General features: G+C 39.5%; 4 protein-coding genes across 12 annotated transcripts; 2 read left to right on the top strand and 2 right to left on the bottom strand.

Moving 5' to 3' along the window:
• Nucleotides 1–1,405: 1,405 nt before the first annotated feature.
• Nucleotides 1,406–17,820, top strand: hnf1ba (HNF1 homeobox Ba). 2 transcript variants are annotated; one of them, XM_026330426.1, is made up of 10 exons: nt 1,406–2,100; nt 4,117–4,316; nt 4,625–4,892; nt 4,979–5,202; nt 10,853–11,007; nt 12,208–12,334; nt 12,447–12,629; nt 13,089–13,207; nt 13,599–13,643; nt 15,503–17,820. In XM_026330426.1, exons 1-10 carry the CDS (start codon nt 1,721–1,723, stop codon nt 15,521–15,523), a joined length of 1,722 nt encoding a protein of 573 aa, XP_026186211.1. In that variant the 5' UTR covers nt 1,406–1,720; the 3' UTR covers nt 15,524–17,820. The 2 variants fall into 2 exon arrangements, with proteins under 2 accessions (XP_026186211.1, XP_026186219.1); XM_026330434.1 differs by lacking the exon at nt 13,599–13,643.
• A 7,533-nt stretch (nt 17,821–25,353) lies between these two features.
• On the top strand, nt 25,354–66,958 carry synrg (synergin, gamma). 6 transcript variants are annotated; one of them, XM_026319587.1, is made up of 24 exons: nt 25,354–25,413; nt 30,827–30,867; nt 32,213–32,349; nt 32,816–32,943; nt 33,857–33,962; nt 34,059–34,170; nt 35,028–35,441; nt 36,766–37,029; nt 38,139–38,216; nt 38,363–38,559; nt 39,963–40,208; nt 40,322–40,461; nt 41,775–41,899; nt 42,210–42,272; nt 49,119–50,078; nt 54,858–55,415; nt 57,299–57,462; nt 57,614–57,667; nt 58,132–58,228; nt 58,562–58,710; nt 59,303–59,413; nt 59,553–59,591; nt 63,069–63,101; nt 65,756–66,958. In XM_026319587.1, exons 1-24 carry the CDS (start codon nt 25,379–25,381, stop codon nt 65,885–65,887), a joined length of 4,383 nt encoding a protein of 1,460 aa, XP_026175372.1. In that variant the 5' UTR covers nt 25,354–25,378; the 3' UTR covers nt 65,888–66,958. The 6 variants fall into 6 exon arrangements, with proteins under 6 accessions (XP_026175372.1, XP_026175385.1, XP_026175409.1 ...); XM_026319600.1 differs by lacking the exon at nt 59,553–59,591; XM_026319624.1 differs by lacking the exon at nt 36,766–37,029.
• A 7,153-nt stretch (nt 66,959–74,111) lies between these two features.
• On the bottom strand, nt 74,112–83,172 carry dusp14 (dual specificity phosphatase 14). 2 transcript variants are annotated; one of them, XM_026299426.1, is made up of 3 exons: nt 82,759–83,172; nt 80,786–80,880; nt 74,112–75,950 (listed from the first exon to the last, which is right to left on the bottom strand). In XM_026299426.1, the coding sequence occupies exon 3, from the start codon at nt 75,846–75,848 to the stop codon at nt 75,207–75,209; it is 642 nt and encodes a 213-aa protein (XP_026155211.1). In that variant the 5' UTR covers nt 75,849–75,950; nt 80,786–80,880; nt 82,759–83,172; the 3' UTR covers nt 74,112–75,206. The 2 variants fall into 2 exon arrangements, with proteins under 2 accessions (XP_026155211.1, XP_026155210.1); XM_026299425.1 differs by lacking the exon at nt 80,786–80,880.
• A 7,280-nt stretch (nt 83,173–90,452) lies between these two features.
• On the bottom strand, nt 90,453–104,879 carry tada2a (transcriptional adaptor 2A). Of its 2 annotated transcripts, none has more exons than XM_026299209.1 (15): nt 104,732–104,879; nt 103,733–103,839; nt 103,577–103,636; nt 103,398–103,489; nt 101,286–101,446; nt 100,660–100,748; nt 100,379–100,451; nt 100,207–100,270; nt 98,420–98,463; nt 95,596–95,706; nt 95,192–95,263; nt 94,589–94,721; nt 94,161–94,204; nt 93,705–93,784; nt 90,453–92,259 (listed from the first exon to the last, which is right to left on the bottom strand). In XM_026299209.1, exons 1-15 carry the CDS (start codon nt 104,754–104,756, stop codon nt 92,074–92,076), a joined length of 1,341 nt encoding a protein of 446 aa, XP_026154994.1. In that variant the 5' UTR covers nt 104,757–104,879; the 3' UTR covers nt 90,453–92,073. The 2 variants fall into 2 exon arrangements, with proteins under 2 accessions (XP_026154994.1, XP_026154995.1); XM_026299210.1 differs by lacking the exon at nt 104,732–104,879 and adding an exon at nt 104,452–104,691.
• Nucleotides 104,880–134,739: the final 29,860 nt, after the last annotated feature.

The raw sequence follows: 134,739 nt of genomic DNA on the forward strand, positions 1-134,739 counted from the left end.
GGGGTGGACAAAATAATAGAAACGCCTATAGGCCTAATGCAGTACAGTTCACCAGCAGCAAGAACCACAGCCTCCATAATATAGTCGCACCCCTCTCGACAAAACCATGAATAGGCTAAACTACCTGCAATCATCACCTTGATGAAGGAGGATTATTTGCTGGACTGTTGGGTTAGCCCGGGTTAGTTTAGGCTTTAACTTTTCTAAATGAACTGACTGTATATTCACCTTTTTTCTATTCACAGCAATGTTTTTTACGCGTCGATCCTTCACTATATCTGCTGTGCAGCTGTCTATCTAACATGCTGCATGATGACATTTAGCCTACCTGGAACCTATTAAAAATTTTATATAACAGCAGTCGTTCCTGTTTGATGTGGGCCTAGACATTTTATTTTTGAAACGTCTTGATTCAGCTCAGCCTGAAAAAAAAATCCTGGAGTTTTGCAGATTTGGGGTAAATGTTTATTTACAAGGAAAAAAAATCAGCAGCGTTGAGTTGAAACAAAGCCAGCTGTCCATTTCTGGGGATAGATTTCCCGTCATGTCGGTCCTTCAGACTGTATTTAAACTAAATCTTTGGAGTTTTCACATCGCGCTGCACCTGCTGTCAGTGAGTCCCTCTGGCCTTTTTCTATTGTTGTGTTTACAGAACACATGCAAAGGTGGAAAGTAACATAGGAGTGTGCTCCCTCGGGCCTGACCTTATTTTATGAGTCTCTTTCTTACTTTGCCAAGAAAGATAAAACTTTTTTTTTTTTTTTTTATTCCGCAATTTCAGGCTACCTAAGTAATTTATACTGCATCATGCCAGTGCGCGCAGATAAGAGACAATTAAGGCAATCTGAAATGTTGCAGGGATCTTTGATCCACTTTTCCAAGCTTTATATTTAGTTAAAGCGACAAGAGGTGCTGGACCTTTCCTTTCTTCTGACCTTATTTTTCTCTATGGCACTTAACGTGAGAGATATTTGACTACACATTTCATTAAAAAAAAAAAAAAAACCAAAAAAAAAAAAAAAAACTGAAATAATGAGCAGACCAACAAACACCTCAGTAACACTTGTACATTTATTCCATCAGTAGGTAATCATGAGGACACATAAATATCTGAACAATAGTGTAAATTAAGGCCTTTAAAGATAGAGACGCGCCATAAATACCTATATCAACAAATAACTTACAGTAGCCCATTGCTGCCTCCCTACTTGGCCTAATATTGGGTTAAACGGACGATTATGGAACAAAGTGGGGAGAGGCTTTGGTACAGCGGTGTGAATGTTGGAGCTCGCCTTTCTTAAAAGTCTTTATGGCATATACAACAGGGTCCAAAGTCCATGAAAGTTTTGCTGATAAGGGGAGCCAATAAATGCAGCAGTGCAGCAGTGTAAACACATGTCTGCCTCGGCGCAGAGCAGGCCTGTTTCTGTGGATTTACATAATGGTCCCATCAGCCGGCCCACTCATTACCATGTTTTATATTCCCCCGCACTCAGAAAGCATCATGGCAAAGTAGCTCCATCCTCCCCTTCAACAGGGAAGTGAACAGCTTCTTGGAGCAGGTGTCAGCAGCCAACAGACTGCCCTCAACACTGGACCAGAGAGGAACAGAGGAACTTTATTTATTTATTTTTTTTTTAACTTTTTTGTCATTCCCCTTTTTTTCCACCCGTTTCCCTCGGCTGCAGCGCGCACACAGCAGGCCTATGTTGACTTTTTAATGTTCTCTAAAATGGTTTCCAAGCTGACATCCCTGCAGCAGGAGCTCCTCAGCGCTCTGCTGGACTCAGGAGTTACCAAAGACGTTTTGATCCAGGCCCTGGATGATATGGACCCCAGCCCGCCGGGCTTTGGAGTAAAACTGGAGAGCCTGCCCATGTCTCCCGCTCCTCCTCAGAGCGGTAAGATGAACGGGGCGGACAGCGACTCGAAGCCCGTCTTCCACACGCTCACCAACGGCCACAGTAAGGGCAAACTGTCCGGTGACGAGGGCTCCGAGGACGGCGATGACTACGACACCCCGCCGATACTGAAGGAGCTCCAGTCGCTCAACACGGAGGAGGCCGCGGAGCAGAGGGCGGAGGTGGAACGCATGTTGGCGTAAGTTTGCCTGCTACGTTTGTCGAATTAATAAAGTGCGTAAAACCTTGTCAGACTGTTTAAAGGTGAGGTTGGAAAATGAAAATACTCGGTCACGCAGGTTGAGTTTATGTTTATTCTAACCTGCCTTACTCCACAGGCTCTTATTCTTTAAAGTTTGGCGTTTTAAAACTGAGGAAAAACAAAACGAGAATCTAAAAGTTAAAAAAAGGCTTAATATTCTGAAAACTACTTTCCTCCTTTGTTTACATTTTTAAAATAACCCGCCGCGGCTTGGTTTTCACATTCTAGTTACTAATTATCCACATGGATTATTATTTCTTTACCTTTGCAAAATATCAGCTGAACTTAGAGATCTATTTATTATTAACTATACTCCACCTCGTAACGCAAGGGTTGCATGAGGGAGAGCGAATAAATACTGGGGAAAATATTAACACGTTTAAGGTACTATAATAATAATATTAATAATAATTATTATTTTTTATTGTTGTTGATATTATTATTAACAATAACAACAACACTAATAATAATAATAATCACCATTATCATCATTGTCATCATTATATACCGTTTGATGTATAGATTTAGATTTCATTAAAGTGAGTTTATACCTGTTTGATTTTTTCCATACCATCATGGAAACCTCCTAACTGCTGGGCTAATCCCAGGTCTAACCCATTTAATTGTAATTAGCGCCACTCAAAGCTCTTGATTGACTGTAAACTAATATTTGAGGCCGTGTCGTCGGCGAACAGATCCGCAAGAAAATCCAAAACGAACCCACGTGTAGTTAAGTTATTATTAATTTTATTCTATAAATCATCAACTGAAAGATACACAGTGGAGTGTGATTAGAGTGAATGGAGATCTGGTTATTCATTGTCAAAAGTTATAAACTAACATCTCCCACTTAACCCACAGACTTAGATGTAGGCCTCCACATTCTCCAAAACAAACAGACGAGTGTAGATTTGCTATAATTACCGATGTCATTCCGTCTGGGTCCGCTATTTACATCCGACTAGGTTTTGTTTCACTGTGCTGCAAAAAGCCGAGGTGTGATGAATAATATGAAGGGCTAATTCTACAGGTAAGAACACGCACTTTTCAAAATCTATATTGAAATATGGAGGCAAAGTCCATATGGGTAAAAGGAGCCTACATCAATTCTTAAAAGCGAAAAGGAAAACTTTCAACCTTGCTTGTCTTTCAGATGGATAGCTTTAATTCTGGGGACAAACATATAACCGCAGTTACATAATTCTGACCTTAAATTATCCTTCATTATGAATTAAAGCACATCTGATCTGAGTATTACAAAGAATTTTTTTGTTAACCTAAATGAGTCAAACCTGAAAAAAACGTTCTGTGTGGACTGATACTAAATTTTCAAGTTTTTCCAAATACTGTGAAAATACCTCTCATATCTAGATTTTTGCCAAATTCTCTGACAATATGTTCTTTGCTTCTATATTGTCACTGTAGTGCAGGCTTATTTTAAATTCACAAAAAACAACAACAACAACAACAAAAAAACTAATCTAATTCTTTGGGTGACACATACTAAGTTCAAGTTTCTCAACCCCCTGAATCCATTTGAACTAACCTTTGAAAATATTTACAGCCTATTGAACAGGCTGCAATGATAAACAGGTAGTCTGTGAGGAGAGCTATTATTGTTACAGCCCCTTTAAACTTGAGGCCTTGAAAAACAGGGAAGCTAAAAAAGAAAAGAAAAAAGTTCCTGAGTGGCTTTTTGTTCAGTCATTATAGTTTTAGAATTCAAAAACATGTAGAAAAGGTTGAACTAAATGTGACAAAATGACCCTGGCCAGCTAATAATATTTCCACTTACATGAAGCATTTCTTTATACACTGATTTATGGCACAGACTTTATTTCAGCCATAAAATCGGAGTAAAGGTGGTTTTGTTCTTTACTACTTCCCTCTGAAAGCCGCACATAGTTCAGTGTTGAAATCAGTGGTTGTTTTCTGTGCTTTAACTGAACCCAGAGAGGATCCATGGCGTGCTGCCCGCATGATCAAAGGTTACATGCAGCAGCACAACATCCCCCAACGGGAGGTGGTGGACATCACGGGGCTGAACCAGTCTCACCTCTCACAGCACCTCAACAAAGGCACGCCCATGAAAACACAGAAGCGAGCGGCCCTCTACACCTGGTATGTCAGGAAACAGCGGGAAATTCTCCGACGTAAGTTAATATTTGAGTTTCTCACAGCTTGGCTCCAGCCTGTAACATGTTGTTGGCAGCAGCACTGCACTTTACTTGGGTTTCCAACCTGTAGGGATATTGAGGTGGATTAGACATTTCCTCCTCTTGCAGGGGGGACATTTCCAATAATCAGAAAGCATCAAAACGAAAATAAATAGTGTAGATATGAAGCATCATTATTATTTGTCTAAGTAACTTCTCCTTTTCAGATCTAGGTTCTCCTTTTGTGGTAAAAGAAAAACATTTTGAATCAGGTTTTACTGAATGTAACTCTTCATATTTTGCAGAGTTCAACCAGGCAGCACATGGTTCTGGCAGCAATATGACAGACAAAGGCAATCAGGATCCGGTGTTTTTTTATCCAGAGTACAACACGTCCGGTCAGGTCATGGGTCAGCCCGGTGAGGAGGTCGGCAGTGAACCCTCTTGCAAGAAAATGAGACGTAACCGTTTCAAATGGGGGCCTGCATCCCAGCAAATCCTGTACCAGGCCTATGAACGGCAGAAGAACCCCAGCAAGGAGGAAAGGGAGTCTTTGGTGGAAGAGTGCAACAGGTTACATAAACACGATGCCTTCCTACACAGATTTTACCCAAACTATATCAGCCTTCGTTTTTACCTCATACATTTGTTTGCTGCAGAGCTGAGTGTCTTCAGAGAGGTGTCTCCCCCTCCAAAGCGCAAGGCCTTGGCTCTAATCTGGTAACGGAAGTGCGGGTCTACAACTGGTTTGCCAACCGGCGTAAAGAGGAGGCCTTCAGGCAGAAGTTGGCCATGGATGCCATCACTGCGCCGACTCACAGCATCAACCCTCTGCTGTCACACAGCTCGCCACATCATCCACAGACCAGCGCTTCGCCTCCCAGTAAGATGCCAGGTGGCGCTGCTTTATAAACACTTCAACGCATTTTCTTTCTAGCTCAAATGCAGGGTTATGCTTTTTTTAAAAAAAAGAAATTCAGCATTGCTACTGAGAGAAACTACTATAACTATATACTATATATATATATATAACTAACTAACTATATAACTATAGTGCTTATTCCTAAATTTTAGTTAATAGCGAAAAAAGTGGTTGATTTGGTCATCTTCAGAGTGAAACTAGGTTAGCGGCACTGTTGATGTGATCAGAGAGGCAGAGAAAGAGGGGGCAAGTGATCAATGAGAAAGAGTGAGTGACTGAGTAAATGCCATTGTTATTCTGATCTTTGAAAACACACTGAGAACAATCCACATTGTACCTGCAATCTCCACTCCAAAGTCAGCATGGAGAAGCATGACACAAAGGGCGGCGATCCTGTGACAGGCCAGGGTCAGGCCAGGGTCAGGGAGCAGGGGACAGACACATTACCTCAACACAACGCTGTCATTTCCATATTTCCTCCTCCTCGTAAAGGGTGCTAATGACTCTGCTTAGAGAGTTGTCAAAACAAGGAAATGCTGATGCATTATTGCGTTGATCATTCCAAACCCAACCTAATGTTTAGGTTTGGTGTAATTAGTATTGACTGAGTTTACCTGGTGTATGACATGAAAGCTAATAGGTCTCATAGAACATTATTCCCTGTGCCATCAGTCACCTGTCATAAAACTGTGATTTTAAAGAGTCACTCAGAGCCTATTGTTGTTCTCTCGTGTTCGAACATGAGCTGAGCTTTGAAGAGAAAACAAACTGTTTGCCTTCACTTGCTCTTTAACCTTTGGATAAACTGGTCCCGCTTGTGGATTGTCTGTTTGCTTGAATTTTCTTTTTTTTTTTTTTTTGCTCCGAACACCTGACCAGGCATTGACCTCAGGTTGCAAAGCCAGGGGGTCAGGGGATAAGGTGTAGCGGCCGAAAGGAAGGATCGGTGCATGGCGGAGATCACTTTGCTCCCCCCAAAAAACCCTCAGCTGGCTGCTTACAAGGTGTCCTGCTGGCATCCTGCCGACAGCATCAGCTGTTTTTCAGTGTCAGCCCTTGGCCTGACAATAATATCCCACCAGGGTGCCTCATTGCGTTGCTAGGGCACAGCCTGTATTATGCATGCTTAATGGACAATTAAAATCCTTTGCTACTACATCTCCCAGGCCTTTGATAAGGGGCTCCTGTGACTTCTACTCTCTATACTCTACCTCAGGAGGGGGGCCCATTGTCTCTGGTGTATTAGAAGACTACAGTGACTGTAACCTAGGTTCATTTATCTCTGCTGGGCCTGAAGGAGGACTGATTTTAAAGCCTCCCCCCTCACCTTTATGGGCAGTAGTATAGTTGCTGAGGCTGGGCACAGACTTGGAGCAGCAGGAGCTGTCCACTGAGATATAGGCTCTTTTCTGGCCAGACAGGACTGATGACCTCTTCTTTGCCTATAGAGAAAGCTAGTAATCCCCCTCCTCAAACTGTCGCCACACCTTCAGTCATACGAGAGAGGTCAGTGCTGGGTCAGATCAAAGAAACTCCTCTTACTTGGGGAGTTTTTATTGATTCTGTTTCAGTTCAATGGTCAGTTAGTCACAACTGGATAGACAACCAAACAGTGTGACGTGCCGTTTTGGTGGTGACCTTTTTTTACTTTCAGAAATGATGAAACTGATCTCTGGCAGATTACATATTTTGTTAGCAGGCACATGTGAGCACACACTTGCGTTGCCACCTTTGTGTGCAGCACATACCCACTCTTGATCTACTAACAGGCCTAATGTTTACTGAGCTCAAGTACTTCATCTTATTTATGACATGTTACTTTGAAGCATTAAATCTCCACTAATATTTTGCCGAATTTCATAATATGCTGGCTAAATCGTAATTTACAGCTGCGTGTTTAATAATGTCAGATTATCTTAAGATCTTTAAAATCTTTAAAATAGTGGTGCAAAATCACTAAGCACAAGTACTGTATACAGCTACAATACTGAAGTACCTCACTTGAATTAATGTAATGTTTTCATTTTTTTAATATACATTTCAGGTACAAATATTTTTAGTTTTTACTCCTTACATTTATCTAACAGCTTTAGTTACTAGTACTTCCTAGCCCCCCCCCAAAAAACAAAAAAGGTTTAAGTCCAGAAAAATTAATACAACATTAAGATTTTACAGACAATACTAGATTCTGAAGATACAATACTGTCAATGGTAAAAATATTGATTCCCTAAACAGTACAAAAAGTACAACAAGTAAAAATTATATCCAAGAAAGTCCAAAAATTAACACAAACATAGCTTTACTTTCTTCTTTCCTAAACATTTAATAATCTCAGAGACCCTAAAATTTATGTTGTGACCCTTTTCAGTTGGTAACTAAACTAGTAAAATATACTTTTACTAGTAAAATATACTTTGGCTGATTTGTAGTAATTAAAACTAGCTCCGCCATGACCAGATACTACAATAATGACAGTAATGCTTACACTGCTTACCTGTCATATTTTCATGAGATACTTTTGATACTTTAAGTACATTTTGCTAATGGTACTTTAGTCTTACCTTGGATTTTAGATGCAGAACATCAGTTAGGTTTATTTAATTAAGATAATTAAGTAAATAAAAAAAACAATCTGACTTACCACTAATAATTTGGCAGCTGAAATAAGCATAAAATTGTATTGGTGCTCTGTAAGCTGAGCTGTATTGTTCTGTATGTCACAAACCCCGCAGACTCAGAAGTTCCAGATTAGATACAGTAGTAGTGGTGGTGGTTGGTGGGGGGGCGGTGGAGCAGGATCCGTGGGTTGCATTGCTTTCCATCACCTCAGGCTAGCTTGAAACAGGGACACATGCAGAAAAGGTGGCCTAGCTCTGCACTTTCCACCGACTAGTGTCACTGTGAGAGCCACAGAGAAAAGACTCAATACGTCCTGCAGAGACGCAGGAGGTCTGTCATATGCAGCGGCACTACAATGAGCGCTGCCTGGGGTTGGGGAGCCGGGCTTTGATATTACATGGGTCACACAGGGAGCTAGAGCCTTTTAAACCTGTTGAAGATCCTTGCTACCACTCCCCTTCTGAGGTTCTCGCCCTCCCCCTCCTCTTAAACAGCACTCCTTAGTTTCCTGGATTGTGCCATCGCACTAACATAAATTTTAAGTTTGAAGGCAAATTTGGAAAAATTACCTGGAATTTGGAAAATGTATAAGGTTTAACATAATTTTCTAAAAAACACTTCCTGTCCTCTGTGGTATTTCTAGAAACCTAGAGTCCCCAAGTTTAGATTGGGGAAATCCTCATCACTTACTCTCCCTGCAGCTTGAATTACTGCTGAAGCCTAAGACACAAAACTGGTCTGAATAGCATCCTTCTCTCCCTGTGACACTTTAAGAGGTCACTCAGCTCCAAGATAACTGCCTTTTTATGAGTCCTCTTCTATTGTACGGCAATGGGGGTCATGAGTCCAATGGAGTGTTTTATTGTTCTGTAGCAGTGTTTACAAGGCATGGTGGAGTGTTGTGGGGTTGTTAGTATGTTGCAGGAAACAATATGTCTGTGGGCTGAACAACATGGTGGACAGGTAGTTAATATAATGAAATATGGGATTGTGGCTTTGGTTCGGATGTTTCTGTATTACAGTAAATATCTGGATATCTACTGTGAAAATGATAGTTCAACATTATGGGTAATATCCTTGCAATGCTTTATTGCTCAGACTAAAATGAGAAGATTGATACCACTTTTTTTTGTATGTATGTTAAATCAATTTGTTTTCTCTGACACCTGAAGGAAATGTTCAGACACACAAACACATCCTGTTCCTATTTACAGCAGCGAAAAGAAATCAGCATCCCCTCATTGGTGTCAGCGCCGTCTCCCTATGGTTTTTATCTGAAAAATGGTTATATATATATCTATATATATATATATATATATATATATATATATATATATATATATATATATATATATATATATATATATATATATATATAGATATATATATATATAGATATATATATATATGTGGTTCCTGTCATATCTGACCGACTTCGGCAGGACGTTCAAGCTGTCACACCTGGGTCAGGGACGGAGTGCTTGGGGAAGATGTGAAATCTGAATGCAAACAGAGTCTGTCTCTACACTGTCATTGAGGGAGGGACGATCTTTGTGTCTGTGTGAGGCTGAGACCACAGGATAAGAATGTGTTTGACATTGCTTGTAATTGTGTAATGTTTACTCTGTTGGTATCAGAGGGGCCTACATCAGCAAACAGGCATTTGATTGTCGGTTGTGAGGAAGGAGGGCGGGGTGGTGGTGGTGGTGGTGGTGAAACATTCCGTCGGACCTCCAATGAGATACGACAAGTAGTCTAGGCATGAGATTAAGTGATGGCACTCGAAAGCTTCATTCCCCCTACAGCTTTACTGTGAAAATGGGAAAGTCACTGAGACCTAGTAGAATAAAGTAATTTAATACATTTAGTATCAGTTCTTGAACTTAAGTAGAATTTGACATTAATTTCCTATCACTCTATAGATGGGAGAAGATGCCCTCTTTAACATTTCCTGTTCAATTAGAAAACTGCTCAGTGTTTTGATGTGAATTCATGCATAAACAAACCCAATTTGGGGTATTGTAAAGCATTACATTTTTATTTCATTATTTATTTTTTAAAGGTTTTAAATATATAGGCTAATATTTTTAATATTAATACTTTTTCTGAAGCATCGTTCTGCTGCCCTATCAATTTATTAATTTTATTAGGAGTGTGTCAGCTGTTGTTTAAAGATTCAGATTCTTAAATATGAATAAACAAAATTAGTTTAAGTTACACAAAAACATTTGCTTTACTGATATAGCTTATCCTACCGTCACTCTTTTCTATATTTTTAAAATCTTTGGATTATTTAAGTTTTCATGTAGGCTAAAAGTACACTCCTTACATAGTGTTATTGAGGGCAAAAGATAGAACTATTCAATATTTAACAAAACTCAATTGAAAGATTAAAGTAAAAAAATGGATATAAGTTTGAGTAGAAAAGGATTTCTTTTCTCCATCATACTGTTTTAATCATCCCGCAGTCCCTTTTCACCCTTCAGAGGAAAAAATCGAATCATGTTATACATCATAATACATTGGCTGCAATGCTGTTTCTCTGTTGAACAGGTACTTGGATTTTCGCTTACTTCATATTTCATTTGCTTCATTTCGTTGATAATACTTTTAGTGTGGGATATTTTAACAGAGTATATGTGGTACTAGTACCTAAGTTTCAACTGGTGAAACTTGACACTGACGTAATTATCATCAGTAGCATTTGTGTGCTGATGGGAGTTTTGCTGTTGTGAGTGTGTGTACACAGTGAATGGCCTTGGCTGAGCTATGAGATAGCAGCAGTGGACGGGTCAGTGTGTTTGTTTACTTTGTCCTTTGCTGTCTGAGTCAAAGAGCAGGTGAGTCTGGTTGGGTAGAGTGGCAGCGGCATTGCTCAGCAGGGAATGAGGCCTGTGCTGCTAGCTTTCTGGCCTATATAACTACTAAAGATGTAGAACATGGTGGCTGTGTCTTAAGACAACTGAAACTAACACTTCTTTCCTTTTTCAGTGCGTTTCAGCCAAGGACCAGGTGAGGTCACTTCCTCTACGACCATCAGTCACCACAATAGCAACGCAATGGCGACCAGCCAGTCAGTGCTCCAGCAGGTGTCTCCAGGAGGATTGGACCACAGCCACAGTCTGCTGTCACCTGACGCTAAAATGGTGAGTGAACACACCCAGGCTCTCATGGCCTCTGATTAGATAAGACCAGGTCTACATTTAGCATAAATATACAAAGCAGGTTCTTGAAACTCCTCTCCCATGGGTCCACTGGCAAGAGCCAACAATTAACACATTGTGCTGCTCTGTTTGGAAGGTGGAGCTGGGGTGGCAGGCCATGGCTGGACTAGCACACAGCCTTCACCAGACTGCACCAGGCATGTTCATCACTTAGCCAATAAACCTGACAAAGAAACATTCTGTTCTTATTGATTACATGCCTTGCAAAGAGGAGCCGCAGGTGTAGTGCTGCTTGTTCAGCCAGAGAAATGTCGCTCAATGCCTGATGTGCTTCTTTTTTTTTCTGCTTTAGAGTTTCTCCCCTCTGCCTTAGTCCAATATTTGATCAGTGACAGGGAAACCTGTGCAGGGACCCATAGCATTTGAATACACATCATATACTTTTGGTATTATATGTGTATTCTGTAAAAATACAGTATTCCTTGACTTGACTTCCTGTATTTAAATCATTAATCTTGCTCCCTGAAACAAAAAATATAAATAATGAAAATCGGCTGTTGAATACCGTCCACTTTTTTCCACTTCCATGGTAAAATACTGCTGCCTTTTGAAGCAGCTTTATGTGAAATGACACTGTAGTGTGCAGTAAGTCATAGGTGACAGTCTCTTATCTGCAGATGTGCGTCTAACTGGAGTCTCCTCTCTGGGCAGCTGGCCATAGTCAGATAGATGCTGCCTTACTGTGTGGGAGGATCCATATCCAGACAGATCTTATTGTAAATGCATACATGTTGTTTGGGTCCAGTTGCTTTGCGCAAATAAGCATATAGGATTTGTCTAAACCGACACACACCATCAATGTGCTAAACAGTCATGTTTTCTCTGCTGACATTTTTAATATACTTTCTTCTTTACCTTTTGTTCCTTATCAGTGTTTGCTTGTGCACTGCGTATGAGTTCAGTTACACAAGCGTAGTGTTATACAAAAGAATCAGAACTAAGTCAACATTTATTTCTTTGGTTTGTTTAGCAGACATCTGTTTCACTTTGACGATGAATTTATGTGAATTTATTTAACAGATACTCGAACTCTCAGAACTTGTGGTTGAGTTTATTGCAACATATAGGCCTATCACAACAAAAAGAACGGTGCTATAATTTGTTTCCTTCATCTTTCTTCAGATTTCAGGTTCAGGTGGAGGACTTCCTCCTGTCAGCACACTGACAAACATCCACAGTTCCCACCACAGCCATCAGCAGACACAGAACCTTATCATGCCTCTGTCTGGAGTCATGGCCATAGCACAGAGTAAGACCTCCATCCTTCCATGTCACTAAACACAGAAAAGAAGTGGAAGTTATTAGTGTTTTTTTTTTTTAACCTGACATGATTTGACTGAGGTCTCACCGTGCCCCAACAGGTTTAAACACATCGCAGTCTCAGACGGTGCCAGTGATCAACAGCGTGGCGGGCAGCCTTGCCGCGCTGCAGCCGGTGCAGTTCTCCCAGCAGCTCCACAGCCCTCACCAGCAGAGCCTGATGCAGCAGTCTCCCAACCACATGAGCCAGCAGCCGTTCATGGCGACTGTCACGCACTCTCACAGTCAGTAGCACGGTTCTATTGTCTTCTGTATTGTCTTGATTTGCCTTGTGTTGCCATAAAACAACACAATAATGATTAAGCTGAAACAAATTATTATTTTCACTGTATTTTTCAGTTAATCATTCCCAAAATTCAGTTTTTGTGTCATGCATAAAGACATTTCTGTACCATTGATCTTAGAGCCTGAGCCATTTTCTAATATTAAAACCAGCGTCAAATTGAAAAACTGCAATCAGCATTAAGATTATTTCTTTGGTATCGTTAAAAGGTAATTTGGACATAAAGATAAACGTCTGTTGACATCGCATTACGTGTATTGCATGACTGTAGAAGTGTCTGCTGTTTTCTCTCACTTTCCTCTGTGGAACTGAGAAGCTATAAACCATGATGCAACCCTTCATACTTATCCCGTTCAACTGTGAAAATAAATCCATTTTGTTATTTTTGTTTCCTTTGCAGTGTATCCTCACAAGCAAGAGCCCCCTCAATATTCCCACCCATCACGTTTCCCTTCGGCCATGGTGGTCACAGACGCCAACAGCATCAGCACCCTCAGCTCCATGTCCTCAAGCAAGACGGTAATTCTTCAACTCACATCACATCACATCTTACAAGTCACCGTTAATTGCACCGTCTCACCTCCATCTGCCTGTCACCTTAGGTTTTCATCCCAGTAATTCTTTTAAGGGTATTTGCATGAGTCTGCATTAAATATGTGATATCAGTGCAGTTTTTGCTTCAGTACTGCTGCTGAGTAAAATGGATGTTAGTCATTTTGTTTGGAAAGTAACACTTTTATCAATTCACTCATTTCCTATTGATACACAGAAATCACCCTCACTTCTGCACCTTGTTTTGACACAAACAACACAATCAAAGCACACGCTAACAACAGGGACTACGTTGTGGCAGGGGAGAAGTGTGTGTTTTATGATCATGTGTTGACTTCTTTAATTCCTGTCACATTAGGATGCTCCTGTAAACAAGATGGTGCAACTTGGGGGTCTCTCCTGGGTAAATACAATTTTATTAGTTCAGTCCTGCAGTTTGAGTAAAAACACCCAAATCACACCCAAATCATCAAAGTAGTCGTGCACACTGATCAGATCTTTCGTTTGGGGCTGCTGATGACTCTTTCTTTTGACTCCAAGCCAAAAGACGAGACAGATATAGGGATAGCATACTGCTTAGAATTCCTATTTCCTCTCTAATCAATCACCTGCTCTCTCACCCTGAACGCCTCTTGATTAATGCTCCCTCCTTTCACTTTCCTCTGCTGAGACTTACCTCTGCAATCAGGAAATGAGTCCTGCCGTTGATCAAAGTTCTCAAGCCTTGTGCCCTGCTACTTTCCTCCATGCTACAGTGAGGCTGGAGATGAGATGTGCTGGGTGGGGATGGAAATTGTTTTTTTTTTTTGGTTTTTTTTTTTTTGGTAATTACCCTCTTCCTCTTTCCTACTTCTCCCTGCTCTCAATGTTCACTGTAGCCTGAAATGTTGTCCACGGTACATTCACATGCTCAATTTCCCACGCTGAGGTAGAGTGCTCGTACCCGCCGAGCTGCTACTGACGCGCTGATGAGTTGATGGGATGATCGCTCAACGCAAGTTGCATCCTCTGTGTAGTAAAGGAAGAAACGCAAATCACTCAAGGCTTTGAAATAGATACATTTTGGCCTCTGTTTCCAGGGATTATCAGCAGTTTATTCTTACATTTTAGTAAAGTTATAAAGGTGTTTGCAATCTGTCCTGCACCTCACTAAAAGTACCTAAATTATTATATAAAAAATTCTTCACTGAAAGTGAAAGTCCTGCCTTCAAATTAGAGGATTGCACCTTCACATGGGTTGGCTCAAACTATTATTTTTAAAACTAATCATTTAAATTCACATTGACAAATCAAACCTTTAAGTAATTGTCTCACCTCATTGGCCACATCAGCACATTATGGCATTTCACAAAGCTTTTTATTGAGCTAGCAGGCATGTCCAGAGATTTTCTTATCAGGACTTTATTTGGATGGGGCAATCTTCTGCTCATGACACGACCAGCATGCTCAGGCTTTATAACACTCACTGTTTACCAGAAACCCACCCTCATACCTGAGTCTCTCTCTAAAACTCACCTCTGCTCAGGGCCCAGCATCTAATGACTTAGGTCTCAGCTGCAGATCAGCTTTATCAGGTGAAGCTGTTTGCTGGCCACAGGGGCACACCAGGGTCACCTGACTCCACCCATGAAGATGCATACCCTGCAATCTAAAAAGAGAACTTTTCAGTTGTAACAAGGCCTTTTAGAGTCAGAACAAGAGGGCTGAGATGTGTATTTGGTCAGGTTTGGTGCATGAAGGTGTAGGGGTGGTGTATGTATCAGTGGAGGGGAAAGTATTCAAATTGTCGACTAAAAAAATACCAATAATTCGCTAAAAATACTGTATCATGTAATAAAAGTCCTCATTTAATAACTTTACTAGGACTGGTGTTTTTCTATATTTTTGTTTTACTTATCTGTCACTATATCCTTTGTTACTCCTCTCTACCTAATTCAATGATGATTTTTGTCTGTTAATGGGATTTGTTGATGAGAAATATATGTGTTGAAAACAAAGATTATCAAATATATGCCATGGAGTAAAAAACATATTCTGTAGGAAATTGCAACAGGCATGTTTCACTCTTTTTGGACATTATGACGACAAAACAAGTAGAAGTATAGAGTAGTATAAAGTAGTATGAAGTAAGGACTAACTTTTTTTTATTTGCAGGGCCACTCATGAATTTCTACACATCATATACATGTATGCCTGTGTTACTCGACAGATTGTATTTATTGTTTTACGTAACGCAGGCCTACTTTGTCTTCTCCTTTTCAGTGTCCTCTTCAAGCTTGGTGAGAGCGCCCACCTGACTTCCTCGGTGCCCAGCAACAGGAGCACATTTTTCCACCCTCTCACCGTGGTAACCGTGACAACTCCTAATAACTGGCAACAGCACGCTGGATGATGAGTCAGTCAACAAACGAGTGAGGACGGTGGACCAGGCGGGGACAATTAGAAATGGGAACAGAGCAGGAAAAAAACAAAAAAACAAAAAAAACAAAAAAAACTCACTGCACCTGAAAGTGAGGAGACTGGCTTCCCCTCTGTTGCGCACACAAGATCAATAAGGATGTATGATTTTGATGCAATCTTGGTAAACAGTATTCAAATTTCCATACCCCTTTATGTCATCCTTGTTGTGACATTACAAAGGAACAAAAACAGCACCAAAAACCACTCATGAACTGTGTGGGACTGAATGACGGCTCTGGGACAGCTCGTTGTGATTTACAGTGGAAATATGAAGATACACTGAGAGCGCTGATTGACTCCATGAGGGCAATTCGCTCTCTCAAAGTTCCTGGATGCCTTTGCACGTGAGAAAAACGTGTGACAATCACAATAACCTGTAATGATCTTGTACATGAATTTTCACTTTCTTAGTGGGCTTTAAAGCAGTCTTCCATGTTATTCTTTCGCACAGTTTACTGTGCTACTTCTAGTGCAGGTGATGAATGCCTGCTGTTGCTTGAGGGATTTGTCATTTTAAGTTGTTTAATGTGTATACTGTGATTGAAAAGACTTCTGACAATCTCGAAAGGACTATGCAATATGTCTATAGGTGTATGCAATGCTTTGTATAACTGGATTCTGTACAGAACTCCACACACTTGAGACTGGAAATGAATATGCACTATGAGTGAAGTCACCAGCGATTATGATATACTGGTGCTGCTGTTGTTCGTAAAGCTGCCTGTAAAATAACACACACAGATAGATGGTCATGTGGCAAATATGTAGGTACAACTTGTATTTGTCAGCGTGTCACAAAAGCTGGTCTGCCATATCTATAAACCTAGCGTTAACCTACTTCAAAAGTGGCCCCACCCCTCCATGGAAACCTTGTTTGCACACAGATTCAGGTGAATTTCAGGAATGGGACTCCCCCTCCCCCTCCACCTCCCTCACCCACTTCCTGCCACAATGTGAAGAGATACCAAATAGGACAAATATTGTTAATAACTCCTCATCATAAATCATGGCACTGGAACACCCCCCACCCCCCAAAACCTGTGTAGAATGAAAATATTGACAAGTATTCAGAAACAAAACAGTCACAGTAGTCTGGTATTTTGTGAAGGAGAGAGACATGAAAGAGGACTATGTTGTGACAGCAGCTGCTCTAATCATACAGGAATCCACACTGACTGAGAATTTTGGGGAGAGGAGCAGCTGCTGTGGGTACAGGCGCCCACGCTAACAGTATTAATGTGTGTTCCGACAGAAAGGAGAGTGAACTTTTGTCTTGCCTCATTCAGGCAAATTTGACCCTTGCACCCTGTGTGTTTATTTGCCTCATACTCTATTGTCAGCTTGGGCAAGGGGACTACTTTTTCATTAATCCGACAGGTGAGAATAGGCTGATGTAATTTGTCCTGCTTTTTTTTAAAAGTGGTACACATATTTCAATCTGGCAACCCTGACCTCAAACAGTAAATATACTGTAAGGTACCAACAGCACATATGTTAGTTGGCTGCAGCTAAGGCAGCTAGCAACCGATGGCCTGATTATGTGTGTGGGAGTGTGTGTGTGTTTGTGTTCTGACCGACTGTACTAGAAACCTTTCCTCTAGCTTCCCTCTTCCTCTCCTCTGTACATTTTTTAGGGATTCACAAAGTGCCACCTGGATTTGGCAAATTCATGTCCATTTGCATCAGTTTGTATATGACCTCTAATAGTTCGCTTTGAGTTCTGTCAGAACACACAGTCACAGCTTTGGTTTAGCTACCTGGACAATGATGGGCAAGTTTGAAAGAGGGACCAGCTTTGGCATCAGCAATGATGATTCCTTTCACCGTAAGAGACATAACGGCAACTCTGACTATCAAACCCTGCATATTATAAGTGGCAGATCCAGTCTCCTGTTCAATATTAGGTCATTACATTGTTATTATGTTGGTTGGTCTGTGACTGTTATAGGCACATCTACTGCCATCTGATCAGAGGGCACTCATATGTGTGGCTGGACGTGATTTTGTTTTCATCCTAATGTATTATTTTTGTATAAAATTGAAATCAATCATAAATCATTATTTATACTTTCTGAGAAAATATTGATATTTCAAGTAAAGTTTTTTTTTTCCAAAATGAATACATGGTTGTTGCTATTTTTGTAGGCAGTCAGACAGTTCTTCACATGCATAGAGAGAGATATAGCTATATAACTTTTATGTTGTAGTTTATTGAAGCTAAGTTGAACTGTCTGGTATAAAGCTGGGGTAATTATATGAGTTTGTCATTTTCTAACCATATTCTCAATTACCTTTTATATTTTAACTATACAGCATGTTTCGAACGTATGTAAAACCTTATTCTGCAAAGTTACATGCCACATTTTCCCTTCAAATGTAGTGTATCAGTATACCATATGATAAAATAGAAGTACCTGTAATGTGTACTTCAGTTATCTTCCACCTCTGCAAATAAACAAACAAGTAAGTAAATAACAGGGGCTCTTTTCAGTAGAAAGAAAAACCTGTGGGGTGTATACACTCCGCTATAGTCTCTACACAAATGTTATGGTGTTGCAATGTGACAAGGAAACAGCCTCTTTGAAGTTCATTGGGTTGAACATTTTAAGCAACCAGTTCATTGAACCCAACGTGTTAAAGCCATAATTCAGTCCAGTCTTTATCTGCTACTGACACAGTGCACACAGTAAAATGTATGTATATTAAGCAGTATTATACGCATACAAAAAACAAACATTAACAAATCCCTTGAGCCTAAAGGCCTAAGTGATACAGAGAAGCATTATTATTTACATGAAGTCTTGTTTCTGGCTGCCTGATGGATGTAAACTCAGTACTGTAAACTCAGCTTTCACTTTGCTTTTACTTTATCTGCTAAATGCTCCACGTGGGCTTTAAGAATTGCTGCTGCTGAAGCTGAAAATGTTGAGCCCAAAGCAGTGAGAGTGAGCTTGTGAAGAAAAGAAGTTGGGGCTGTAAAAACCAAAACAATGAGATAAAAAAGAATACAAAGCACTTTAGAGCTGAGAGGAACTGCAAAGACAGGCGGTATCTCACTCTGGGTTCATTATTACGAGTGGCAGCTTTCTCTTATGAGTAGTTGTGATCATTTCTTTATATGAAATATTGATTATAGCTACTTTGAATTTCTTGACAACAAAAACATCCATCCAACCATTATCTATACTTGATTATTCCTATTTAAGGGCACAGGGATCTGCTGGATCATGTGATGACAACACAAAGGAATCAAAAACCCTCAGTATAGGAAGAAAATGTGGTGTGAAAATGACTAAACAGTATGTGATTATTGAGATATTAGGGTGGTACTTTTATATAATGAGGCCACATTTTATTAGCTGTCTCCTTTTCTCGATAGTTAAAAAGGCTTATTAAAAGGCAGTTTAATACATAATATGTAAAATAAATGTTTGTACCTTGTGAAAGAGCCACCACAACTGTATTGTGAGACACCTCGAAAACTAACAGGATGGGGATTTATATTATTTGGCAATGTCCTAACTTTGTTTTCCCTTCTTGTGTTGCCCTATAGCCTCCATCACGAAGCCCTGCTGGGGAAAGCCTTGTAATCCACTGATGTTGCTCTATTTGGTTTTCAATGAGGCCTTTGATTTTCAGACCCAGGAAGCCTCTAAAGATCTGACCATGTCTTTTTTGCTCTTTTCTCTCAAAGAAACTGAACTACTGGGAGGCTGATTTACATCTCTTAGAGTTTGAAATACAACACTAGAGCTCTGTAAACATCACATTTCATTCAGCTGTTTAGTTAGTTATTAGTGTTTGAATACAAACTCAATCCATTTGCAGGTTCTTCAGTAATAAATGTGCTGAAGAATTTTCTGGTTGCAAACACGCTTTGTATTTACTGACCAATTAGTCTTAATAATATAAGGCTTATTGTACTGGTTAACTTTCAACCCCAAGAGTGATTGAACAAGCTTGTGCTTAAACAGGAAACAGTGGAGTCAAATAGGTCACATTATTGCTCTGTGACATACATTCAGCATTTCATTTAATCAACTCAGCTCATCAAGTCTTTGGAGCTCTTTTTTTTCCCAAAAACATTTACTCCAGACTGATATGCTATTAATTATAACATAGAGTTAAAATTATACACCAGTCAGACAGTTCATTTGTGGGGGGAAATAATAATGTTTTCAGCATGATAAATTACTCAAGAACTAACGTGTTTCAGCAGGGGGCACCATAACTCATTGAAGAAAAAAGAGTTAAAAAGTAATTATATAAATTAATCTAGTAATTAATTAATTAATTAACAATAATTAATCATTTGTTTTGCAATATATCTGACAAGTAGAAGGAAGGTTATTTCAAGGTTCTTATGGTTCTTATGGTTATATGTTAAAGTGAAATATCAGCTACAGCTTTTCTATGCCCAGTGTACAGCAGTCACTTAAAGTATATTATATAAATTACCCATAAATTAATATATTTGACCAACATTCCCACTTGCGAGGGGTCAGTTTATTGTTGATGAAGTGAAAACCTGAAACATCTTTTAACCACCAATACTTCCTGCCATAATGGCAGCTGGTGTCTTCCAGGAAGCTGAAATGACTTCAGTCTAGGACAGTACTGATTCACTTTTACGAGATAATCATTGCCTCCTCCACAGCTGTACAGTATGGCATCTGATAAAACAACAAAACACAGAGGGGACAGAGAATCACACATTCTCCCTTTACCTCCTGCGAGAGGACTGGCATGGCTCCCAGGCAAGAGACCGTAACATTGAAGGCCATGACTGATGCTGCCCGAGTTTGGTCAGTCGTGATTTACAAATTTTCTCTGTCAGTCTTCAAAACAAGTTTCTCTGTCCAGATCTGTAGGACTGAAATGTATTTGTTCATAATTCAATTCAGTTCATTATTATTTGTACAGCACCAAATCACAATAAAATCATCTCAAGGCACTTTACAAAAAACAAAAACAAAACCCAACAAATCTCTTAATAACAAGCACAAGGTGACTGTGAAGAGGAAAAACTCCCTTTAATGGAAGAAACCTCCAGCAGAACCGGGCTCAGTTTGGGCGGCCATCTGCCTCGACCGGTTTGGGGTGAGTGGATAGAGGAGAGAGAAAAGAACAGCAACAATAAACAACAAATAGACACTGCAGGTTGGTGGGGCCAGTAACTGCACATCAGCAATATACAGCTCCAGGACCAGGGACAAATGTAGAAGGTACAGAGAGAGAGAGAGAGAGAGAGAGAGAGAGAGAGAGAGAGAGAGAGCACAAACTACAGGAGAGAAAAGGCACGAAGTCAGTGACATTTAGTGGTGGCATGTATGTGAGAGGATATAGGAGAGGAGAGGAGAGGAGAGGAGAGGAGAGGAGAGGAGAGGAGAATGCAAGTACAGAAAAAGTGCAGAAGCTGCTCGGTTTGAGACTTCATATTTATCTGCTGCTGTGATGGAGTTGAGAGGTCAACTCGAGAAGCAAGTTAACACACAAGATTAGAGGATTGAGTCAAAGAGACAGAAATTGGAAGCTGCTGGCAGAATGTGGCAGTGTGTTGAGCAACATCAGAAGAATGGCTACTACATCAACTCCAGCTGAGGCCCAAGGGGTTAATGGATAAGGCTACCCAGCAGGGGTCAAGGGTCAGGAGGCCACTCTCTGCCAGGGCTAATTGAGCACTTTGAACAGTGTATACTGTAACCTTTCTACGGAGAAATACATGCACATGTATGCAGCTGCTCTGACAGGAGTGTTCCATCAAAAGACCTGATCAAGGAGGCCTCTGCCAGAGGAGATCAGTCCGACCTCTGCAGTAACAATCAGTACCCTTCACCCTACATCGCCGCCAGCACCACCAATAGTGACAGCTAGACTCAGCTCAGAAAAAGATTGGGAGCTTTTCATCTATTTAGATCAATTTGGGTCATTAGCATTGATTTATTTTGTGTAAAGGATGAGTATTAGTTTTCATTAATTTGTTATATAATGTAATAGTTTTGAGTTATTTCATTACACAAAATTATTCCCTCTCTATAAAATGTAGTTCCTATTAGTGACTATTTCTTGAGTATGTTACTGTAAATAGAACATTTTGTTTATAGTATTAGGCAAGAAAAGCCATATTTATTTAGTGTAAATAGCATAATTCACACACAAGGAAGTTCTAGGGTGTGTCGCGGACGTTAACATTTTGGAAACAACTAGAACTAAAGAAAATGTAAACATAAATGTAAATGTATGTATATACAATTTTGCCTTTTAATTAATCAGATTCATGTATTTGAAAATTAAAAAGACATGATTCAGTAAGAGATCTATGAAAATGAATTTAGGTGACATTTTTTAAAAACAATGACTGAGCCAGCTCTAGAAACTGGAATGCAATCTTAGCAATGATTTTTTTCTTATTTGACCTAACACTTGAGACAGTCATCAAAAATTTGCTGCAGGTCCTTAGACTGTAGTTAATCTTTCATAGACCTTAACAGGCTGTCTTTTTCTAAAAGTCAGACCCATCAATTCAATATTTCTCATTAATATTCAAACGTGCAACTGGAAATGAACAATAATAAGACAGGATAAAGCATCTTATCTATGGTTCTCTATGTGAGATGTGACCTTAAAGAAGTCATGTGCTGTAAATATCAACTAAATATCGGGAGCATGTGAAACATTTCTGATGATCCTCTATGGGACAAAAAGTTTGTTTTCAGTTTCAGAATGACTCTAAATTCACCATATTTGCATATGAGACTGAAAAAGTGCAAGAGACTCAGCTTTACAGGAATCCTGACAGATTGATGTTGTCATGCTGATGCTGTCACTGGCTTGATGCTGGACGGGTTAATGATTTATGGGGAATAGTGGGATGCCCAGAATGGAACTCGGGTTAATGTTCACCTTTCTCGCCAGACCTCCCCTGGGGGTCTGCCCACCACTACTGAGATCCTACCGTCAACGGGACGTGACTGACTGACTGAGTTGGCCTCTAGCTAAACCCAGGACACACAGCAGGGAGGGAGCCCCGCTTTGCTCTCAGACTCCAAGGAATGGCGTTAGAGAAGAGGCAGGGACTGATGAGGCCTAATCACCTTTTTCATAATCATTTAATGACATCTTAATAGAGGCAACAATGGGGGGCAGAAAATATTCCAGTGAAGTTCTATAAACAAATCAAGCATACAGGTAATAATTAAAATCTATCTCCTTTAAAAAAAAAATGTTACCAAGAGTCTCAAATTCCCCAGCACGACTCCGCCACACAGTTTCCAGTACATATTTTTTAAACATATTCTTACATATTCAGTTTATCAGTTAAATTTAGTGATTTAATTATGCCAAAATATAGAAAAAATGTTTGCCTCTTTTGCCTTCTTAGAGAAAAATACTGACATGACTTTGGCGTTCCTAATAGCTATGAGCCTGCACAGAGCAGTCTTCATATCCAAGCCTAGGTCCTTATTAATTTAGTTTTTCTTGGCCTGAAAGTAAGTATATTGACTCATGACTGACTAATAATACAGTGCCAGCCTGTAAAATAGTCAGCAAATGTTGTGTTTTTCACTGCGTAATGTAAACTTCAACACCAATTTGCTAAAACCCAACATTTAAAACACTGAAAGACATCAGCTGCAGTCTGTACACCTTGCATGATGCTAATCAAGTGAAGTGGGAATAATTTACTGTACAATTATGAAAGAATAAATTCAGTCCTGATGAAAAACCTCCCACACATTAGTTGCAGTGCCTCCAGGAAATACAAAAAGAACAAGGTTTCGCTCTCTCTTAAAATTAAAATAGCAGACTTTCTTTCAATTGTCTGTCACTGTGAAGCCTAAATGGTCACATTTGTCCCTCTGTCATGTATATGGACTCTAAATCATTGCTGCTGAGTAGAGCTGATGTATAGGGAAAGGCTGAGGGCAGACCTGCTGATGGATGGCACCGCGGTCCGACATCCACTGCCTTACACTGTTCTCATTAAGCTGTAAATCTTTCACAACAACGCCTGCTAACACAATGCCAGAGAGGCTTCTCCTTGTTGCTCCACCTTGTCTTGGTGCAACAATGAAATTGCCAACTGAATGACTTTGTCAGTAACCGCAATGGCCTCTGTGCAAGCAGCCAGTAAAAATGTTGAAAGGGAATAGATGCAAGTGTTGTGACATGCAGCAGGAAATATAATATTGAATGTACTTCTAATGACCCAAAACAAATACAGTGATATGAAGTAAATTATCTGTGAGAAAGAATAAATTAGACAAACTGTGTCATAATTTTAACAATACCACTGTGTTGTTTTTATGTATTTGCCTTTGATAATAATGCAGAAATAAAACACAACTGCATACGGCCTTTAAATGCCTCACTTAACATTAGCGTCATATTGCTTATGTTAAGTGAATCACTGAGAATCTGAGCTCTTAAACATATACTTAGTTACAGAATATGTGTTTCAGAATATTGTGACTCGGTGGAAAACACTTCCATGAAGCTACTTTGTATGTTTTTTAAGGTACTTTTTAAGCGTTTGTGGTTTGAAAGATTTTGTGTACTACAGAAGATCAAAGACCCTTGAAATCTGTGCTGGGACATGCAGAGAATAACCATCTGTCATGCTCATTGTTGAAACTGACATTTATTTCTAACATCATTTATTTATTTATTTTTTATTATAACATATATAACAACACAGTAAACTAACACAGTATCAAGACAGGACAAAGATATAGCATAAACATCATGCAGTCAAACTGAACTGCACACACATCTTATCACAAAAGGGGCCCAATTCTTACATACCTGGGCAGTCTTTATATAAACAATTGCGCAAACAAGCTAAATACTGCCCCCTGCTGGCAAACAACATTTATTACAAATGACAAGTTGTGTTTGGGAATTTGCTGCCTGTGGTTTGCCTTTCAGGTGGGTAGTTCTCCCAAGTTTATAGACCCTATAGCAGCTCTCTCAGTGTTTCAGTTTTGTTGTTGTTGGAAATGTATTACTATTGTGTATTATCATTTATTAGTTAGATAAGGCAAGTTTATTTGTATAGCACAATTCATACACAGAGCGTTGAGGCTTGTCTAACATCATCAGGAAGCCTATTCCAGATTATAGCTGCATGAAACTAAACTACTGCTTCCCTGATTAGTCTTGACTGGGTACGAGCAGAAGGCCTGTTCCTGATGTCAGAGTCCAAGATGGCTCATATGGCACCATCATATCAGAGATGTACTGTTGTGCTGAGCCCTGAAGAGACTTATACACAAGCAGTCCTGATTAACCGTTTGTTAATCTCTTCACCATCCAAAAAGATATTTAATATATTTTTTAAATGTGTCAAATTACAGATATCTTTAAATGGAATTGTCACTAGTCAAAGGTCCATTAAAAATATGTGTGATTCGACTTTTGACTATAGTCAAAATTCATTTGTAGATATTTGAAAGTAGTTCCCCATTCAAGTCAATGAGCAATTCTTACTAGCCAAGATATCTTCGATGTCAGCTGTGGCTATAGTCATAAATACATTACATAACAGATATCTTAAACGTGAGTCCTGTCCACGGCCTGCCATATGAGTCCAAACAGGGCACTCGGCGCCTCCAACTCCCACACTCCTCTTCCGTCACTGCTGGCGTCATCGTTCTACTAGTGACTGCTGTGATCAAGATGGCGCTGCGGCCAGGCTCAGGAGGAGGCAGCAGGTATTGTAGCCTTTTAAAATCAGCTTTGTCTTGAAAATATGAGTTGTTGGTGAAGTATTCAGCGCTGACAGTCAGGTAGCCTCACATTTAACGCCCACAAGGACCGCTGGGACGGCACCAAACGCTGGTTTTGCTGTCGATGCGGGATAATGGGAGGAGATGGCTGGTTGTCAGGTGTCACAGCTAATGCTAGGTGCTTCTGCTGCTGCCGCCTGCCAGAGTGGACCAAAAGTAGGGCCACGATATTTAAATAATAACAAATTTCACATGTCACGCTTTCTGTAGCACTTATTATCTCTGGTGTTTAGGTAAACTGTGACATAACATAATGTTTATTGAAGAAATGCACATGAGCTTGTTGTAGCATTGTAAGTTAGCATCTGTGCAAACAGGCCTGTGAACGGCTGGTAGTGTCAACATCTGACCGCATCTACCCTGACAGTTTCTCTAATTGCATTGGAGTTAAGTGGGTATTTAGTATCGTGATGGCACATTGTTGATTGTTTGAAAAGGCTTGGACGTGAAGATCTGGTATAAAGGCTGCTCATTTTCTCTTATAACAACGGCTTGATATGTTTAGCCCCTTTTCTGGAGCCAGGCTGCTCTGCCTTGAGTTTGAGGAGTATTTATTGTATTAAGTCACATTATAGACCCTGTCACACGTTCATTCTTTAAATCTCCAGCCAGGAAGCAGCTGTAAATGAGCTGTGTTCTTATTAAAGCAGCATGATGATGGTCTACAGAGATAAGATGAAGGCCAATCTCATTATTCTTTCATAAGCTGAGTCTGAGCATCGTGAATAATAAATATGCTCTGGATAGAAGCATCTCGACTTGCCAGGTCATACTGATCCCACAGGTGAAACCAAAACCCTCAAAGACTATAGATGAGTGTAGGCAGTGTGGAAAAAGTATATAAAAGGCAAGTGTAATGTGAAGACTTGGAGACAGCTGTAATGCTCCTTTATATGTTTATCCTACTGCTAATGTCTGATAGGCTGTTGTTTACTTGTCCTATAATGTCTCTTAAAGTCAGTTGTGTTTACTTGTGTTGTGGGCACTTTATGATTATTCATGGTGTATCCATTCCCTACTCTTTTAAAATTTTGACAGAATATTTTGACTGGGAAAACTCTTTTTCTTTGATTAATATGATGGCAAATTGCATAAGATATTGAATAGATGAATAATAGATAAATCACATGGCCAGCAAAACAATAGAGCACCATCATCCTGGAGTATAAGATGATGTTTTCAAATACCTACTTTGTGATGAAGAAATGTAAAACAGATTTTCACATTTTGAGGCTTAATAGAATAGTTTGGTCTATAAAATGCCAGAAAATAATTAAAAAGGGCCTGTTATCCCTGTTTATCGCAGTCCACTAATGAAGGAATTAAGTTTTGGATAGTTTCAGTGCGGTGTTTTCAGCTACCATGCAGGATAAATCAGCACCAATAAAGTAAAATGTGTCTGTATAGCAGAGTGAAAAGCCAGAAGGTGGAGCAGTGGTGCAGCTTACAAAAATCTGGCCAGTAGCTGGAGCCATCTTTGTGAGTGTTTTAGACACTGAGTAAATGTATTGGTATAAGTCATACATAAAAAGAAGTCTGTTAACTCATAGCTGGCAATGACTGTGGTTTCTCCCATTGAGAGTGTGACAGAGATGTATGATACAGTTTGATTAGATGGTGATGGCTCCATCTGTCCATCTTCAACAGACCATGTGATTACACCATTCATCAGACAGCTAACCTCATGAATGTCAGGTCACGTCTTATTGTAATATCCCACCTGATTTAATTATCAGTTATCTTTAGCTTTTTGGAATAAGCCAAAAATAATTATAGCTTTAGTGCCTTTGGTGATGATGACATTGAAACTCCTGACCTTGCCTTCTGTCTCCCAGCTTTCAAAACCATTTGATGCCACAGTAACTGTTGGATGATTACAGGCCTTTTCCAAGGCAGTGGCCTGCCTGGTGTCTACCACTGCTATCACTGCTTATGTGCTCTGTTAATCTGCTATGACGTCTGACTTGCTGCAGGATGCTGTGTAGTAGGGTTGTAATGCTCCTGTAAAAGCTTTTTAAGCTGCAGATCTTACAGGGAGCAGATGTGAGAATCAAAAACCCTCCAGGTCAAGCAACATAACTGAAGATAAAACCCAGCTGTGCTATGTGTGTGATAGGTACTCTTCATTCTGTGAAATAATATTTCCTTCATAGGCAGTTTGCCACTGAAATCATTGTAATTTAAAGAGATGCCACTAAAACATTTTCATATCATCTTTATATCATATATCTATATCAGTTAAAGCCGAGTAGGTTGATTAGTTGATTGACAGAAAATAACTCATGGCTATTTTGATAATTAATTAATTATTGATTATTTTTTGGAGAAGGAAAGTTAAAAATTCAGCACATTCTCAGGTTGCAGATTTGGCACTTGCCTTTGACATCTCTGATCCATCCATTCATCCATCCATTATCTATACCCACTTATTCCTAACTAGGGTCACATGGATCTGCTGGAGCCTAATATCTCTGATAGTAAACTAAATATCTTAGTAGTTTTGGACTTTTGTTGACAAACAACATGTAATGAAGTTACCTTGGGTTCTACATAGTTGTAATTAATTGTATTTTTGACAGTTTGTATTTCAAGCTAAAAATCCAAAAAGTAATTGGCAGATTAACTGATATTTAAGAAGTTTTCTCTGGTCAACATACATAAAAGCCACTCCTGAGACCGGTACATTTGTAACACTGCCATCTTATATTACAGATATTTATTTATTTATTTACTTCTCTCTCTCCAAATGTGTACCGGAATTGACCTCAATAAATAACTGTGCAAAGGCAGTGTTCATCAAAGCCTTATTTTCTCATAGCATCGCTGTCTTTTGAAATGTTTGCTCTCTTCTTCTGTTTATTATTTTCTCTCCACCCACTCCTGGCTCTTTAGCTGCTACATGCTACACTGTGTTCACCAGCTAGTCACTGTGTCTGTCTGCTGTTTGCTGCTGAACAGCAAGTGTACAGTGGGTTTTTAGAGCTGAAAACATTTGCCTGCTGCTGCTGAAAACTGTTCTGATGAGAGCACTGAGACTGAGCCAAAACAGAACAGACAACGTTTTTGGGGGCCAAAAAACCAAAAACAATAAGTTGGAAGATGCTATTAAGCTCTGTAGAGCTGAGAGAAACTGCACAATCTGGTAATAATGTTCTCTGAGCCGATCACTACATTGGACAGATTTTACTTTTGTCTCTCACACAAAATAAATAATAGGAAAGACATCACATTTGGCTATGACCAATTTCTGTCACAAATGTTCCACTAAAAACAGGTATTACCATTTACTTTGGCAGTGCCATCCTCTAGAGCACAAAAAATGCAAGATTTCACAGTCCCAGACCCAAGCAAGTTTTGGTGGTCTCTTAAAACAAGAGTGACACTTGCTACGCAACAACAGACCTAGTTAATTTGAAAGTGACCAAAGAATTTAGTTTCTGTTCTTGTATAAAACGTGACAGCTATAATATTTTACTTGCAGATTCAAGAAATAAGATTTTGTTTTATTTATTTGGAGTTGACCAAATATGTTGGGTGTTCTCCTGTAACACCTGAGGCTTTTGCCTGTTCAGAATAAAGGATTTAGTTAATAACATATAACTAACTTCGATATCAACTGGGGGAAAAAAAATTATGGTGATAAGATATATTTTTTTTCCGTATCGCCCAGCCCTACTAGAAATTAATAGATTAATCAAAAACAGTAAGAAGGTTCATTGATAATTAATAATTACTTGCAGCTCTAGTATACAGTTTCAACACAGTGATACTCACAGGTAAAAATACCCATTTTCTTTGTAATGACGAATAATCAAAGTTTCCAAAGATTATTTTTGCATGTAAAAGATTAACAAGTCAAAACAACCCCTTATTTGCCATAGGGAATTGATAATTAAATTAGGAAGTGCTTGAACTGTCTGACAACGTGTTCACTGCCTCCGCTTTGTTAGCACAGTTGTGTTGAAATTAAACTTCAGTATTATAATGTCACTCACCTACAGGCTTACTGATGCTTAAATTTAGTTTGGAGTCACTGGTAGCAGAGGCCGGTCTGGCTGTTCTTCCGTTTGTGTTTGTATCATCCATGACAGCCTGAAGATGTGAGCTGTGGGAAGTTATTTGACAAATAGCTGAAGGCCTGTGTGGGCTGGTTCTGCTGAGGGACAGACTTGTAGAGGCTTCATCTGACTATTTCTTGATGATTTTTTTCCCAGTATAGACCCAGTGACAGAGTCGAAGTTGGCTGCATCAATTTTGCTGGTTCTCAGAATCTGTTGATTTATTTATTTATTTTTTATAAATACTGCTTCCTATCAACAAATCCCAGCTGACACTGGGCAAGAGGCAGGGTACACCCTGGACAGATGACAAGTCTATGCTGACATATAGAGACAGACAAACATTCACACTCACATGCACACCAACAGCCAGTTTAGTGTCACCTGTTAACTCCACACAGAAAGGCCTTGGGCTCAAACCAGGAACCTTCTTCCTATAAGCCAACAGTGCTTAATACTCACCCCGGTTCTCAGCATTAGTATTGACATTTCAAATGACTAGTATCTGACAGTTCAGCTTAAATATGATCTTCTTGGTCTTCTGGTATTGCAGAACAACGGGTAACTCAGTAGCTGCTGTTCCACTACCTGTTTACAGTTTTTTTTTTTTTTTTTTTACCTGCCAGATTTAGCACTTGTATTCAAAGCCAGTTTTTATTAACATTGTCTCTGGAATACAAAGAGCTAGAGTGACAACAGTATCACAGTAGGATTCACATACGCTCAGATCTAGCCTGACTGACAAAGTAGATGATTAAAAAAGACTAAAAGCTGAACAGCAAGTCATTTTCAAATGCAAGTGTGTACACAGATGTAATAATTTTTTGATCAGCTGGAATCATTCAAGTTTATCTGTTGTATATTTTTGTAGGTTAGGTAACTATAGTACAGACACATTTGTACTGAACATTGAAACCAGATCCAGTTGGAAAAGAAGCTTGATTTTGTGGAGGAAGACCTGGAGTGATTTTGAGCTTGAGAGCTGCATCTCATTCCCTGAAGTTTTTTTATCAGTCGTCTTATACAGTACAAAAATGTACTGTACATTAAACAATTATTGGTTAATTCATTGGGTTTATAGTCATGTCTTTTGATTTATCAGCTTCATAACTGCTCCTTTGCAACTCGTTCACATTGGCTTTAACTTGTATCACAATTATATATTTACTTGTTTCTGTATTTCACATCATCAGTTTACATGCAGGTGTCAGCTGACCTATGTCTTATCTATTATTTTAGATTTAATTTGAATCTCATAACTTGTGTTTTGTCCCCTTTAGTTTCATGTATCCTGTTGGAGGAGGCTTGGGACCACCACAAGGTGAGCCATACTGCAGACAACATTACCAGATACAGTAGTTTGTGAATATATTTGGATTGAGAATAAAAACAAAAAAAAGACTTAGACCGTTCTCCTTCTGAAGAATGTTAATAAAACGTCTTAATGTTGCTGTATTGTGAAAATAGGAATGTCCCAATCAAGTTTTTTTTGCCCCTGATCCAATCCCAAAGATTTATTATTGAGTATAGGCTGATCCGAGAGCCGATCAGATCTTTTTTCTTGTTTTTTGCTTTTTTGTTATTTTTGCATATTTGGCAAATAACCAAATTTAATCTCCTGTCGGTTAACAAAGGCTTATCTTACTTGTGCTTTCCTCGATCACATGTGCACTGTGCAACTATTTTAAGTACAGCGGTCACATCTGATCAAATATCTCCTAGGTGGTCACAAACCTTGTTGTAATGATCCGGTAGAGCTGTGCCTGACGTAGTGCTGAGAGGGTAGCTTGTACCTGGGCTCCAGGTGCACGGATGGTGAAAACCTGTGTTATCTACTATTAAATTTCATGCACAAATGTAGAACATGTTCAGTTATTGTTAGATGTCGTAAACGACCCAATTCATTCATTAAAGATTAAAAAATTATTTCTTTAAAACTCCAGCCAAATTGATTTTTGTTTGCTTCTAATTAGTCTTTCCCTGTGGTTAGTTCAGTTTAGGATCACTGTAATTCCTTAAGTAGAAGTAAGTAGCAGCAAAGATTCAGCACACTGGAATTCAAACCTTTGCTAACCATGCACATACAATAGTGCATTAGGGGCCTCAGATATACTGTCTTATTTAGACTGTAACACTCCTGATGAGATGTCCACACAACACTGGGACAACTGTCTCTCAGGGGTCATTACATGCTCCCTTTAGCAATGTCATTTTAGTCGGACAAATTAGAGTGTGTGCAGCCTCCCAAACAAGCCATTTATTCAGCCTGGTTGATCTCTAGCATGGTGACTCATCTGGAGGCTCCAGTCGGCGCAGGCTGCTCAGTTCTGGCTCAGCTTACACAGCATCTGTGAAAACAGACACACGCTTTTCCATTTCCCCCTCTCACTCCTCTTGTTTTGCTCCAAGCTGTCACAGTAGTCACCAGAAAAACAGATACGGCTGAGCCCTTGTCTTTTTTTAGCTGTCCACAAAATTGATTTGCAATACTGAATCATGTCCAGACTCTGGAGGCTTTTTTTCCCCCAACTCCACAGTTGTATTAACAAATAATGTTTCCAGTGTGTGCTTTAAATTCAGCTTACTGACATACTTCAGAGTAATTGAATACCATAAACTCCACCATGTCTACAGTACATCATAACAGTGTTTGTGTGTTTCTGCAGGCTTGGTGCCCATGCAGCAACAGCAGCAACAGCAACAACAGGGCTTCCCTATGGTTCCAGTAATGCAGCCAAATATGCAGGGGATGATGGGAATGAACTTTGGGGGACAAATGCCCCCAGGAGCTATGCCAATGCAGGTCAGCAGTGTATCTGTATTAGGCTTGATGTTATGCACACGCAGCCTAATGTTTTTATTTGCCTTCTTCATTCTGTTTGTCTGTTAGTCAGGAGGTGAAATGGTCTTTCTAATAGTTCCCCATGCTATTGTTATCTGCATTTGTAGTATTTTTAACAAGCTTGCTGATGTGTGCTTCTATTGATTAAAACATAACACTGAAACACTGCTTTATTGATTTATCTGATTTCATTCAACTGAGTTTAGAGCTCTTCCCAGGTTTGCTTTCAAATGAATCTCATCACAGACCATGTTAAAATCAGCACATTAACAAGAATTTATTGCAGCCTGTTGATTTTTTTTTTTTTTAAAACACATCAGTCCCATCAGTCCATTAATGTAATTCTGAATTTTGTTGATTTCTAGTAATATGAGCATTGAATACCAAGAGAAAGGCATTATTTCTGAATATTTTTTGTGCCTAACAGGGTGGGATGGCAATTGGGATGCAGACCCCTGGGATGCAGTTCTTGGGGCAGCCACAGTTTATGGGTATGAGACCTGCTGGACCCCAGTACACTGCTGACCTACAGAAACAAATGGCTGAGGAGCACCAGTAAGACATCTAGATAGATATGGTTTATAAACCTCTTTGGGTCTGTTTGTGTGGAGCATGTGTGTAAGCATCTGTATTTTGGGATGTGTAAAATATGGCCAAATTATACACTGAAAACAAAACAAACCTCGAAAATGACACTGTCTTAAGAGTTTGGTTGATGACCAGATGTAACCGTTCGATTGTGAAGTTGGTGAACATTATGCCTGCTTGACATCAGCATGTTAGCATTGTCATTGTGGGCACGTTAGCATGCTGATGATAGTATTTAGCTCAAAGCAACATTGTGCCTAAATACAGCCTTACATAGTTGCAGCTCTTAGTCTTAGCCTTGTGTTACTTTCCAAAACAGATACTTTACTAAGAATCACTTTGAGCTCCAAGGCTGCCTAGTTGATAGCTTTATGGTCCTTTTTCCTTTCTTGGATTTTACAGCTCCTTCTCTCTCTTTTTTTAATTAAATGTTTTTTAGACTATATACTACATGTACTCTAAATGTTTTTCATTTTTTAATTATATGGGAGCAGTCTGGTGACTGAGCATTTTAAAAGCCTTACCTTGTATCTGCAATATTGTCATCTCCCATATCTTCACACGGGCAAAAATGTAAAAAAAAATACCTGGAAAAATTGTCCATGATCATACCATATTTATACTTTAGGCATAATAGATTAATGAATAAATGTACAAATTAGTTTGCAAATAACCAGTAGAAGGCTTTTTTTAAAACTTTGACTGTGACAGATAAATGTTCGTTTTATTACAATTAATGTATAAAATTGCATATGTAGTGTGTGCATACCTATTTGTTTTTTCAACAAGGGATTGATATATTTGGCCTTGCTTTGAGCATCTTGAAGACTATGACGTACTTGGCTCTTTATTTAATGTCTGTACTTTTTTTGCCCTTTAGAAAACGCCTGGAGCAGCAGCAGAAGATGCTGGAGGAGGAGAGGAAAAGAAGACAATTTGAGGAGCAGAAACAGAAGTTGAGGCTGCTCAGCAGTGTCAAACCCAAAGTATGTGTGTCTTCACATCCAGTTATAGTATTATTTTTCTGCCGGGTCTACAGCTTTTCTTTGTTACCATATCGGCTCTTGATACTCTTTTGTTAGACAGGGGAGAAGAGCCGTGATGATGCCTTGGAAGCAATCAAAGGCAACCTGGATGGCTTCAGCAGAGATGCGAAGATGCACCCCACCCCATCATCACAGACCAAGAAGCCAGGTAGAGTACCTTCAGCCTAAAGTATTTAGTTATAATTCCTGAGATTTTTCTTTTTGTTGCTGTCCTCCAACAGATTTGAAACACCATCTCAGAATAATAACTGCAGAACGGGTCAGCATGACAGCCCCCTAGCTGGCACCAAAACAAACAAAATTTGGGATTTCCAGATTCTTAATTACATTTTGTCACGTTATTTTTCTGTCTGCCACTTCATCTCTACATCTGTCAGTATTGTCATTGTGCTCAGTCTATATTAGTAGTCTTCATTTTTTGCACCACCATTCACTTTGTTTTAGACTTGTAGATTTCCCTCGCTTGATTTCTGTGTTTTTCAGATAATTGTTGGCATGCATTTAGAATAAAGAACATTGACTGGAGGAATGCTTTAGAGAAACAGTTCCCAACTTTTCTGGTTTAGTGAAATCTTAAAATGAAGCAGTGTCTACTAGCAGCTCCCTGTCACAAAAAGAACAGAAGTTCATGTTGCATTTTTTTTTTATCCTGAGACCCTGCATATTTATCCTGTGATGCAGTGGAGTGGTTCTATTTTCTATTTTAAAAATCTATTTGGCTTGTTCTATTTTGGGAGCCTCTGCATATTGGAGTTATTAGTCTGGTTATGATATTTAGGCAAATGCAACTTTGAAAATTGATGATCACTATTTCAGTTGAATAGCTTTTTACTGAATAGTATTATTCTGTAAACACTGCATATGAGGACTGTACTCAGATTTGTAGTTCTGGCCTTGTGCGAAATAGTCATTATGCCACTCTTGCAAAGTGTAGCTTATAATTCATTTTCCATTGTAGTGTGTGTCATGTGATGTGCCATTATGATTATTTCTTCATTTTTGCAGAGTCATCGCCATCACACCCATCTGTCACCAATCACACCCTTCCCCAAACTTTATCCGAGGACAATGAGTTTAGTGACTTTCAGGGGCCTGTAGATGCTCCCCCGCCCTTCCCTCCGTCCTCCTCATCTTCCTCTACTACTTCCTCCACCTTGGCCCTCTCCTCTCAGGCCCATGTACAGCCTTCAACGCCTGCCCCTAAGACAGGTTTCTCTGAGGACGATGAGTTTAGTGACTTTGTTCAGTGTCCTGTAAATGCGTTACCTTCCTCCAACTTCCACTTCTCCTCTCAAGCCCAAGTCCAACCTTCATTTCCTTCCTCAGTATCCTTCCCTCAGTCCCTCCCTGCCTCTGTGTCCATTCCCACTGCCACCCAACACTCTGCTGCCAACACCAGCTCCCAATCTACATTTCAAGGTAACTTCTCTTTTGCTTTGTTGACGTCTCCCCTACATCCTTATAATTTATATTTAGCTATTTAAATTTTGAATTAGTCTGATGATTTTTTTTTTTGTGCTTGTAGAGCAGCTTTTATTGCTCATGCTGAATATTGTTGCTGGTACCTCCATAATTTTGTTTGGTCTTGGACTGTGTTAAAGTGTGAGAGCTGCAGCCAGCACAGCAGATGGCCTCATTACCTAAACCTTTAAAGCTACCAGGCTTTACAAACTAGGCAAACAAGGATGCTGAATAAATAGGAAAACAAAATATCTTGCAAGAGGGAATGTTTCTCACTAGGCTTTAACCATGTAGTAGCTGAATCCACTGTTAATACTGAATCAGGTTATCCTTTGTGCACTTCTTGATAATCATCACTAATGTGTCATCTGCTATCTAATCTCTGCGATGAGCAGCTGTTCTGTGACAGCTCTCGGTCTCTACTCAGTAAATGACAGGACTGAGAGATCAGCTTTTGTACAGAGAAATGCCACAAATAGCACCCCCAGTTGTCTGAGACGTCTGACCTACTTATTGGAAAGAGCAGATTAGAGGTATTCAGAATCTCTTACCTCTAATAGAAGAAAAGAGAGACCTTAGGATGTATTTATGAAAAATAAATATATTTTATTATTTTTTTCAGATGATGAAGAATCAGAATTGCAGCTAAGATATTAGCTAAACCAGACACAAATGTCATCAGGAGCACAATATTTTGTGTAGCAATTTTCTCCATTCTCTGAACCATGTTGATCAGTGGAATATTGTTACTATTGGACAGGACTGTGTTTGTGAAAACATACATGTGTGATCTTGTGAAAGAGGTAAAGAACATGTCTGACAGCTCCCTGGTATTGTTAGAGGTCTACAACTCCACAGGGAACCTGCAATAAGTCTGCTGGCTACTTCAGTCATATTGCACTGGACTGGACCTGCTATGAGCTATTAAGTCAGGAAAAAAAATGTTTTTTTGTTTTTTTTTTGTTTGTTTGTTTTTTTTAAAGTCCTGATTTTTTTGTTTCTTATTCACAAATTTGGCCTGGCTATACTCTCCTGCGATATGTGTCTGATAAAACAGTGATTTTTAAACCAGGTTTTTTTCCAGATGTACAATTTGCAGTTCTTTACTAAATAAGGACAAACACAATTTGAGTAATGCATACCTAAAATGCTAACAGATCCTTATCCTGGTGAATATAGAAGCAAGTGTAGCTGTTAATTTGTCTTAAGAGAAATAATCTTTAACTGCTGAGTACAGCTTGTGTACATTATAAAGAAGCTTGTTCCTCATTCACTTCTCTAGGCCCGTCCCTGGAAGAGAAGCTCTTCTCCTCATGCGATCTTACTGCTGATAAGACAGCCCAGGTTACCTTTAAATCCAAGCAGAGTTTGACTGAATTGGGCCCAAGAGCTAAGGTTTCAGTTCAGTTTCAGTCCAGCACTAAAGCCAGGAACTGGGCTGTGGCCCCTGAGGACTTGAGTTCTGTCTTCACTGAGGGCCCTGTGTCGGTGCCCAGCATCCCTCCATCAGCCGCTGACTCATCTCCTCAAACCAGTAGTGACAGTGGTGAGAGAAGTGTCTCTTTATTAGACTTCAGGTTCTTCTTCTCTCGCTTGCTTTGCAAAAGTATTAGCACCCAATCACGACAGCAGTTTTATTTCTGTCCTGTGGAAATATTCTCCTTTTTTTCCAACCCTGACAAAATAATTGTGAACCTGCAGCAGCTGAATCTCTTTGGGTCATATTGATTTAGGCCAGATTTTGGAGTGGGCATCATACTGTTGCAGTAAATGAAATCACACTGACATTTCTTTCAACTATTGCAGTGTCTTTGAGGTACCTTCCCTGATGTCTTTGCATCTTCTGCTAAGCCAAGTCTCTGCTCTTATTTCTGCTTGCTTTATACCTCTGTTACTTAGGCCACGTCTCATTAGAGGCGTTCTTAAATAAAAGCTCTTCTACCTTGTGACTCACTAAGCTACCATCTGTTCCCTTACTGTGTAACATCCTCTGAGTACAACCTCTGATGCATGCTGACTGCTTTGGTTTAACAGGGATGCGCATGGAATGGCAGGTGCCACTGGGCCCCCAACATAATCCAAGTCTGGGTGTGCAACTTATTTGTGTTGATATTTGTTTGTCAATGTCCATGTCCTCTGTGTCATCGAGGGAAATACAGAGGCTCATCCTGGAGATTCATTTAACTGCCCAAGACTGATTGAAGTGTGTGGGCTGCCTGACTAAACAGGTGCCTGGGAAGACAGAGTGCTAGGGACTCAGAATAAGCTTTATTGAAAATGTATAGTAGTTTATTAGCAGGAGAAATGTATGTTTAGGTCATTGTGAGATAGCTTTTTTTTTTTTTTTTTTTTTTTTTTTTTTTTTTTATACAAGGCAGCTGTCTCCTCTCTCCTTTCTGTTTAGAGAAGGGAAGAAGCTGGAAATGGCTCAGACTGATTTATAGATGTCTGAAGTGGCAGAATGGTTGTGATTCAGAGCAGGGGAGCATTACATCTGCATCTGCACCTAGCTTTCCACACATCAGGTGTATGATTATGTTGAGTTTGATACACGCAAGGCTCAGCTGCCAAGACGACCTGGCAAAATTGTATTCCTGGGCAGGCTTTTGCTGTAACAAGTGTGTGTGTGTGTGTGTACGTACTTGTGATGTACAGGTGTTGGCGTATACCCACAACAAGAGCACATCCAGCCCATGTTGCCAGCCTGGGTTTACAATGACAGTCTTGTCCCAGGTAAACATTTATAAGGAAAATGCCTGCTGTAACATACAAATAATCTGGATTTCTGTGAATTTAACTTAACGTGTATAATTTCTTAATTTACTTTTATGCTTCTATTACACAATAATCACTCTTTCTTTCTGTTTTTATGTCTTTAGAAATGTTCAAGAAGGTTCTTGAGTATACCATGACCCCAGCAGGTATAGACACAGCCAAGCTCTACCCAGTCTTAATGTCATCAGGTCTTCCCAGGGAAGCACTGGGGCAAATCTGGGCATCAGCCAACCGCACAACACCTGGCATGCTGACCAAGGAGGAGCTCTACACTGTACTTGCACTAATTGGTGTGGCACAGGTAAACACTGGAGTCAAGACAAATTATCCACTTTGAACAATTTCACTAATCATTCCCAATGGCTGTAATAGGTCTGCACCATAAACACCACACTGAAATTAAACAGGCTTAGCTAGAGACAAGGAGGCAGTCGCAGCTCTCTGAATCAGCCCAGGGCTTGTGAAGCATTATAAGCCAAATATATGTTTGAGCCCTCATCAGCTGAGTTTGGCAGGAGGCTTCTTATCATCCTCAGCCTGGGCTCATCACCACCACCCCTGCGGGGTTGCCAGTCTGCAGGCATCTCACAAAAAACTGCATGCCCCTGCTTCCCTGTGAGAAATAACAAGAATCATTTGGTGATGTAAATCTTAAAGAGCCTTTAATTACAAGCACAATAAGGCACATTCTATAGTGAGGGGGAATAAAATTTTGAGTTTGCAAGTGTATTCCTTTAGAGAAATTGCTAAGAAAGCCAAAGTGACGGTGACTGAAGTTTCCTACACCATCAAAATGCCCTTGGAAACTGAATAAAACTGACAGAAAGTGGTCTGGCAGACCCAAGGCCACAACAGAAAAGTATCCAGACTTCAACCCCATCAAGTTGGTTTGGGATTAACTAGACAGCAGGGCAAATGAGCACAGCTTTGTCTGCAAAAGGTGGTTACTTTGAGTGAAATAATTGGAATAAATTCTGATTCCACAATCTCTTTTTTATGTCCAATTGTTTATTTGTTCAATGCTTGTATTTCAGAGTAGGCCTACATTCAGACTTTAAACTGTGTAAATTCAAATAAAACATGGAAAAATGGATGGAGGTGTGTCCAAACTTTTGACTGGTAGTGTAGTTAAGTGTATATAGGTAACTACTAAGCTGTGATATCTCACTTGATGTTTGTCATTTTCAGTCTCTGATTTAGATTTTAATTTGACAAGAAATCAAAATGTGTATTTTTATGTGCTACGTTCTTATATATAAAATGAATTCATGCTCATTAAGTCTTTAATAAGCCACAAATATGTAACTTTTTTTAAAAGCTAAGTGACTTTCTGAAACTAGTCTTTAGCAAATGTGCTAAATTAAATTGTGTGAATTTGGAGAATTGAATCTGACATTTGTTTTCTGTAATTTATCGGACACTAAATCTGCAACTATATTGATAATCATTTCATTTTTTCAAATAAAATGCCAAACAATTGCCAGTTTTAGCTTTTTTTGTTACACTGGTGAGTATTTGAGCAGCAAGACGATGTATGTTAAATCGACTTAAAATAACTATTGTGTGTACATATGGCAGAGCAGAGTTAGATATATAGGACTTTATAGCCATTACTTGTTAGTAGGATCAGTTCATTGCTGTTTGTGGTTGATTCTGATGGGAATAAACCTAAACCTGACCTTAAATCTACTTAATTTCTTTTAGAGTGGCCTCCCAGCATTGAACGTGGAAATCCTCAGTCAGTTCCCATCTCCACCAGTGCCCAACTTGCCTGCCCTGGCTATGGCCATGGCCCCTGTCATACCCCAGCACCAGCAGCCAATGATAACCCAGCCACCAGTCTCTATGCCCATGCCCACATCAGCACCACCAGTTATGGCTATGACGCCTGCAGCACTGACTCAGCCGCCCACCAACACAAATTTCATTGCCAGTTTCCCTCCTGCACAGGTAACACTGTCATGCTAATAATTCAGCCTTTTCCTGGGCACTTGTTTCAAGCACAGATCACTGTAGTTACTGTAATAACTCATACCTTACTCATTAACATGTTGTTGGCATAGGGGACCAAAGCTGAGGACGATGACTTCCAGGACTTCCAGGAGGCTCCAAAAGCAGGAACAGGAGACCAGGCCTTCACTGACTTCCAGGGGGAGACCAGTGGAAGTTTTGCCACCTCTATTGCACCTCAACATCAAAACAGGTACAGGATGTGTTGAAGATTTCTGAATAGGCCTAAATGATTAGTTTTTTTTTTTTTTTTTTTTTTCCAAAATGCAATTTTATTTTGTTGTCTTTTTATGTAATGTCTTAAAAAGCAGAAAGTTTTAGTGGAGGAAACCTTCAGTGTTCTCATTATCTGTCTCCTTGTGCACTCCAACTACTTATACTTTTTATAAGAAGTGATATAAATGTTTGCAGTTCATTTAGTAGTTCATTCAGCATCTAAAATTTGATCATGGATGCATATTTATAGCTGAGTTATTCTGCATAATGTTTGTGTATGTTTGTCTTGGAAAACTTAGTCAGTCGCATGGTCTTAATATAACCTCCCCTGGTCAACAGTGGGTTTGAGTGTCTTAATTAATTACCGTGGACAGTAGATAAGTTCATTCCTTTAAAGTATTTTCTAGAGAAAGAATAATTGCCTTTCAGAATCTAAAAGGCAAAGAGAAAGCAGAACTAAAGTATCTCACATACAAGTGTTTTAGAATTTCATGCTATTTCTTCCCTGAAAGCCTATACACCTGACAGTTTCAGCAGTGTAATAGGAATTCCCCAAAGTCTGAGACTCATGTCTAATTAAACAGGAGGCTGAAGACTTCATGTTGGGCTGCCAGGTTGAAGTAGCAGGCATAACTTACTGTCAGATATCTTGCAGAGAAAGAGCTCTGAGGTAACTAACCCACTGGAAATTGGGCATAATGATTCCCCTTAGTGCTTAATTCTTGTATGTTGTGCTACTCTTGCATTGTAAAGTAAAATGTGAGATAAAAAATGATATCAAATGTAGCACGTTTTGAAAAAGCATTCACTTTAAAATATAGTTTGTAGTTAAAGTACAGTTTTGTGATGACTTAGACCAGAAGATCAATATCACTCTCATATCTGTACTGTAAATATGATGCGACAGCCAGCAGGCTCTGTGCTGTTCAGTCTCATCTCATGTCAGACAGATTTAAGAGAGAGAGAGAGAGATATTGCTAACTGACTCCCTACCAGCAAACAAAATAGTGTTGTTTCTAGAAGGTTCAACTACTCCTTAAATTGAACTTGTTTTGTGACATGGTATAGGCAGTAGGCATGACAAGTTACAAACTTCAAAGAAGCACTTTAAATTGAAAAAACTAAAAGCATGTTTGCAAACAGTGCAACAGAACTGGTTTTTTGTCTGATTGCTACAAGAGTAAATGTCCCTTTTTTGTATGACCCACCTTTGAAGCAGTGAACTTTAGGCATTGAACTCAATTGAGTCATACCACTTTATGTCTGACTACAGCTATTGTGTCCCTACAGTGCTTCTGCCTTGCTGACTCCAGTGTCTGGTATGTCATCCACCTGCGTCACATCTTCTGATAAATATGCTGTCTTCAAACAGCTGTCTGCAGATCAGCCTGGAGAGCCTACTCCCGCTTCCTCAGGTTACAGCATTTTTGAATTTTGAAATAATATCACTGAATGTTATCCACTGCCTAAACCTCAGTCTTCTTAATTTGTAATGTTTATGAAATCATTTCCAGAGCCCTTTACTGAGTGTGTCAGTTTTAATGAAATGTTTTTGACCACACTCAAAAAGTGTTTTGTTTTAGTAGCCTATTACTACCGCAGTACTATCAGTACCGCAGTAGTATCATAGTAGGCTGCCTTATGGTAACACTTGCTTACCTGTTAAGTGTTTGTATTTTTTTTTTTTTTTTTATTCACACTTTACACGTTCTTCCTCTGATCCAGATATTGGAGACAAATACAGTGTTTTCAGACAGCTTGAACAACCTGCTGACAAGAAACCAATCGGTAAGAAACTCAGTCAGCCTTTTCTTACACATTCAAGCCAACATTGTCGCACATAAAATTACATATTAGCATATTCATTGTTTTTATTGAGTGACTGTTCGCAAGTCAAATCTTTTTGGCCTCTTTACTAAACAACAAAGTGGACATATTGGGCTCGAGATGGTTCCTGCAAGCAGATACCTAAAAGACTGGAGAGACCTTCAAAAACAATAAGAGATCCTCCTTAGAAAATAATTCTTAGGTCGGAATTTGAAGGAATAACCTAGTGTTTTTGTTAGATTCCCTCTAACTAAATATTATAACTAAAGCTGTCAGGTCATGATAATGCCATATTACTATTGGTCTGTGTTTACACTTTATCTTGTTTTGCAAGTGTGCAGTGTTGATGCCAGTGTGTTTCCGTCCCTGTTTCATTAGAACAATTTCCGATGCGGACAGCTCTTACAACTCCAGTAAGTCATGCTTTGCGGTGACCTTTCCTTTGCATTGTCAGGCTCCATCTCCTTAATGAGCCCATTAGTTATCTCTTTTCCACAGTACGCCAGCAGCGTGAACAGATTCTCTATTTCGGTCCATGCATATATTATACCACAGTGAAACTCAAGAATGCAGTCTGACTTTTTTTCTGTGTGGTTTATATTGACATTATGTTGCACAATTGAGACTAAAACACTATTAAAATTATTATTACTGCAGTTTTTAAAACATGTATGGATATTCTCATTACAAAAACCCATCTTAACTAGGAATTATAGTTCCCATTGACTCTTATTCAAAGAAAAAGCAAACTAATAATGTCGTGGCAAAAAGCACTTGGAGGCAAATCTCAGGTTAAAGGATGGCAAATTTAATAGGCAAAACAACAGAGTCACAACAGAGCATATGGTCTGCAGAAGTGGTCAGTACCGATTGACCCCGAACACAGAAAATGATCAGCTTTTATAACAGTTTGAATAGCATTAATTTACACAGTAGTCACCTCACATGTAAATCATGCCGGCAGGATGGGATACGTAATACAATTAGCGTGTCTATGACTTTTCGTCTGCTTCCTAATGAATACAAAGCCGTATCAGAAGTCTTTGTTGAATTCACAGGGCACACAGGGAGCTAGCAGACATATTGTCTATTACCTCCATGCAGACATGCTGTTTGTCAAGGTGAAATTTCCCTCACACATCCCTCCTTTTATCATTCTATGATAACCACGGCTGAAGAACAAAAGTAATAATAAAGGCAGAGCAAAATTCAGGATGTTTTCTCAGAAATGTTAATTCACAAAGATTTTCATAACAATTCGTCATTATTTTCCCAGGATTAATGCTCAGGGCTAGACACTGATGTTGTCTTCTTCATGAAAAGGAACTTCCCAATCAGAGATGTAAAGAGATACAGGGGAGGCATTGTCTTTGAGTAATATTTGTATCATGCCAAATCACAATGCAATCATCTCAAGACACTTTACAAGAACCAAACAGAAACCCAACAAATCCCTTATGAGCAAGCACTTGGGAACAGTGGAGAGGAAAACTCCCTTTAAAGGAAGAAAAAACCTCGGGCAGAACCGGGCACGACCATCTGCCTCGACGGGTTGGGGTGAGTGGATAGAGGAGAGAGAAAAGAACAGCAACAATAAACAACAAATAGACACTGCAGGTTGGTGGGGCCAGTAACTGCAGAAGGGAGAGAGAAACAAGAAAAGCTTTCCATTTTCCAAACATAGCATCAAACCTGCTCTACATACTGGTGTCTGGAACGTCTTTTCAGCTCCTGTTGAGCAAATGTTCAGGTTCAGTCATATTCCTTGTCAGTCCCGTATTATTGGCGAACTACTGTGTGATCTGCTGATCTTGCTATAATTTGTAACTCATTCACGTGATTGTTAAAATCACAGTGAAGAGAGAGCATGCACTTGTGCATGATTCTCTATCATTGGGTACCAAATATTGCCTTTGTCACCTTCCTGTATTCACCTGTCTTGACGTTTATTGGAGCTCGAAGTGTGGGCCCTGCCCAATCAGCACTTCTCCCCCCTCACCGAGGTGAACAATTCAGGTGACAAATTTGACTCTTTGTGCCTTGTTTGATCGTCTTCCATGGCAGCTGTTTCCTCGTCTGGTCGGGGTATGTCCTGGTGGGGGTTGTTGTCCGGTGTTGGAGTCCTCTTACAGTGACTGGCGTGGACCCACGAAGCACGTCCCTCCACCTTTACTGCCATATTTGTAGTCAGCAGCACCTGATGTGGTCTGGTGAATTGTTTCTGCTTCCAGTGTTTCCTTCAGTGGTCCTTGATGAGCACGTAGTCCTGGTTTGAGATCATGAAGTGTGGTATCTGCAGGGCTAGACAGAGCAGCTTTCACCTGTGGACGAAAGGCTGAAATAGAGGCTGAAAGCTTTGAACAATAATCTAACATTGCATCTACATGACTTCCACTCATTAGAGCTTGTTTGTTTGGACTAAGCCCTATACTAGGAGGTTTCCCAAAAATGATTTCAAACGGGCTTAGCCCATGCGCATTTTTTGTTCTTGTACGCATGTAGAATAGAACCAGTGCTTTGGTGCTTGGATCCATGTAAAACCTGTTTCTTCACCGCATTTTGTTAATTTGCTCTTGAGTATGCCATTCTATCGTTCTATTGCACCTGCACTCATTGTCACTGCTGATCCTATTTTGAGTGCCCCATCGTTCAATGTTTCTGATGTTTCAGAGCTTTTGGCACTGTGGATGCATCCTGTTTGGAAGAAGGAAAAACCTCTACCCACTTGCTGAACATGCAGACCATAGTCGAGCAATATTTCTTATTCTGGCATGTTGACAGTTCAATAAAATCAATCATCCAATGTTGAAAAGGGCCATCAGGTGGGGGATGGTTTTGCAATGGCATTTTAATGGCACCAGAGGCATTATGTGCTGCACGGATTATACATCTTCTGCAGTACTCAGCTGCATATGTTGAAAAACCCCTGGTGTACCAGTGGGTATTAACATATGTACACATCCTTCCTTTGGATGCATGATCTTTACCATGAGCAAGCTTTGCATAGAGATGGAAATAAGCTTTAGGTAAACAAGGTTTGTTGTCTGGACCAAGCCATATCCCTTTTTGTAATTTTGCACCAGAGTTACTCCACAAATTTTTTTCTGATATATTTGCTAGTGACTGCATGGTTGACAAGTCAGCCTGTAGGTTGAGTTCCTGGGAAAGCGAAAGTTGAGTGAGGTGAAAATCTGACCCGTCGTGGCTGCAGCTTTTGCAGCGGCATCTGCTGCTGAGTTTCCTGTCGAAATGGGATCCTTTTTGTTAGTGTGAGCTTCACATTTCATAACTGAGATTTGTTTAGGCAACAGGATGACATCTAACAGAGCTGCAACAAGAGCATAATGTGCAATGGGTGTTCCAGCTGATGTGAGGAAACCCCTCTTTCTCCACAGACAACCATGAACACCACCAAAAAGATAACATGAGTCAGTGTAAATGTTTACCGTTTTATCTTTGGCCAATTTACAGGCTTCAGTAAGAGCAATGAGTTCAGCAGCCTATGCAGACAGATGAGAAGGCAATTTGCCACTAGAAATTACACTATGTTTTGTGACAACTGCAAACCTTACTTGATTTTTGTCTGATTTTACATCATGGGAAGCAGAGCCATCAACAAATAACTCCATCTCTGCATTCAAGATTGGTGTGTCTGCAAGATTAGGTCTGGGAGTACAGATGGTTTCCAACACCTCAGTGCCGTTATGAGCCTCTCCATTATTTTCTGTGGGAAGAGGAGTTGCAGGGTTTAGCACATTACACCTTTTGACAGTGATGTTAGGCATTTCAAGCAAAATAGTGTGATATCTTAACCAGCGCTGCGTTGACAGGTGTGCAGTTTTGTGTGTGTGCAATATGTGTGCAACGGCATGCGGAACCCATCAATGTTACATCAGAATAGCCAACAAAATCACGTCATGCTAGAACGGCTTTCTCTGCTGCAGCGACGCCTCTCAAACAGAGAGGAAGTCCTGTTGCTACTGGATCCAGCTTTGACGAGAAATAAGCAGCAGGTCGTAGTTTGCTGCCGTGAGGTTTGCATAACACAGAAGTCATGTAACTGTCCTTCTGGTCGACAAACTGAGTGAAAGTTAAGTTAGGATTAGGGAGATCCAGCGTGGGAGCTACGGTGAGTGCTGCCTTTAAGTCCAGAAAGGCCTTTTCTCCTTCAGGAGTCCACATGATTTTGTCATGTGCAGAGAATTGTTTACCATGCACCATAGCAGACAAGGGAGCTTCATGCAGCGAATAGTTTGGGATCTACTGCCTACAAAATGTCATGCCAAGAAAACTCGTCATTTGTTTTTTTGTAATTGGCTTAGGAACATTTTGAATTGCAGCAATTCTTTTTTGTGACAGTGTCTTTCCTTCTGGGGTGATGATGTGACCCAGATATGTCAATTTTTGTTGTACAAACTGCAGTTTGGAAAGACTGACTTTATGGCCATTTTCTGCAAGATGTTTTAGCAGGTGCACTGTATCTACTTTGCATGCTTCTTCAGATGAACTACAAATCAGCAATCATCTACATACTGTAGTAATGCTGAGCCGGCAGGTAAATAAAGGCCTTGAAGGTTTCTACTGAGAGTCTGATGAAAGTAACTCGGACTTTCAGAGTAACCTTGAGGATATCTGGTCCAGGTGTAAATCTTTCCTTCAAATGAAAAGGCAAATCAGTACTGGCTTACACAGGGACAGAGAAGAAAGCATTGGCCAAATCTACTACTACTGAAAAAATGAGTTGAATGAGTTGAATCTGGTGGTACCAGAGACAAGATGGTTTGAGGATTACTTACATCTGGCGCTCGGGGGTGTGTGGCTGTGTTCACCGCCTGTAAATCTTGCACAAAGCGCCATTCAGTTTGTTGATCTTTATTTTTTTAACTGGAAAAATGGGAGTGCGCACTGGAGAATTCTCACATGGAATACTATGCCAGCTTTTAACAAAGAATTGAATACAGGCTTTATACCATCGATGGCTTCCTGTTTTAAAGGGTATTGCTTTTTACAAGGCCTACATCATATTTATGGGCTGCCCAGAGAGATTTTGGAATTTGCTCGAGCTCTGGTGGTAAACTAGTTTCTGTAATGGTAAAGGCTGCAGCATTAGCGGCATTCTGGCTATTAATGAGCTCAACTGTCCAACAAACTTGTACAACTGATGTAAATTGTGTACGATGTACATCACCATTCTTGCTATACTCTGTCCTAGGATCTGATGCTGTTTGTTGAAATAATGTTACATAATGTTACAGGTCTGTCTGTGTCTCTGCTGCTCTGCCGTTGGTTCGTACTTTTATTTCTTGGGTTGGATTGGCGGCCGGGCTCCTTAGGATGAAAGTTTCTCGACCCGCAGGGAGGAATCGCTATTTAGTGCATCCACGCATCCATCCCACTCACTGACACCAAATCTGTTGTGGCAAAAAGCACTTGGAGGTAAATCTCAGGTTAAAGGATGGCAAATTTAATAGGCAAAACAACAGAGTCACAACAGAGCCATACGGTCTGCAGAAGGGGTCAGTACCGATTGACATATTGTCTATTACCTCCACGCAGACATGCTGTCTGTCAAGGTGTAAATTTCCATCACAAATAACATATACAAAAAAACTAAACATTGGCTGATAATTATGCTCAGGTAGCCTACAACTTGTCACATATGCTGGAACAAGTGTAGATTTATCATTCATCTACTGCTAGTTCCTGCTATCCATGGTCTTCCAACCCACCCTGATATTGGGCGAGAGGTGGCGTACACTCTGGACAGATCACCAGTCTATCATGTTTACACCTACAGGCAATTTGGAGTCACCAGTCAACCTAACCCCAAACTGCATGCAAACCTTGAGAAAACATGCACAGGGAAAACATGCAAACCCCACACAGAAAAACCCGTGGTCAAGCGGGATACAAACCCTGAAACTTGTTCTTGTGAGGTGACAGTCCGAGCCATCATGTTGCCCAAGTAACTGTTCAGATGGGAGTTTTTTAAAGACAGTTTTTTGTTCTTGATTGTTGCCGTTAGTCTGGTTTTCAGCGACTGAATGCAGCTCAGTCTGAAATCCACAGAAATGTTGTCTAATTAATTTTGATGCATATGGGTGAATGTGAGCACACGGAATGCTCCTGTACATGTCTGCGTCCTCTTATATATACAATATGTCAGCAGTGAAATCATCAATAAAGGCCAGTTTGTTGGTCTGCAACCTTCTAATTTAGGTGCTGTGTGTTAAAAGGGATATATCTTCTATAGTTTTTTAACATAGCCATATACAAATTAAAGCTGATAGTTGGAAATTTTCACTTTACCTTTCCTATTCTGTGTTGATTAAAGATACTTGACAGTTCTTAAAAATGAAAACCAAAATTGCTGAAACAGTACTCGAAGCAAGTTGACTTCCATCACTTCACTTGGAAAAAATTTTCAGCTTTAAATCTGAGGAATTTTCAGTCATAAAAAGATAAAACTGGTTAAGATGGGCATTTTTTTATATGAAGACTATCACATTCTCTTTTGGTTTAAACAGTTTATTGCATGGCATTGGGGATGTGTGTGTCTGTAACTGACAGTTTTTGCGGAGTGGTTTTTATTTTCATTGAAATACTGCAGCCTAGAGTTTGTCAGGAAATGGAAAGTTTATCATGAATATTCACAAACTAATCTAGCTGCTTCCTTTCTTGTAGGACTGGAAAATGACAAAATAATGTCTGGGGCAGCTGAGGCTTATTTTCCTGTTGTTCCATTTTGTCTGTGTGCCATATTAAATATTTTTTTAATGATCCTTAAATGTTCTCTTTGGCTTGCAGGCGAAGGATTTGCAGATTTCAAGTCTGTCAGCAGTGATGATGGCTTCACAGACTTTAAAACCGCCGACAGCGTCTCTCCACTAGACCCTTCAGAACAGGCCAAGATCTTCCACCCTGCGTTCCCCTCTGCTTTCCCAAACTCTCAGTCTTTACAACTACCACAGCAGCAGCAACAGCCAGCAGTGTCTCTTTCTCAGCCGAAGAACCCTCTCAACATGGCCGACCTGGACCTTTTCTCATCCACAGCTCCCTCTGTTCCTGGTCCTGCTGAAACAAAACTTAGCACATTCCCCTCAGTGTCTGTGCCCCCTTCTCTAGTGCTCCTGCCAGGTGGGGCCAAACCTCCAGGAGGAGGGACAGATGACTTTGGTGACTTTGCCCTATTTGGCTCCTCCTCTGATGCTGCTCAAGCTTCAGCAGCAGGCGGAGCTGCAGCAGCACCTCAGGACGACTTTGCAGACTTCATGGCGTTTGGCAGTTCAGGTGGTGAGCCTAAGAGCGAGAGCAGTGTTGGGGTCCATGGGGAGACCTCCACGCAGCAGCGGCCTCAGCAGAGCTCAGACAAGTATGATGTATTCAAACAGCTTTCTCTGGAGGGAGGCCTTGCCTACGATGACACCAAGGAGAGTGGAGGCGGCTCCTTCTCTTCTCTCAAGAGTGATACAGACGACTTTGCAGACTTTCAGTCCTCAAAGTTCTGCACAGCACTTGGGGCTTCAGAAAAGACTTTGGTTGACAAGGTAGCAGCTTTCAAACAGGCCAAGGAGGACACTGCCTCTGTCAAGTCCCTTGACCTCCCATCCATCGGCGGGAGCAGTGTAGGAAAGGATGACTCAGAGGATGCGCTCTCAGTGCAACTGGACATGAAGCTGTCGGACATGGGTGGAGACTTGAAGCATGTGATGTCGGACAGCTCTCTGGATTTGCCGGGTCTCTCTGCCCACCAGCCCCCCGCTACAGGTGAGGAACTAGTCCGTTTGCTCTGGTGAGGCCCTGTCTGGTCACACACAGTTATTATTCCAGGGCCAGCCAGTGGCCTCTTGTCCCTCACTGCCCACCAAACAATGGGTCATAGGGCAAGTAATGAATTGAATATGCTTAAATACAGAAACAGCTATAACAGACATGAGATTAGACCTATCATGTCATTCATTCTGCATTTCATCATTCATCTCTATTTATTTATTTATTTATTTATTTATTTAAATAACTAGTTCCTTTTTTATTCCCATATTCTCTTTCCACCCTCCCTCCCTATATTATTGTAATTGTAATAACAGAAAGGGCCTGGACAGTATCTCTATTTATTTATAAATGATCAGTGCCTGGCTTTGATGTGTTGGCAGTCATAGTTCAAAGATGAGGTCCCTGGCTGCTCTCTGTGTGACTCGGATTAGCACCGTTTGTTGTGTCAATGCTGCAATGGCAGACATCTCTTCAGTGTACCTCTTGTCTCCACAGGACGGACTCTGTGTAAGAGTATGTGTGAGTGTATGTGTGTATATGTGTTGTTGACGTGTTGGTGCAAGGCAACCAGAAAGGCTAAATTGAATACACATGAGTATGCAACAGGGGTGTTATGGCAATGATCCTCTTGTTTATTCTAATCACAGGTTTCACAGAATAGGCTGCAGTTCACCAAAGGCATTATCTCTAAGCCATCGTTCACCTTTTTATCTGTTGCCATTTGGTTTGTGCTGAATGGATACCAGATAATTTGATTAGCTGAAAAGGAAATAGTACAATACAAAGGAAATTTTGCATGCAACAATAGAAAAGAAACCATTTTCAAAAAGAGCAACAATTTTTTGTCACAATAGCAACTAGGATGTTATAAGCACATTATGGCTGGATGCAGTACAATTTTCAGAGCAGACTGTTGTGTTCTGTCTTGTTTGTCAGCTATTGTATTACCCTGCAGTATGTCAGACTTAATGCAGTGGACTGAATGACCCTCTAATTATGAGATGTTTCTATAACAGTATCTCAGCTTTTTTGCCCCTACCTCAAATTTATGAAAGTGGAGTTAAGGTTTACCTAAATCTTGTTGCTGAAAGGAAATCAACCGAATTTTTCTAATAATCAGGTAACATCCATGTCAGCTCTTCTTTGTCTCCTCTTTCCAGTGCTCATCATTTATTCATCAAGCATCTCACGTAACATGTCATGACTCATATTTCAGAGAAAACATTTAAGACAAAATACTAATGTAACACAAGATGCATTTAATCATTGTCAGGAGAAAGACTTGCAAACCAAACTTTTGTGATTTTTTTTTTTTTTTTTTTAAACATTATTTTAAAGCCCACACACTTTACAGTGAGTTGAGAAAGTGTACAAGTTGATTACCCAACATGTCATGTATTCAACTTTAAGTATTTCAACATATCAGATAATTATCAGTTAAATAATTTGTGTGGCAATTATGTTATTTCATCACGTATTTCATAATTGTTTCCTTTGACTAGAGGAAATCATAAATGTAAACATCCACATTGCCTTATTTCAGTTTTTTGTACAGTGGTAACATTTTAGTTTCACCCAAAGAGGCCTGTCTATACCGAGTGAGACAATGTGTTCAAACAAATGGTTAATGGAGCTGCAGCAAAACAGTTAGGCTACTGTGCATCAGGCAGAGACAGTGCCCAATTTAACATAGATACATTCCTGAGAAGCTGTTATGTTTTCTAACAGCTGCTCCAGATTTCTCTTTCACCCTTATCTATCTGCCATTGTTCTTGGAGAGCTCTGGGACTAACATGTTGTTAAAGTGTAGCAGGCTGAGTAGTTTGAGCACCTCACCGCACTTTGCACTGTGTTTTTGCATGTCTGTAGTCTTAAAGAGACAGTATATTCTTTTTACCATTTCTGTGTTCTTGCAGCATGAATTTATCATGTGTGGCTCTATGGTCTGGCTCTCTGAGGACATAATGAAGTTAGTATTACCCTTCCTGCCTTGCTTTTTGCTGCAGCGTGCCTGCCTTTTCAATTTGTGAAATTGACAAGAACATAATATAAGATACCATTTTATGCATAACAGTATTGCAAGTTGTTTCTATCAAAAGAAACTGTATACATAGATTTAATAGCGTATTTTTATTACAAGAATATGAGCTCTTATTTTGAGACTAGAAAGACTCCTTGAGTTTTGTTGTGAACTATGTAAATGAAATGTAGCTTACAGTGTTTAGTCCATTCAAATATTTTAGTTTAACATTCTAAACTAAACATGATTGTTTTGCTAAAATAGTGGTGTACTATTATTTAAGGGATCATAAGCATTTGTGAACATTAGCCTTTTCTGGACAAATAATTACTGTAGCAAGATAAAAAAAGATGCTGTCTCTTTAATCTGTTTCTGCCTCTGTGATTGGATGTAATTAAGGCAATTTCTGGGGTGTCAGGCATAAGGATGGCCCACTTTGTTTTCTGTAACCCTTTGAGTGCTTGAACAAGATCATGTCACATGTTTACATGCAGTCTTATGCATATAACGTGATCTCCTCCCCATAGATTTTGATTAGAAGAAACACCAGGACTCGGTCTCACTTTGTAACTATACAATTGAAATTTTCATAAGATGACAGTCTCTTAATTTGTGGCTTTTACTATATGTCTGCACTGCTCCTAAAGTGTAGTTTGTACTCTTCAGGTCCTCAAAGGGTTAATGCTTCCTGCCTTGAGCTTTTGTGTTATGAATTCTCTTTCCAACCTGGCTTTTAAAGTGTTCTGTATTCAAATCCTTTCCAAAAAACACCTGTTGCTTTACGTCTTAATAGTAGTAAACCAGTTTGTCATCTCCTCAGAATTACTGATTTTAGTCTGTGAATGTGCCTTCTCATTCTGGTTTCTGCTTCTGTTCCGCAGATTATCTTTGTTTGACCTTCTCACTGTTTGTTTTCTTCCTTATTCTCCTGACTCTGCATGCCCTTGTATTCTAAATGACTGAAATCAAATTTTACAAGTGTTAGTTTGACAAACCTCTTGTTATGATAGACCTCTTTCACAGTACTTTGTGACCTTTCTCTCTCTTTCTCTCTTCTCATGTTGTCGTAATAAATATCACTGTTGGTATTGCTGAAACGCGTACCGTCTTATTTTCTCCTTTCCTCTGAGGCCGTAAAGTGATCCAATAACACAAGGCTTACAGCACTAGATCCTTGTCAATTTCACAAATTGCTTTTTGTATCTGAAGGTTCTGTCATGCAAAATATGAAGGGTTCAGTGCACTTGTTGTGTGCATCTGTGACTGTAAGAAACTAAGAGAGACCTGAATCCTAAAATGTTGACAAATGTGTGCAAATTGTGTAGCTCTTTCAGTTATTATTAGTTATAAAGAAAGTGGTCACAAACCATCAACACAACACAGTCCAAGAAGCACAGTAAGAGGAAAGAGGAAAGACTTTTTATTAATGTTTGAACAGCTGCCAGGAGACAAAATCTTTCAGGTTGCTTTTAGTATAAATAGATCAGCTCTGATTATTGTTAAGAAAGCTGTTTGTCAACAGTGTGAGCAGCAAGTGTTATCACATTGCCAGGCTGGAGGAATGGTTCACTCTAACCAATGTTAGTGTTCTTTGTGTTTCTGTGAAATAATGGCAGTAATTTTTCTTCCTCTTGTGAACATGATTCAGATGAGACATTGAAACAACTGCTCTCCTTGAGATAATTTATTTAGCACCACTCACAAAAATGTGATTGGGAGGTTATACTGCTCTGACGTAGAAAGCATTTGTAGTATAACAGAAACTAGTCAGTATCTAGAACCATCCAATAGTTGAGACTACATGGGATATAAGTGCATGATCAGTTCACACAAATATCCCATCCTCGCTTTTTTTTCTCACTTACCTACTGGTATCTGTCCATGGACATTGTCATGGTTTGGTTGCACGTTTTGAGAGATCTGTGAGACTCCAAAATAGATCAGTGTAAAAAAATGTACTTTGTTTGGTGTACATGTAGGATTAGAAAAAAAAAAACAAAAGAATATTCAAAAGTCTTTCAAAAGTTAAAAGTAGAGTTGCAATTAAAATTTTTTATGAATTGAAAAACAAAATAAAACCTTGAAAAATGCCCATCAGTTTATTCCAGAGCACACAGCATCATTAAATATCTTGTATTGCATAAGACCACAACATTCAACATTTTAAATTTAGTGTATAATGTATAATGTAATGTATAATGAAAAAGAAAAGCAGACAGTTTTAACATTTTCACATTTAAGAAGCTTGAATGATTTGATTTTCGGGATTTTCTTGCTTGAAAAATTTTGCAATTATCAATATTGCACTTTAGTATTTTTTTTAATAATGTCTGGTTGAAATAGAAAGTATGTGGATTATTTAGGATAAAAACAAGTTTCCAGAATGACGTTTGTGTTGAACTTTCATTTAGTGTAATTTTATATTCTGTGAGCAGCACTTGCAAAATTTCATTCACCATAGTGGGGTAGAGGCAGAAATCTCAGGTTTTTAAAAAAGATCTGCATGCTAGATATTAGATGTAAGTGATAAAATATGATTTGTAATAGAGTTGAACTGAACCAATAAGTGTCTCTAAACTATGCAAAGACCCAACTACCATGACAAGAAAAGAGATATCACTTGAATTGTAGATAAGTAACATAGTGATAATCCAGCAGAAATCTCAGTCCCTCAACCAGGCTCATTAATTTACTGCATGACAGCATCTGTGCTATTCCTAGGAGCCACTGGCATGTCTGTGTTGTCATTACAGAAGGAGATGACATGAAATTTGACCCGTTTGGGACTTCAGCCCTCAGCACCTTGGCTAGCTATGACTGGTCAGAAAGGGAGGAATGTCTGCCCGATGAAGTCAGAAAACCACAGGTCTTGGAAGGAGCTTCCTTTTCATCTTTACTCCCTACACAGAGGAAGGAGCTGACCTTTGGCAGCACAGAAAACATCACAGGCAGCTCTGTAGCAAAGATCACCACATCCCTCCCCACAGAAGATGGCTCATTGGCAGATGACAAGTTTGAGGCCTTCGCTGACTTTGGCTCTGGTGGCCAAGGCAGTGTTGATGGTGACGATGACTTTGGAGACTTCACCAGTCCAGCTGAAAGTACACAAAAGTCTGACTCACCTGCTGTCAACACTGAGGTGGGCTCTGAGGGAACCCAAAGTGAGGCCTCTGAAGAGTTTGGAGCCTTCCAGCTGGACAAGCCGAAGTTTGGCAAGTCTGACTTCCTCAAAGCCAGTGCTCAGGCCAAAGTCAAGTCCAGCGAGGAGATGATTAAGAACGAACTAGCAACCTTTGATTTGTCTGTTCAAGGTGAGTCACAGTCATCATAAACATAACCATTAATTGCAGCCATAACTTATTTGAAAATCTTATATTGAAATTTGTCACTTTCCCAGATGATAATTTCTGTAGATTGGTTTAACTGTTTTTTTTTTTTTTTTTTTTTTTTTTACAATGAAAAAAGAGAATCGACAAATTTAAGACATAGGAACTAGAGAATTTCATTGTTTTTTTTCAGACAAACCGATTTAGATGAATTATCAATCGTATTAAGTGTAACTAATTTTCTTTAGATTAACTAATCACATAATAAAAAACATAGTTTAGGCATAAAATGTAATGTTAATATTGGAATTAAAATTCTGACTCTTCTAGCATCCTCTCTCCCCACCCCCCATCAGGTCTGTAATAAATCTATCAGACATTAGATGGCAATGTTGAGATGACAGCCATGCTAAGTGACTGCTGAGATAGATTGAGCAGAGGGCAACAAATCTATGAGCAGAAATTAACCATATATAGTGTTTGCTGGTGTTAAATTCCATGAATAATTTATTAGCGTTTCTTGTTCTGTGATAAAAGCCTGTTTTCCCCATAGATTTATCTCCTGTGCTGACTGTATCTTTGTGAAGAAGAGCCCTTTACCTGCTCCTCTGTGTCCAGTGAATAGTAATCTGATCATGGCGGGGCTTTGGGGCTATGTGGGGAGGATGACACATCTCTGTGGGTGGTGGGAGGGTAGGGGGCGGCCTGGACACATGCATGCACGAAGTGCCAACCCCACTGGAATAGTTTGGGCTTAGCATGTGCGTTTGTGCCTGTGTTTACTATGGTACCCTGCCAGGATACTGTGCCATGTGTGAGTCCCAATGAATAATTCATACCTGCATATTGGTGCTCCTGTTTTGTATGTAATTATTGTTTGTCACAAATTAAGTATTTACTCATGCTGGCCTTGTCCAGGAGGTATTAGTCACAACAGAATGGAAGTAGAATGAATTCACACAAACAGGTGCATTTCTCAAAATGAGTCATCATCATGGGCTGATAAACAGATTTATAAAAAACCTAAATAGTAAATATATATATATATATATATATATTTATATATTTATATATATATTTATATATTTATATATGTATATATTTATATATGTATATTTATATATTTATATATATATTTATATATTTATATATGTATATTTATATATTTATATATATATATATATTTATATATTTATATATATTTATATATTTATATATATTTATATATATATTTATATATATATATTTATATATTTATATATATATATTTATATATATATTTATATATATTTATATATATATATTTATATATATTTATATATCTATATTTATTATATTTATATATATATTTATTATATATATTTATATATATTTTATATATATATTTATATTTATATATGTATATTATATATTTATATATATATTTTATTTATATATATATATTTATATATTATATTATATATTTATATATATATTTATATTTTATTATATATTTTATATATTATATATATATATTTATATATATTTATATATATATATTTATATATATATATTTATATATATATTTATATATATATTTATATATATTTATATATATATATATATATTTATATATATATTTTATATATATATTTTATATATATATTTATATATATATATATATATATATATATATATATATATTTATATATATATTATATATATATATATAATATTTATATATATATATTTATATATATTTATATATATATAAATTCTATTTATATTTATATATATATATTTATATATATTTATATATATATATATATATATATATATATATATAAAAACATTATTTGTCTCCCTCTTTTCTCCTGTCTTTGCCTCAGGCTCCCACAAACGCAGTCACAGTTTGGGTGAGAAGGAGATTGGGCGTTCGCCACCATCTCCTGCTCCAGAGCAGCCTTTCCGAGACCGGTCTAACACTCTGAGTGAGAAGCCCAGCTTGCCTGTTATCAGGGACAAGTACAAAGACCTGACTGGGGAGGTGGAGGTGAGGAGGACATGGCAATAATTTCAGCTCAAGTTATCGCTGTCATTAACCACAGTGCAATTCTTAGGACTGTTAAAGGCTTCAGAGCAGAGAAATTTCCCTGTGTTCTGTTTTCATTGTGTTCATTTGCGATAATTTTGTGTTATTGCAGGAGAGTGAACGCTATGCATATGAGTGGCAAAGGTGTCTGGAAAGTGCTCTGGAGGTTTGTATTTGTTTGTGTGCTGTGTCTGACCTTGTCCCATGGCAAGATGTTATTGTGAGAGTGACTATACAAATGTAGTACAATAATTAGGATAACCAGACATGGTTTACAACTTCTTGTTACACATTTTTTTCTTATCACATATATTTTAGGTGGAATTCTTTTCTGTGCCTTTTCAGAAATAACTTAAGGTAGAAGAAGTCTCTTAGAAAAATAAAAAAAAACACCATACATTCATAAATGCTGCAGCCAGAAGTGAGACAGCATGTCTGCTGCGTTCTGTTTTTTTTTTTTTTAATTGCAGTTAAAAACTTAGCTTTATGAAAGTAGAGTACATTTACAAACCTGGGCTAATACAGGTTAAAAACACTTTGGAGCAGAGGTTATAATTGTGGCAAACATATTGGCCAGCTGATATAGATGATTATATGTCTTAATGCTGGCCTCTGTCTTCCCACCTGAAGGTCATCACCAAAGCTAATGACACCTTAAACGGCATCAGCAGCTCCTCTGTCTGCACTGAGGTCATCCAGTCTGCTCAGGGCATGGAGTACCTGTTGGGTGAGGAAACACAACCTACACACACCTATGCATACACACAATTATCAACAAGCCAGGAGTTGTGTACATTAAAGGACAGGAGGTTGTTTGTGTCCTCACATCCTCTGAGGGACAGAGGGGCCAAGATTAAAACAAGCTCTCATGTGATGGCTTGTCTCTGCCTGGTCTGACAAGGTCCTGCTTCCTTTTTGTGTTTCTCTGCTTTTAATGAGCTGTGAGCAGTAAAGACATCACAGGAAGCCACTGGACACAGCAGGCCTCTTGAAAATTGCACAAAAAGACCAACTAGACATGTTGTTTCTGAATTGTGTACTGTTGTATTTACGTTGTCAGGTGTGGTTGAAGTTTATCGTGTCGCCAGGCGTGTGGAGTTGGGCATTAAGGCGACAGCAGTATGTTCTGAGAAGCTGCAGCAGCTGCTGAAGGACATCAGCCGTGTGTGGAACAACCTAATGGGCTTCATGTCTTTGGCCAAGCTTGCTGTAAGATGCTTAAAAACATCTAAACATACCAGAGCACAGAACCAGTATAAAATTGAAATACACGCAATAATATGTGCAGCTGATTTTATTCCTTTCTATTACCACCCAGACATGTGTATACTTTCTAAGTGCAGGTACACAAATACATATAACAGAGCATTGAAGGTCATCACAATAAAAACAAGCTGCCAATAACATGATGAATTGTCAGTAAGTCCAGTATTGTCAGTCCATTAGGTTAAAATCAATGATCTATTGATTTGGACACAGTGTAGCTAAAGCCTTTTGGTAGGCTGGTGTTTAGATCAACAGGGTTGACAAGGACTGTATAGATTTATTTCTCTAGCTGTCTGCTAGTGTCTGTAAAACAAACAGAAGAAGAGCTCTGTTCGAGACTGAGCAAATGTTTAATTGAAATCTGGAGGTATGGTAGCATTTAGATGAAGTCAAGCAAAGTGTTTATAAAAGTCACTAATGCTTAGAGGTATTTACTGTAAGCAGACTGCTGAAATGACTACATTTTGCCCCACAGCAGGAAGTAAAATATGTTGTTTTTTGTGTGTGTATATTTTGTGCTTGTGTGTGTCTGTAGCCTGATGAAAGCTCCTTGGATTTCTCCTCCTGTATTCTGAGGCACGGCATCAAGAATGCCAAAGAATTGGCTTGTGGAGTTTGTCTACTCAATGTCGACGCTCGCAGCAAGGTCTGTGCACATAATACACACACACAACACAGACCTGTTAATATCAGTGTGTGTTTTTTTTTTTGTTTTTTTTTTTTTAAATGTGTTCGTCCACAGCTGATAACAACTGGCATTTCTTTGACTCTTAAACGTTTTGCAGAACAAAGAAGAAAGCACTATTGGACGTCTGTTTAAACGAGTATGAGACTATCAACTGTCAACTAAATCTTACTCCACTCTTTCCCACTGGGGGCCTCTGGGACCTATTCTTCTTTTACTGACGAGCCCAATAGGGAGCCAAAGTGATAAGATTCACTTCTCTCCACTTCTCCTCTCCAACAGTTGACTCACTAGAAACGTAATGTAACAGAAAGCAACAGCCAAAGTGACATTCAGAAACTTAACCAGGTGGATCACTTGGCTGTTCTCTAAGCCCCATCCCCCCCTTAGTTAATGTTTTCCAGCTTTCTCTGTTTGCATGACACTCACATTATGTAGTTTACAGTGGTAACAGTGGCAGACCACTCAAAATATTAAAAATAACTTTTGAAACAGTGGCCCCTTGATTTTAAGCAGTAGACAAAGGTAGGTTTTGTCACCCCCAGTTAATTAGGCAGTTAACAAATGTTAACTCTAACCAATGAGAAAGCTAATCAGTTTGTTCACAGATAATATTGGCTTGAAAATACAACATCCTAAATCCAAAAGAGAACAGGACAGAGCAGTTAATGTTAAACCTGAGCTCTAACAGCATCCGGTATCAGCTTTCATACACAGTCTGCAGTGGAGGTGCTAGTCAGGGACACGGCTTTGTTTACGCAACATGTAGCTCCACAAATGAATTGTAGTTACGTTACTGATGTGCTCCTTGTACTTAGAAGTAAGATTTGGTTACTAACTATAATGTGGGTGCTAAGCCAGTTATCCAGATATGTTAACTAATGCAACTGATGCAAAGGCAAGAAAAAACCTTCTAACCTCTGTAGATGAGTATTACACCACTTCAAAATGTGGAGAATGCCAAAGATTGACAGGTTTATTGTGTCTACTTATATGGTTGGTAAGCTTTGATCTAATAAACACTGTTGAGAGGAGGAGTTCAGTGAAGGATCAGTACAAAAAGTGTGTTTTGTGTGCTCTGGAAATAAATGAAAGAGGAGAGTTGACACTTTGGCACCTCGGGCCAGGCTTTTGCATTCTGGGATTGGTTCTTCAAGGTCATGAAGGTTGTCACTTAGCCTGGGAAGGGTTTCATTTTCTATTCTGTCACCTCCCTCTTGGGGTAGCTACTCACCTCACTCCCCTTTAACCATCAGTCTGATAACTGCTCTGTCATTAACTCTGACTGGGGCACTGGGGCAGAATGGCTGAATGTCTTCCTCCTCACCTGTGGTGACAGTGATTTTCACACATGTGGGCCATTCATGGGATTCTCAGACCCTGCGGTTTAGAGGGTAGGCTGATGGTGCTGATTGTTTCTCATGTTCCTTTTGCTGCTCAGCCCGAGCCAGATGGATGGTTCCGACAAGATATGGCATCTCAGCTGCAAGCACATGTGGCTGAGATAATGTACCTGCACACACTCACTCTCTCATCTCACTCTTGTGTGCATAAAGGGAGGCTGAAATTAATGCAGTTTTATTTGTCTCTGTGCCACTAGCATGAGATTAATAACCTGTCTTTTAATTACATTTTTGGCAGAGCTACACTGGTAAGAATGCATAAAAGCCAAGTAGAGAATAGCAACCCCTCAGAGTATAATGAAATGAAAGAACGGCTTTGGCTACAGCAGACGGCACTGATGGTTGCATTGTCCTGTAGTGAAGAGGCACTAATTTGTTTTTCAACCAAATGAACAGAAGGGTGGGGATGTTGATGTAGCATCAGAGAAATGTGAAAAATGCTTAGGATCAGGAGTGTAATTGCTCTGGTTCAATTCATGCAGTGAATTTTATTGTTAATACATACAGTGCTCATAAATTTACATACTGCTGACACGTTTTGAGAAATATTGGGCATATATTGGAAAATACAGTATAACTGAACATGCAGAACCTGTCTGCCTTTTTAAAGTCATAATGATAATTGCTAAAGATACAGTCTTACCACTTTCCTTGTAAAGAAAAGTTTTTTGCATGATCTTTTATATCTTACAAAAATGACCAGTATTTTTCAAATTGTGCCATAGGTATCTAAATTTATGAGCCCAAATGTATATATACACAAATGTATATAGCCACGTGTAGTCAGAGCTGGAATTGTCCACAGATGGTCCCTGTCTCACTTTGGTGCTAATGGACCAGTCATTTTGAGGTGCAGCACTCGTGTCATCTCTTCTTCTTCTTCAGCTTAGGAGGCAGGGATGGGCAACCTCCAGCAGCTTCATCTCATCTTAGTTTGTCACTCAAGGCAGCAGCAGTTACAAGTTTTATAATAAGTGATATTTTACAGCTAATGATGCTCAAGCTCCTCTGCTAAATGATAAATGCTAATTTGAGCAATTACAAGGAGAAGCACTGGAAAAGATTTTAAATTGAATAATTTAGCATTTCTGGCCATTTATATTAAGGCAAGTTTCTGAAGTGCCTCAAGGATTTGAATTGATTATTGAGTGTGTGTAACGTTGACAGCAGTGCTGACGAAAGTTTACATTTCAACTTTTGACAGCTTGTTCTATAAATTATTTTACTTTGTGAATGTGTTGTTGGGTTGTCCATCTCTGTCACAGCAGGTTAGCAGGGTTCCCACACATCTCAAAAAAAAAAAAAATGTCATGGACATCACTTAACTAGGCTTTGAAAGTCTGGGAAGTATCAGAACAAAATGAAACAAAAAAATTTTCAGAAAAATAGTCTGTCTCAGTCTTCTTGCTTACATCTTCAGATGTGTTATTTTGACCAACCAATAATCTAAAACCCAGAGATGTTAAGTTTAAAACCCATAAATATTGACTGGAAATCTTTTTTTATTTTTTGATTCTTAAACATATACTGTGGCTCATCATCGTTTTCAGCAGTCTGCTCTTTTTTGGTAAATTGCATCCATGACAATGTAATTGTAATGGAGATTTAGGAAAGTAAAATTGAGAAGACACTTTGGACTTTTGCTTTGCAAGTTGTTGACAACAAAATAGCCCAGAAAAGACATTTAGAATCTATTTTTGTTTTGACTGATAAATCATTTCAGTTCTAATTATAGCCTTTGGTTTGATAGCACTTATGGTGTTCAATTAATGGTTCTGCTACAACTGTTGGACATATTTCTGGTCAAAACCACTTCAAAAGTAAAATCTGCCTAAATCACAATGCTATATAGAGATTTACAAGTGAAGTGCCATTGCAGAAATAGCTGGTTCTCCTGTTCTGTCTACAACCTGGATTGATCTATAAACAACAGTGGCCTAGCTGTGGCAGAGTGCTACTGTGATATACCTGACACAGACTGAAATCTTCAATCAATATTTCAGATCAGTGAAGGCAGATTCTGGGAGAGACAATGTGTAGGAACCCTGATGGTAATAACTTGGATTCTTTCACGCTTTCATGCACGAACATACTGGGAAAAGGGAGCTTTGTGCTGACCTGAATGTTTGCCTGTTGCTCGCTCTGTGCACTTTTCTTTGCCCTGGGCATTGCATCAATATGCCTCAACATGCTGACTCCTCTTGTGCTTACAGGCACTGACTAAAGACAATGACAGGAAGTTAAGGGTAATTATGCTTCTTTTATTATAAATTCTTATGAAAATTTTAAAGCAGAGTGTAGTAAACTTTAATGTTGTTATGCAGTCAAGTAGTGACAGAATCTGTAACCTTTACGTGCAACTACAAAGGTCAGGTGAGGTAGTACAGTCACTGTTCCATCTGACGAGCTCCAGCATGAAAGCATGTTTACCGTCATTCTTGTTTCGGAGTAGTAAGCACTGGCTGTTTAAAAGGCTTAATAATGTAAAACCTCTGTCTAGGTAAAACTGAATAAATCAGCCTGCGATCTCTGCCATGAAGCCTAACAGAGGCAAAGGCTCTGGAGTGAAAGAGGGGAGGTATTACACTGTGTCTTTGTGTGACCACCCTTTTATTTTGCATCGTCTCCCTCCAACATTTCCAGCTTTGGCAGTCCTAAGTGCAGGTTTGTGGAAATAAGTAGGCCAGGGCACAAAAGAGCTCCTAAAGGAAATCGCCTGCTTGTGAAATCTGAGTCTGTGAGAAAAAGCAGTGAGTGGAAATGTGTTATTCACTTTGTGTGAGAAAGCCCTTCATCCAGCAGAGCATCTGTGCTGCAAACTTAATTTGGGCAGGTGGGGACGCAGTTGACTTGATGGTGTGTTGTGGTGTTTGGATTTTTTGTTTGTTTGTTTTTGTCTGTTTTGTTTGTTTGTTTTTTTTCAGATGCAGTTGTTGCTTTCTGCATGTGTCTCCCCTCTGTTTCTGTGTGGGAAGCTATGATTCACTGTGCATGACTCATTCCTATCTCCAGCTTCAGCTCCAGCATTTCACTAGGGATGCAGACTCTTAAACTGCATCTCACACGCATTAGCATCTGATGATTGCACACAGTGCTGCAGCTGGGCACAGTGATATGCGTATGACAGTGCTCAGGTCAGGGTCAGATCTCCATTTTTCACTTTCTGGACAGCTACAGTGGTTACAATGGTTTCCAATATAAAGAAGCTCAACAAAGTTTGGGCTTTTCAGGTAAAAAAGCAAAACGTAATGACGCATCAGGTTTGGCTTGAGCATGTTTTGTCACAGTGGAGATGTTTGCCCTTTTGTCTATTGCAAAATCAGTGGATTTATCCATATTTACTAGTACCAAGGATGGACAATGAAATTCCGTTAACCTTACTCACTGTGAAACAATGGCACAGCAGCATGTGTTTAAAAGGTCTCAGAAGAGGTTAGGTCCTAATCAGGTCCAAGCTATTTTTTTTTTTTTTTTACTTTCCCCCCAATCTCCAGATGTAGCATCTCAAGGCAGTCTTCATTGTTTTCATGCCTTGATACTTTGTCTGACTTACTGGCAAAATCAACAAGGACCGAGCGTTGAAGAAAAGAAGCGTTCACCAGGATGTGTCTAAAAGTTCTGATATCCAGTAGTTTTCTTTCCTTATTAGAAACATGTTTTGTAGTGAACACAATTCTGTGTGCAGTTGAACTTCACCTCTTCATCCCACAGAGCTGTGGAAAACTCAGTCTTGAGTACATACAGTGTATAATATATAAAGGAGGTTGCCTTGCATACACATTAGCGACCTCTAAAGCCTCTGTCTCTTTCAATGTAATGTGATGTTCTTATTCCACTACAATCACAGAAATGCCAGAGGCTGTCTTGCCTCCACAACTATCTCCAAAACCATAGATGTGTTACAGCATGTAGGAGCCTTGTTCTTTGAATTTCGACATAGATAGATACTTTATTCATGACGGGAGTCTAAAGCAAAAAAAATGCTGATATTGAGCTGAAAGTTAGTACGTTTATTCAGACTCCTTGTAAGCAATCATTTAGATTTAATCAATGAGACTTTCCTAGCATTTGGCTCGTGCGACAGAGTGATCTGCACTTTTAATTTGTACCTATTTATTTGTGGTGGGGTTTTTTTTTTCCTTCTTTTCCTTGGACAAGTACTGACACACACTTTTTGTCCAGGCTGTTTTTAATGAGAAGGTTGAGTCCCTAGCAGGTATTGCAGCGTCCAAACCTTTAAGTCCTTTTCTTGTCAAGGGCTGCTTTTCTCAGATGCAGCTTGGCTGTAGGTTGTAATACATAAAAGCTAAATTTGTAACACACTGCTGCTCTTAAATAGGATGCCAAATGAACGTTGGTGTCCCAAGTTATTATTTTAACATTAGGTTTAAAGGCTGTAACATTAGTATATAATAATAACCCTAGTTGGGTTTACAGTGTTGCAAAGTGGAAGGGGCCGCTGGAGCTGGAAGTTTTTTGTCCTCACCCGGTAATCCTATTTTAAGTTTTTTTTTTTTTTTAAATGATTCTGTATATTCAGTGTTAACACAAATTCTATTGAAAAGTTGCATTTTGTCTGTAAGTTTGGTATGTTCGGTGAGTTTAAATACTACAAAATCCATGAGCCAGTCAGAGATTCAGAGCTGCAATCCACAGCCATCGTGAATTCAAAATGCTTCTCCGTCGCAGTTAATGTGATTCTGTAGTTGAATTTGCTCATGATCTATTTTGAATTTAAATGTGAACTAGTTTAAGATATAGATTATGTTGTCAATTTTTCTATGGAAAAAACTTGGATTTTCACTTCTGGCACCAGGGGCATTCAGAATAGCACCACTGAGTTTGCACCTTTTTTGTTTGTGACTCAGGTTTTCAACATGTCACCTTCTCCCTCTGACAGGCGTTCAACTCAGAGACCGACAACTTCAAGCTGCTGTATGGGGGCCACCAGTACCACGCTAGCTGTGCCAATTTCTGGATTAACTGTGTGGAGCCCAAACCTCCGGGCCTCATCCTGCCTGACCTGCTCTGAGCCTTGGCTGCCACTGCCATGGTAACGACACACGAGCTAATCAACGCCAGATAGAAAGCACAGCCCGCCGCCTCAGGCAGAGAGGGAAAGAGGATGCTTAAAGTCACTGGGTCATTTTATTCATTTGTTTTTTTTAATTTAGAAATCTCTGCTACTCATTTGGTGAACTCATCTGCCATACAGGCTGTGCTCATGTTTTTCATATCCATCGTCCATGGTATCATTGTACCTTTTTGTTGTTCCATTTAAATTACCTAAAACAAATATGTTAGCTTTGTAGCTTATATTTAAATCTATTAAGAATGATGCTTTAAAATATTTCCCCAGATTTTGCTGCAGAAAAAGACAATATGAAAAATAATGACTTGGGAGACTTGTATTTAAATTAAGTGTGCAATATCGCGGAAAACACTGGCAGAGGAAGTCTGTAAACACCTTGGGTTTTTCATGTCACTTGCTCCTTTGATTCTGAATTTTATTCATGATTCCCTGTTTTCCCACTGAAGCAGAGCTGTTGAACCATGGACCTGTTATTGTACTTGAATTACATTGGTGGGACGGGCCTGTTTGATGAACCTCAGTGGCTCCTATGGTTTTAATATCTTTTCTGAAAATCTTTTAACATTCAAACCATCACTGCTGTGCTGGAGGGCAGATAGATGCCTATCTTCTCATGGACCTTGTTGAAGGAACTCTTTTGAATGCCTTTTGCACTGTTGAAAGGAAACTTCAACACATCTTGTGGTGTTCAGATAGTATTTTATAGGCATTTAGGGGAAACTAGCAGTGTTTTTGGTACTTGAAGGGAACTGTGTTAATGGTGTTTTTTTTTCCTGTGTTGGTGTAGTGTGCAACTAAAGCTGAAAGTGCAGAAGAGGTAGACTGTGATTCTCAACGTTTTGTAAATTATGTTGATGCTGCAGCATTGCAATTCCAACTAACTGTATTGTGAATGTGATGTAAATAAATATGATTACAGAGTATTTGAAGTGTCACACATTGATGAGATTGGAAAGTTCTTTTTTTCTACTTTTAGGGCAGTATGCTAGTAATAAAGTTCATCTCTCTATACACCATGTTATTGGCTGCTCTAATTGACTGGATTCTAGCACATGTTCAAGTATATACATAAGAGGGCGGTTTTTCTTTTCTAATGTAAACTGCACATTAGCATACTAATCCTCAAATCCATTTGTCTGGACTGGTAGAAATTAAGTACGTTGTTGGAAACCAAACACAGTCTGACCATATCCTGGGAACTAGAACAGAAACCCCATTAAACACTATGTTACATAGGTTTATTTTACTGTAAAGCTGTAACCATGAACTTTCAAATCACCCAAGATTTGTGTAATAATGTGAACTACACACTTAAAAATGAGCCATGTTCTTTTTGATTTTCTGATTGATGCTTTTTCTGAATGCCTGAATGTTGCTGCACATTTTCATCTGTCATTTCAAACAATAATCTACTTTCTCTCTGGCCAAAGAGGCCTCATCTCCATCACTTTGCCACAAAATGGAATAAATTCTCCTTCAACAAGCCTGCTGGGCCATCGCTGGCGCTTGAGCTCAGCCAATCAGAAGAGATGTCTGGGGGCTCTGTGGAGCCAGTCTCATTATCATTCTCACACTCGTGTTCAGGTGTGTTCTCCAGCATCCATTTTATCTTTTCAGCTCGCTAATTCATTTCCTGCAGAAAATGAATTCATCTTCTCTCATGGTGAACACCAGGATTACAGAAAATTACAAACGCTGTAATCAATTACTGATTCAGGCTGTGTAATTTGAATTGTAGACTGTGTCTCACCTTCCTGTGCCTGTCATCTTCACGCCTATTGTCTGTGATGCTGTTCTGAAATTATGACTCTGGAACAGGAGCGAGATTGAAGTGATACTGTGCTGTACTGACTGCTGTTCTTTGGCGCTTCACGGCCATGGCCAGTCATATTATGGATTAAAAACGGCTGCATCTTCACATGAAGTTCAACTGATTGGCGTCACCCTGGGGAATAGTTCATGCTTCCTGCTTTACTTTGTTTCTAATAACATTTCCATCCACAGAGGTTTGAAATGCTGCTTTTTTTTAATGTTCACAGGATTCATAGTGCTAATAGTGGAAGAGCTCTAACATATCAAGAGTGTCTTCTCTCCTTGATGAATAACCTAAAACTACTAAAATTGCAATGTTACAATGTCAAACTAATTACAATGTCAGTTGGGCATTGAGAAATTGGTAAATTGTCTGGTAGTTCAAGTGACAAAAATGTGAAAATTATGACTGGATATGGGATGTCATGAAAGTCATGCCTTAGTATGAAGTGTAAATTATGCCTTAGTATAGTATGTCACTATGCCTTATGTATAGTGAAACGTATGCTTTTGTGTGGTATGATGTGAAAATCATGTCAATGTGTTGAGAATTATATTTTAATATCACATGACAAATATGCTTTTGTATGTTATGACATGAGTGGTTAGTTTTGTCACCTCACTGCAAGAAGGTTCCGGGTTTGAATCCTGTGTGGAGTTTGTATGGTCTTCCTGGAAAAAACTGTAGATAATGGATGACATGGATGTTATGACATGAAAATTATGCCTTAATTTGGTATATGGTGAAAATTATACCTTAGTATGGTATGTCATTAAAATTTATTCCTGTGAAAATTCTGGTTTGGTATAGTAGGTAGTTATAATTACACATTATTATGTCAGGACAATTTTGCCTTACTGTAGTGTATTGTAGTGAAATATGTCTGTATGCATGTCATTAAGGTTACACTTAAAATGTATAACATTCATCAGTCCATTATCTACTGTTTACTCTTACTCTTTACAGGGTCGTTGGGGGCTGGGACCAGTCACAGCTGACAGTGGGTGAGAGATAAGATGCACCCTGGATAGATCACAGGCTGACACATAGAGACAGACAATCACAGACAGACAAACACTCACAAGTATAGGCATTTTAGAGTCACCAGTTAACCTAACCCCAAACTAGATGTCTTTGGACTTGGAGAAAGTTAGAGTACCTAGAGAAAATCCACACAGGCAACCCCCACACAGAAAGGCTGGATTCAAATCCAAAAGCTTATTGCTGTGAGACAAACCACTGCTTCTCAGTGCTGCTCTAAAATTATGCCCTGACCTTTACCTGACTCTGGTATATGGTGATGAAATATGTTTAGTGTAGTATATGGTAAAAATCATGCCTTTACTATATTACTATACAATATTATGTTATGTCATAATTAAAAGAATTAAAAAACAGAATTGATCCTGGTGCACCCAGGAGAAGGAGTGTGTCCACTTCATCTGATTAGTATCTTTGCAGATGATGTGGTGCTGTGAAGCAGCAGGGAGGACATGATTCGATGCCAGAAAAAGGTGGATTTCTCCTTTTCAGATAGTGAATACATTTTTGCCTCAAGCGGAGGAGTTCAAGTATCTTGGAGTCTTGTTCTGGTTTGAATGTAAAATGGAGTGGGAGACTGACAGACAGATTGAGCCAGCATCACCAGTAATGTGGGAACTGTACCAGACTGTCAGCTATAGCAATCAAACTTTGGGTAGTGGCCAAAAGAATGAGACTGTGACTAGAAGCGGCCAAAATTAGCTTCTTTCATAGGGTGTCTGGGCATGGCCTTATAGATAGGCTGAAGAGCTCTGATATCGAAAGGACTAGCTGAGGTGGTTTGAACGATTTTCACATATGTGCAACTGGTAGAAGGCCCCCAGGGCAGACCCGGAAGAGATTACATATCTCTTCTGGTCTGGGAACAACTTGAGATCCCCCAGGGAGAGCTGGAAGTAGTTGCCTGAGAGAAGGATGTCCAGACTGCCTTATTGAACCTGCCACCACAACCCGATCCCAGTTAAGCAGTAGGAAATAGATGGATGCCACCATATTTAAACCTTGCACACCTTATATGATGAAAATTATGCCTTATTTGAGTGTAAGGTGAAAATTATGGCTTACTATAGTATGTGGTCCACCACTGGTGCCCCGTTGTCTTCACAGAGAGCAGGTTCACTCTGAGCACATGTCACAGGCTCAGAGAGTCTGGAGGTGCTGTAGTGAACATCGTGGGTCCTGTAACATCAGTGAGAGTGACTGGTTCGTTGGTGGGTCATTGATATTCTGGGGAAGTGCAGTATATCATTGGAGGGCCACACAGTCCTCCGTGTCATAGCCAACAGTGCCCTGACTGTTGTGAGGGAACATGTAAACTTTGGCTCCAAGGAATACTGATGGGGATTTTGGTTCTGTGATGGATTGGGACTACCTAAAGTTTTTTTTTTGTGTGTTAATAACTAATACAGAGGATAAATTAAATCAAAGCCATCTGATGAAGCACAGCTTTACATCAAATGAGCCCAATTTTAATTAAAACATTTGTGGTCTGTTGCCTGCTTCCTTCCAACTTGTTTTTTTTTTAATTGTATTCTTTTTATGAGATTTGTTGATATTAGTTAAAAGAAAACACTAAAAGGCAGGACTTTCCTAGATTTATGATTTCCCCATTAATGACCAGGACACAAATATTAGTCATTCTCACTGCTGGGATGTTGAGTACTAATTGAATACAGCTTCATGGCTTTCAGTCCTTTGCCTCAGTGTCCGTTCTATCAATCATTTCAGACAGTTGAGGCTCTAAAGGCGACAGACAGATGAGTCACTGCTACACCACAGAGACGACACTCTCATTCAACCACTCACTGAGGAAGAATGACTTGTTTCACAACAGCCCAAATTGTATCAGCTAAGGTCTCCTACCTGTGCTTCAGATGTGAAACAGGTTTTCTCAGTAACCCAGCAAAAAGTATGCAGATCTTCTACCTAGGTTGAGGTACTAATAGAACAATATAGTAATACTCTGTCCTGTGTAAAAGTCCTGTACTAAACATCTTACTTAACTAAAAAAATAAAATAAAACTGAAGTACAGTGGTAGTAATTCAGATTGGCCCATTCACACTGTATGCAACCAGTTCTCATTCAATGGCTTTTTTCTGCCTATTATTTTCTACATTTTGGATTAATGCTGAGCCATGAGGCTGTTCTGCTCACGTTTGCAACTGCTGTAGGACTAAAAAAAAAAAAAAAAACATACAAGCTTTCGATCCCATCTAACATTGAGGTATATGTTGCTGTGTGGCTAAATCAGGTTGTCAAATTATAACTAACAGCTCTAGTGAGGCTGAAATTAAAGCAGCAGTGACAACAGCGTGTTTATACAGTATGACTAAACAGCATTGTGCGTATGGACTTGCTCAAATGGAAATGCAGGCCGATTATAGTGAATTATTAAAGACTGTATAATAGGAAGTCCAGGATTTAGAAATTCACTGCAGCAAACAACAGATGTTCATATTTTCTCTGTGTGTTTACATTACACCTGCACAATACAGATATAGAACAGCACATTCAGAAATAATTACAGGTCATGGCCAGGATTTTAGACAATACTATACAAATACAAATGCACAAATTCCTCCGAGTTGTCCTCCAACCCACCAAAATAACAGACTGCTTTTGGTTTCATACTTCATTTATTCCTCTGACTCTTAATCACTCCCTTATGCACAGTCAGAGTATAATTAAAGAAGAGAAGAGTATTAACTCTTGTGGTATATTGTGGTTTCATTTGATACTTTGTCTGCTAAACATAGATATATTTAGTCTTAAGAATCTGAAGCAGGCCCACCATGTGTATTTTGTGTGCAAATATAGCACATAAACCCATCAGTGTGGAAAAACTAAACAACCAGACAGACCCAACGCTATGGTAGCTGTGGCCCTGAATGATTCAAATGTGAACAATTCAACAGTTACCAAGCAACGAAGCTACAAGACTACATTCATGCTAGCAGCTCTGTCAGGCAGCTCAGTGAGGTATTGAATGAATTAGGATTGTGAGCGTGCTAATTTTTGCTATTAAAACTTTGATCTGTTATGGTTCAGTTGTGTTTGGGTCAAAACAGGTATTTTTTTTGCAGTTTTTGTTTTTTTACTGTTTTATTGGAAAATAAATGTATTGCTTTCTCTTCGAATATACAAGCCTCATCTTCCATGACCTTTCTTACCTTTGAATGGCTAGTTGTAAAAACATACCATTTCCCTATTTCACCACGGTCTCCTACCTTTGACAGCATGTTCAATACAACATCTAGGCTACAAAATGATGCGATCGCAAGCAATTCGGGTCAGGTTCCATTAAACTTCCAGTAAAGGTCTGGATTCAGACCAGAGTCAGCGTGGTATGTGGGCTCTAGGGTCTAAAGCACAAATGTTAGCCTTACAGTAGCTCCGACGCTGGGCTTCAACCTCTGGGGACCATGAATACAAAACGTTGCATGAACTACAGTGGTGAGCCAATAGAGCCTCATAGAGCCACACTCTTAGCATAGCAACATACATTAAGAGTAGAATAGAATAAGATTAGATTAGATTTGGTTTATGAATCCCTGAAGGGAAATTCAGGATGTAATAATGTTGTTGTTTTTTTAGTTTTTTGTATCACTGTAAATTGAACATCATTAGAGTCAGAACTGGTCCGACAAAGCAAGCAACATGCCACCTTAATCATTAGGAAGTTGCAGTGGGCATTTTTCACTCATTTCTGACATTTAAACAACAAATCAAAATGATGATAAGTAATGAAGAGTAACAGACAGCTCACCGGTGTCCGATGCTTCCTGATGAGTGGCTGTCGTCTGAATGTCATCCCCTCAAACTTCATCAGCAGCGTTCGTTCTGCATGGGCTGCACCGCTGGAGCCTGGCCTGCTCTGATGCTCAGCCTGACGCAAATGGCTCTGCTTAGTGTTTTAATGATAGATGGGAATATCCTGCTGCTGGTGAAGGATGCGTTTGCTTTTAGTGCATGCATGTACTCACTTTAACACAGCAAGAACAGGGGGAAGGGTGGGTAAAAAAAGATTCATTTTTTGCTGGGAGAAAATAGTGTGTGCAGTGTATAATTTGGTCCCATCACTTGTGCATTTCGTGATGGTCGGCCTGTCATCAGACGGGTCTCGTCTCTGTGGGTAATGGAATTCATTGTGGAGACCACTCCAGAGGTCCCTCAGAAGTGTGGGGGTGCAAGACAAATAGTGCTCATCAATATGTGCCTGCTGCTCTGTAGCCACAGCAAATGAAAATGAATGACAGAACATTTCTTTGACATCTGAAGACATCTCTGGGGGGGGGGGGGAGTGGTTGAGCAGAATGAGCATCAAGAGACCTTTGTAGGAGGAAATGCTGCGGCCCGTTCATGAGAAAGCATCTGAGACATCTCCAGGCATGACTACAGAAAAAAAAAACGATTTGTCTGCTTTTGAGTAAATATACATTCTGATTTCAGTGAAAACCTCAAACATTTGTTTTGGAGGATGAAGTAATTTGAAAAGTCAAATAGCACCCAGGACACCAACATCTTTCTCCAACGATCAGTTAGCCCTGAACTTTTATTTATTTATTTTTTTCAACTGTAATATCACACTTAATCTATTATGGCAGAAAAGCATTATTGCAGAGATCTCTATGGATTAAAGATGTCAGATCTGTTCCACTCACGACTACAATCAACATCACTGCTGCTTGTGGTCTGTTGGGTGTGTGACCACTCCCAACAGTGACATTACACTGCGCTATAGTGCAGGGGTGAGAGTCAGGTTGCCACTTTTCACCATTTTCTGATGTCTCATTTTAATGAATCGGTGAAAAAAACAACCTGTGGAGTTTCTGTCTCTAGTGTGCACAAGGATACACACACAAATGCATGGGTGACGTGAGGTTTCACATGTTTTCACTGATCCTAAAGTGGCGGTAACAATCAAAGACATGTACCAAGAAAAAGACTGGATTTAAAATGAGAGACTGCACATCATGATACATTTCCACAATAATCACTACAATTACTGATACTATGATACATCCTGTTCTGAAGTGATTTGTTTATAAATTGATAAGACACTCACCACAAAACAATTCTGAACAATTCTGATAGGCAAAAAAGCCAAATGGTCTTTTTTGTTGTTTAATCTCACTGTAAATATCAGATTATGTGCAGTAAAATGCTTTAAATTTAGTGAATATTGATGTAGAACAATGAAAATAAGAAGAAAAACTTTCAACAAGGACCCACGTTGAAATGTTTTGTTCATTGAATTCTCTTTCACGGGAAAATATTGATGGGAAACGTCTTGATGATGGTGTGTATTATGATTTGATGCTGTATCCATTTTTTTTTTTTTTTTTTTTGTCTCACCCCTACAACTATTTAAATCCAAGCTGTACTTTTTGGAGAGTGGACAGCACATGCAGCAAAGTGAAAGTTTGAACCACTAATCGACAGCAGAAGTTGGATTTTGAGCCTGTGCGATACCACTGTTCAGAAGAGCATTGCACCACAAAGGTACCACAAAGGTACCACAAAGGTGTGCCAGTTTTCTGAGTAAACTGTGTTTTCTGTACTCCACTGATCTTTCTGGATCAATACCCAAATATGGACACAATGCAGAAACAGTGGGATAGAAAATGTTCCCCCGAGCACCAATCATAGAGCTACTTCCCTTTTTTATACAGCATCAAATAGCACTACAATAATATAGTGTGGTCACTGGATGGAACAGTCAACCCTGTGGTACACAGGAGCTATCCCTAAACCTTAACATTTAGTTTACAGCTTTGAGACCTTAGAAAGGTAGATATAATAAATGTTCAGTTACAGTGCACTGTAACCATCTTTTCTCACAATCAGTACATTCCAATAAAATAATTTGCCTATATATATATTTTTTTTTTCTGTACACTTATCTTAAATGCTACCATAAATTGAGAGCATGCTGCTGCCCTTCACACTAAAGATTACTGCAAAACTGGCACAATACCACCACATGACATCACGCCAGGGAAAGGACTTCAGTCACATCACTGTCAAAGTCTCTCGCACAGCTTACACCCTCACTGAGCGCTCGTCCTTCACTGGAACTTAGAAAGCCAGACCAGCGACGACTTTTCATCTTCGGTGTCTGTCATCGTGGTCCCAATCAATCCTTTTGTCCGCAGGAGTCTGGGATTGAAGTGGCCTTGCTCCCACTCAAAGACTAAATGGAGGCTAGCTAGACGAACAGCAGCACCATCAACAACCATTGTTTGGATAGACTCCCTCTGTCCGAGCGAACCGCTATTCAATATATAGGCTTCATATAGATCGACACTTACATGCGTCTCACTGCCTGTCCAGAACAGGCCTGAAACTGTAGTCCAGAAGGGCGAAAGGGCTCATCTTCATTTCCCCAGTTGGCATAGCCTCTCTCACAGGCCCCAGTATGGAGCCAGGCTCCTGCGGTCCCTCTCATAAACATCAGGTATGACCCCATAGGGCGTCTGCACCATCTTAACAGAGTTTCTACCAAACAGCTTCCGCTCGTACTCGATGAGCTGGCGCCAGAAGCCACCATTGGGCCTGATGACGGGGCGGCGAGCTTTGACCCAGGCGTGGGCCTCAGCCAGAGACACGCGGTGATACTTCATGAGGTACGCCAAGCACAGAGAGGCTGAGCGACTCACCCCTGCTGCACAGTGCACCAGCACCGCCCCACGCTTACGTCCCACGCTGTGGATCTTATCAGCCACACTGTCGAAGTATAAGGAGATAGGGGAGTGGGGCATATCCGCCAGCGGCACCTTTACATACTCCATGTGAGGCCAGTTGAAGTTGGGGAGCTCGATGGTGGCGTTGACCACACAGGTGATGCCTTTAGATAGCAGCAGGCTGCGGTTTGATGCCACGTTTCCTCTGCTGAGGAAAAGGTTCGGGGTTATTTGTGCGATGCCTCCCAGCAGGCTGCCGTTCTCAGGCAGCAGCCTGGGCACCGCAGCGGGCACCACGGAGCTACGATGGTGGTGGTGATGATGATGGTTGTGGAAGAAGCCTTGGCTACGGGAAGCCATCATCGAATTGGCTCAGGGTCAAGAGGAACTTCAAATATTTCAAAAGAAGCAAACTTTTCAGCAGCACAGTGTCATAGTAGTGCAGCAGGACCAGCCAGACAGCTCCTGTAACACACAAACAGACTCACGTTCAATCTAAATAAAACATTTTTTTCTATTTTAGTGCAGGCTGAGCATTCAAGCTGACAAACAAAAGACTTCACAAGGATGAGTAACATCACTCGTGTTTGCGAAGAATCCAAAAGTGTGAAAATCCTTTTTTTTTTTTTTTTTTTTGGATGACATTGTGCTGAGACAGTTGTTTCCAGTGTTTTCTTTTGACTGTCTTTTAAATTGAAAAACCCAAACAGACAAAAGTGTAAAACAGTCACAATAGTTGTTAATTCAAAACCATGCTGCTGTGAGGTTGTGACCCACTGATCCACAGCCCTCACGTACAATAACAAAGGGTTTTCATGAGTCCTCAGACAAATTAAGGCCTTTTATATCTATAGAGACCAGTCTCTGCCGCATGTATGTCGACATTTAGGTTGAATGGCGTCTGTGCTGCATACTGAGATGTGCCTCGCTCTGCCTTTTGAGCGCAGACCCCCTGGAGGCATACACTCACCTCATCTCATGTTCATCCATCCACAGCCCACACATACAGATTACATCTCCCGTCTCTCCAGCTATTGCTGCTTTTAATGTCGTTTTGGAGCGCACCAAACGGCAGGGTGGAAAGTAATCATATGCTGTATGATCATACTAAAGTGCGCTGATAACACATTTAATTTAAGCACAAAATTTGCCGCAGTTTATTTTTCTAATCCCATTTCTGTGCTTTTTTCCTAAAACAAGACGATTAAGATGTTCTTCACTCGCGTTTCAGAGCTCTAACATGAAGATGCACGACCACAGATGGTGAAGGAAAAGATACAGCAACTCTGATGTGACATTTCTGGCTGCATTGTATATGATGGAAATAGCTTCCTGTGTTAATACTTATCAGCAGAGAGCCCACAGCTCCGGGCCCTACTTCACACACTGTTGCACTTGCTGTGCGTCATCCACACCTTGTGCACCGGTCTGGCCGGCAGTTCTTTTTCATTTTCTGCTACAGTCTGGTTAACAAGACACACTGGTCAACTGCTTTAAACCAGAATTCAACCGAAAAGAAAAACAGAAACACCACCAAAAAATAAAAAAAAATGGCAGCTTTATGATCTATCTTTAAATTATAGTTTCCAACCTCGGGGTGCAAGGTAAAACTGAGAGGTAGTGTGCAGGATAGGGGCCAGAAATGTTTCAGCTTCACAGACTTGTGTCTTTTCCAAGCTTTCCTTGTTTTAGTCTTTAGAACAAATCAAACGCATTGGTTCAAATGGTTATACACACCTGAGAGGGCATATTTAACTGCTTTAAATGCTAAAGGCTAAAAGAAAAACAAGCTGTAAAACCTTTTATTTTTCCCTCACAAAATATTTTCACTCTAAAAGAAACCTGCTGTGTCAAGGTTGTAACATGCACATTTTATTAATGGCTTCATGGCCTAAAGCTTGCATAAACAAGTATGCAGTTCAAACACAAATCCTGTTTTTACAAGTCAAATTTTATATTGCTCAATATCACAAATCACAAAAGAAATTTGCCTTAAGAGGCTTAAATGAATTGAAATCCTGATCTCCTTTAAGGGTTGAAGCTGCCTCGCTTCATCATCACCTTCCCACTGTTTAAAAAAACAAAACAAAACAAAACAAAAAAAAAAAAATCCTCTTCCCCTGTTGATCACACCTTTGCCATCTCAGCATGGTCTGCTTCTCAAAGGCTGAATTAGCACTTCTCTCCCTCCCCTGTTCAGCCACAGTTTTTCTGGCTTGCTCCAGGTTGCCAGTCACCCTGCGATTCTCCTCTATAACGGTTGCCATGATCATGCTGAGGTGCAGCTAATTCCACTTTCCTCAACACTGTCGCCACTGGTTCCTGAGCCAACAGCTACTGCAATCCTGACTGTGGTGCACTCTGGAAAAGGACTGTTTAATGCCAAACCATGTTACGAGGTTGTCAGAGGTACATGAGAGCTTTTCTACATCCACATCGGATCCAACACCAGAAAAAACCATTTCCTTCTGTGCTGTACATGGCTGAACTGTTCAGGCACTTCAACCTTGTAAAGGTATTTCAGAGTACAGCAAAACCTCTAAATGAAATGAAATGATTAGTCGAAAATGAATCTGCAGTTATTTGAATAATTGATTAAAATCATTTTTCTAGCAATAATATGAAACATGCCCTGATTCCAGCATCTCATTTGTGAAGATTTGCTGCTTTTGTTTAGCATATGGGTTAGAAAATCACAGAAAATTACAGGTGGAAAAGCTTTCACTACTTAGCACTAACAGCACTTTCTGTACGCATTAAGAAACAAATGTATAATGATCTGTAATGATCTTACAGGTTTAAATGATAGGGGGCTAAAACGTTCACACGCCCACATCGGTAACATCAATGACTTCAACTCCTTAAATTCAAACTGTCACTTATCAGCAGAGGGAATAAAAAAAAGCACAGATATTTTTGTCCCGACGTTCTCCAGTGAGCGACAGTCCTTCAGTTTTGTGTTCAGTTTGCTGTTCCATAACAGAGTGTCAAGTCAGCAGCAACAGGTGTTTACCCTAGTCTACAGTGGAAAATCTTTCTGCTTATGATTTTAAATGGGCTCATTTTTAGGGATTTTGAGGTGCTCGGTTCAACTACGACCTTTAAGAAAGCTAATGCTTCGCCATTTCCATTTTATGCTGATGTATATCTTCTTTTTTGCAAAGAAAGCTGAAAAATAAAATTCAAATTTCAACCCTAAATTGGGTCTGGATACAGTACTTCATGTTTGCTTTATTACTGATGTGTGTCTAGAAGTTGACTGGAGTTTACCTGTGGCAAACTGAACTGACAGGACATTGTTTAGATACACACCTGTGTATCCAAAATCCAACAATTGACACAGCATGTCAGGACTAAAATGAAATTATTTATACATCTCTGTGACAAAACAAGACCTGGGTATGCCAAGTTCATAGAGGACGTGTGTTTGTGGTCACATCCAGCCAAAACTAAGTAACTGAGCGAGACCTCAAGGTGAGTCTAACAGAGCTTGAGAAGTCCTCTGCAGAGATGGAGAATCTGCTGGAAGGACGGACATCTCAGCAGCTCTACAGCAATCTTTATGGTAGAGCAACTAGACAGAAGAAACTTTGACTAAAAGACATATGACAATGCACTTTGGAATACTGCATTTGAAAGACTCTGAGAGCATGAGAAAAAAAGATTCTTTGGTCTGATGAGACAAAAATTGGACTCTTTGGTCAAAATTCCAAGCACCATGTGTAGAGACATGAAAATGGTCGATTGCACGCTCCTGATCACAGATTAGGGTGGCGCTCGATGAAAAGAAAGTGATTATTTTCTTCTCGAGTGTGATCCTATTCTGTGAACGTTCGTTTATATTAGGATAATGCACCAATTTTTCCAAGAGCTGTCTAAATTGCACACATTCACAGGCGCCTCCCCTCCAATCTGACGGAGCGTAAGAGGATCTGCCAGAAAGAATGGGTTGCCACACACATAAAGGTGTGGGTAGTCTGCAGAGACTGACCTAAGAAGACTCGAAGCAGTAACTGCTGCCAAAGAAGCTTCTACAAAGTACTAAACCTGTATATGACAGACATCACTTTGGGGTTTTTAATAATTTTGTTTAAAAATGTCTACAACCATGTTTTCACTTTGTCTTTAGGACCTTTTGGGAGAAGACTGACGGGCATACATGGAAACTGTATCCATACACAATTAAAACTTACAATATAAATAGTATAAAAAGCAAAGGAATGTAATTACTTTTTGAACTGATTTTGGTTTTGGTGCTTGAACTTACACCACCTCCAAAACAATGACTGACTGCCTGAGTGATCCCCCCCCCACACAGGGTAAACATCTGTCAGTAAACACAACACCAGGCTTATTTTACTTGGTGAAGTAAGTCTGCGATGTGGGCAGTGATTTGGAGCTTTGGAAACAGGACACAACAGTGACATCTTGCTAAGACTACAAATGAGAAGACTGAACTACAAATAGACACCTTTAGTTGATGGCACGTACAGCTGATGCATTATTTCATGGAGATAAGATAAATTATGTACCACCTTAGCTCAGATAAGTACAAACTCTGTTGCTGTGGCAACCTACTGACCAACTGCATAAGACAGTAGCAGCTATATCAATACCACACGATGAGGACGATAAGAGAACCAAATAATCCCTGGCCCTCTCCGAAGTGCTGATGTACCACAGTGCTGGGCTTTGCTGAGATTTGCTCCATCCACAGGGTTATTTATACTCCAGGCTGGGCAGCCGTGAGGCTGCAGAGAGCGGAGGAGGGAGAATTATACAGAGGCTGTCACCACAGAAAACTCTAATGTATGTTGGAGATACTGAGTATACTGCAGCTCACTGTCAATCAAGTTTGCAGTAAGCAGTCATTCCCCAAAAAACAAACAGTGAGGAGGGTCAGCGGCGTTCACAGCACAGTGACTGGAGAACCTTCCACCGTGCTGCTGTGTCCTAAATTTTACTCAAGCAAACTTAAACTCAGAAATTCGTTGGATATTCTTGTCTTGATATTGCAGAAACTGTCCTCTCTCTCAATCACACAGGGTGGACCTGTCAACAGGTGGTCCCACCTCACGAATCTTCTTACACACATCTCAGTTACTCGGCTCTGTGGGAACATTCCACAAGGTCTGATTCCACCCCCACTAAGGTAAATTGGAAATGTGACCCACCTACAGGGATACTAGAGTGGCAAACCCGAAGCTTCATCAAAACAGGATCTGTGCTGAGACTGACTCAGTTAACATCCTGTTCCTGACAGACAACATAGTATAGCATGAATGAAATGAGTGAAATACCTGGAAACGGTGTGAGCAAGCACTCTTCTCAGCACCACCTCTCAATCAGAGACAATTCATTTCTTCAGTCTGAGTGTGATTCTGCAGCCTGCAATCTAGATAATAACCAGGAGAGAATGAGGAGCAATGACAAGATGGTCTCTTTGAGGTAGGAATTCTCTAATTCATCCAAACAACTGGGCGCAGCTTTATAAGCCACAAATGAAGCCGTGGCACAGAGAGGACATTGTATTATCAGCTACCGAGGAGTAGAGTCAGGTACAGAATTTAGAAACACAGGAACAAATTCCACATGAGGACATGAGGGTTACAGCTTTGGCTCCTTCATGCAACAGCAGCGACTGGGTGCCGCTCTCATAGTTCACAATATTACACCCCACCATGTTGCCTACGCTGACACATGTAAACTCACAGGAACAGACAAAACACGAGGGCCTGAGACAATGCCACATGTCATGTACTGAGAGATGGCCAGTGTGTATGTGTGTACTACAAAACACAATGTTTGTGGGAATATCTATTGTTGCACCAATCACTACAGCAGAAAAAGACAAATAATAAGACAAATGTAGTGACTCTCCTTTAGTTTAGCAATAAATCACCAGTACACATTGGGTTCTCAAAATTTTCACCATATTCACCATTTACAAACAAAATGATCAATTAATTGAACATATAATGAAAAATTAATCGCTAATGAAGATAATTACTTGCGGCCCTACTGTCAAATATATCTCATTACCATAAGATAATTAGGCTATCAACTTACACATAGGCAGGTAGGCATACCAAAGGAACTGTAGGAAAATTACTGGGGGTAAAATCCTGTATTTAAAACATTTTAAAATATGAATATTCCCAGACAGCTTTTTCTTATGTTGGACTGTTAAATATTTTTGATATATCAATAAAAAACACAACATTCTAATATTTCTAAATACAGTTCTGCATTGGTACAACTTGTTCAACCATTACTAACTAATGAAAAAGCGAAGCATCATCTGAGATACTGGTGGAAATCAAACACAATATATATAGAGAGCATATAGAATAACCATTACAATAGCCACCAATGCATCATTTCAAAGCAGAAATATATACCAAGAATAACAAAAGGTTGAACTTGACCTGCAATGTAATAAATTATTTATATGAGTTTGTAATTAGAATTTAAATGGCAGGGGTGATTTCTTTTTATTATTATTGTTTTTGTTTGATGTAGAGGAAAGTGAATGTGAAGGTAGGCCTGACTTTTAGTGTGACTGAGAAAATAAACCTCTGAAAGAGAAATAACACTTGTTCTATTGCATATGGTCCAAACAGCAACTTTATGCCCTTCTGTGCAGACAGGAAAAAAAAAACAAATTATAAGTCAGCAACAGAATGGTGACATATTTGAGTATTTGAGGTTTTCAAAAATAAAAAAAAAAGCCAGTGAAACTAAAAAATAAAAAACAACAACAAAAAAAAAAACACACCCATACATAACTCTCCCTGCTAATAATTTGAACACAGTCCCTAAATATTAACCTATATTGCTTCCATAGGAAAACAATGATGTTTTAAGAAACTTTAAACATTTCATGCCAAGGAGAAAGCGTCTTTCAGCGTGTGAAAATGTTTAACTTGACATGAATGACTCCACAAGTTGAATAACTAATGTGTGAGCCTTGAATGAGGACACACGCTCCGCTGTCGTGTTAAATATAAAACAGCCTCATCCAAACGGCACAACACCACATCCACCCCAGAAGTGTTGCAGGTGCGCCCCTTTTCTTCACTTTCGCGCATCGTACATCATAAAACTGATCGCAATTAAATCTGTGAAATCTGGGGTTAAATGCTAAAAGATTTAAAAATAAACAAATAAATAAAAACATCAGTGTTTTATCTGAATTTAATATAAATCCATAATGTATCGAGACCACATCGGGCCGATAAACTGCCTCAGTACGATGTGAAACTCAACTTACCAGGAGACTCTTCCGCGGGTAGTGATGGAGGTTTTTCAGCGCCTGCACTAATACAGCGAGCTCGGATCCGCGGCTTTCACGCTCCTTTAACATTTAAGTTCAGTCGGTCCGATCATACAGACGGTCAGGAGGACGGCGACAGTCCGGGTGGTGGGAAACAAACCGCGACGCACGGCAACATAACGCGAAAGTCAACAGAAATCCGAGCCATCGGTGCATCCGCCTGGCGCTGGGCTGACAGCGGCAGCAGTGTGTGCAGGGCAGCGCTGCTCTCTATGAGGAGCGATCAGTGCCACATACTGGAGGAGGAGCAGGAGGAGTATGATGGCTTTTACCTTTCTAGGCGTTTCTATCAGGTCTCACTCTCTCACTAATAGATGACTAAAAATTTATTTAAAAAGAGAAGTTGAAACGCTGGAGCTTTTCCTGCTCTGAGCACAGTCACAGCATGAAGGGGCTGTGTACTGTGACTGTCTGGCAACTAGATGAAATGTTTACAGATACCCATAATTCAGTTCTTCATACCCAAAAAGAACATTTCACATATCCACAGCGTCATTCAACCCAGGATACATGACTCCACCTGTCATTAATATGATTTGGACTTTAAATTTCAGATATCCACAACGTCGGTTTTGATATCCAGACTAACCATCCTGGATATCTGGAAGAGAATTCTTACTAGGAAAAACTCCCTATATCTACATGAAAAATTCATCCATCCATCAGATATACCTGTTTATTCCTATATAGGGTCAGAGGGACCTGCTGGAGCCTATAAAGAGTATGCACGTGATGAGACAGGATGCGGTCACGCCTACTTCTTGCGCGGCAACATCGAGTTTTCAAAACCGCTCCCGCAAAAATCCAAAAATGCATCTATAATGGGGAAGACCTGTTGTGCAATCGTTTGCACAAACAGATTCAACAAAAATTCGGAGACATCTTTTAATAGACTGCCGAAATCTGAAGAAACAGCTGGAACCCTGAAGGCGAAACATGGATTTGTAGTCGCCACTTCGTGTCACATATTTGGGTAAATCACTGTATTTAATCCCTGTCGATTAAATCTTTTCTATTAAATATATTGACAGCTATGTCAGTGAGGGTCATATCCCATCAAGGCTTTTGTATGCCTTGAGGCTTTGCTTTGAGTATTTCCCAGGTGTTGATATTAGGTACATGTCAGGAAACCCAACATCTGTCTTTCAGACCCACAACCCTTTTTGCTTTCCAACTATCCCTGCCCTACCCACTGCTTACCTGGATCAGGTGTGTTCAGCCCATCAGAAGCTGTGGTCAGGAATGGGCCCATTATGGCTTGAAAAACCACCACAAAATCTGGACAGACTGAACACAGATTTTTAGAGATTTATGCTTCATTGGCAGTATCTTCCTGCTGTACAGTGCACTTCAGTTTTACAGGGGGGAATGCTTCAAAGATCTGAAGTCTGGTTGATTTTGCAAAAGCAGACTGTACACTCCTCCAAACTGCCTGGAGGATACAGCAGCAAGCCGTTTTAACATTTTATTGAGCCACACTCCTATCTGCAAGTACATTTTAGATGTCCATAATGCATAATTCATATTTTTTCCTAGTAAAGATTGCATTCTCACTGGTTGGTATCGTAAATAAAGATACCCACAGTAATTCTTACTAGTTGAAATTTCATTTCAAGATATCTACAACTGATAAAGGACTGGTCGTAACCAAATTCAAATAAAACTCCTTGTTATTTCAGATATCCATAATTCAATTCTTAGTCCAGGCACATTGCAGATATTCACCACATCATTTTTAATGTCCAGAATTAACATTGAGTATCTCCAATAGAGGTCTTACTGGGAAAATACCCAATTGCATTATTTCTACTCATAATTCTTCATGTAGGGCAGCACGGTGGCTGAGTGGTTACCACAGGGGTCTTTCTGTGTGGAGTTTGCATGTTCTCCCTGTGCTTGTGTGGGTTTTCTCCAGGTACTCCAGTTTCCTCCCACAGTCCAAAAACATGTATGTCAGGTTGATTGGTGACTCTAAATTGCCCATAGGAGTGAGTGTGAGTGTGTGAGGTTGTTTGTCTCTATGTGGCCCTGTGATGGACTGGTGACCTGCACTGCACAGCTACAGGTGGTACCATGTAGAAAGTACAAATACTACGGGTTAGGGTTGTGCACATAAACCATATTCTCTGACGTTTGGATTATTTTTCTGGACAGCAATGAATCACAACATTAACACCTCTGATCAATCCTGTGAGGTCATCTTCTCTATCAACATTGGAGAGTTCACATGTCGAAGTTCAATCAGAGCAGGGGGCTGGTAAGGGAAATGGAACAGGTGAGCAAAATCCTCTGCTATAATTGTTAATTTTATATGTTTATATGTTCATTCATCTCAATATTTTATTGTAAGATAACTAGTCTTCCAGTTCACAGCTCTACTCAAAGTGTTTCCCCCTTAATCTCACATTATTATTATCATTATTATTATTTTCTTGATGAAATTACACACACGGTGAGTGAATCTAAGCATGTTTGGAGGACAATCAACTTTCATAGATAGTCTGCCAGTAATTTAGCTTTTTCCCGTCTCTGGCATCAATCACTTCTCATACCAAAGCGGTGGGAGGATCAAGCACCTCCCCAGAGCACAATGCTGAAAACTATTGGTGAGATGCAACTACAGAACAAACAAATCCCTTGTCTAATAGTAGAATCATCAAAGCCTGACTGAAATACTATGTTGGTGGCTTTCACCATCCCGACTCTTTGTAAACAAGAGATCATTTGTTCTCCTCCAAATGTTTCTGATGCTTTTTCTCAGAGGTTAGTGGAGCAAAAACGTCAAAGCAGGGCTGGAGCTAGTATTTCAGAAATGCTAAGGTCACTAGTCCAAATTCCCCCAGATGAAACCCACCAACCAACCACACTATAAGAAAATAAGTATTTGAAAAAATTACAGAAGTGATTTAACTTGACAGAATTTGACACAAATAGATCTAGTTTGTAATGCACACCTACAATATATGAAACAATGACCTCCTCATTTGTAAAACATCTATTTACTAATAGATCCTAAAGGTTTTTTTCTTGAATCTTAAACCTTCCAATATGCAAATACTGGGTTGGGGTGGACCTGATAGAGTAGCTTCAAATATAGTTTGAATGCCTGCAGAGACCTGTATGATCAGATTGCCCTTCTTGGACTTATAAAACCCAGAAATCAAACTCCGAGTTGCAGATGAAATAAACAATACTGGCTCACACTCCACAGTGGCTCATGCAATATGTTTCCATTTCAGTATGCTGTTGACTCGAAATCTAATTTTATGCCCTTGTTTAACACACACACCCAAATACACACATTACCATTTTAAATGCTACGCTGGTATGGTGGGCCACAGGCACGTATATGGAAAACAAATACTTTCTGGTCTGTTTTTTCAAATCTCATAATGCCCTGGCTGGAAGAAACAGACCGCAAGACAGTTTTGACCATCTATAGCCACAACTATGAGACCTTAAGATTGCAGCTACGTCTGCAGGGCTTTCCGTGCAGCCCTTAGTGAATATATCCTTGTACAAAACCATAATTAGACATGCCTTCCAAAGTCAATACTATTTCAAAGGGCTCCTGGGGGAGAAATCACGCTATCCATAAGCCCATGGCCCCTGCTACAGAGTCACTCCTAATTACATTCCAAATTCAATCAACTGGAAACAAACAGCAGCAGTACCAACAAAAAAATGATATAAGGGTGACTGTTCCTGCGCTATGAGGTAAGAAATGGACTGATAGTGGTTCACGCTGAGTTTGGACCCTGTATTTGAAAATCTGTACATTCTTTTATAGGAAATGTACAGAGCAGATTCATTAGATTCACCTGATGGATGTTTAAGGAGACAAGGAAATGGTGAAACAATGAAATGAACAAAAAGTAGAAAGAGGGATAGTAGATGTTTTAGTAGCGGTAACCTTGAGCTGGAACAGTGAAAAGTCAGAGAACTATGGGTAGAGAGACAGAGGCAGGAAAGAGAGCTGCAGGCTGCGGAGACAGGGACTGGGGTTCAGACTGAAATGTCAGATGAGTCAGAGGCATTCTGGGAAGACGCTCCTGTTTAATACGGCTCCACAGTCTGTCGTGGAGGCTGAAAATTTACAGTGACACCATCACAGTAATAACAAGCACCTGCAGCCACGTTCTGAAGGAGCTGTGTGCTGTGAATGAGCAGGGTAGTGACATTGATTAACCCTGACCGCCTGTAACACAAGATAACTGATGGGCTTGACGGTACAGAGGGTGCCACAGTGATTAAACTATAAAATCCTTCGCACATCCCTCATAGGTGTGGACGCTGTTCAGTCATGGCTACTTATTTACAATTTCTGATCTCACTCAGCCTGCTAAAAATCATTCATGGAGAATGCTGAAGATGATGGCGAGCAGATTTTAGATTCCTGGTGTGAGATCTGGAGCAGAAAAACATGCGGTCTATTTGGAAATACAGACACAAGCCAGGCTATACCCCAATGTTGAGCAACATTCAGGACATCATCAGACTATCTGTGTCACCTGCTAACAAGTTGATGAATGATTATCCCTGAGAAAATAAACAAAAGTGTATAAAGATGTACTGTAAATCTCAAAGGTGATCCCAGTCGACTTGTAATGTTTATTTCCATCTGTGCCGATGTGTGTGCGCCTGTGTGTGATAATTGGACCTAGGGGTGGTAAGAAGAGGAGAATGGGAAATGTTCTGTGGTCAGAGGTGGTGGAGATGCTAGACCTGGCTTTTAAAGGGAGGGAGTGGGGAGTCTAAATAAAGTTGCTGCTGACACAAGTGCCCCCATCGCTCCAGTTGTGATGGCAGTAAATAGACATGGGATCTAAGTGTTTGCTGTGGCAACATGTGAGAGCAGCGAGAAGTCTGAGCTCAGCATGGAGCCTCCCCCGTCACTCTGATCAGTGCTGCTCTGACATCAAACAAATACATTTGGTGCTGCGCAAAAGGAATGAGACCCAAGGTGCATCAGCGGCGTCAGACACACATCCTGTTGATTCTATCCTTGAAGAAAAAAAATTATATATATAGTTCCAATATTATGTCTCACTGAGTGATGAATACATTTACTTGCTGCCTTTGAGTCACTGAGAAAAAAAAGCACGTACACAGATGGGTGGGGGGAGTGGTGGTGGGGGAGTCGGGGTGGGGGGGGGGGGGGGGGGGGGGGCACAGCAGACTTCAATTCTGTGCAGCAGTCTGGTTAGTCACGACTCCTCTGCCCAGCAGATGAGCAGCGCTGCCCCCTGCCCCTCCTCCCCACCGGCTCTCCGTCTTTCAGACTTCAGTATGCCACAGACCTGGTTGCCAAGGTAACCTCTTGTGTTGATGGGTTCACCTCTGTGTTAATCACTACCTGGCAGTAATGGCCAGAGCACTGGCTTGTGTATACATGTGTGTGTATGTGTTGGTCCTTTTAGAGAGGGTTATAACAACACAGTGCAAAGAGAGTGGGAGACATCTTTTTCCTTTTTCCCTGAATAGCAGCAAAGTTAAAAATCAATAAGACACCGGCTGAGGAGAAGCTCTAAAACCAATTGATCGATTTGTCTCAGGAGAGTTGTGTTTTCTTTTTAATTTTCAAAAAGGTGGTAGCCTACTTTCACTGCTCTAATACTGTTCTGGTATTGTATCGTCGCTCTGTAACCACGCAGAGCCTCACAGAGATATAACTGACAGCAAATTAACATATCTCAGTGGAAATCACATCACTTGTTCTGTATCTTCCACTCTGGGCTTAATTCTGTGATCCAAATTATCTACAGTGGTGGAAAGTAAACACATTTACTCAAGTGCTGTACAATTTGGTGGAACTGTCTCTCTCTCTCTCTCTCTCCCTGTATGCATCTTTACTGATAAATGACTCATTTTGTCTTGAAAGATTTGTTAAACAAAATCTACTCTTTTTTTAGAATGTCCTCAGCTTCATCAATAATTAACTACAAGTAGTTTACAGACAATCAAATCTCAATCTTAAGGACAAAGGAAGTGAAATTAGATTCCTATTAAAGTAAATGTTTAGTTAAAATCAGCTCCATCATCATCTGAAACATTAACCTTTGAACACGACAATTATAATCCAATAATATAAATACGTTTATTTTGTTGACTGTTAAGACTTGTACTTTTAGGATGCAATGCTCTTACTTGTTACAGAGCATTTCCTCACTGTAGTATTCACTACTCCTGCTAAACTAAAAGCTCTGATCACTCCTTCCACCGCTCATTATGTGTCCCTTATGAAATGTGTTAAGGGTTTTAAAATAGCACATCAGTGTCCAAGGAGTTTGCAAACTGTCAGAATGTGCCTGTATGAGTCTCCCCTCATGTTTATTAGATCAACACCAACACAGCAGTGTTTCTACCTAAAGGAAGTCAGCATCAGTTTACCTTTTTTGGGAGTCTGAGACGAGCGGAGAGCAGGAGGCTAATGGTGTGTCTGACAAGATGGTGTGTGGGTGGGTTGAGAAATGCTGCATCTCTGCACACATGCGGAGCATTGGTACAAACATCTGCTCCATCTGCTGCCCCTGCCACTACAGCACAGACTCTACAGTGACAGAGAGGGAGCCGTGCCACACCATGTGCTGGGTGAAACAGGTGAGGAGTCTGCTCAGCTTGACACTGTGCTGAGGAGAAGCTCTAAAACTAATACACTGAGTTCTCTCAGGAGACTTTCATTTATTTATTTATTTTTTCAAAAACATGTCAGCATTGTTTCAGTGTTCTAATGTGAAAAAATGGCTCCAGTATGATATCTTAATACTGTAAGGAAGCAGATTATGGTTACAGTCAGATATAACTAACAGCAAATTAACATATCTTTGTGGAAATCACAGCGTTTGTTCTGTATCTTCCACTCTGGGCTCTGCTGGATAAAAATAAATCAAATTATGAAAAATGATTAATCCTGTTGCAGACTGAGTGGCAATATAAGACATATGTGCAGAAAATAAATACGTGGTTGATGCGGCATAAAAAAAGGTAATGAACTAGTGACTTGATCATAATATGACTTTTAATTCACTGCACTTTCTGCAGAGTCATTGCACCTGATACTGAAAAGCATCTCCTGTCGTGTCCTGGTGCTGTCTTCATTCACATCCCCCCTCTCTTGAGGCAGAGACACAAAGTAAGTAAGGGACTGAGACAGACATGTCCTTGGAGAAAGAAATAAAGCTGTCAAGACTAATGTAACACTCAGCCAACTCAACTTGACCCAAACCTGGCCTCTGCAGCTGAAGACGCTGAAATGAGAAAAAAAAACAAAACAAAACAAAAAACTCAGGCAACAGCTTGTGCAAAATATATATTGGGTTATATTATGCAACCCAAAATAGGCATGTAATCTGTTTTTAAATAATAACAGGAATATTTGCTCTGGACAATAATATTCCGATGTCATTGAGCAATTATCCATCTGTCTATTATCTACTGCTCTTCCTGTATAAAGCAGAGGGGGGCTGGAGGCAGGGTACTCCAGTCCATCACTGGTGTTCACTGAACAAAGACATTTTTTTTTAGAAGACATATTAGTATATCTTCTGCAAGGGTTCAAAGTCCAGAAACAATTACAGCATTAATAAGATGGTAAAATTAATATTCACAGATGATAATGGGTTCAGAGGTGGTAGTTTTAAACAAGAGTTTATTTCCAGTAGGCATAAGCAAAGATGTTATTTTAATGAGTGTTAGTTTCTTGAGTTCATTTACATTTTTTGTTTTTCATTGTTTGTAATATTAAATGCGGCTGGGGTTTTGACCCTTCACAACAGCACTTCATAATCCACTGTATGTAAATGGATTGCAGCACGTAATCAGGTAAAATGTAGCTGCTATAAATTCTAGCTTCCCTGAAAAACTGCATGTTGGCTTCTTTATCTGCGATAGGGCTGATTTCTGTCGGTGTGGAGTTTCTCATTTTAGTATCTCATTTTTGAATCAAGAACATTCAGGTCACATTTGTTCATCTGCTTCAAATGCAAGCTGAACACCAATTGAACCACAATTTGCAGCCATAAGAGCTGAAGCTTTAAACAAAAAATAAAAGGGAGCAAGGAGAAATCAATTTGTTAAGGATGGGTGGAACCGACTCTTGGGTAAAGATGTCAAGTGTGACAAGAAATGAGCAGAAGTGAAAGGAAGAATTTCACCGTTGCTTCGTTTGTTTTGGAACCTTAATTTGGTAAGACACATGGAGGCATAAAAAAACATCAGTTTCTTCTTCACATTCCTCTAAATCTACATCCAATCCCTGCATTTCAGCTCAGATGCTCCTCCAAGGCTGTCTTGCCCTTATCATCAAAGGTTGAATCTGCTGTTATAATCAGGCTGTTTGCTGAGGTTGAAGCGGCGGCTGGTCTTTACTCTGTTGGAGGCCGGTGGCCTGCTGTTTGCCTGTGCTACATTCATCACAGTTCTCCCACGTCCGCAGATGGAGAGAGAACGGATGGAGTCACTGATGCTTCTGTCTCTGTAACATTACCATCAGCTGATCAGGCTGACTCTTTAGATTCAACAATGAGACATAAATGTCGCTCAGTATTAATGAATCCAAATAAATAAATATTGTAATTCTAAAATATATGCAGTGGCCATGCACCGATGGGAACCTATGATAAGTTACCTAATACAAGACAGCATCAGTTTGTATCCTGTTGCCGTTATTGATCTCAAAGCTATTATAACAGCTACACAGGATCAATATATAGGGAGTTCACAGTGGTTTGGTGTCAGGTCTGATTTAAATCCATTGACTAAACTGGTTGTTCTTATCACCTGCACTGAAATAATCTGTGTGGTTATGCAAGAGGCTGTGCAAACCACTTCCTTACCTTTTACCATAAAAACAATGTAATGCTTTATTTTACAGGTTTAGAGTTTCCAAAAACGTACTTAAAGAACTCCACAAAATAACTGTACAGCATATATGAGGGAAATTGAGACAACGTTCTTACAGCATTAGGAGTCTGCTCCTTCTGTGATAGATTAATACTGCTTTTCATTTACAGCCTACAGACAAGGCATTTACAGACATGAGAAATAAATATTTTTGTCTTTGTACGAGCCCGTGTTCTTCTAAGAGAGGATTATACAGATCATTTTGTTATTGTTTTTATACACTTAAGATGTTACAATATTTCAAAAGAACAGCAAGAATCTGAACCTCTTGTGAAACACAGTCCCACGTGTTACAATATTTGAAAAAAAACAAAAACATAGGCACAATCAATCTGGTCAAATCAGGTGCTCCTAGGCCTTAGTGATGTAGCCCTCTTTGATTAGGAAATCATAGATTTTGCGCGTCTTGTTGACATCTATCTTGATCAGTGCCCGGGCCTGTGCCAGCCGCAGACCACCCTGACGTCTACACTCATTAAGTAAGGCCTGCTTGTACTCCAGGTAGGCCCCCGGTACCAGCCGCACCACCTGACATAACTGCAAGCACAAAACAAATGTAGAGGTTAGAAAGAACAAAAACAATATTTAAAAATATATGCAATGTCTTATTTATGGCCTCAGTATGCTTCCACCATAAGAACTGTTAGATCATTTAATAGTATCTAAACCCCCTGGTAGAACAGAGTGCATCCACCCATTTGTACAACTTTCCCAGAGACAATCTGATGAAAACGCACTATATTTTTGCAGCAAGTGACCAGATGTGCAGAGGTTCCCAAGATCTCTTTCTCCATTCATTCATTTTTATGTGTACAACAAATTCCAGTATCATGAAGGCATTTAAAGATTATTCTGAGTCCCAACATGTGCACCATTATTACATTTATTTTATTTTCATTTCATTGTTTCATTTCATTTTCTTTTTAATTATTTTTGGGCAGTTTTTTTTTTTGCCTTTATTTGATAGGACAGTGGAGAGACAGGAAATTAGGGGAGAGAGCAAGGGAAGACATGCAGGTTTTATATGACGACTGGCTCTGCATATATGGACGGGTGCACTACCGCTACACCACCAGCGGCCCCCAACAATGTGTACATTTCATTGCCTCTACAAAGACATGCAAAACACACAGAGTGCCAGTGCCAGATTTGCTAGTAATGTATGCATCCAAATATATGCTGCTTGTATTGACCTGTCAGCAGCAATATGCATGTTGTCAGTGCCCGACTAATAAAGCAGTCATATTATTTTAAGCTATGTTAGCAGCATGGCTCTAGGGATGGCAACATTGGACTGTCAGTCCACTACTTTGGATCAGACTCAAATATATCAACAAATATTAGATTAATATGGATTGGCATAAAATGTTGTATAAATATTTAAGGTCACTAGGAGATGAATACCCAGACATTCGTCAGGTCAAATTTGTCTTTGTCCAGTACTTTAACTGCAAACCTCACATGTACTTTGTGATTAATGCTAAACATGTCAGCATGCTAAACTAAGATGGTGAACAAGCTAGAGCTGAAATGATTAGGTACCGTAGAAAAAAACCCCAGTTTTAATTGTTCCTTTTAGTCATCTTTAAGCAAAAACTATGAAATATATTCTCTGTCTGCTGTAGAATAAAGGTAAAGTGCCAATTCTTTTTCCCACCGCAATCTTCCTGATGGCTTGTGTAAAGCTATTTTACTGGTGCTTTCCCATGCAAAAAAAAAAAAAAAAACCTGTTGTAAATTCTGTGACCCAGTAGAACATGGAATCCACCCATTTTTTGGGATCAGGGTTCTAAAGGGTTTACAGAGTTAAATTTAATACCGGTTTCAAGATGCTATGATCAAAGACTGTTTGCCCCGGAATATATATATATATATATATATATATATATATATAAAAAAAAAGTCTATATATCAGACAGCCTTGAAATACATCGAGGACTTCCTGTGAGACTCTTTAGACATGAGACAGGAGAGAGTTTTACCTCTTTCTCCCGCTCATTGAGCTTCTCTGTTCCCGGAAGTCCAGTCAGGTTGAGAGGAGGGGCGCTCCGCCTACCTGTTGCTGTGTGCCAGAAATTCAACAACAGTCAAACACATATGCGGTACCCCACTGCTGCTACACACTTTAGAGAAAATAATAGCATACTGACAACACACAGTTAATTCCTTTGCTTGGAAGAAACAAGAGAACAAATATTTACAGTGTGCAAATTGTGTAAATATAGCTGTGTGGGAGTGTGCGTCCCATTTGTGCTCTGGAGGTTAAGGAAAGCAGCTAATTTGAAAGGGTAAATAATTATAATAAATATGCATGTGGGTGCTTATTTTTTGAGTGTATTTATGGAGGAGCGTCTGCATTCATGTGACTGTGCCTGGGGCCATGCCAAAACAACAGAGAGGAGGGATTACAGAGGAAAAGGTGGAGAGAAGTATCGTACCTGACACTGTGATCGTTGTGACAGCTGGAGTGATGCCAGCATCTCTGTAATCAGAAGAAAATGTGTCAACATCTCCTACTGCTTTATTAAAACACACATTCTACTAGTCACACTCTCTGGGTTTTGTTCACTATTCTCACTCCAGGACTGCCATCCAAAAAAGATGACTCACTGCATTCAAGACTGTTTTAAGGTAGAATAATTAGAAGAATGTGGATAACACCCATGGGTGGAAAAAAAAAGTGGTAGCATATTAGAAAGCCTAAAAATACTGTTGAGACTGAGTTAGAACTTGGATGCAGAGTGATACAAACGCCTGCTCTTATTCATCTCAACATGCCCAGTGTGCTGACAGAGGTCAGCATCTCTGGGGAGCACAACTTCACCAGCCCTTCTATTACACAGAAGCAGGAAGCTTCGAGTCTCACATTGCAGCCTGTTTGCTGAGCCACTGCTGGCAAGCTCTGCCGTCCTGGATGTACTGCAGCACATCACACAGCATGGTCCTCTTCCTCCGCTCATCCTCACGCATTCTCTTCATCCGCTCATACACCTTGGTACCTGAGAGGGGTTACACAGAATGACAATCCTTTTTTTTTCAAAACGCTCAAATGCTTTTTGTGCTCATCATCTAATTGATTTATAGGCAGATCTACTTTAATGTAGTACAATGTCTGGGTTGAAAGTAGAGACTGATACAGATAACACATGATGAAAGGCATGGTTATCTCATGTGAGATAACTATGTTTTTAATGAATTAGTGAGGCTTACTTTACTACATTTGAGGAAATAATTCAGTAAGCAAGAAAAATATTCTGCCAGCAGGTCCCTGATATTAGTTCCACGGGCAGCCAAACATTATAATTACACATGATGATCCGAGGACCTGAGACACCATGCTATTTAAAGCCAAGCTCAAAATAAAGAATTCAGCACAAGTCTGAACATAAACACAATGCCCTGCTTTGGCATGCAACTTGGAAATTAAACTTTGTTGAACACAGGAATGAAAAGGTCAAACTAGACTCACTGCAGAAAGACTTGATCCCTGCTTTCCTATAGTCCTGCAGCCTGCGGATCTCTTTCCTCAGCTCAAACTCCACTGGAAGGAAAAAGAGATGAAGGCAGTTATACACTAAAGCTGTACATACAAAAAGAGATAGATACTGGAACTCTGGAAACAAACAAAACTAAAGTCTCATATCAAATGTTTTGTATGGCTTAAACAATATGTTCATAAGTGAGCTTTAGAGGTGGATTCTGTTACCTTTGGACAGAGCCAGTTGCCCTCAGCTTTCATACTTCATAGCTAACATTTATTTGACAGTGTTGAGGCAGAGTAGTTAACATTTGATAAATAATTTATTGTGTTTGTGAACGCTGCACACAGATTGCCCATGTAAACCTGCTATGTGTATTCAGACAAATACTAACGCGCATGACTTTCGATGAATTTGTCATGTTCAGTTGGTCCGACCACTCTGGCGAATCGTCTCATGACATCATACAGCTCCTGCACCTCCTTTGGGTAGCATCGCTCCAGCACTGAAAGAGGAAGAGAAGAGAAGTGAGTAGGCAGCAAATGCACACAAAAATACAACATAGAAATATGAAAGAAAAATCCACCCCCTTAAACACGTTTTAAACATGAGTAGTTTGTGATTTTCAGTGCATTCTAGTTGATGTGAGAGAGGAAACAGCCATGAACTCACTGCTCTGAATCAACACAGGGTTTATGGGCATGTAAATATTACTAGTATCTATCACAGCCATTCAGTGGTAGCACTGCATTATGATCTCTTGAGGCTGCTGTCTGTGGAGTATTTCTATCTTCCAGTTACTAAATGGATGGCATAGATCTGTGCATTGTATTCAAACCACCGACTGCGTTTCACTCATCTCTGGTGTGTTTTGACACTATGTACTCTATTTAACGCCTCAGTACTTGACTGTTTTTTTAACAGTAAAGTAGTAAGACCCTTTAAAAACATTTAAAAAAAACCTGCAACTGTACAGAGCAGGGTTATTCCTCAGTAACAAGCAATTCTTTGACCATGTATATAATGCACAACTAACAGCAAACAGATCAATTTGTAGTTTAGCTAGCTCAAAAAATAAATGTGGGCAGACTTCTCCTTTAATTCTGCCCTTGGGTTTAATAGGGACATTTGGGTGACTTATTAGGAAAGTTAGGAAGTTAGGAAGTTTAAGTTTTAAGAAGGAAATAGTCACAATGATGCACTCTGCCTTAATTTAATCTGTAATTTCTGTGACTGTTATTTCATTTACATATTTTTTATCAAACCCTGGGCAGATTATGACAGAGGCCAGGCAACACTGTACATAAATGTTGGATTTAAACACTGATTTTATTTGGGGTTTCTACAGGCTGACAGTAAATATCTATGTGAACATGAAAATACATTTAGTGGTGCAAATCATTGGTGAGGTTAAAAAAAAAAAAAGGTTTGATTTTGTCCCTCAGATTTGACCATGCAACACTAAATGACTCACAGTGTTACGTTACAAATGGGGATAGTTTAAATTTAGCATCTTTATTTGTATTATTTTGTTTTATACAAACAAATACATAAACATTAAATGTATTTGGTGAATTACATTTGACTCTGCAAATCTGACAATTATTTAATAGCTCATCTCCCAAAACACGCTGCTTTTTGATTCTGAGATTTGGACTAAAGGTTTAAGCTGACATATAATAATTTGTCAAGTTGACAACATCCAAAACGGGCTAATAGCAATTGAATGTAAGTGTTTTATATATACAAACACACAATTATATATAAATATGTAAATATATAGCTATAGATATACATCGATAGATAGATATATATAGATATTTTATGCCTTTTCTAACTGAGGGCCTGGTGGAAGCCCACAACAGGAGAAATGTGTAAAATTATCAGATCTAACAACCTTTTCAAATCTAAAATCTAAACCCTAGCCTCCCTGAGATTTGTCACAGTAATGCTCCACGAGTGTGTATTCATCTCCACTTAACTCACACTACAAGCATACACACTCTAAAGAGCTTTTTGTGTTTGTCTCAAAGCATTGCCCGTGTTGCTGAGTAACAGACAAGTGTCAAAGCCAGAGAGGAAAGCTGTTGTGGGGGTGTTAGAGGAGTGGCTGTGTATGCGTGTGTTGATCAAGTTCCTTCATTAGGCTCCTGTATGTGGGTGCTAATTAGCAGCTGCCATCTCAGGCCAAACACATGAAGTCATGTTCCTAACAAAAACAGTGGCCACACAGAACAATACTGTCCACATCTCTACGGAAACATCAACACAGGACCTCTGTTTGGTTACATGCCTGTGCACAAACACTGACTGCAAACAAAGGCAATGGCAAGAAAACACAGACTTGAATCACTGAATTTAACAAGCCCTTACAGGACTTCAGCCAGACTGCTGCCCCCAGAACAACAGCGCTGGTCAATCTGCCTTTACCAGTTACTTAGACACAGCACTGTGAGCCTCCCAGGCTCAGATACTGCTTCCATTATTGTATGTGACACACACATATACACATGCATACACACACCGTGGAGACACACAATCTTTGACAGTCTCCATGACAACCAGTCTGCAGCTCTACTGAGTTCCCTTTTGTCTTGAAAGACTGGAGAGATAAGGGGAAAGAGGAAAAAGGGGAGGAGGGCAAACTAGAGGCTGGAGAATACATAAATAAAACATGAAGGGGAACTCTTTAACTGCCGAACCAGACAGTTTCACAAACACGTGGAGATAAAACGATTGGCTGGGTGATTTTGGTGGGCAGTTAAAAATAAAGTTGAGAATGTAATTGGACACAACTATTCCTAACAGCACCACCCTGTTTGCCTAAACGCTAATGCAAAATCCCAAGAGATGCAAAGAATGACATCACTGAGCTTGATGAAATCCAAACTGTGACAGGTGGTTCAATAAAAGAAGCCCCCACATCTCAGTCATTGGGGCATAGGGCAGCAGTGCTCATCACATAAGATCTATTCACAGTGAACCAGTTACAGTATGCCACAGCACACATTGGCATGCAGCACCCACAGACTATTTGATATGAGCTCCATCTATTACCACGAGGGGCCACGGAGGTTAACGGTGGTTATTACAGTAGAGTTGTTTGTGTGCTTTCATAGACACCCTCAGCAGCAATTTGGTTGGGAGATATCAGATGCCACCCTAGGTTGTTATGAATACTATGGCAGCAAAGCCCATGTGAGTTTCAGAAAACTTACTCTGAAATTTCCGCAAGTTGATCAGTCCATGGTCTCGAATAATCCTGAAAGAAATCCAAATTTATATTTGTTACTATTCAAAATAAGTCCGTTGAATTAAACACTGCATTTAGTCATATGCTAACCCAGTGCACATACAGTATGTCTAATACACATCAGCTAAAGTAACTGAGGCAGAGCCTAAAGTCAAACTGCTTGAAAGGTGTGTAGCGGCCTCGCTGAAAAGTGCACTATGTGAGATCCAGGAGTCACAGCTCATGGGTCTGAACACAATCATGATCCTGGAAGCAAAGGCAACAAGTCACCAGAGAGAAAATGGAGAACACGCAAGGATGTAAAGAGGAGGGAACTAGAAAGCACGCATGCCTGCTCAGCCAGACATGCCATTCCACTGTGCCCTGGGAGCACAAACTCGCTGAAGCTAATTTAGTGGTGGATGAATTACAGCAAAGACTGACTGTGTAGGTTCAGGAATGACAGCTAACAAGCTCAAAGAGAAGATACTCTACGTAGCAAATTCATAATAATTGTAAATTCTTTATTTAACAGTAAATTCTATAATTACTTTCATTAATCATATGGTTGTTGTTTTCTTAATCCATCAATTAATTTAGTTTATAAAATTACAGAAAAATGCAGTCAGTTTCCTAAAGCCCATGGTGATCCCTTGATTTTCAAAAACTGCTAATTTAGTCAACTCTGCTGGCAGTTTATCAGGTAGAACTAACCAAACCTAACAGTCCTGTAATGAATTCTCCTTCATGAAGGTGATTAATGCTCAGATTTTGTTCAAAGTGTTTTAGTTAGTTACGTTTTTCTGGCGGCTTTATATAGCGCTACTGTTATTTAGCTTAGCTTCAGTGAGATGGACAAATTGGCAGATACCCCTGTTAAGTATAACAGAGTTCATCAATTCTACACACTAACTGTAAAAACAGATGTTCACTTTGTGATTTTGACCTGTTGGCATGGAGAGATGGCCATTTATCCATTTAAATCTACAGCACAGTAAAATGTGCACAAAGTAAAGGAGTCAGAATACTTTCTGAAACCACTGTAGGTCTATTTAAGAATGTGGCAACTGAGTGTAGATTATCGTATTTTATACATAAAAAACACACAGCAAATCCTCACAGCTAAGATGCTGGAAATACAAAATATATGGCATTTTTGTTTATGCAAAATAATGGTTTATGTTATACTTAGACTTGAAATGACTCTTGCTCTCAGACACCATTGCACAAAATATGCAAAATACATATCCAGTGTGCTTTTAAAATCTCCCGCAGTGCGGATGTTCTCTTTGGCAGACTAAAACTGGGCAAAATGTGTAATAGTTTGGCATGCATAGTATTCAACAGGTGACAGTCACATTTTCCCACAGCTTGGACGCTGCACCTGAAAGACTCCTGGTGGCTTGTAGTGAGAGGCCTGAAGAAAAAGCTTAAATATGCAATTATAGTTACACTACAATCTCCCTGGATCTGTCTTTAAAGCAATTTTAACAAAATAATAATTTCAAGTTTAGATTAGAACTTATAAATATTTTAGCATGATTAATGTATTAATATTAAGAAGGTACAGTCAAGGGTATAAAATTTTTTGCCTTTTAAATTTTAATTTGGTATGGTCCTTAAAGCAAAGATGTTTCTGTGGGAAATTAGGCCCTTAGAAGGTCGACATAGAAGCTTCTAATGCCATCTACTGATTTACTGGAGTCATTACATGATGCTGAATAAACACGTTGGCTTTTCACAATTTAATATATTTTCTAACAAAAGACCTACTTTTTCCTCCGTTGTCTCTCCTTTAATCTTGAATGATATATATCAACAACTGCAAGCTTGAGAGCTGAAATAGGAGGACATACATGACAGTTAAATGTTGTATTTCACACAATTGTTATGCATTTGTCAATGAGAAACAATTAAAACAAAGTCTATTACAAATTCTACCCACCATGTAGGATGTCTGAGTCATCATCCACAAAGTCAATGTCTTTCAAATCCCATTCAGCATAGTTGTCAAACTCCTAGATATGAGGTGAAAAAGGATTTTCACAATCATTCCAAAATAAATGTATGGCTAAAACCAAACAATTGGAAAAGTCACTGTATAAGAGCAACAAGAGTGTGAAACGCTGTTTCAATATCATTTAAAACTGAGCCACATAATGGATATTATTTCTCTTTATTCATGTTGACAGTCTGTGCTAGCACAGTAAACATCTATCTCCTCACCTCCATGAAGTCTGCTCTAGCAGGCATGTATCCAGCCATGTCTCGAGACAGCACAGAGTCAAACGTGGGCCGAGGGGGATCATCAGTGGCTGTGGTATCAGAAATATTTACACATCAAATACTAACATCAAGAACAAATCAAATCTTGTGCACATTAAGAAGACTTAGAGTCAGAGATGTATTGTGAATTCTGTCTTTGCTTCTACACTCCTAACTACTGTGTGAGCATGGGCAAAATGTTTGTCAAGCCCTCAAACACTGCGACAGATGGAGTCCCAAAGCCAGCTAGAGACTGAGAGAAGTTCTGTACTCACCAACTGCTCTTGCCCAACTGTCAGGCCAGCGCCTTTCAGGCTTGTACTGACATTTTACTTAGTTTTTTTTTATGCTCATAATCAACATTAACACTGTATCATTTTCCAAACAATCTAAATATTGTTTATTGTTAGCATTATGGCTAGGAGGTGGCAATAAACAACTAAATCAACTAACATTAAATTTATCAGGATCTGAGTACAGAATATGGACATTTTTTGCTCCTTATTCTTTCTGCAACATTACTGAAAAGGGCAGGTGGAGGTGGTACAGGGATATGTAGGCAAGGAGGAGATCATTTCAGTACTGACGTTTGAAAGGAATAGCACCCTCTGCTGCAAAACGAGAGTCTTTTGTTTTCCGGAGGCTCAGTAACGTAGAGGAGAAAAGCGGGTTGTTGATGAAATTCTTCATGTAATGATTCTCACATTCCTCTTTGGTTTTTGTGCGCATCTGATATGCTACATCCTGCCTGCAAAAGACAAACAATACAAACAGATATGTAAGTTTACTACAATAGTAGTACACACATAGCCACTGTCTTGTGGTCAAAATACATATTAGCTGTTTCAACTGTTTCACTGTTTCAAAACATGTATTTGCCATTTGTGTACTTTTGTTTCTTTCCATTTATCAGCCAACATATAGTACTGTGCAAAGGTTTGAGACACTTCAGATGTTTAGATTCTCCTCCATCACCAATTTCCATCAGGGAGATACCTGATTGGTCCCAGCTTAATTTTGCAGCATGTCAATGAGCCCAAAAATTATAGCCAGAGCCCTAAAGATGTGTCTCCATGGACAAGAAGAACAAGGAGTTCTATAACAGATGGTCTGGGCCCCGCAAAGCCCTGATCATCATCACAGTAAATCTGGACTACATAACGAGACAGAATCCACAGAACAGCTGTGGCAGGTTCTGCAAAATGCTGGAACAACCCAACACACCAAGTACCATGAAAAACTACAATGTACTAAGTGTAGCTGTGAGAACTGGGAGAATAGTAATATTCAGAAGTATTCAGTGTACAGTGTATTGGTGCCCAAAACTGAAATTGTACTAAGGGGTCAACTTTTTCTTCAGTGTGTACACATCACCTGGACAGTACAAAGCAGATGTATGCTTCAGTGAACTAAATACTAAAGACACAACTATGATTTTCAAATTTCACAAGCTTACAGCACAGACAGTACTGTGCAAAAGTTTTAGGCAGTTTAGATGTTTAAGATTCTTATAACATACCATCAGGTGATCAGACTGATCCCACGTTCATTGTGTAGAACAACAAACCCATAAAGAACCCACTAGAGTTCATGAAGAAGTATTTTCAGAGGCAAGAAATACTAGAAGTCCTGCAGCAGATGGTCTGACCCCCACAGAGCCCAGATCTGAGCAGTCTGGGATCAAATGAAGAGACAGAAACACTGGGACAGCTTGACTTTACAGAAGAACTGCAGCAGCTTCTCCAAGGTGCTGGAAAGTACCAGGGGAAACTGTGTGCAGTTCAAACCAGAGAGAACTGCCGCTGGTTTAAAGGCAACAGGGAGTGCTGCAAATACTGACTAGATTTTGGGTTTGTTCCTTTAACTGGATTTGGTATGAATCTAATTTATAAATGAAAACACAATTTATGTAATTTATATTAAAAGTATCCCCTGTGTATTTTTAGTGCCTACAATGTTTACACAGTACTGTATGTACTGTAAAGGGTCACCCCTGCTTTCCTCTTGCTCATGTTTAGTCTGAGCTATTAAGGTTCTAGTTTTCAAAAAGATATAGCAAGTGGGTTACCCACATTTCCAGACAGCAGTATGTAGCTGGCCTGGCTGATCAAGTTACAATGAGATGCTTATTAATAATATATTGCTTCCAAACCATGCGTATTTCAGTTATAAAGATGACTGTAATGAAAACATTTATGAATTTGATGCAGTAATAGCTAGCTACATTGACAAGTAACTACTTACACAATATCTCCATCATCTATGGCTTTCAATCCAAATTGCTGTGTTTTGGCAGCTCATAGTATGCAGTAGAAATGGTATGATCCACTTCAGGGGTATCAGATATTGTTAGATGTTTCTTTGGGAAAATATACCTCAACGTTTATTCAATTAAAAATTTATAAACAATGTGTAAATGTTTCGATTCCCCAAAATGTATTTTTAATTTCTTTAGGCGGGTTCAAGCTTTAATTGGAGGAGTCAAAGCACCACACACGTCACCATCTTTATGATGGAAATGCCAGAGAATTCATCATCTCCAACCAGTTAGGCCAGGGATGGAAAAAATAGACCTACGATTTAAGAGAAATATTCTTTTCTTCCAGTCTAGGCACAACATGAGAATTGTGACATAACCATACATGGCCTAGTCTACAGCGGGCTCTGTCTTGAGCTAAATAAACTGACAATCCACTAACCAGTTTCCAAAACCACAATCCATGACTGCCTCCAACAATGCCATCTCTTCTTGTGCTGTCCATCCAGGCTCCAGCACGGGAAAGTCCGATGTCTATATGAGGAGGTAAAAAGTGATACGTTAAAAGCGGTAGTGTGTCACAGAGACTGACGACATACAGATACTTTATAATGTACTTACCATGATTTCATATTTGTGATCACTCTCATGCTTCTTGTATTCAAATCCTCTGGTGAAACACTGAAATGAAAACAATTTGGTAAAGTTGAATCAAACTGTGTCATTTAGAAATATCAAAATCATTAGCAATGTTTAGTATTTCTGTCACATACTAACCTGGAGGCAGAGTAAAAAAGGTGAGGGTCCACATTCTGCACACTTGATGTAAGGCTCGATTAGATAGGATGAGCAGCCTCTGCATGGTGGTTTGTCAAAGGGATCATCTACATGTGGACATGTTGTTGGTAAACTCATGGTTAAAGTCCACTCAATAAATAAGGAATTGGTAGAACATAATCACTATTACTCAGTACCTAAACACAGATACGATGCAAGTATTATGCAGTAGTTGTACTGTACTTGAGGTGAGTGATTACAATTTTTACAACACTATACTATTAGCACTCCATTACTTTTCATTGATTTAACCCCTTCACAAAATGTTACCACCAACTTGCAGATCCAGATCTGCCAGGTAGTATAATGCTTTGATAAATACATGTAAATATACGTCGATGCCAATACTAATACTACATACAATTAAACATACGTCGATGCCAATACTAATACTAATATTAGCACAGTTGTAAACACATGGCTTTTAACAGTGTATTTTTACACTGGTGGTATTGCTACTTCTAGTTAGCTAGTACCTACAAGACTATTTATTCAGCTAGTTACAAGAGTATTTATTCAATCACTGAGAGTTAACATTACACAGCATATATGACAGTCACATCAGTCCAGTCAGACACATATAAACAAATAAAGCAGCCTGGAGTACAGCAACCTTCAAAACAAACCTCAAACCTGAGCTAACGTTACGTCTAAGTTACCTGGAAGCTAACGTTTTTTATGTTTTATTTTTAGCTCTTTCTATCTAAGGTAATGTCCATGTTTATAGTTCGCTGAACCAGAAAGCTATTCTTAGTGACATCACACAGGAGGATGTTTTCAGGAAGCGTAGTTAGCTATGTCCTGAAATGCAGGCAGACGGTTTGTTTTGCTGGAACACAGCTAACGCTAGCTAACGCTAACGTTAATATTAGCAGAGCACAGCTAACATGGCTAACCACAGCTACAGCAGCTGCTTTTATTTGTGCGATTAACACTTACTTCCAAAAGATGCTAAACGGTCCATAGGATGATATTTCCACAAAGCTTAAAGAGGAATGGATGGTTTGGATGAATCTATTTTTCAAAGTTAGCAAGCAAACCTAACTAGTAAGGCAAAACTAGTCGAGCTCCAGTGGCTCGATAGGTAACGAACCGGTTGGGTTTTTCCAAATTTATATGAATTTCCACCTGTTCTTGCCACATTTAAGCTTGATTAAATATGCGAACACTTAGTGGTCAGCCCAGCAGTGGATTCACATTTTTTATATGTAATGAGTAGCGTTATATGAGTCAGTGAAGTGAATTATGAGTAATTTGTACTTTAGTCGAACATTTCCATTTCCTGGTCATTTATAATGCAGAATAACTGAGAGAAGCAAATAATGGTCTCTTTTACTCCAATATATGTATTTTATATAATTTGATTAAATTATTTACCGTTATTACCAAATGAAATTATTTAAATATGAATACATCAACAATTATAACACAATAAAATAACTGAATAGAATACATTATTCTGAAATGGCCTATTTTTACTTTTTGTATGCTACTTTAAGTATATTTGAAACTAATTCTTTTGTTATTTTACTTAGCCTAAGTATAATTTTAAATGCAGGTACTACATTTTAGACATCTGCATTTGACATTTCTAGAAGTATTTCTACATTGTGGTATTGCTATTTTTACCAAATGAAAGATTTAATTATTTAATTAAATAATTCATTTGTGTACTGTATTATGTACTGTACTGTATTATAAAGACTGATGGATATTATGTCATCGTAACAAATAATGTGTGTCTTATAGAAGGTTCTGCTGTGTTTTGTGTCACACTGCGAGAAAAAATAACAGAGATAACTTTAAAAAAGTAAATTTCAAATGAATTTGTCCTATTTTTATCCAACTTCCAGGAAAAAGTACCTGTTGTTATTCTCCATCATACCACATGGTGCTGATCTTGCACCATGTTCTTAATGAAAACAATGACTGCCTCACAAGTCTTTGTCTTTCTCTGCCCATAGCACCACCTGGGCCTGGTATAGACCAGTGCATATTAGGCTGAGTAATGGAAAGCCAGACGATGTATATGGGGCTACTACATAAGACCCTCATTCTCAGTAATTGTTTTTACCTCCATAAAATCAGCACAGTCTAAAGCAGCATAGAACTAGGATTTCCAGTACAGTGCTTTCCAGTGTTGTTATCCAGCTTTGGCACTTCAGTCGATCAGGCCTACTGCTACTCAAGGACACCCCCAATAATTGCACATCAGGGGATCTAGCAAAACAAAAACCTTGATATTATACTGAAAAATGAGACTTTCCATGCCTTGAAACCATTAAAAATAAGTCAGTTTGTTTTTGTGATTTGACTGTTTGATTCACTACAGATTTTGTGATCTACTGCTCACTGGAAACAGTTGCACCTCACACATCTATCATTTGATCAATGTATTTTTAATGTAGTCTTTGAAATTTGGTTTAAATCAGTGGTTAAAATCACATACTGGTACAATAGAAGCTGTACAGGGGGCAATAGTGCGACTACCATACTGCACATTGAGTTAAATCTCAGTGTTCTTCTTTCCTCTTGATACCGTGGGCCATCTCTGTGAGGACGATCCACAGTGACAAGTGCTTTCAGATGCAGCATACCCAGTGTCCCGTCTCCTGACCCTCTGGGGTTATCTTTGACCTCAAGGGAGAGACTCAGTGATGAGAGCCTAGAGCAATGTAGATCCATGAGTGGTGACAAAGTCTCCCGACAGGCTGTGCACAATAAAGGGCAGTTGTACTTTCCCTCTCAGTGGAATTTCCAGCTTAATGCCAGAAAAGAGTTTGTTTACCAATGCTGTGAGAACGTTATGATTTTTTAAATCTTTAAAAAGAGGAACTTCCCGTGTGTGACAGTTTGCCAAATAAATATGGTATGGATTCAGATGATATTACCCTGAACTACACTCACACCGAGTCACAGCAGCTGCATTTGTAATGAAAGAGCTTATTTTTCAGGATGTACATATGGCCAAAGGTATATGGACTGCCAACATCTATTACCTATTTCAGATTGCATTCTAAAACAATCAGTGCTGATATGCTACTATGGTATCCTCCACGCTTCTCTGAAAGCTTTCTGCAAGATTTTGGCACCATGCATGACATTTAATTTGATATTGAGTAATCTCTTGATTGCTTTCTTACCCATAAATTATCAGAAAATGTCTACCATAATTGCACAGAGTCAGTCTTCAATTGTCTTGTTTTGTCCAACCAACTCTTCAAAACAAAAATATATTTAATTTACAACATAAATACATTATAAAACAGAAAATTATCAAATGCCCAAACTTAAGAAGCTGGGTGAAGAAAGACATTTTTTCTTGATGAATGACTTTAAATGATAAATTGCTTGTCAAAATAGTTATAATTAAGTTTTCTGTCAAATGACTTGTTAACTGATTGTTTTATGTCTACACATGGCCATTAGCGAGGTCAACCATTGGGCTGAATCACAGTTCGTATCTGATTTGAGATTAGAGCTCTGAGCAGGCCAGCCAAGTTCTTATGAGACATACTCCACAAACATAACTATTTTTATTGACCTGGATTAGTGCACACGTTGTCAATGGGTGTTCACCCAATTGTTGCCACAAACCAGGAATCATATTGTTGTCTCAAATATCTGAAAAACTATTTCTGGGAAGCTGATGTTTAGTCCAAATTGTACGAGGACAGTGCTGTAACCTCCTAATGACTTTAATAACAGAAAATTCTAACCGCAAGCCAATTTGAAATGCCAGGGTCACCATATGTGGGAGCATACTGTATAAAATCACATCTTGGCAGTGAATGATGGATGAAACCATTATCCACACAGAGACTAACAAAGAAAATAATGTCAGCCACACAGAGTGATGTGTGCTCCCCTACGACGGCCCCTTCTGCAACATCACTGCCTGTGGGCAGACAACCTGCTGTCTTTCCAGCCTCATGCCACCCCCGCCTACTCATAGTCTCTCTCTCTCCGCTGTCTATCCCTGCACACACAGTGTAAAAACCCTGAAAGACCAGGCAAAGCCCCCACCCTCAAGCCTCACACTGCTTATGTGGATCAAAGACCAAGAGCCTTGAGGTCTCTTCTGTTATAGACGTGTGCCAGATTATACACAAATGCACACCCCCACCCCATTACATCTTTCAAAACTCCCCCGGTCTCACCCCACTCCTCTTTGCCTCTTACCAAAGCACTTCCCAGCTGCTATGATTTGAATATGAGGACCCCGCTGAAGAAAAGAGGACATCTGGCACACTCTTACAGACAAAGAAAAAACTGAGTTAAACTGCTCCTGTCATGCAAAATGTTCTAGAACAAGATTAAACCTCTTTAAGAAAAACAAAGAGTTAAAATGCACACACGTCAGGACAAAAGACAGCATGACACGATATCCAGACTACAACCAGTAAATGGTTTCTGGGACTGGACAAGCATGTTGAGAGCTTGGCTTTACAAAATGGGCCTGTGAGTAAATGTCAGTACAACCTACAGGATACGGTTGATTTTTAAGGAAGCACCAAGTTGTACCTTGTCAAGTAGTTATTCCACCTACTGTACTATTTCTTTCACACCTAAATGAAAGATATTACAGTACCTTAACACTGAGTGAATTCTTCAGCAGAAGACCTGCATCATAAAAAAAGGGAATTTATCAGACAGGCCAGAAATAACTACAAGAAGCCACTGAGTTGCATTATGGAAAATTGCAGGATCCAGAGAATTATACATTTGTTTGGCCCATGGGGACTAGTCAGGATGCAATATTCTGACTATTGTCCTAGATTATTGAAGTGTAGGACCACATTGCTGGAATGAATCAGCATGTGCCATGTACCCTACCTTACACGTAGTGAAAGAAATTGAACTCTTGACTTTTCCCTTGCTTGGGAGCTTACTAACCTTCATCACCAAAAACTGAATACGTTAGTAGAATTACAAATCCTGAGGCCCCACATGCACAGCCTGTATACATAATAAAATCAGGTGTTTTCCCTTTCAACCTATTACTTAGACTTTATAGGTACCTCTTATGATACTGCTGGTAATTATATACTAATATTTGCTGTGTTTACGATACCAAACCAATTGTGACCACAGAGAGTTTCACATACAATCAGTGACCCTAATCTTCAAGGAAACCTGGCCATTGTGTGCAGGAGTTCATCACATGGTTTCAAAGAGTGTGTTGTAAAAACTCTAGATAAGAATCACGTGTTTGTCATTGCGTGAGCAGCTGTAAACATAATTTTCCTGTATCTGTATCTTGAATCATTTATTCTGTTAGGTGGGGAGTTGTGAGTGGAACTGAAATGGCTTTTTATATGCAGAACTTCACACTTGTTGAGTTAACTACAAGCACAGGGCACAAGGTGTAAAAGAAAGCAGATGGTTTCATTTAAACATCAATAACAATTGTAGAAGACCTGGCATTTTTGTGCAGTATTCAAGCATGGCTAGATGTGAATGAATTAATAAAAACAGATGACTCCCACACAAATGTGTCATCATATTTTCAGTGAGTGAGAGGTTTCTCCTGCATATGTTCCTTCTCTGTGTGAGCTTGGTGGACATCCTTTACCCATAGCCAAGGCAACACAGAGGAAATAGCACAGTGAAAGTTCAAGGAGGTCAACAAGTAGGTGTGGAATGCAAGCGTTTCTCACACAAAGTACTTTGCACACAAGCCCTAAGAAAACGTGTGAGGCTTCAGCACAGCGAACCGGATTTCAGTGAGGTCTGCTTCAGTGAGTTTTATTTAAAACAGGGTCTGAAGAGCCATCGGGTTAATAACTAAAATTAATGTAGTTGAGTAATTAATGAAGAATAACATAGTGAAAAATGAAAAATTTTGAGTAAGTTGTTACTCAAACTTACTTAGATATAGTACTTGTAATTGTACTTAGACTCTTTCCACCACTGCTGGACAAGATGAGGCCAGAGTGGGAGTGGGAAAACACTGTGGGAGCTGACAGAGGGGATTTCTGTGGCTGAAATACGCAACTGTGGCCACACACACATACCAGTAGATAAAGTACCCCACTGAGGCCAAGCTGTGGATGGAAAAATAGCTCCCCATGTTAACCACTCCGTGTCTCCTATGTACCTTTTACGGCCGAGAAGATCTACTACAACATTGTCAGAGCACATCAGTTGCTGGAGCCTTGATGGCTTCCACACTTGGGTTCTTCCAGTGGTGGCTTAGAGAGACGCCACAGGCCTGTTGTTTTAGCCCTGCTCCCAGCAGCCCATTCAGCCTCCCTGGGACTCTGCACATCAAAAAGCGCCCCCTAACACAATATCCCTGGGGGAAGAATGATGACATGCATTTTGCATTATCTATGGTGGCGTTTGGGAGAATGGACAGAAATAACAGTGAGGATTCACACTAGACAATGTAGAAAGTTTTTATAAAAGGCCAAGGTATTGAAGCTGGACCATAAGTAGTATTGAGCCCTCAAGCAACAGATCCTGCTGCACTTACTAATATAAGAAGAATAACATCCTTGAGCGTGACTGCATGATCTCACTGGGGGCTACAGGGAGGCTTATAATAATCTACAATGGTTTCTTTCTACTACAGTACAGTAGGTCACTTTCACAGAAAGTAGCCCAGTCACTGCAAAAGTAGCCCAATTGTTAATTTTAATTTAGGAGTGATTTTGTCCATCATAATGATTTTTAATGTTTGTTTTTTCTCCACAAAATGTCAAGATAATGTTACATTACACATTAAACATCTTCATTGATAATATAATGTTGCCATACATTGACATACATTGAATTGCTCAGAAACTGCAGAAAGCTTAAAAATTTGATGATCCCCAGGCAGGTTTTACAGCTGTAAGGGGATTGTTTTTTTTCCTATGATTTCTGAGTGGGTTCATGAACGTTTATTCACCATGAACACCATCATTATATCAATATAAGTATGATGTAAGTCACAATCAGTCTAAACCTTTCTGATTGATCTGTGTCTGTGTTCAGACTGTACTCCAATTTTTAAAAAAAGTTGCTACAGTCAAGAGGTAAAAGTTTGTATTGTGTTTAAACATGGGTCAAATGACAATAGCTGATTTCAACACCTTTCACCTTATCCAGTAATTATTCATATCTCCCCCTTCACACAAAACCTGTGAAATATATAACCTACTTTAGGTAGAACCTGACTAAAGAGCCCACATTAGAAAATGAAAAACCACCCAATCTGGGAACACTGACTTGGTGTGGAAAACTATTCTCCTCTCACAGTGGTATGCCGCATGTTAACGGGGTGAAAGTATTCTCGGTTGTCACCTGCTCTTTGCAACTGAATGCGTGTTGAAGTGAACAGCGAATGGCTGTCAGGGTCAGAGCAGGAATGCAACGACAAGAGCATGAGAAAGACACACAGGGTGATAAAGACATAGGCATGTCGCTTAGCCTGCACTAGACTTCCCACACAGCCAGGCTTACGACCTGTCTGCTTTGTCACTTTCTACTACACAGCAGAAATGTATCACTAACCTCCACTGTGGCTATTCTGGATCCGATCACTGGAGGAGATTAGCCAGCTGTTGGGTTTGAGAAGGTTTCTATTGCCCAGTTGACAGTTCATGAGAGCACAAAGTATGCTATTAACAATCTGCTAATTGTCAGAGGATGCAATGTAATGACACCAAACAGACAGAACAACACAGATGACATGCTGTTTTCAGCTTGTAGAGATCACAGGCCAGACAGGGGGCAAATGGTGTAAATTTACAAGAACACCCCATTGGGACAGTCAGTAAGACGGTGCGATAAGTCAGACTAGACATGTGACTGACTGCACCCACTGCACTGGGTGACATGTTTTCTTCTCATGAAATACATGGAGTATGTGCACTGTTATGTAGAAGCTACAGTATATGCAAATTTCAGTGTCATCATTAACATCCAAATTAATCTAAGGTGTGGTGATGTTAAAGAAACATTCTGAAACTATGGCAGATCATTTGGAAAATTCCTTCACACCTCAACTATTTAACACATCAGCCAATATAATCCAGCATCACAAAAAACATGTGGGAGGGGCTCTGCAATCGCGCAACTGCTTGAAAAAGTTGAATGAATATAAAGCTATTGTTTGTGAGCTTGGGAACAGGGCTCCCACAGGACCGACATGACTGAAAACAGGGACTGGGATCAGGGCATTTGGGTTTCAACCAGCATGTGGTTCTCATTGCTACAATGTAGTGAGTGATCATTGTGTACTAGTGCTTCAACTGGTCTCAGCCTTGCACGTGAGCCGATCAAAACCACATGTTCCAGTGTGATTGTGTCTGTGGGCTCGTAAAGATGGAGCTCTGGATGAAGCACTGCCCCTGGCTCACACAGCCACATGGAGAACTCTTTTCACATTAAAAACATTTTTTTTTCACCACTCTCTTGGCTGATGCAATGTAGTACAACTTCCACATGGAGTGTATTTTCCCTGACTAAGGGTTTTGGGAGCTGATTTATAGTACAGTACTGTTGCTGAAATGAATCTAGAGGAGTGGGGCTTTATTTTTCTAAATGCCCTCCCACCAGCAATCTGAAAGGAATGGGATTTATGAGAGGTAAATTACGGTCCAAGCTGTACGGAAAGATGACTGTTTAGAGGTGCTAGAGGATATTTGACAGAAACGTTATTCATTTAAGATGAAGTGATCTTCTTCAGTACAACTTTTTTAAATTCAATCATTTTTTTGTTCTACATAACATCCGTTATAAGTCATACTATCTGCATCTGGTGTACATTTCCACAGGTAACTTTTAGCTTCATAGTATGTATCCAGCTTTGTTGCTAATGAAAATGCAATCTGCCATTCACTGTTGTGAACAATTAACTGCCTTATACAACAGGACAAAGTTTAATAAGGTGACATGTAGTTGAGGGAGGCTGTCGAATGACTGACTCAGGGTTATCATAACATGAGCACTGATATGAAAACAAAAAAACTCCTGTGCTAGCACAGAAACTGACCAAATCAAATTAAGCCTTCATTCCATTAGTTTTAGCTGTTTTAACGTTTAATCTACGTTTTGTTTACCCATTACTTTTGGTGTTGTATTTTAAACTAGCTACCAACTCCAAAAGTACTCTGACAAGACTAATGATTTGAAGTGTGAGACATCTTTGTCTTTTGCAGGGTTTGTCCAGCAGCCTGGTTACACACAGATAGAAGTAGGGCAATAGGTGCCAACTGTCCATGGTGGTGTTGCTGGTGTGGATGTTTTTCCCTGACGTCTCCTGGCAGAAAGCCAGCAGAAGCAACACCAAGCCACTATGTCTTATCTCCAGCAGCCAGGATGCTGATTACAGGGAGACTGTACAGGCATGCACATACATCCTGCTCCATGTCAGAGACAGCACGGCTGTGCATCTGCCTCCACAGCATTGCAAATACACTTAGAGTCATTAATATGCCACTCACTGTAATAGGCTAGTGGGTGCAGACTCCTGTATATTTCTTCCTTGCACACTAATGGCAACAGGTCCTGCGAACGAAATATGTATAACATAGGTGAGATTGGTGCTCTGTTTTGCCCATAGCTTATGTAATCAGCGTTTCCTTGTTGCTTTAGAGCTTGACTGCAAAAAGAACCAGTTGACAGACAATATCATCTGGATAAATATAGATATCAGAAATCAAACATCACAGCAGGAATGAGTATAATTCAAATGAGTCCTTGTATTTGCCAGTCCTATCAATCCATGTTCATCTCTGATTTTGTAGTGTAAACCATTGCTTTTTTAAAAATTTATTTTAGATTTTTTGCAAATGCAAATAATTTTAACCTTTTTTTTTATACCCATTACTTGTAAATTGTTCTTCCTATTTATATCATTTTAGGAAGATATAAAAATAAATTTATAATCTTGTTCTGCATGTTTCTGTATGAATTTGTTGTTTGATGGTTTATCCATCATATACTAACTATACTTAATTTGATCATTTGTGGTTGTGGTTTACCCTGGTCCAATATACATTATATAGATTTCTTGAGGTTATTGTTCCAGTGGGTATGTCACTCATTAGATTTTATTTAAAATATTTAAATATTCTATCTGCCTAATTCAAAAGGACAAATATAATAATTCAAGTTTAACTTGATTTTTATAAGTTTAATTACATTCAAATATCTGCCTATTTTTGTGTGATTTTGTGTGATTGCGACTCCTATGTGCACCGTCCGTGGTTCACATTTTCCTTTGAGTTCTTGAAGAATTAGTACATTTTAGGAGCCGGTTGCTATGTCAAGTCAGCAGGATTTGAAACTCAAGCATCAATGTGTCAGTTGACAAAGGGATTGCTATTAGTGAACCTCTGCAGCTGTGGCAGAACTGTGACAAGAAACCAAGTCCATCTTTTGCGACCGCTATATCTGTTTCAGTGGAACGTGACACCACAAACAGAAAGGCAAAAAAGAGGTATGAAGTTGACCTATGAACTCTCTTGCTGAGGGCAAAGAAGGAGCACTTCTGAAGGCGTTCATCAACTACATTGACAAAAAGCTCACACACAGGTGTCTGCCTTTAGGCTGGAAAAACAGACTTGACTGTTCAGCATGTGTCTATCAAAAGGGCAAATACAATAATACAATAAATGTCAAGGAAAACTGTAAATACATTTATACAATGCATGCACATAACATAAAACAGGATGAAAGCTGTGGTGTTATCAAGAGCCTCCAGCCACCTCCGGGCTTTCTGTTTGTCTCATCAGCAGGTTTGGCTCCGGTGTTAATCCTCTGAATCAGGGCTCATCAACTTCTTGCTTACTGCAGTTTTATGCCATGACTGTAAAAGGACAACACAGTCCTGTTCAGACTTTGCTCTTTTTCAAGCTGTGGAAACTAAATTTAGCGAGGCGAGAATATGTGCAAACTTTCAGTCTCACAGCAAAGGCGATGTGTGAATGTGACTATGGTCGTCTGCAGCAGATGCAGCAAGATGAGAAAAAATGTCGGGGCACCTGTCTTTGCTGCAGTAACAGGAGGTCATGACCCAGAGACCACCAAGAACTGCCAACACTACTGTAGTAGAGGAATCTGTACTCTTCTTTTACCACTTGATATTTTATTATTTTTGTGTTAAAACCAAAAGCACACCAAAGAGATACATTTTCTAATAGCACAAATTCATTTTATGATTCAAAAATTATATATAAAAAAAGCCTAATCAGTTAAAAACTGCATTGTATGTCCCCGTTAATCAAACTTTTTCTACACTGCAGCAGCTTATCAGCTTTCTAATAACTTGACCATGTGTTGGAGTGATTGAGGAACTCCTGAGCCTTTCCTGTCTCGGCTGCAATCCATCACTCACTTCCTGTTTGTTCTGAAGCTTAGCTTACATGCTTCCTTTATAGGCTAAAGGACTTCTGGATGTACTGAATCTCTCAACGGTCTGCTTATCTGCTCAGCACACTGTGACGCTAATAAAAATAAATAAACTCAAGACTCACTGGAGCACAAACACATGCATAGATCCCAAAAGAAACCCATCTGGTGAATCATTAACAAATAATAAATAATTGAATCACTTGAAGTAGTCATATTTTCCATTAATGGAACAGAGATTGGTCAAGGGATTAAGTTGGTACTATTTTCTGCTATGTAACCCCCCACCCCACACACACACACACACACGTTTCCCCAGTATAATTATCAGAGACTCAATATAAAGCAACTGTTTAGGTTCTTGTTGGAAAGTCATTAATCTCAGTTAAACAGCTCAAAACAACCACAAAGAGACACATAACATCAAGAGCTCCTAAAAAAACAGCAGATGCAAAATAACCACATGGATTCATAGTGTAATTTTACAAGCATAAAATGACCAAAAACATACACAAAACAGTCACAAACAGACACAAAACAATCATTATAGTAATAAAACAAAAACAAAGATATGAAAAATAACTATAAAGAGACACAAACTTTCAGTCTGGGGGTCGTCTGTAAAAGATATGGAGATTTTGATTGTGCCCAGAGGCCCATTTTCTTATAATTCATCTAAGCTCCCCCTGAGTGCCATCTCCTGTATTTGGTGACACTGACATATTAACCACTATGTTGACAGAGCTGTCCCAGTTTGGGCTGCTGAGCTATCTCTTGTTTACTTCTCATTTGCCATTACTGCGACCCTGTTGTTCTGGGCCATCAGGAAAGGCTGCAGGCCTACCAGGACCACCAGCGGCACCTCCACTACAGCAAGCACAGTCTGGCAAACTCTCTGCAAGAACAAAGACTGAAAGTATGCCAAAAGTTAGTGTGTGGTATAGAAGTGCTGATCTTGAGTGTTAATCAGGGGAAGAAGTGCTGAGGCTGCTCATAAAGCCTAATGTTTCAAATCAGCCTTAGGATGCACTACGGCAGATTATAAATACTAAAGTCTGTGAGATGATGCAACCCCAACTTTAAAGTTTTGAGATTCTTGTACAGACAGACCCCAGCTGGTCCTGCTGTGGATGGCAACGTAACCCTTCCTTTGGGCTTAGATGGCAGAATGTTTAATTCATGAAGAGACCACGTCTCCCGCCAGTGCTGTAATGCTCAAGTTCAATGTATCAGAGAAGAAAGAGCCACTCCTATGCTACATCATCCCAAAATGTGTCCCCTTCAATTATGCAACACTGGAGGTTGATAACATAAGTGCAGAGTAAATATAAATAAATAAGTAAAAAAAAAAAAAAAAAAAACAAGCCACAAACATGAAGACAGCAGGTTTTTGAGTGAAAACATATAGTCCTCTTTTTCTACTGTAGTCCATCACCAGTGATGTTATTCAGGTGTATGCATGTGCATGTGAAATGCTGCTTAAACAGAGAGGTAATCAGGCAGTTTCATGGGGCCTCAGGAAGAGTAGCCACTACCTAGGTAGAGGCTAATGGGGATCCAAATAGATAAATAAATAAATGTCCTCACAAAACTCACACACGTATTATAGACCATGTACACATACTGGAGGGGGCATGGTCAGTCTGGAAATCACTGGATTAGCCTGTTATCCATCCAACCAGCATTTGAGAAAGAAAAGCAGAACCTGAAAGCTCAAAGGACAGGTTGTGATTTTTCAAGATGATCTTAAAACACTACTGATGTGCCCAAATGTGCATGAAAGCAAGACCTTTCCTGCTCTCCACAGCAGCCCTGAAGCTTTTCAACCTGATTACACTGTAGGGAATGAGGGACAAACTATGCAGCTTTTTACTGTGCACAAATGCAGTCCAGTTTAATTGAGCCTCATATGAAATTTCAGCAGTCACATTAAACCAATTTGATCTCTCAAAGTTAGTCTGCTGTTATTGTTTCTGGTTTTCTTTTTTTTTTTTTGTGTGCATACATGAACCTGCAGCTCCACATTTCAAGCAGGGTTACCATGAAAAAACAGGATTTCAAAATTGCAGGTGGGGATTAAGACTGAGGCCGAGGTATTATCTTCTCAACCCCAGCCCTGTTGTTCAGTGTTTCTCAGGAAATATTGAACAACAGATTACAGATTACAGGGGCACAAAACCCATGTGAATCTTTCTGTGAAATGTATTCATCAGCAGAGGTCAGCGGCTACTGGACAACTGTTGCGTAAATTGTATTTACATCTGATTTATGAAATCAATCTCTTTAGAGAGAATCAATACTGTTGTGACCAAAGCAGATGAAGATATGAAGTATTCCTTTTATCTGGGAGAGAGAGAGAGGGGGGGGGGGTGGAAGCCACATGACTGTTTCCCCTGGCTTTTTCCTTATGTTGTAAAAACAGCAGCACAGCAGCAGCAGGCAGAAGCCCTGCTATCCAGCTGGGGTCAGAGGTCATGGCCTTCCCTGACGTACAGAGAGGAGGAGTGTTAACTGAGGTCCCTGTCCATCTGCAAGCTGAAATCAAACAGCATCTTAAGTTGCAATACTTCATCCTCCTGCTGCAATTTCCATTGTTCAAACACAGCTGCTTCTACAGTGCAAGCTGGTGAGAGTCCCTGTTTTAAAATGTCTGCTCTGTGCTTTGGAAGACCTTCCTGCAAAGCTGAATTACAGGTGGAGGAACGATTCACCTCTTTAACTTATCGTTTATATTTTAACTGTCATCACATGCATAGATACCAATAAATCAATAAAAACAGTTCAATGACCTTCCGATCTCAGCTCCTCCATCCTGAGCTGTCAGGAAAAGCTCAGCTGACTCAGATTTATAGCCTCTCAAGGACACCACAGTTATCGCCTCATTTTTCACCAATTTGACATATCATTTACTTATTTGTTTAGTTATTACCCATCTTCCACTAGAGACCTACTCTAGTTTTCTCATCCTTTTCCTTTGTGGATTTAAGGATGAAATATTTCCGTGAAAGGGGGTCTTTTTTTTGTCTCCATCTCAGAAGACTGTGGATGCACTGTGAAAGAATCTGTGGTTGGCATGAGAAATTGAAGGTTGGATTACATTTGTATAAAAGGCAGCTGTAGGACAGTTTTAACTAAGTAAAAATTGTATGTATTTGTGATGCTATTGCTGGCCTAAACTTGACTGGTAAAAATGAAGAGAGGTGCATATAGGAAGCATTTTATTGTTAACTTTTGTTGTTGTTTACTCTTCATCCCTGTCAGGATAACCGTATGGCGCAGCTCATCAGCCACATAAACAGCCACATACAACAAACAATGAAGGAGAATGAGTAAAAATACTGTTAACGTCATCACTCCCAGCAGAACACCAAAGGTCCATCCCACTGTCAGGCAACATATATCAGTAGCCCTGACCCTAGTAACCAAAATGAGCAGCAAGTCCTTCAAACATTAATAACCGTTGCTTAAATAGATAGAATAAGCTTCATACAGCCTCTCTACCAGTAAGTTTGCTGGACTGTCATCATTATGGAAACTCACCATTAGACCTTTCATCAATTTATTTGATTAGACAAAAAAGTCCTTTGTTTAGGAAAAAAATTATGGTTTGGATAGTTTGGAACAGACCCTTATTTAATGTTTTGCACAAGGTGCATAAGAAAAAGTTCTGAGATGTGACTGACCTCATCTTCATGTTTACTTTCCAGAAAAAAAAAAAATAGCATCTCTGAGTCATCTCTTAAGCATGTTTCAAAGATCCCACGCCAGCCAGTATTAGCCCTGCTCCTTCTCATGTACATCCTGTCAGTGTGACACTGTTACAGACGAATCTGAGTTGATAGGACAGCATGGATATTACCAGAACAGAGCAGAACCGCATCTAAACCAACATGATGCAAATGTGAGACATCCTCGCTGACGTTTTTGTCAGGAGAGTGGCAACCTTACATACTATGTAGCCTCAGTGACTGAGATAACACATCATTATCTATTTTCAGTCAGCTTTTCTTAGTCTGGCCTGTCATTATGTATGCAGCAGGAGACATGGAGGAGACGACATATATCAATGCAACAAAGGCACAATTTTTTATTTTTTAAGGTGTTACAGAAAGTAGAAAGTTATTCTTATTGGTGACATTTGTCTTTACTACGATTACTGAAAATTTACACATGGGCGTGCAGAGAGGATCTCGGGGTAGGGTTAAAATTTGAAAAAAAAGGTGCACCTATCAGTGTGACGCTGGGAGACATTGGTATTTTAATGGAATTTTACCTTTCTGCTAAGAAATATTTAAAATAAAAAAGCAGCTTAACTTAAATGTGTACAGTAATATTGAGAGCGGTCTATTAGCAGAACTGTAATACAATTAAACAAGGAAATTCTTTGACTTTAGCATTTGCTATGTTGATGAAAACATAATTATTTATAATTAATGTTCCCAGGGACATTTTTGGTCAACTTGAGGAACTAATAGGGGGAAATAGCTAACCCGGCTGTCTGTAGAAATAACAAAATCCACCAACCAGCACCTTCCAAATGTGAGTTGTGTCATTAAAAACAAAAAAACAAACAAACAAAACAGCAGCTTCTTAGATTTCTGCCACCATGCCAGTGAATATAATTAGTTTTAAAGATTTCACAGATTTTAAATTAATTTTGATTTTCCAGATTTCCATTGCAATATGTCTTTCCAGAAACCATATCACAATTTCAGCAATTTGTTAAAGAAAACTAAAACTATTTGCATTACCAAAAGAGGTAAATGATTTAATAGCTCGTGCTGTTTTCGTGTGCAGCAGTTCAAGCAGGGAAAGAGTTGAGTGTTAAATACCATGAAATTGGACACCAGGCGTTGTGGTCTGCAATCACCTCCCCCAGTCTTCATGGGAGTTTCACAGAACTCTTTGTTTTATCTGATTTGACTTCAGAATTTGTGTGATAAAGAGTGGGAGAGCACCTTGTAGTTTCTGCTCCATTGTGCTCAGGCTCCGGGATCACAGCCAAGCATTCTCTGAAAAGGGGAGGTTGACTAACGCTTCCAGTGGTGTATCATTGGTGGTCCATGAAGCAGGCCTAAGGTCCCTGAACTCAAGTTAATGTATAACTCTTCGCCCTGGATGTGAAAGTCTGTGTCTATATAAATGGAATGTGTGAATCTTGCCCAGCAGCTTTGACAATGGCACAAAGGACGCTGGAGTCAGTGTTATTAAATAAGCAAGCATGCTGAATGCAGTCCAAACAGGTTAAATAAAGCCAACCATGAAGTCAGTTTGCAATGTACACACAAGCTCATTGAAGTCTCACAGGATTTCTGAAGTACCCTGAACAGAACACACACAGTCCTGCACCGCCGCTGACCCTGCACTTTAATCCGTCTGATGTGTTTCCTCTAAGTTGGATAAAACTGATCCAACACCTTGACACCTCACATGTATGCTGTGCTATTTAGCCCCGCCATGTTGCATTTATCCTCACTGTTTTATTCACTCTTACTGCTCTCATCAAGTCCTTTTCAATTGCAGTAGATAGGTGTTAAGACAACTATATGCGTTTAGCAGCAAATGATAGACTTAGACACAGGGCAGAGGATTTAACAGCTGATATTTCAAATATTTCCCTCAGGAGTTGGCTGAGCACATAACAGAGCTGAAAGGACATTATATTTTGGTCTTACCTATTGCACTAACATGACATTGTGAGTTTAATAAGTTTAATCAACAGCTGTGTTTGGATATGCAGTTCCAAAGGAGAAGTAAACTACATCAAATTTTGAGAAAATAAGGAAAACCTTATAATATAAGCTGTAGTTATATCCTAATTAGAACACTCTGCTCTACAATAGGCAGAATATTCCAGCAACATTCCAGTAATTTACAGCGTTGTCTTTGGCTGCAGTAAATCTGCACTGTCCTGCAACAACAAGTCTTAAATGTATGTTGTGTTTATAAAGAAAACACAAGGGGGACCTTCTAACAGAGCAGTCACAGCTTAGGGTGTGGTGGCCTTGGTAAAGTGCCACATATATTGTAGTTAATCCACTCCATATGCTTGAAATTCGACACGTTGGCTGAGAGTAGAAGCACAACAGGACGAACAGGCTTGTTGGTGATGGTGGGCTCAGTCAATACAGCGAGGCACTGCCTAATGACCATATTTGTCATCTTCCAACCCCCCACCCCTTCTCCCTCTTTACAGCCTGGTCTACACCAGCATGCAGGCTCCAAGCAGAGGCCCATTGTGCCAAAGAGGGGGCACTGACCAGGCATCAAAACACTGTATCATCTGTAAGTGATCCAAACCAAAAGCTTTGGTTATTTCACATGGGAGATTTCTGTTTAGTTTTTTTGTTTGTTTTGTTTTTGTCTTTATTTGTTTTTTCCTGTTTTGAAGTATGTGTTGTATATTTGTATGCACCAATCAGCGTTTTTTTTCTTTCTTACTACTCTGACACACACACAGACAAATTATCAAAAATATAAAAGGCATATTAAGCTCATTTAATTATTTATTTTATTTTGAAATATAATTTAAGATTAACTCTGCATAACCCTGGATAATATTAACATGAGGCTCATTTGATAACCATCATGCATCATTTTCTGCCCTTACACGTTCACCCAGAGTGACACAAATTTGTCCCTGAAGGGATTACCATAAAAGTGCAAGATTGTATGGTTTTAGAGTTTTAGGGTGATGTAGGATCAAAATATTCCCCCCAAAATGGAGTATAATCAACCAATCCTCATCCTGCACTCTCTGTCGTCTGCCTTCCCACAGATGTAATTGCCCAGCTGTATTATTTTCATTCATCTGAGCAAATTAGTAATAATCACAACTCTGAGCATTACAGAGAAGTTTCAGTTGGCCAATCATGACAATAGTTTTTGATCCCGCAAACCCAGAAAAATGTACTGCAGAGCCCTCTCTCAGCATCTCTCTTCCCACATGGCTGAGTCTTAATCAGAAACAGGCAGACTGGATCAGGTCCCACATGTGGATGACTGGATTATAAAAGCTGTGAACAATTAACATGCATGAGGGTCTGCCCTGCCTCAATGAGAAAGGAACGGTGTCTGCTTATGTTAATTTCTCAGGATTAATTTAAGACGCTTTTAAGGGCACTTCAGCGGGAGGGATTTTTTTGTTAAAGGACAGTGACTCATTTCCGGCATTTGGGAGCCATGTGAAAACTGTTTCTTGCATTATTGAAAATGTACATCAAGTACTTCAGGGCTCCTGTATGAATAAATAATTATTTAAGTGTGAGAAGCAAACTCTTTGGTGCCAACACACAGCTGCATTTTGGGACACCCAGAGATGAGTGTGTGATTCTGTGCAGTTGGGCTGGCGCCGTGTTGGGCCCCACGGCTGGAGCTCCAGATGTGCTCTGTCTCTCTCTGTGAGGGACTGCTCCACATACCCCACAAAGGAGGATGAGGAAAACTCCACAGCAGGGTTGAGAGGAGGCACCGCTGCCACGAATTGAAATGTGACCTCGTTCTGTTCCTCAACCACCCTGTCATCCTCAATGCTTCCTGCACAATTACACATAATTCACTGAGATATCTGAGCTTTCAAGAAGTGTGTGAAAATTATTGGGTTGCAGCTGCACTTTATGGTTTACCTTATAAAAAAGCAAGGTCCTACCCATTGGTTCTTTGGACCCTCCTCTTGCAAATGACATTTGCCCAAAATAGTATCAATTAATAGTATTATTTTTTTAAATGAATTTCTTAAAGACAGCGGAGATGATAGGAGGTGAATAAAGTGGGTGGTGGGTGTGCAAAGTGCAAGAATAACACAGTGGAGACCAGAGCTGCCAGCCACAGTCCAGTCTGTGGGTTTGGTAAGGTAAGAGAAAGACTGTGGCTTTGGTTAAATGTAAATAAACACATTGTGTCTGAAATCTCTGTTTCAGATTTTCTGTATTAAGCCAGACCACAATCTTTTCCTAAACTTTACCATGTGCTGTGGGTGCCCAAGCATGACTGTAAAAAATGCTTCATAATGCTGTAGTCACTATGAATGCATAGTGTGCTGTAAGACTACAGTATATTTATATGCTGTTATTGAACTGTTTCTGGTATGTTCAGTGTCAACATACTGTATTTGTTATTCACCAAATAGGTAAATTAACATTTGCTTTTTATCTTAAAAGAATCCGAAGTAAGTTTCCTACAAAATGTAGAACTTTTAGAAAATTAGTTGCATGTTTATGTAATTCTTGGAGAATCATGGTTTCCCTGAAACAGAAAAAACAGCAACCCTCTCCCCTAGCATGCGGTAATAATATGACAATAATAATACAACTAGCAGTATTCTGCACTCTAAAAGTAAAATTGACATTTAGCCTCCTTGGCTTGGCATGGTGGCCTTACTGTGTGGAGTTTGCATGTTTGCATGCGTGGGTTTACTCCAGGTACTCCGGTTTCCTCCCACAGTCCAAAAACATGTATGTCAGGTTGATTGGTGACTCTAAATTGCCCATAGGAGTGAGTGTGAGTGTGTGTGGTTGTTTGTCTCTATGTGACCCTGTGATGGACTGGTGAACTGTCCAGGGTGTACCCCTGCCTTCCACCCAAAGAGAGCTGGGATAGGCTCCAGCAGATCCCTGTGACCCTGGTTAAGGAATAAGTCGGTATAGATGATGGATGGATGGATGGATGGATGGATGGATGGATGGATGGCTTGGTCTCCTTGGATGGCAATACTGGTCAGTCCACCACTTGATCAATACCCAACAACTGTGGACAGATCGCCATTAACATCCGTACTGACATTAGTGGTCCCCGAAGAAGGAATCCTGCTGAAATGGTGACCACCTACCCTTAAGTCTAGTGCCTCTATGTGGTTTGTCTAGTGCAAATACCAAACAATGACCATCAGCCTCCGCTGTACTTTGCTTTAATGCTAATTTGCACATCAGCATTCTAACACATGAAACTATGGCGATGGTGAATACAGTAAACTATTTCTGTGCCAAACGAGACAAACTATGCCTCCAGGTAATCTCAAAGTTGTCCTATTTAAATGGCACATGTTTGTAGTTGAGCTACTAATATTAGCCATGGGAAAGCTTCCATGAGTCACCCGGCTTTATTTAGAATAGGAGAGTGTGTGAACCATCGGGACTTTGTGGGGTGCTGTGTGCAGTGAGTGTGTCCCCAAACAGAGCCAAAGAAATCAAGATGTGTCCGGTTATCAAACAAAGTTGAACAGGCCCCTGTTGTCTGCAGCAGGCTCCACCAGTGGACGCCCGCCAGGCCGCACTGGACGAATTCCTTTGTCACATTATCTCTCCCCTCTTGTTATGGCCCAAATATTGCTGATTTACATATGCAATTAGCAGCACTGAGGGATAACATTTCAGACTGACAATAGCTGTCATGGTCCAAAAGAGTAACGTAATTAGAGTCAATTGTTTAAGCATGCCACCACAATTCAATTACTCCTGTGCAGCTGACAAGTACTGTCTAATGAATGACATCGGGACAAGACATGGTGCCACCTTGCATTACTGCACGCCTGAGTTTGCACAGGCACACTCATCAAAGAAACACCCTGCTCCTTTTAAGTAAAACTTCAGCTCAGTTCAGCAAAATTTTTCAGTGATTAATGATGATTCACATTTTCTTTGATGTTTTCAAGGTTAGTTTGTAAATGAAGCAAAAAAAAAAAAAAAAAAAAAAAAAAAAAGTGCTTATATCGGGAAGGGTTTTATTATTAACTTTTTTACTTTTGAATTGCAAGAAGGAAATAAAATTGCTGAACACATTTTCCTGCTCACACCCAAGTTACAAAGGATGAAATAAAAAGTTAAGTACAGTTAGAAGAAGCAGAAACCTCCACAGAGAATAGTGAGCTCATTGTTTTCATCTTGTGCATGAAGTTCAAAGAGTTCGGGTCCTACAGCATCAACCAGCCTTAGAGGGACAGGGTTTTTATTAAAAACAGGGAGGATCTGTTTGAATGAACTGCTCAGATAAGGTATGTAAATAATTCCTGTATCTTACATATTTCATATCTGAAATGTACAGAGTGTTTAACAAATTCAGTTGAATTTAACAGAAACCTGTCATTTTAATAAAGAATGGGTTAGATCAGCATCTTACCAATCCTTCATGCAGGCATTTGGTGCTTCTTGAACTGACACAAGGGCTGTACACTACATGAACTCAGAATTTGGATTTTTTTGTTTTTGTCAGACAGTCATCATTAATCAACAAACATGCTTCTCTAGATTTATGGATATGTCTTTTTAAGAACAGGTGCTGTCTGGATACTGTAGTTTTATTGTATTGCATTATGATAGTCATGTAAAGCAAGATTCCTGAATCTGCTGCATCAATTATGGTTTGAGTATTGGATGGGTGGATGTCAGACCCACTGTGAGCCTGACAGTGTTATAGGAGTTAAATTGGTGGAGGGCTGTTTATACTAATTTGCAAAAAAAAGGGACTCTTAGGTGTCAGTATCTGTAGATGTAAATAAAATGTTATCTACACATGATAAGCAGTGGCCCTCTGCAGGCATGAGTGAATGAAAGTAACACCGTCGTTTCCTCAGGAATTTCAGTATTTTATCCACACATCCACATTTATGTTCACTACCGAGTATGTTTTGTGACTTTATTTACATAAAACTGTGCATGGACTTTGTGCTTCCAGGGATGAATAGAGTAATTGAAATTGAACTGGCTATAAATTAAGACAATGAAATACCAAATAAAAGTTAAAAAGTCATATATTATTCATGTATTAAGTTTCATTGACTCCAGTTTAGCAACATTTATTATTCAAATAGCTGTTACACAGAGACACAAAATAGCTATAAAAAGTAGAGCTGTGTCATTTCTGGTCATCTTATGTCTCTTTGAGTCTGGGTGCCTTGTAGCTACAGTATGTAGGACAGTTTGGAGGCTGTCTGTGACCAGGGGCCAGTGTCTGCTAATCCATCTGAACGGACAGACTGTCACTTTATTTAGGAAAAAAAAAATCTTTCTATGCAAACAACAGCACGATTATCATATTTGTAAGCAGGTGTCACCTTTTCAAAGCTGAAAACCTGAGGAGACATCTTGTTGCCAACAAATGTCAGCTTTGTGTCAAGGCGGCTTGGCCTGGCAACAAAACAGCTATTGTTTGCAATTGGCAGATTTTCCTTCCCTCAGTTGCGGCCTTGGCCAATCAGAGGGCGGCTTGGTGGAAATGGATCACGTTCACCGTGGCAACCGCTCTGCTCTACCTCCGCTCACTGACAGCCCTCACACCGTCCTCCCGTCTCTCTCGGATGGACAGAACAACTGAAACTGGCCTTCCTGCGGCTCAAGATGAGGTCATTTCTAATGGAGGGGAGGAGGGAGTGGTGTGTGTTTTACATGCTGTCTCCTGTCTTTTGGAAAGCTTTTTTTTTAACCAATGAGCCAAGGAATAAGAGTCAACATTTCACATTGGGAGGTTTGTTTACTTACATCCTCACTTGCAGCTGTATTGTAACAGCAGCCACTCTTCCTGGGGTCCACACACTGTATATATATTTACAATGCTTTGGCTTTAATACGTAAGACAACAATTAAGGCAAAATCATCAAACAAATTGAGGACAATTGTATTTCATGTAATGTATTTCATGAGTAATGCTATATTATATTATCACCCCTCGAGAATTGAAAAAATAACAATTAAAAATGATTTAAAAAAGACAAAGATAAGTAAAAAATAATTAAAATAACTGGTAACACTTTCATTTCAAGAGTCTCGTACTTTCCAACTGATGTCCTGGAAAATGTCCTCATAATTAGCTGCTGTTTAGCTGTGAAAGTACTGGGCTATTTCCAAGAAAGGTATGAGAAATGGAAACAGTTCAAAACATTTCACCCTGCAGTCCCAGAAGACAATAATACAACCCAGGCATATACCCAAACACACTGCCAGTGGCAGTGATTAATAAAGTGAAAGAAAAGGAGTTCCATTTTCTATTTGCTTGGTCAGCATGAGGCACTGTGTGGAAGAAAATGTTTCAAGCCAGAATTGTGAGAGTTGTCGAGACTGTGATGCTGAAGGAGACTGAACTGTGCTCCACTACGCTGTGACCCAATTTAACTCCTGGTTGATACACAAGCTATTTATTGGATTTGATTAAATGGGAGTATACCTGTTCAATGCTGTCTTAATTCAACTCATATTAAGTAGCAAATTAGACTGTCTTTTCTGGGGAAATGTTCTGGGAAATTACAGAACCATAAAATAAGGTGAGGACATGATGTAGGTAAGTAAAAGCTAGGAGCAGGCAGCGACAGGGAGCAGTGACAACATCTGCAGTCAAGATTAACAGTTTCTGACAGTTTTCACAGTAAATAAATTCAAAAATATATATTCAAAACATTAACCAATAATCAGGGAAGAGAGAAAAAGAAAAGAGTGAAACTGGTTTTCATTCCTGAAATTATTAGACTACCATGATTTAACATTTACACATTATTTGAAGTTTGTGTGCCACTTAATACTTCACAGATTAAATAAGTAATATTTATGCTGTAGAATAAGACTATTATAAACTATCTCCAGTCTGTGAGTATAATCTGTAATCCAAAAATGAGCCTCTTACTGATATCCATTTACTGTAACACAAATAAATCTTCAAAATCCAAATATCAAAACTGCTCCAATGTCATGTCAATGAGCTAACACCTAAACCAATCTGCTCCTACATGAAGGGTGAGCCAGGTGTTTCCCATAATGCCCTGAGGTCCTGCAGTTGGTGGAGAGCAACTGTGCTGCCCGGGATCGTTTGAGGTTACTCTCGCATGATAATGTGGGATAAAGCTGTGCAGAAATCTAATCAGCATGCACCATGTGTGTGATTCCAGTGATTCTGTATAGGCCTGGCTCATTGTGAACAAGCTTCACATTTTCTCTAGTCAGCTGAAGTCATGACATCATCTCACGGCTATGTTACTAGTTTCTGCAACTTGCCATACAGCATTACTTTCATCCATCTTTCTGAAAGAATATAGGATGTTCCTGAGGTTTACCCTCCATATTCTAATCAGCATGTACTACAGCAGCTGCTGTCATATATTAAAACATTTGTAATTTAGCAAAGTTGAACAATGATTAATGACAGCTCCCATAATAGACCTAACTTCAAACTGAAATGATATTTGCAGCCCCTCAACTTCGATCATGAATTTGCAGTTTCTGTCGAGCTATGATGTTGTTACTGCATTCACACAGCGTCGACAGAAAAGCAAGAACGAGAAAAACACAGAGGAGCGATCAAACACTATTCCAAGGTGGTTAGCCCTAGGGCTAACCTTGTTCTCACACCAAACAGCCTAAATTAGCTTCATTTGTTGTGTGATGTATATGTAGTTTGTTACCTAGAGAAACCTAATACAAACAGTATCAGCAGAATTTATTGTATTAGAGTTAATAAAAATTTTCATTCTTATGTAGCTGCACGCAGCAGCAGTTGAAATGTCCGTATTCCTTTTTACGAGGTGGAAAAGATCATCTGTATCAGAAATTCCAAGTGTCTCAGACTACATAAATTTGGTTTAAGGACATGAAGTCAAAGCTTTTAAAACTTACGCAGAATAAAGACCAATATTAGACCCTCAATAAAACACTATCCTTATCCAAACTCACTGTGTGAAGTACGGGAGGTTGACATTTCTAGAATAACTATAAATGTAAATGAGGTTTCCTTATTTCTGGAGCAAAACTTTCAGTTCGGCTCTCTAAGTGTAAAACGGGTGCAACTTTTAATGCGTGCGTTGCAGCGAATGCTGATATATGAGTCAGAGGTTGAGGGTGGTGACTCCATGAGTGAGACGTGAGGCAATATCAGATCAGAGTCTTGTGCAAGGCAGTGTCCTCTGCCTGTAGCAGATGCTTGTGGGGGAAGCAGTGATATCTGAGCCACAGCACAGATGTGGGAATACAGCTCAGGACAAGTGTGGGTGGTGCTGTGTGTCTGTGTCAATGCAGCTGGGCCAAAAGACTAACCACACTTATTTGAGTAACCCTTCCCTGAATGCTCAGCAGGAAACGCACATCTGTTCACAGGAACAAACATACACAAAGATACTAAACATGCAGACCCCCATTCGAGAGACTTGCTCGACACAGAGCTGAATGCGTTTTGTGTATGGCTCCGAGACAACGGGAAGCCATGCTTAGAGGATAATCTTTGCCGTACCATCTGGTCAAGATTTTCCCTCTTTTTTCTGCATTTCTGATTTCCTTTTTTTCTACATGAGAATGATGAAAATGTCTTTTTGAAGTCACATGGATTTGATTTACTTCTGGAAATGGATAATTGAACAGGATTTGTTGTCAAAAGGGAAGGTTTTGAATCCTCTGCACGCCTTTGGTGAACTATTGCTGATCACTTCCAGTTGCTTCTGATCATCTGGATGCTTCTGTAGCAGTATATTCACTGTTGACACAAGAAATTGAATGTATATATCTTACTTATGATGAAAGCGGTTGTAATAGGATTAGACTGGAGTTGACAGGAGGGTGACATTGCTACTCCAGGGCTTTACTCCACAAGCATGACACTGAATTATACTACTGGCAGGATAGGATGACATGTACAGTATCCACAGTATCTGAGTATTTATCTTATGTCCAGGACTCTCCACATGTAAGAAGATCATATATTGCATCGAACATTTATATCATATATTTAATAACAGGATTTTCAAATATTTTCTTCCTTCTATCCATTATTTATACCTCCTATTCTGTAGAGGGCCATGGGGCTTGAACCAATCACAAATCATTTTGGTCGAGAGGTGGGGTACAAACAGGACAGATCACAAGTCTGTCACAGGGCTGACACACAAACAAACAAACACTCACGCTTATATGGGGAGCAGATGCAAACTGCACACAGAAAGACTCAATGGTTGAATGGGATTCAAACCCGGCACATGTTTACAGTGAGGTGACAGGCCTAAACACTGTATCACTGTGCCAACCATATATTATTCTTTCCTTAAATTAAAAAAGTAAGGAGGAGAATATTTGAAGCTGTATATATATTCACTTTACTTTTTCATTAAATTTTTGAATTGCTGGCAAGTATAAATGCCATTGTAGACAAACATTGCTTTCCATGTACTGTATAAAGATCAACAAACACTAAATGTTTCATTATTATTACATTATTACAGTTTTTACAGACTGATTTGTTTTCCAAATTCCAAATTGCATGTGTGTGCCTTCTATGTTATTTAAATATAGATGAAACAAATAAAAACTGACTTCATTCATTAAATTGGGAAGTGCATTTTCTACTTTGCTGTGTTATGTCAGCATAAAATCAAAATTAAATTATTCAAGTTCTTGGGCTTATGTGCCATATTGCATGATATGGTAACTCACTCGCTGCTGTCCTAGCTAACATTACTATTCAAATTGAAAAATAATGTACACGTAAACACATCCTGATAACCACATTCTCACATGCATCTCACATGCATTTGCATGATCAGACTAATGGTATAGGAAATGCTATGAGGAGCTTTAGGATGGCTTCATCACGTTCAAAAATAACATGATGTGTCACTTTTAGAGTGCCAGTGATCTATCCCAAAAAAAAAAGTGCACTTGAACTCCAGCAAATGGAAGATAAAATAGACCAAAGACCGCGATATTTCTATTTCAGGCTGGACTCAAAAATCTTAGAAGTTTTTTTTTTCTCTGTTTATAGGGACAGATTATGGGTTGCATGGTTGGAACCACAGAAAGCCATTACTTAGGAGCTAAAGGCTGGAGTTAAGATTATCTGTTGGACTTCAGGCCAAAGAGATTTGTATCCCTGGGCACAACACCAGCTCTGTGTGTAGCAGTGAGAGGATACTGGGGTGGTGACAGTTTAATCAAACATTAAGCTAATTCAGGTTGATGAACATTTTGGTTGAATTTTCAGAGTAAATCTTACATATTTTTTTGTGAACAAGGAGTGTATGGCAAAAGAAAAAAAAATTATAAAGAGATTATGTGACTGAGCAAGAAAGAAATTGAAATGCATGACTAACAGAAGCAGCTTCTCTCAGAAACTGGTCCCTCTTCCCAATAAGCATTATGCTTCATAAGCCATGTACCTGTATCATAATTTTCAGCTGTTTAACTTCTAAATGTTCCACTCTTTTTAACCAGCTAGATGATAACTGTCTGCTGTTGAACTGATGAAAAGTTAAAGCCTTTTGCAAGTATAACGCAATCATGCATGGAGCACAAAATTTTAATTTAATTTAATTTTCTCTGTGTATTTTTGAGAACAAAACTCATTCCCAGTTTGGCATTTTAATAAGCAAGATAAAACAGAGCATGTTTAAATTTCAGAGTCAGGCGTACAATGTACGCCGAGGGTTGGCGGTTTGAGTCAGTGAACCTGAAAGGGCCCGCTAGTGACCGTTGCTTACATGAGTTGACATTCATGATGACAAATCATCCCAGCAGCATGTGAACCTCTTGAGTCTTCCCGGTCATCCACATCAAAACTTCAGCTGCAAAAAGTCACTGTGATTGCACTCAGTGTGTCTGTGACTCTTCTCTCCTTTCCAAACCCCCTGCTACCCAGGCTTATGTTCAATTTCAGTCATCCAAGATGAAAAGAGCACACGCACACATAGTCTTTGCTTATAACTCAACTTAGATTAGCACACTTTTGGCAATGTTTGTGTAAGTCTGCTGTACTCACTGCAACAGCAATCATATTGTTAGCTTTATTGTCATTTTCACACAGAGTCACATACAGAAAAGTGTAACGTCATTCCTTATGGACCCCTGTGCAATGTATAACACACACCCTTTCTCACTGATATGGGCACAAGATTCGTTGTGATGTCATCAAGCCTGTGTTACTTTTGTTAACAAAGACAAGGAAAAAAAGAAACTATGATGAAATGCATGGTTTTCCTTCACTGACTAAACAAGGCATGACTAGAATGTTATTTGCCAGATATCGGACATTCAAATCATAAGCTACGTGTTTAGTCTACAGTTAAACAGTGTGTTCGTGTCTTTGGATTGGATAGGTGACTGATTATTAATCAGAGTTTCCTGGCTAGACTAGCAAAAGTGGAGGATGTTTTTAATAACCTGGCAACCTAAAAGTCATTTTGATAAATGTATCTGACTATTTAGCTGCTAAATACTCCAGCTAATTGTTAACTTTGTGTTGAGCAAGTGAAATACAGCTGATTTAATTCCAAAAAGAGAAAAAACACTGGCCATAATGACTCTTGAGCATTGTTTAATCAAGTGAAGCAGGATCGTGTCTGCATTTAACCAAAACAATGAGCTGAAAGATGCTAAAATGCTGCACTGAGGGAAGCTGCATAATCTGTAACTTTGTCACTTCACTGCCAAATAAGGACCAGATGCTGGTGTTTTGTTTTTGTTTTGTTTTGTTTTTTTCATAGTGGCAGATGAATTTGCTTGAACTACCAGCCATGGCCACAAGTAAACCATAGCATACACAATCAAATAACACAACTATAATAAAATGACTTTTGACAATCTACAATGCAGATTTAATCATAAATCTGTTTGTTTCACCCAGACACACACACTGTTGGGCAACTTCAGTGTAGAAGGCTAAGTACTAGTGACCAACAGTTGAGAAGAATTACCTCAGGTTTGGATCTAGTAGTCCAATTATTTTATTTTAATTTTTATAGCCCGATTGCAAACACACAACTACTTTAACAACAAAGGGACAATGTGGTGTTACATTGCAGGGATTAAGAGGTCTGCAGGCAAAACCACGCAAGAAGAGACAGAGGCCATAGCGGTCTGTTCAAATTGCCCAGCTCATCAGATATAACATCCATCAGTTCACATTTCATGAATGAGGTTTGTTACAGAAAGAGAGTGAGGGAAATGAAGTCAGTGTATTCCATAATAACTAAAATATTTACTTTATAAACTAAAATAGCTTTTTTTTACCTGAATATTATTATTATCACCAAAATAATTATGCATGACAACTGTATGTCTTATTTTTCACAGGCTGCTACACGGCAGCAAGAAAGAAAGTGACTTGTAAAAAAAAAAAAAAAATTGAAGGTTTGGAATCCAATAGCCACAGTGGTATGTGATTAAAAAAGTTAATTTTCAACTCCTGAACCAGTGCCCACTTTGGGACCCAATCCCATCTGATAGTAGGTGGGAGGCAGGGTACGCCCTGGACCGATCACCAGTCTCTCACAGAAATCAGTGACATGTTGGACAATTAAAACATGATGAGATCCAACCATCCATTATCTATATCTCTTAATACTGGCCAGGGTCAGAGGGGGGCTGGAGCCAATCCCAGCTGACAGAGGACAAGATGCAGGGCACACGTGGACAGGGCTGACACACAGAAACAAACAACCAGTCACACTAACGTTACTGCCTCATATATGCAATGAAATTACACACATGGGTTCCATCCATTTTCCCATTATCTTAAACTTATTCTGAAACATCCAGTCATGGGGCTTCTGGAGCCAATCCCAGCTGACGTTAGGTGAGACAGAACACTCTGGGCAGATAATCAGTCTATCACAGACTGACACACAGAGACAGACAACACAAATCTACAGGCAGTTTAGTGTCACCAGTTAATCTAACCCCAAACTGCATGTCTTTGGACTGTAGGAGAGGAAGCTCGAGTACCCAGAGAAAACCCACATAGGACACAGAGGACATAAAAACTCCATACAAAGACTATTCGAGAGAAGACCACTGCATACTAGGTTTGTGTTTTTAGATGCAAGATTTACTCTGTTGTATTTGTGACACATATTACAATATATCAGAGATTTCACTGCATGGCGTATGAAAGCCTCTATGTCCCTCCCCCAAGAAAGGCTAGTGTGTGTTATTCCAGTAATCTAGGCCAATAATTGATCCAGTCCTGGCAGCATCATACTGCTGGCAGATAGCCACAGTGTGTTTGACTGACCTTTGGCCTTAGGTCACTGCTTCTCTCTCAGTACTAGCTTTAAAAGAAATGAAAACCATGGATCACTTGTTGGATACAAGTACAGATGGAAAGCAAAAAATAATTCAGCCCTTATAAAACTAGCATCTAATGCAGCAGTAGATGCTGTACAGTGATAGTATCAAACAAGCTTGACTTTAGCTAATTAGATGAATCATGGACAATGTGTATGTACAATACAGAAGAAGGGGTCTATAGGTTAAGGCAGTGATTCCCAACTCTGGTGCTCTGAGTGAGTGTTTTGAGTCCTTCCTTAATACCTGCATACATACAAAGTTTTAACTATAAATTAAAGCCCCCAATGGGGCATTTTGCTCAGACGTTCTCACTTATTGAAACACCAGCAAAACTAACTCAAAGTTGCACTTAATAGTTTTTTTTTCCACTTTTGAATGGCATATTGCATTCTCCCTCACAGGCTGAGGACCTCAAGCCAAGATTCTTTTGTCAATTTCTTACTTCCAAGGTCAAGAATGAACCTTAATGCTTAGCCACAGAGCTTCTTGTGGACTTGTGAGGAAATTCCTGCTGTGCTGCTCAGATGTTTAACACTCCCGGGAGTATTTTCATTGCCGTAGGACAGCAACCTCGGTTCA

This window comes from Mastacembelus armatus, chromosome 13, assembly GCF_900324485.2.
Source record: "Mastacembelus armatus chromosome 13, fMasArm1.2, whole genome shotgun sequence".
NCBI lineage: Eukaryota > Metazoa > Chordata > Actinopteri > Synbranchiformes > Mastacembelidae > Mastacembelus > Mastacembelus armatus.

Coding starts and splice junctions, on each gene's coding strand:
- hnf1ba (XM_026330426.1), top strand. CDS start 1,721: ATGTTCTCTAAAATGGTTTCCAAGCTGACATCCCTGCAGCAGGAGCTC. Junction 4,893..4,978: donor TTGGTGGAAGAGTGCAACAG/GTTACATAAACA, acceptor TGTTTGCTGCAG/AGCTGAGTGTCTTCAGAGAG. Junction 11,008..12,207: donor TGTCACCTGACGCTAAAATG/GTGAGTGAACAC, acceptor ATCTTTCTTCAG/ATTTCAGGTTCAGGTGGAGG.
- synrg (XM_026319587.1), top strand. CDS start 25,379: ATGGCGCTGCGGCCAGGCTCAGGAGGAGGCAGCAG. Junction 38,560..39,962: donor CACTAATTGGTGTGGCACAG/GTAAACACTGGA, acceptor AATTTCTTTTAG/AGTGGCCTCCCAGCATTGAA. Junction 58,229..58,561: donor GGGCATGGAGTACCTGTTGG/GTGAGGAAACAC, acceptor TTACGTTGTCAG/GTGTGGTTGAAGTTTATCGT.
- dusp14 (XM_026299425.1), bottom strand. CDS start 75,848: ATGATGGCTTCCCGTAGCCAAGGCTTCTTCCACAACCATCATCATCAC.
- tada2a (XM_026299209.1), bottom strand. CDS start 104,756: ATGGACCGTTTAGCATCTTTTGGAA. Junction 103,840..104,731: donor CCGTTTAGCATCTTTTGGAA/GTAAGTGTTAAT, acceptor GTCCACATGTAG/ATGATCCCTTTGACAAACCA. Junction 94,722..95,191: donor AGGGATCAAGTCTTTCTGCA/GTGAGTCTAGTT, acceptor AACCCCTCTCAG/GTACCAAGGTGTATGAGCGG.